Source organism: Bidens hawaiensis, unplaced genomic scaffold, assembly GCF_021521415.1.
Source record: "Bidens hawaiensis isolate Kalapana, Puna unplaced genomic scaffold, B.hawaiensis_p1.1 tig00004838_1, whole genome shotgun sequence".
NCBI classification, from domain to species: domain Eukaryota; kingdom Viridiplantae; phylum Streptophyta; class Magnoliopsida; order Asterales; family Asteraceae; genus Bidens; species Bidens hawaiensis.
The window spans coordinates 1186853-1326658 of NW_027491302.1; the positions used below are offsets into that span (position 1 = coordinate 1186853).

At 36.6% G+C, this 139806-nt stretch overlaps 2 protein-coding genes and 3 pseudogenes across 2 annotated transcripts; 2 read left to right on the plus strand and 3 right to left on the minus strand.

The window, feature by feature from the left end:
• The first annotated feature begins 57860 nt into the window (after positions 1–57860).
• Positions 57861–73427, plus strand: LOC143628164 (putative calcium-binding protein CML36 pseudogene; annotated as a pseudogene).
• Positions 73428–73586: 159 nt separating this feature from the next.
• LOC143628165 (protein LATE ELONGATED HYPOCOTYL-like) lies at positions 73587–84014 on the plus strand. Its single transcript, XM_077097818.1, has 6 exons — positions 73587–73708; positions 73794–73905; positions 74093–74154; positions 81305–81505; positions 81586–82681; positions 83884–84014. Exons 1-6 carry the CDS (start codon positions 73661–73663, stop codon positions 84012–84014), a joined length of 1650 nt encoding a protein of 549 aa, XP_076953933.1. The 5' UTR covers positions 73587–73660.
• A 7971-nt stretch (positions 84015–91985) lies between these two features.
• On the minus strand, positions 91986–94445 carry LOC143628167 (protein LATE ELONGATED HYPOCOTYL-like). Its single transcript, XM_077097819.1, has 6 exons — positions 94407–94445; positions 94225–94336; positions 93975–94036; positions 93625–93753; positions 92480–93550; positions 91986–92398 (listed from the first exon to the last, which is right to left on the minus strand). Exons 1-6 carry the CDS (start codon positions 94443–94445, stop codon positions 92075–92077), a joined length of 1737 nt encoding a protein of 578 aa, XP_076953934.1. The 3' UTR covers positions 91986–92074.
• A 5347-nt stretch (positions 94446–99792) lies between these two features.
• On the minus strand, positions 99793–101336 carry LOC143628184 (protein JINGUBANG pseudogene; annotated as a pseudogene).
• A 2804-nt stretch (positions 101337–104140) lies between these two features.
• On the minus strand, positions 104141–106868 carry LOC143628168 (uncharacterized; annotated as a pseudogene).
• Positions 106869–139806: the final 32938 nt, after the last annotated feature.

A 139806-nucleotide genomic window follows, 5' to 3' on the forward strand; every position in this document is an offset into this window, starting at 1 on the left:
TGTTATCACTAGTATAAAGAGTATTTGATATTCAAACATGGTTGTAAAGCCATGTAATGGCATAACAGCATACATATTCAAGATAAAGCCACGGTTGTAAATAGGGGTGTGCAGAAAACGGGTTAGACCCGCCAAACCCGTGAACCCGGTTCACGTAACCCGTGAAACCGAACCGGTAGTAGCATATATATCCGGATTCCGGTTCTGTAAATCAAAGACAACTGAGAAACGGTCTTGGCATTTTATCGAGCAGTTGGTGTGCACAAATTAAGAAGAAAAGATAAGTTAAACACACCTGTTGTTGCTCGATTGGTATTGAAGCCATGTTGTCGTCATCGTTCGATTCGCCGAGTTCTTGCTCAACACTGTTTGCTGAATCGGGTTCTTGGTTCGACATCAATCTTGATTACGATATGTTTTTTATTCGAAGTAGAAGGTAGGGTTGAATGGATTTGAAGATGGAAGTTGTAATCGTGATTGTGAATCCCCTGTTTTGTTTTTTAAAAATAATTTTATTTTATTATTTAAAAAAAAACCTAGATTACCAGCTATCATGTAAAATATCTAGGATTGAAATATCATGTAAAATATTTAAGATTGGAACAAAAATGAAAGTTTAATGACCTAATTAAAACAAAAGTTTTTATCACTGACCTGATTGAAACAACTTTAAAACTTGGTTACTGTTCTATGAAGTAAACCCATAAAGTAAAAATGTATTTGCGGATCAACCCAATGAAACCGAACCCTTTTGACATATAAAAAAAAGTTGACCGAATAGATTATTTTTCAAGCCATGTAACAAAAGATATTAAGATTAAATGAAAAAAATATCATAATCTTAGTTTTGCAAAAATTATTCTTCAGGTGATGTTTCATTTTACAAGTGTTTGGCTATAACACAAGTACGTGACCTAGGAACGTTTACAATTATTGGTTTGGTTTTTCGGTTATTTTGATTAACTTTTGGTTGGTTTGAAAATTTTTTAAACCGTAATGATTGATCCGTTTTACAGCTTTAATAAATGGGTCAAAATTATCGATTTTAGTGATTTTGATGAACGTGTCAGGATTAAGATTTTTACTCATTTTTTTATAACAATCCCATCAAATATAATGTAAAGCGTTATTTCATTAATTAAAAAATGATTATTTTATGTACCTTCTAGTTTTTAAGTAGTACTTTGAGTTATTATTATTATTCGCATTGTTTTTAATTGCGAGTATATGTGTTTTGTTTATCTGGTTTTTTGGTTTGAATGGCAGACATAAGTGTTGATTTATGTTAATGTAGTATATTTATTTAAGTTTTGTTTATTGTTTATTGTTTATTTAGTTACATCTCATGAGTTTTATGTCGTTTTTCGATTTCTAGCTTGTAGAATTTAGAATTTTGGTTTAGATAATTGTGTCTTTTTATTTTTAACTGTGTTTTTGTTTATTTTCGTCATTGAGCCTTCACTAATACCAGGGCCGTCTCTGAGAATTCACGTGCCTCGGCCAAGCTGAAAAAATATGCCCCTTAAACCTTAACGTACTAAGTAATGTAAACATATTTTTTATACGCCGATTAAAGTTATAGCGATAAACATCACAATTAGCGAAAAATCATGGTATTAGAATGAGTTTATGACATACTTAATAGCTAATGGATTTGTGAAGCTCTCCTAACATTTTTTATAACAAATTGGTGAATCAATTCTTCACAGTTTATGCTCTCTAACGTTCCGTTCTCGATAACTATCATCGCCAACCAGTTGTTGGGGGCATTGTGGATCGTAAATAAGATTTCAATAACTATAATTTCGAAAAACTCATTTATGCATATGCTACCGTAACCGTTAGTGTTCGAAGTCGACTTTTAGTTATCCCGACTATACATTTTATTTATTTAACTTATATTGATTAATAAAAAGTACTTGATCTTTTTCAATTTTGAGTGAGCCTGTAAGTCTTTGTGTAATTTAAAAAAAATGGTCTAAAAGGTGTTTGAGTGTTATAAAAATAGTGCGATTATAAACATTCGGGTATTTTACGTATATACCATCGGGAATTTTTTTTTAAATTGTGCCCCGAAAAAAACGTACCCCGGCCAGTCGCCCACTTGGCACACCCCAAGATCCGGGCATGACTAATACCCAACATTGTGTTATATTTTGTTTGTCATTATGTTATGTTTTACTATGTTTGTGTACCATTAAGATTAACATGTTAAAGTTTCAAATAAAAGTACAAATCTTTGTCATTTGTTCGACCAAATATAAAGTTTTCCACATTCTTTGTAATTTATAAATTTTTCGACTTTATGATATACCTTTATATTCATGATATAAAATAAAAATATTATTTATATAACTCATGTATCACACGGGTAATCTAACTATAGTTATAGATACTTAAATAGCCAAGCTGGAAAAGTAGAAAATAAATAACAAACAAATCGTATTCCATAACTAATAAAAACCTCATATGACTAGTAAAGGATATGCATCCTTGCTACCCTATTTTATCCAATAAGACTAAACATTGTGGGGCGCCACATAGATCACGAACACCACAATAGAGTCAAGCGATGGGTGGTGCGAACAGAGGGCATGTGCCGGCTCGCAACTGCAAGTGGTGGATGGAGAGAATGGATAGGGGCTGCTAACGACCGGGCAAACCACAACGGGCTCAAGTTAACAGGGTGCGAATGGGTAGAGGTGAATGATCCGCCACATAGCCCAATATGATATGATGAATTTTGGTGGTGGCTTCAATCACAACACATAGCCTCAGTATTTTATAGCATTTGTAATATAACATTGGTTTGACTGGTTACACTCACTACTAGAAAATTAGCCAATTGCTACCAAAATTTGCTACCGAAGCATATTTGCTATCGAAATTTAAGTTTTGCAACCGGTGGGGCGGTTGGAGTTTTTTTTGCAACCGAACGGTCGGAGTTTTTGCAACCGGTGGCTAGGCGGTCGGAGTTTTTTGCAACCGATGGCTAGGCGGTCGGTGTTTTTGCAACCGGCGGTCGGAGTTTTTGCAACCGGTGGCTAAGCGGACGGAGATTTTACAACCGATGCTATACGGTCGGAGTTTTTAACTTTTTATTTAGAATTTTTTTTAAAGTCAACATGAAAGTTAAAGTCAAACATCTTGGTATGATTAACACATGAAAACCGAGGAATATTGATTGTTTGGTGAATAGGGGTATTTTTGGTATTTTAAAATGTCTTTTATGCGTAAAGTCAACAATACTTATGATAGTCAACTTAGAAATCTGAAGTCAAACTGTTAGGATTGTTTGGTGAACAGGGGTATTTTTGTATTTTGATCATTAGTTTTCGACCAAAAGTGTTTGGTTTAACCAACATGTGTTGTGCTCCTAGCATTGAGTCGGCATTGACTGCTATTTGCTGCAGCTAGCAGCCACCTACATTAAGGTAAGTTGTTTACTTTCACTTCTTTATTACTTTCACTTCTTTTTTTCCAATTCAGTGCTGCATAGTCTCTCGCGATCCAGCAGCACTGGTCGCTAAATACTCAGACCCATTGGTTTACACAGGATCAATTCGGACGAGATCCTAAAGATCACATGTTATTTGCAGCTGAAGAGGTAGGTCCCAGCAGAGCCTAGTTGGACCCGCAAGACTCACCTTGAAGAGGGACGTCTGCGCAGAAACCAACTGGATCCGCAGGACCAACCATGCTCAGAGACGTGACGTCCTTACGCGCAGTACGCAAGCTGGTCCCGCAGGAAATGCCTCCCGATGGTGAAGGACTCCGCCTGTCCCCGCAGCCTCGGATACAAGCCATCAGGGAAGGCCACCCGCGCAGCAGGGCTACACGCACAAGGCACTTAGCTCTCAATCACTCAGTGTCACCTGAAGGAATGAGCGAAGCCGGGAACTATCCCGCACAAAGGCGGGAGGGGGAATACTCCCGCCCAAATAAGCCAGTCCGTACGATACAAGAAGATCTTCTGTACTGTACCTGACGAGGTATGGGAAAAAGATCTGACTAAAGATACGACAGCTTATTGACAACAGTATGGCGAGCAGCATGCTCCTGCACTGTATGTCACTATTAGCCGCTGCCTACTCACCAACTACTGCCATACCACGTGCGTAGCCGTCAGTTGGTGGAACAGGAATAGTATACAGCAGGCCTGGTCGCTATCAGCCGCTACCTACCCACCAACTACCAGCAGGGCACGTGCGTAGGCTACTGTTGGTAGAACAGGAACACTGTTGCAGCCGGCCATACCTCTTTGGAAACCTACCTTCGGCTATAAATACCACAAATGGTATGACCATCTCATCTTATCATCATCTTACTACATTATCATCATATTATACCTGATATCTGCTCTAGCAATCTCTTAATATACTTTTATATTTAAAGAGCAATCTAGTCTGATTCTCACGCCGGAGGGTGGTCACAAGGAGGAACCCCCCCTTCTCAGTGACGAGCTCACGGTATCTGTTTTGCAGGTTATCAGAAGAACCATCTTCCAAGGGTCTAACCCCTAGTGGGAAACATCTCTCCAACCCCCAGGTTACCAGTAATCTGCCCGGGGTCCGGTTAGTGTTTCTTCATTGGCGCCATCCGTGCATAAAGCTAGAACTTTATTTTTCTCCAGTTTTTTCAAACTTTCTACAAAAGATGGTTAGAGAAATTCCGGTAACCACAACCCCAGCTACTGGGGTGAATACCGGTAACACAGTTTTTACAAACACTACCCCGGTTACCCAAGCCGGGGCAAGTGAAGTAAATTTTACGAACACTACCCCAGTTACTCAGGCTGGGGCAAGTGCAGTAAATGATCGCCTACTGGGATCCACTGATACCCAGGTTGAGAAACGAAGACTCCCCCGCCAAACTCTCGATGAAGTCAAGGCATGGGCGGAGGCACGACAAAAGGAATTCCAGGCTGAGTTGGACGAACGCATGCGTTCCGTCCAACAGGCTGACGAATTCGAAGATTACTTGGATGACTCGGAGGAATCCGACTCCGACGCGAACCCTCGCCATAGGGCAAAAGGGAAGCGTAAGGAAATGGAATCCCAACCGAAAAGGCATTTTGGACAAGCCTTCAAACCAAAAAGCACAGGTGGAAGTCCACGAGACTTCTCCAAAACGTTCAGACCAAACATTGCAAATGCAGGAACGTCCAAGTTTGCAAGGGACATTGCGGAAGCTATCGCCCCAAAGAGTGCCAAACAAATGCCTAACATAGGCACATATGCCGGTATATCTGATCCAGACGATCATTTGAACAGGTTCATAGCGGGGGCAACCGTCAGCAATTGGACGGAACCCACCTGGTGCTACATGTTCCAAATGACGCTTGTTGGGGCTGCTAGAGCTTGGTTTGATCGTCTACCGGTCAACCACATCTACGACTGGGCAGACTTCCAGCAGAAGTTTAGCCAACACTTCAGCCAGCAACGGAAGTATACCGAGGAGCAATGGACAATCCTCAAATGCATACGAGAAGAAGATGAATCTCTGCCAAACTTCATCACTCGCTTCAACTCAAAGAAGCTAAGTTTGGGCAATATCAGCGAAGATCTTGTTCGCGCTGCCTTCATCCAGGGCGCGCACGACCCAGAGCTCATCCGCACCCTAACGGGTAAAGATGGCATGCCATCCACATGGGATGCCATCATGACAGCAGCAAAACGCTATGCGGAAACGGAGAAGCAACTGGGTAGAGATCTCCCACAGAGCACAAACCTCTACACTCAGAAGACGAGAGAAGACAACGTCCTCACCGCCCGACTAAATAAAAAGCGGAAGCAAGGCATTTGGCAGTCAAGGGTAAACTTTGACACCTCATCCGGCTTGCAACATCGATTGGGCGGAAGGGATAATGCACACCCGCACCGGAACTCCAGATGGACGCCGCTCAGCAAAAGCGTCACTGAGATATTCGCCACTGAAGAGCTCCCGTGGCCAAAGCCTCCAATAATCCGACATCGTCACGATGCTGATCGGAGCAAATACTGTGACTTTCACAAGACAAAAGGCCACAACACTGAAGAATGCACAGACGTAAAAGACATGGTCGAAGCATTTGTCAGAGATGGGACGCTCGCGCACCTCGTGGCGCAATAAAAGCTGAGCAGGCGGGTGCGTGTAGAACCCCAGCTGGGGAAAACACGAATCAAAATTCCAGCTTCAATATCGAGACTACATGCTGCGTAAAGAACGAGATCCCGAACCAGGTGCGTATCGGCTCGATGGCACTCCCATCCCAACATGATGGAAGGGAGCTCATTTACACAGTTTGCATGTAAATCAATTCCAATTTGTAAAGAAAAGGCCAAGAGCCACTTCTAATGGAAATGATTCTCTTTAAGAACATCGAAGCTGATGATTTTACATTTATACTTTTCTGAACACTAATATGCCGGTTTTCACCGCATAATTACGTGAAGTCATTGCGTGGGAAGGCGGTCCTACCCGCACGAACCCAATAACGTGACAAACCTTCACGCAGGTCAGTTGAAGGGGAAAAAATTCAGCACCCAAAAATGAAAGTGCCGGTCTATCCGCACCAATCATAACGAGGAAACTGAATAAAAACCTATCAACTGCGCGTCGAACGGTTAAACTATGCAACACTGGTGACGGCACACATTACGTGAAGTCGTTGCGTGGGAAGGCGGTCCTACCCGCACGAACCCAATAACGTGGCAAACCTTCACGCAGGTCAGTTGAAGGGGAAGAGTTCAATTATCCCATCAAATGAAAGTGCCGGTCTATCCGCATGAATCATTAAAGGAAACTGAACACTAACATATTGACAACCGCGCGTCGAACGGTTCAAAACAATTCTTAAAAAGGATGAGGAAAACCTACACGCAGGTCAGATAAGGGTAAAGTTTTGCCATCCTACTAAGTGCAAGTGATGGTTCTACCCGCACAATCACGAAAGAGGAAGCAAAACTTCACACCTATTATCAACCACGTTCAAAGGTTAACTTATCCTCAAAGGATGAGGAAAACCTACACGCAGGTCAGATAAGGGTAAAGTTTTGCCATCCTACTAAGTGCAAGTGACGGTTCTACCCGCACAATCACGAAAGAGGAAGCAAAACTTCACACCTATTATCAACCACGTTCAAAGGTTAACTTATCCTCAAAGGATGAGGAAAACCTACACGCAGGTCAGATAAGGGTAAAGTTTTGCCATCCTACTAAGTGCAAGTGACGGTTCTACCCGCACAATCACGAAAGAGGAAGCAAAACTTCACACCTATTATCAACCACGTTCAAAGGTTAACTTATCCTCAAAAGATGAGGAAAACCTACACGCAGGTCAGATGAAGGTTAAAGTTTAGCCATCCTACTAAGTGCAAGTGACGGTTCTAACCGCACAATCACGAAAGAGGAAGCAAAACTTTAACCCATTATCAACCACGTTCAACAGGTTAACTTATTCTAAAACACTTGGAAAATTGCTAATTTAAACTAAATATGCAAGTCATAAGTTTATAAAGCAAGGAACCCAAAGAAGGAAATAACAATCTTATACGCAAAAAGATTAATATTTCACAAATGAATTATTACAAGAATGGCCGGGTAACTACCCGCCTACGAAAAGAAAAATAAATACATCCGTACAAGACTATCCTAGCAATGGGAAGGGATCTTCGGGATCAAGCCTCAGGGCCGCCTCCACTTGGACCCGCTCCATCAGAAGAACGGGCCGGTTCGAGGAAAGCTTTAAGGATAGCTAACCCATCATCAGCAGCAGCTACTTGGTTCACCTTCTCCACCACTGGATGCGGGAAGGCAGCATATTGGTTTACTGCTTGGTCATATATGGCTTCAGTATCAACATTGTACAAAAGGAAGTTGGAAGGCGGGAAGCCTTTCTCAACGAACCCTAGACCAAGCAGGAAGCCAGCCCGTTCCCCATCCTCGTGAGAAGCGTTGAGGGCTGCGCTCATAGCATCGTCGTAGGATGTCTCTGAGAAGACCCGATGCACAACCTACAAAGAAAACAAGTGTCAAAACATCTTTTCTATGTACAAAGGAAAGCGTGAAGACGTAAAGCTAAAATACCTGAGGCAACGCTTCTCGAAGAAGCCATTCCTTGGCAACCAGGGCTTGGGTGCAGGCGCGTTCGGCTTCGCTTTTATTGAGGTTGGCAAGTTGCACTTCCTTTGCAGCAGCCTCTTCAACGCCTTTAAGCTTCTGCTCGGTGTGGTCAAGCACGCCCCTCTGGTCCAGGATCTCTTGGAGCTTCTTGGCATCTTCCATGGCCAAGGCATCATGAGCACGTTGGAGAGCCTCTAATTGGGCCTTGAGCTCCTCGTTCTCCATGCGTAAAGGCTCAGCAACGGCTTCAGCCTTGGTAGCCCTCTCAGTCGCGTTCCTCGCAGTCTCCTTAGCCAGCCGAAGCTGTTCGTTAACAGCTTGGGCAGCCTTGGAGCGGGCCTCGAGTCGCGCTTGAACTTCAACCTCGAGGGCCTTGAAGGCCTTCTCCTTCTCCGCAGCAGCTGCGGTCAATCGTTGGTTCTCCTCCCGAAGAGCACGCGCCTGAGATACGTCCTTGGCGCGAGCTGCTTTCAACTTGTCGTTTTCACGACAAAGCAGCTCGACGCGCGGCTGCATCCGGGCCTGGAGAACCCGAAGCTCATTGGTTAGCCTACCCTCCTGGTAGCTAGCCATGGCTTCCCCCAACGCACCATGAGGAGCAGCGTGGCGAGCCCAGTCCACGCACTCCACAGGGGTACGAAGGGTTGTTCCTCGGCATATGTTCCATCGCGGAACATACACTTCATTGGAATCCGACACTGCAAAAAACAAAAAAGCAGTTAGGAAAAAGATAAAAAAAAAAAAAAAAACTTAAGTGAAAAAGGGCCAAAGGAACCCTACGCACCTGTAGGGTCTATAACAGGCCGATAACCGCCGAACCCATCACCTGAACCCAAAGGAAACCCATCCAAAAGGTCAGGCAGATGGGAAGGTGGCAAGGATTGGCGAGTACTCCCATGCGTACCTGATGAGCCGGCCGTCGGTGCCGGTGGCGGGGGCATGGTGGCAGCCGCCGCAGTCGCTCGCAGAATCCGCAGCAATCGTAACCGCCGGCTCGGTGAAGGACGCCGTAAAAATCGCACTCACGGCCGGCGGTGGCGTAAACTCGGCTGGAACAGTCGGCTCAGAGTGAGCAACTGAACCAGCGGGACCAGGCGCAGGCGCCTGGGTCGACGCCTCAGGTAGGCTGACCAAGCCTACCGTCATCGGTGGAGAGGTACTACTCGGTACTTCACCCTGGAATGCGTCAACATCCACGCCTGCACAAGAAGATAAGTGTTTAAATAAATTTAGTAAAATCTACAAAGGATGTTTGTACTTACGGGTTTTCTTGAGCCTGAACGTACGGACGGGCGGGGACAAGCCCGATGGGGCCGGTCTCTTGACGCCGGTCACAGGAGCGACTCCAAGTCATTCCCCTCTGAAAGAAAAGAAACAGTTAGAAAATAAACTAATATCAGCAAGAAAGACAAGACATACCATAAGGAATAGAGTTCAAACCGTATTCGAGAATGATGGGAAACCGGGACGCATCCTTCCATACCCGGCTCATCCCCAGCAGCACCATCCCGGATTCCGCAAACCGGTAAACCGGAGATCGGACCCGGGATATCTTCGCGAACCACTCCGCCTCCTGGTAGCTGGAAGCGTGAAGGCTCGGAAGCGCTTGCCCCTTCTTAAACTTCATGGCAATGGGAATGGCGCGGGCAGAAATGTAGAAGAACTCCCGCTTCCACGATCGGAGACTGCGCTCGGTCACGCAGATCTTCAAACCCTTAATACGGGTTGTCAGGGTGTACCACCCCTGGACGCACCTCCAAGTATAGAAGGTCATCAGGCGGTCCACGTAGGGCTCAATACCCAGAATCCGGCACACCCACTCGAAGTGCCGGACCTTGGCAATCGCCATCGGATGCACCTCGGTCAGGTGCACACCGTGCCTCTCCAAGACACGGTACACAAACTTTGTCAATGGGAACCTAAGGTTCCCATAAACAAAGAATGCAGCATATACCCCGATCTTGCCACTGGGGGCATCGTACACAGTCTGGTGGGATTCAGGAAACTCAGGCTCAAGAGACTCAAGCATGAATTTCCTGACGATATACTGGTACTGATCGACAGGTAGAGCACACTGGCACTCGCCAGCAGTACTCCTATCGTCGGCTACAGCTTCAGCATCATGGGAAGACATTTTGCAGAAAGAAGAAAGTGATTTCGGGAAAATGCTTGCCTGAAAAGGGGAGTATTTGCCGGAAATCACTAAGAAGAAGAAGAAAGGTGAAAGTGTGGATTACAAAGAGGCCTCTCCCCCTTTATATACTAATCGCAATTAATGCGGTGAATTTAATGCGGAGGAGAGAGAAATCGAAGGTGCAATGAAACTATGACACGTGGCCAAAAGCAGGCTGGCAACAGCTGTTGACAGGACGTGTGCCAGTAATTTCGCGGCCACGCGCCCGAAAAATCGCGCCCACGCGCCGTAAAAAGCGTCTGGAATGACCATATAATGTCACGTCACCATAACTTCCTGCACGTCCTGACACAGTCAGAAGAAACTGTCGCACGACGTTTCAGAGGTTTGGACTGTTCCTACCTTTCCACCAACCTTTCGAATTTCAAAATTCAAAATTTAAAAATATTAAAAAGTAAGCGGGAAAATACCCCCTTACCTTGGCGAACAAGTAACCGTAAGACGGATGCGGGTACAGTGTTAAGGCAAAACCCTTCACATACCTAGCACCCGCAGGGAATTGAAGCCAAGTACCTCGGCAACCAAGTAACTATAAGACGGGTGCGGGTACAGTGTAAAGGCAAAACCCTTCACATACCTAGCACCCGCAGGGAATTGAAGCCAAGAAAACCTTGGCGAACAAGTAACCGTAAGACCGATGCGGGTACAGTGTTTAAGGCAAAATCCTTCACATACCTAGCACCCGCAGGGAATTGAAGCCAAGTACCTCGGCAGCCAAGTAACTATAAGACGGGTGCGGGTACAGTGTAAAGGCAAAACCCTTCACATACCTAGCACCCGCAGGGAATTGACGCCAGGAATACCTTGGAAGTAAAATAACCGTAAGACGAGCGCAGGTACAGTGTTAAGGCAAAACCCTTCACATACCTAGCGCTCCGCTGGGAATTGAAACCAAGAAGGATCTTCTGGGCAATGCTTGCGGAAACGGAAATAACATCCCCGCATAGCGGGAACGTCGGGAACTACGTTGTTTGAAGCTCCAGGATGGAATTGGTGGTTTTAACATAATTGATCACTATGTTCAAAACTACCAAAACCTCATGGAAAATCCACAAGTGGGACTCAACGCTCCTGACTTGCGAGGAGGTTACAGCCTACCCGCATCATACCCAAAGACCAAGCAGGAAACTCGGGAATTTCTGCAAGTGACAAGGACTTCCGAAGGAAGAATCCCCATGGAAAACCTTAAAAAACCCTTTTCAAAACCCTCTGCTTAAAGTCCAAAAGTTCACCTCACTTTATTACACTCATGAGAAGAACATTGGACTGGGGGGACTTGAAGAGGTAGGTCCCAGCAGAGCCTAGTTGGACCCGCAAGACTCACCTTGAAGAGGGACGTCTGCGCAGAAACCAACTGGATCCGCAGGACCAACCATGCTCAGAGACGTGACGTCCTTACGCGCAGTACGCAAGCTGGTCCCGCAGGAAATGCCTCCCGATGGTGAAGGACTCCGCCTGTCCCCGCAGCCTCGGATACAAGCCATCAGGGAAGGCCACCCGCGCAGCAGGGCTACACGCACAAGGCACTTAGCTCTCAATCACTCAGTGTCACCTGAAGGAATGAGCGAAGCCGGGAACTATCCCGCACAAAGGCGGGAGGGGGAATACTCCCGCCCAAATAAGCCAGTCCGTACGATACAGGAAGATCTTCTGTACTGTACCTGACGAGGTATGGGAAAAAGATCTGACTAAAGATACGACAGCTTATTGACAACAGTATGGCGAGCAGCATGCTCCTGCACTGTATGTCACTATTAGCCGCTGCCTACTCACCAACTACTGCCATACCACGTGCGTAGCCGTCAGTTGGTGGAACAGGAATAGTATACAGCAGGCCTGGTCGCTATCAGCCGCTACCTACCCACCAACTACCAGCAGGGCACGTGCGTAGGCTACTGTTGGTAGAACAGGAACACTGTTGCAGCCGGCCATACCTCTTTGGAAACCTACCTTCGGCTATAAATACCACAAATGGTATGACCATCTCATCTTATCATCATCTTACTACATTATCATCATATTATACCTGATATCTGCTCTAGCAATCTCTTAATATACTTTTATATTTAAAGAGCAATCTAGTCTGATTCTTACGCCGGAGGGTGGTCACAAGGAGGAACCCCCCCCCCCCCTTCTCAGTGACGAGCTCACGGTATCTGTTTTGCAGGTTATCAGAAGAACCATCTTCCAAGGGTCTAACCCCTCGTGGGAAACATCTCTCCAACCCCCAGGTTACCAGTAATCTGCCCGGGGTCTGGTTAGTGTTTCTTCAGCAGCAAAATACCCGCAAACTAAAAGTACCATTTTTTGTTCTTCACGGAACAGATGACACCATGACTGATCCAGATGCATCTTTGAAGCTTTACAAAGAAGCATCATCAGAAGACAAAACCATTAAGCTTCTTCCGGGCTGTCTGCATCATTTGCTTTTTGAACCTGAGCGGGAAGAGATTAAGCGGGATATCATTGAGTGGTTAATCGACGAGTTTTAGGCTTTTTTTATTAGACCACTCATTATGTGTTCATAGTTAAATTTGAACCGAAGGGAATTTTACTGCTATGGCACACTGTGTATTCATCCATCACTTTTCAATAAAAAAAGATTCATTAACAGAAACATTTTAATGTTTACTTTGATTTTGATTTCAATTTCAATTATGACAGTGACTCAAAACATTCACCACTTCACTCCTTTCTACCGACAGAAATCACAAACCAAAGAGAATTTTACTCTTCTACTTAAAAAAACATTTTAATATTGACTTTGACTTTGAGTTCGACTATGACCGTCACAGTGACTCATAACATTTTATTAGATATGCATCAAATGCAGGTTTATGCAGTGAGCAATACTCATAATTCTCATGAAAAACAACAAATATTACATACAATAAATTTTAAATGGCCAAACATCAACCAATACTTTATTCTCTTCCTTTCGTATACAACCATTCAATGACAGTTGAGGCAAGAAAATGAAACCGCGATCAACAACAACTAATATATAACGAAATTCTAATAAACTCCGTGGCATTTACAGATATAAATCTCACAACCTCATAAGATGAAGAACAATAAATGGTGCACCGAGAACAAAATTCCATCTCAAACCGCTTGAACCATTTCCAGACGGGCTGCTATTGTTGTTTCCACTTCCCCCTGTTAATGATTTTGTTCAGATTATTATCCCACAATTTATAGTTTTGTAAAAGAATAAAATTCACCAAAATTTAATGAAAACATGATGAATAAAATGTTGATATTTACCTGGACAAGTGGACTCTTGGGTGAGCTGAGTATAGATGAATAAAGTGTTGATATTTATAAAATCGCCATACAAACATCTTGACTAAAAATGGATTATCTTTTCACCTCAGCTTAAGAAGAGACTGATCAAACTGGTCAACCAACCTGAACCATACCAATAAATACCCATTTGACTGAACATGTTTTGCCTTATTAGGCATCCAAGCATGTAAACGAACTGAACAAACACGAACGGAGCATGTTCGTGTTCGTTCATGTAACTTTAACCGAATAAGCGATCATACACGCACAAATAAACGAATGGCGGTTTTATGCAGATTAATCCCTGATGACTCACAGTTCTATCTGAAAACAAAAACCGACTATAAGAATTCATAAACAGTCGACCAAATGACTTACATCCAACTGGTAGCAGCATTGCATTGGCATTGGATACAACCGTTAGCAGTGGACCTGTTGCAGACGTATATTAAGCGCTTTGCAGACGTATAGACTCGATTCAAACCGAGCTTCGGGACCAAACAGTGGACCTGTTGACCGAGTTCTAACGCTGCAAGATTAGCAGAAGCTCCAAGAATGCTAGATATAAACGGGTCGGTGATATTGATCCCGGTTTGTTTCATTTCAATAAAGAGATGAAGTGCACTAACAAAATGTCCACTGTTTACATATAGATTTCTCCACTAACAAAAGCAGTCCATGAAACAAGATTTTGAACTTTCATGTTCTTAAAAAGGTCAACAGCTTCCGATTTTCGTCCAACCCGGAAATCATAGCAGTCCAAGTAATCCTATTCTTTAAACTAATCGTATCGAAAATAATTCGAGCAGTGTCTGTTAATCTTGCATACATGTCCTAATGATAATTTGTTAACATCATCCGATGATAACCGAACCGCACGAATTGGGTGTGCACCTGACGACCGACATTTAACTCGTTAACAGCATTAAATTGATCCGACTGAAACGACCAAACTGGACCAAAAAAATTGTATATACCGATTTGACCCGACCCAAACAACCGACCCGGACCAAAAAAAAAAACTAATTGCCGATAGTTAAACTGAGTATTGACTTTAAAAAACGTCACTGTTGCTGTATGATTTATTGATTTTTAATATGCAAGTAAATGATTTCTTTTGTTTGTGTGTTTCTTTTAAAACTATTTTGTGGAAGGACTTGACATAAAATATGCAATATTATGAAATGAATAAGTTAGTTTCAACTTCGATTTTAGCCAAATAAAAAATTTATCTATTTCAATATCAAACTGAATTCAGTTAGACCCGTTTAGGCGAAATACTTGCTGATATTCTACTTGTTTGTGAACTAGACACCACATGCTAAGTTACTAGATTGCAAAATCAACAGTTATAACAAGAAGCTATATATAGCTTATAACCAACAGATTCGAGCAGAAAGGCTTTCCTATTACTCGCATAGCTTGTTTGTTGATGTCTCCGGTCATTCAACACAAATTAAGTGGTGCTGCATGTTGGGGACTTGAGAATTGGGAAACCTCTTAGATCCCTCAAGAACGAACAAGAAAAAGGATTTAATGCAATCCCATTCCCATTGCAACTTGAAACATGAAAAATGTTATCTGATGCTGGACTTAAAAGAGGCAAACTTTTAATTTTCTTGTTCCAGAAAATCTTATATGCATATCCTTTGCTCGTAATGTTTCTTTGGTATTTGCAACTTAGAATCCTTAAACTGACTTTTATGTTGCTGCAACTCTCTTTGAGCTTTCAGCACGTGCATACATGAAATGATAGTACGAGCTTTTAAGCACATTTACAAGTACAAGCGGTGATTGCTGCAACCAGAGGAAGTGGCTGGCTGATGCACTGGAAAGTGAGCAATCTGTTGATTAATTCTCTAACAAGAACATGGCTTGATGTTTTGTTGAACAAGAGATAATTACCCTATTCCAGGTTGGAGTTGAGCTATATTTTGATATGAGTACTTCTAACCCTTTCAATAAAAAGGACATCAGCAGCAAGGTGCCATTGCATGACATCAACAGATGTTATTTTTATTGGCCAATGTCCATATTATTGCAGCATGCTTGTCTGCAGATGGACATCAACTTCTGGAATCATCAAAAGCAGCTCTGGAGATGCCTAGATCACCAGCACTTAGCTGATGATGTGTCAAAAGACGATGCTATGACCATTCGGTTGGTCACCAATCAATGTAACATTTTAGAATAGAAAGATATATTTATTTGAAGGGGCGTGCCGCGTGCCTGCAAAACTTCATTTGTGACTAGAAATGATCAAAACTTTGTTTCTCTTATTATATCACCAGATAGATAACTAATTATCCCAGCCCCAACATGATTTCTAGTTACTTTTCACTCAATCACCATCCACTGTACAATGTTGATGTTTCGTTATATCCTAGGAAGTGATTTGTTATAGACCGTAAAGCAGCCACTTCTTGAGGGAGGTTACCATTGATATTGTGAAAGGGCTGCCAAGTGAAATGAACTCCTATAATCACTTGCAGAGTTACAGTTGAGTCACTTGCAGTGTTACAGTTGGTAAAAAGTAAGATGTAATTTAAAGAAGTCGGCACATTTGTATTTTCAAATCATATAAGTGTATTTCTTCAAAGTATTAAGCTGAAATTTGATAAGGAGTTTAATTATGAAAGCCAGCCAATAAACAAACAAACAAACAGATGATGGAGCAGCAATCAAGCAGAAAGATGATAAAAACTTCATTGGCATGGCATGTGGAACTAATTCCTTCATTGATTAAATAGTAATAAAAGAAAGAAAAAACAGTTAATTAATAGACATTCTTAACATTAGTTTTATAATAATAATAATAATAATATCTTGTTTTGTTAATAGTAGTAGATAACTCCTAGTCATTTAGACATTTCATCCCACTAAGAAGCAGAAACCATTGTTTCACAATTGTCACCCCCTTTGTTTTGATCACCAATGCTGGTGTTGTCGTTGTTCCGGTTCACCCGGTGTGGGAAATTAAGCCTAACTGCAAGGCCGTACCTGTCCACAGCTGCTCTATCGTGAGCCAAAGCAGCAGACTTGGCAGACTTATAATGAGTCCCGAGGACCACCACACGTCCACGAAGATCGGTAAATTCAGCCTTAAACCTCTGCATCTTCTTCCCCATCACCACCTCATGGGGTGCACGGGAGACGCCGATATAGTCCCTCCCGCCTTGTAACTCGTCTTCTATCTTTTTCATCTCTTCCTTTTTCTCTTTGGACAAGTTCACACCCCACAAATTCCTCTTCAAGTCTGGCATCGGTGCTTTCTTCTTTTTGGCAATCGAGGACTTGTTCACACCCAACAACTTCTTCCGTCCATTCTTATTCTCTTCATCATCCAACTTCGCCATCGCCGGAAAAAGCTCACAGATTTCATCGGACACCATCAGATCGATCGCTCGCTCCATCTAGTCTAGGGTTTCTTTCTTTTCTTTTGCTTTGCTTGATTTGGGTGAGAAAATAAAAGAAATAATGGAATGGAATGGAATGGAATAGAGGTAGGTCGATATTAATATAAGAGAAAATTGTCAAGGCTAAGGCACAATAAAGTCTTTGAAAATTTTTTTGAACCGGTTGAATCTATGTGGTTTCAGAAACGAACTAATTGAGTCTCTGTCATTATTTAATTTTCAGGGTAAAACTTTCATTTTACTAAAACCAAAGGGACTCAAATTGTTCGTTTCTAAAACCACAGGGACTCAACCAGTTCAAAAAAATTTTCAAGGACTAATTGTGTCTTCGCCCAAAAACCACAGGGACGCAAACAGTAATTTTCTCTTAATACAAGTTGTGACCCATTCTTAATTCTTATATTATTTTAAAATTTGAGTTGAGTTCAAATAAAAGTTAAGAAATACATTTTGATTCGTTAGTTTAATCTCAAAAACTTACTATTCATCAATACATTGAATACGAACTAACAGTTTATAAATTTGATAACTACACGCTTATTCACGTCGATTCACCGTAACAACTTCCGGTACCGACAACTTTCGGGTTTTACTAATGACTGGGTTTTACCGACCTTTTTGTTTAGTTTCGGTGCCGTCACAAATGTAATCGAAACCGACCAAATTCACATAGACTCACCGCGTTTTGTTTTAGTTCCAATACGGTAACGAAAAACGATCAGATACCGATTTTATTTTAGTTATGGTATCGTAACGAACGTGACGGAAACCAACCACATTTGCATAGGCTTGCCACCTCAACATCCGAAATCGACAATTGTCGGTTTTACCGACCGACGCCATCTCCATTGGTCCATCTCAATTTTTATAATTTTTTTGTTTTATAACGCATGCAAACGAAACCAACCGAATTCGCATCACGTATCGCTTCAACGCTTGAGTTTTACTACCGTCCGGGTTTTATTGATCTGTTCGACGCAACGCGCCATGTGAAACACTAGTTCCTATTATAACCTAAGTTCTAATGGTGATACCAGGCTAAAAAGCTCAATATTCGTACAACCCAAATGGTATGCTTCAACGAGTTACGAGTCGAGCATTTCTAGAAACTTCACTTAAACACAATAATTGATGGGTGTCGTCCTTTTAGGGTTACAAAAGGTTAAATTTATTAACGATTAATTGAATAAACCTCTAATTTAGAAGTCTTAGCAATGATTTAGCTCACATTTAAATATATATATATATATATATATATATATTGACTACCATGATGATATATGATGATATTAAAGGATGCAAGCTGGCTGTTTTAAAACCTATAAGCTTTCAAAAATCGAAGGGGACAAATATGCAGCCCATTTGTCTAAATTTATTTATTATCGTGTATTTATTTTTGTTTAATTCACATTGTATGAAATACGTTAAAAAAATAAAATTTTGAACGTTACCCTTGACATTTGATTCTAGATCGGCCACTATACTAATGTATATTCGATGTGCGTATTAGTCTTATATTGCATATATATAATACCGTGTATCAAATATGTGCAATGGTGTTGTATTTTATGCAATACAACACTTTTGCATATATGCAATTCACACTATTACACATGTGCAATACACCGACAAGGTTACCAACAAGGGTTTTTTTTTTCTTTTTGAACAATAACAGCATATAAGAATGATGAAAAAAAAAGAAAATACAAAATTTTTTTTTAAAAGTTAAAATAATTTTTTAATAGTTTTTAAGTTTCTCTATAAGAGGAATTTTCATTTGATCTTACCCAATATATATATGGGGAGGGATATTTTGAGAACCATGTTGAGTTTTAAGAACTTAAGAACTCAATTCTAGGCCACACATTTAATTAAATGGATTGGAATATGTGGTTGAGATTAAATCAGGCAAAAAAAGTCAAAGTAGAAGAGAGAATAAATATATAAGTGGTTACACTAACTTTTACGTCCGTTACACATGTGTAAAAAGTCTACTCGGTGCGTAAAAAATTCGGTAATTTTTTTACGTGTATGTAACTTACATATATTACGCATGTGTAAAAAAAATTCGAAAAAAAAAATCGTTACACTGAGTTCTTTCGAGTTCTTAAAACTCAAAGGGGTTCTTAATTGAAATCTCCCCATATATATATATATATATATTGGATGGATATATATATATATGGGATGGATCTTGTGAGAAGTGATATTATAGCGAGAAGTGCGAGAAGAGAATCTGAACCATCGATTTGTTTAATCAATGGTCAACAAAGGAAATGGCAAACTCGTAAATACAAATACATGTTTATGACATATTTTTAATTAAAAATGGTGCATATGTCTTTTGTGATGTAACCCTTATTAAGCTAGACATTAATGCATTTAGCGGTTTTATTTTTTATGCTTAATCAATGGTCATAGTGTCATATATAATTTTTACTAATTTATTTCTTTCATTAAGTTAGACATTAACGTATGTAAAAATTTTATAATTGTAGATTATTAGCATAGCCCGCTATTTATTACATGTAGTTTAATATATATATATATATATATATATATATATATATATATATATATATATAAAGAGTTTATTTTGTACTGTGTAAGTGGTATTTAACGGTTTCATTTTTTATGCTTAATCAATGGTCATAGTGTCATATATAATTTTTACTATTTTATTTCTTTCATTAAGCTAGACATTGTCGTATGTGAAAATTTTATAATTATAGGTTATTAGCATGATCCGCTATTTATTATATGTAGTTTAATATAAAAAAAGAGTTTAATTTGTGTTGTGTAAGTGGTATTTTGAATTGTGTATGTGTAAACTTTATTGTGTGTAGCTTCATATAGTACTGTAGAGGTGGTATTTTGAATTGTGTACGTGTAAATTTTGTCGTGTTTAAGTTCATATGTGTACTGTGTATGTGGTATTTCGAACTTTGTACGTGTAAATTTTATAACATGTAGGATCATTTATGTGTTATATAGGTTCATATATGAGTTGTGTAGATAACATTTCGAATTGTGTATTCGTAATTTTTATCTTCTGTAGGTTCATATATATACTGTGTAAGTGGTATTTTAAATTGTGTATGTGTAAATTTTTAGCGTGCGTAGGTTCATATATGTACTGGGTATGTGGTATCTTGAATTATATACGTGTAAATTTTATCGTGTGTAAGATCATTTTATGTAATATATTGGTGGTTTTACGTATTCCGGTATAAAGTTGAAAATATTTCAACATTTGGTTAAATTTGAAATATTATGACGAACAAATTAATCATAGATTAAAAAAAATAATTTAAAACAGAACGTAATTTGTTACTTGGTTATATTAGTTGATAAACCGGTATTCGAAATGCATCAATTATTTCATGGTGAATGGAACTAGTGAAAAAAGAAACAAAAATAAATCCATACTAACAAAAGAACATCTAAGTGGTATAAATAAATTATAACTTACAAATCATAAAGTCTGGATATTAATGCTTTAGACATTTATTTAGGAATAGATTAAAAAAATTAAATGATGAATTATTTTAATCTACCTATACTACCCTTTTATTTATTTATTTTATTTTTTCTCAAATTTCAATAATTACAATAAATGCAATACATTTCAACCATTGATTAATAATCTAATGGTTGAGATCACATCTCGCACTTCTCGCTATAAGAATCACTTCTGAAATGAACCTAATCCTATATATATATATAAACTTATGTGAAACTGTGAACTCACCAGCTATTCGGTTAGTGGACCTTTATTTTACATATATACTATAGGTATAGTAATTAGAGGATAATGCTCGGAGAAGACAAAAGAACTTAGGGTGTATTAATAAATGGACAAGCTGTTTAATTTTCTTGTGTTTCTTTGTTTACGACTTGTGTACTTGATTATTAAATTAATTAATTATAATATTGTCACTTAATAGTGTCACGTGTGTTTTGAACAATTTGTACGTCACACTCAGGCGTTTCCGCTTAAACCGGTGTGTTACTCGTGATGTATCCGGTTGCAATAAATTCAAAAACGGTAAAACACATGTATAAGAACGACACTTAAAAATAAGAAATTTCAATTCTTTCAAACCCTAAATCTCAACAATCTCCCGTCTCCGATAAACATAGTTCCCTCCACATAACAATGCAAAATAATGGAACGTTCCACGTTAACAGGTCAAACAAAACAAGTGTGATATTGCCTAACACGCTAGATCCAAAGTCGGCATCCAAAACGAAACAACTTCTCCTACAATTATTTCAATACACCACAAATATAACACTTAATTCATAAGGTTTTTAAGATATATACTCTACCACAATATGGCATCTAACTCAGGCCCCGCCCGAGCCATGTGTAAGGTGGATCATCGCACAAGTCCCACTCTTACCGAGGACCCAAATACTTTCAAATATTAATCAATTATCTATAATATATATAAACGAAAACCCAAAAATCATAAGTGTCGCGATGTGGTCGCTCCCTCCTTTTATGGAAGCCACCAGATTACTTGATTTTTAAATAGAAGTCTCTCATTGATTTAACACAAATTCATGGATATAGATCTTACCAAAACCAGATAGCTGTTAAACGGGTTATAAAATCTCATTAAATTAAAAATTAATCTTACCAATTATTTGATATGAAAATCATATAAAATAGGGATATACTAAAATTTAATATCCAATTTAAAAAGAAAAAGATATTATTTATAATTAATAAACAATTTTATAGTAAAAAACATAAGCTAGTCATGAGTCACCAAATCCAGATAACTTTTAAACGAGTTATAGCATATCATTTATTTATGAAACCTTTTCATTATCAAATCCTAAGTATATTATTAACATTTTTACAATAAAGAAAATTAAAATACAAAAACTAAATATTAAAAACGAAAAATGTAAAACAGCCATTCTCTCAAGCCATCATATTGTTTTATTTGTAAATAAAGGCTTCGCACGCATTTAACCCGAATTCACAGGTAAAAGTCTCCCCAAACCCAGATAGCTCTTTAACGGGTTATAAAATCTCATTATTTAAAAATCAAGCAATCTGGTGGTTTTCATAAAAAGGGAGGAGCGACCACATCGCGACACGTAGGATTTTAGGGTTTTCGTTTATATATATTATAGATTAATCTAATCAAATATTTGATATGAAAATCCTATAAAATAGAGATATACTAAAAATTAATATCCTATTTTATTTAAAAATATATATTATTTAAAATTAAGAAACAGTTTTATAATAAAGAAAATAAACGGGTAATGGGTATCACCAAACCCAGATAAATTTTAAATCGGATTATAACATATCATTTATTTGTGAAACCATTTCATTATCAAACCTCAAGTATATTAATTATTAACTTTCTTACAATAAATAAAATTAAAATCCAAATATACATGTATAAATATTAAAAACGAATAATTTAAAACAGCCTAGTTTTTATATAAATAATAAAACTCAAACATTGCATAAGATTTGAAGGTGGTATTGCGCTTGTGGACAACATGTATCCAGGTTCGATTCTTTGGTGCAAAGTTTCTTTTTAGTCTTGTTTTTTTTCTCAAGTCTTATTAGGGGATTTCAAGAATGAACAATGTGGAGTGTGTGTACAGAATTTGTAGAATGTTTTTCACTTTAAAGTATTTTATTTTTCTTTGTTTATTTGGTGTAGCTTAGAACTTTGGAATGCTAATATATTACATGTATTTTATTTATTTAAATGTGGTTTAACTTAAGTTAACTGTACATCAATATATGAGTATATGACACATTTGCTACGTTTACACAGTGTTTGAACACGGTTAATGGCCCCTCTTGCTTGCTTATGCTTATTTCATATTTCTAAAAGTTGACTCTAGCTAGTTATAATTTTATCCGTGCTTTGATATAATTTATTTAAAAAACTTTACGTGATAATGTACAAGTCATCAAAACACGTATGTACAAACCATCAAAAACACGTCTTTAACTTGCTAGTTTTTTTTTAAATAAAAGCACATAACTAAATTTAAACCCCAACTAAAGTTAGTAAAAAATGGCCTATTTATTGTTCTATTAGTGATTTTTCTTTTTCTTTCATATAAGTTTAATGAGGGGCCCAAACTTTTTTACCCACACAAGGTCTTCGAAGACCATTGCATTCTCAGAGACGGCCCTGATCTGACTTATACACTGTGCAAACTCCATGACAGTCTCCATAACACCAGGCAAGAAAGTAAGAGGTAAAGACACCGGCAGCGACACCACTAAACAGCCGTGATAACAACAATGGCGGTTTCAACCCCTTTGCAGAAAATAATGATATGTGTTCTGTAAATGGATAAACAAATAATCTATAACAGTGGCAAGAATTCTCTTTTGTACCTAACCCACATAACCGAATAATTGGCTGCATTTTGGACATGCTAAACCCTCTGCTTTGTATGTAGTTAACCTAAAATATCCAAGTTTATGTAGTTGAACTGTAGGGGTGTTGTAAACGTGCATGTCGTACGGTTATGTTAATTTTTTCTGTCTAGGGATTTACTTTTGGTCTGTATGCTTGTTTTTGGGTGTGAAAGTTGTGGCTGCAGGTTACGGTGTTTGTATGTTACTTTGTCCGCAGTTTACTTGGGTCCGCATATTACTAAACAATAACATGATAACAATACAATCAAACAAGAAAAAAACATTAAACCCGCGCTAATAACCTAATTATTTGTTTATACACCACCTCATTATATTAATAAAATATGCTTTGTTATTTGCAGTTCAGTAATGTCATTAGTTATAACAAAGTTATATGCTTTATGATAATATGAAATCAATAAAATATAAGATGTATCAGAATGACTTGATTATTTAAGTATATATATTGATCGTCTTTTAAAAATTATGCCATCAGTGTAGGGTGTAAATACTTGGCATGCTCTTAACTATTAACGTTATATATAATTAATGAAAAGTGTAGGGTGTAAATACTTGGCATGCTCTTAACTATTAACTTTATATATAACTAGTTTTTTGTCATGCGCGTTGCATCGGGACAGGTCAGTAAAACCAAAGTGTTGAGTCAGTAAGTCAATGTGAATTCAATCGGTTTCTGTTACGTGCGTTATTGTACCGGAACTAAGAAATTATAAAACTCGAGGCGGACCAGTCACTAATGGGGTGACGTCGGTCGGTAAAACTCAAGTGTTGGTAAAACCCAACTGTTGTCAACACCAAGTGTTGAGGCGGTCAGTCAACGCGAATTTAGTCGGCTTTCTTTACGTTCGTTACGGTACCGGAACTAAAACAAATATATATATATATATATATAATAAGAAAACAAAATTGGTTTTCAGTTAGTTTTCATACGTTTGTTACGGTACTGGAACTAAAACAAAATGCGGTGAGTCTACGCGAATTTGATCGATAAAAGGAGTTCGACCCGATTTATGACCATTTTAAAACTTTCTCTTTTGCTTATTATCAGCTGTGTAAGGCCTAAGTCATATGTGTGGCTTCAATGATGGCAATTAATCACAAAAATAATGGTCCTAGAAGTTGGTAGTCAAACTTAATCATCACCTCTAAAGACAAAATTAATAGAACATATATATTAAAATTATTAAAACAAAAAACCCAATATCTGCTATAGAAGAGATTCAAACCTAGGCAGGAACCAGGCAAAAGTTTCCAAAGTAAACACAACGACCACCAAGCCAAATACATACCTTGTGTCATTAGATGAAACTATTACAAAATATACTAAAATAGATGAATACTATTGTGACGCCAAAGTTCTAACATACTAGTTAGACAAAAAAACGATAAATAAAACAAGATACTCGTTAACGGATTAAAAACACACATGCAACACATAATTTAAAACTAAGTTAAAACATAACACCCTTAACATCATTTAAAACAAAGAAAACAACCGGAGTAGCTAGTAAACATTACGGAAATAAACCAGAGGAATAACAACTGCCCATCTTATTTTGAACTAACGAGAGGAGGAGGAAGGCCCATCAAACTTAGCATCGCCTGAGTCAGCACCAGCACCAGCACCAACATTAGAGGCAGAACCACTAGCATCATCATCATGATTCTCTTCAGCATGATTACCTTCACCTTCAACTTCACGATCAGCTTCCTCGTCATCACCGTCCACATTGTAGCCTTTTTTCTTCTCGCTGCTGACCTCATCATCGCTCTCGTAAGGTTCGTCACCGTAATCATGAACAGTTTTTGATTCTTCACTGTGTTGTTGCTCCCCTTCGGTCGAAGGGTCAGACTCGTCTTGACTTTGGTAGCTCTTTTCAGGAGAGGGAACGAGAACTGGCTCAAGTGGAGGAGGAGGAGAGGGTTCCCTAAAGTTAAACCTTTTGCGATTCATGGTAGCAGTGGAGTTAAGGGGGGAGTGGAAATGAGTAAGATTGGTAAGGTGGTTGATGAACAGTGGATGCTTTATATAGGCACTTGAGGCACAACTTTTATTTCATGAAGCTCCTCCGTACACTAAATAATATAACCACTCTAACATGTATATTTCATTTAATAGAAGTGGGCAATTCAGTTTAAAACCCAACGAAACCGAACTATTAAACCAAATACCGAACCATAAAGTATGTTCTAGATTGATTAGGGATGACAATGAGTCGGTTTAGGACGGGTTTAAGTATTCCTAAATTCATACCCTATTATTAAAACCCGTCACGGACTCGTCCCAAACCCGTCGGGTAATTGCCCGTCAGGTATCGGGTTGGATGCACCCATGAGTTTTGGATATACCCGAGTTTCTATGCAATGTAACAATGTTTATATAAAGTTGAATACCACTTTTGATTGTCACGTTATTTCAAATATGGTGTATATCACTCCTGTATTAAATTTCAACTTTAGCTACATGCCTGCATGCAGTTGTGTTTCATGCAATCTCAAGTCAGACAGTGGGAGGGGATGAATAATATTTTTAAAATCCCATAGTAAAACATATTGAATATAATAATTTTTATTGAACACAAATTAATATAATAAGAAAATTATGTCAGGTTACTGGGGTATACAAGGGTAAATGAAGCTAGTTATCGGGTAATCGGGCGTATTACAAATCTTATATCCTTCCCAAACCTGTGAAAAATTTCAAACGTTATCACAAACCCGTCACATACCCTATTGGGATAGGTATAACCCGTCCCTAATGTTTTTGGTTTTGGATTTTCCTATTGGGTTTCATTTCCATTCTTATCCGTACTGAAAATCAGTAAAAAACGAGTACTAATACCCGCACCGATTTTATTGGTACGATACTTGCTTTTGTACCGCTATGTTTTGTTTTATTTTTTCAAATCTCCAACGATTTTGACACCGGTACGAGTTACAAAAAAGCTAAATCGGTCCAAATACACTAAATTGGTACATGTCCGGCATTACTAATACCACAATCAAAACAAAAGGTACAACTAATAAACCATTAGTTAATATAATGATAGGCTCGATAACTCATAAATCATAATATGTTCAATAATACACGGTTGCAGTTTATTTTAGATATTAAATATGGATAATCTTAATAAAATCTCTACATGTTACAAACGAATACAAAATACCGAGCATACCTGTAACATAACCATATAAAAAACCAATAAAAATGAGTACCATTATCCGTGCCGAATAGGTTAAACCCGGTAAGGATACGAATACAGTTACGATACGGGTTTTTGAAAAAAATGTTATCCCTAATCTAGGGCTCCCACAAGTAGCCCAAGTTAACTAACACGTTTGATTATTTTTAACAAATAGCATCTCTATAAGACGGAAATCAATAAAAATCAACCTAATTAAATCCAAAATAAAAGTTGACTAAAAAGTTATATAAAATATCACGCTTACTAAATATGCTAAAAAGAAAACCAATAATTGTTCATGAGAGTCAATCTTGGTCACACAATACAGTTTTAGTAGCCCGTGTTCAATTACATTGACTAATGGTCAAACATAGTCGTTGTTGGTCATATAATGGTCAATGTTAGGGAATAATGATAACTACGGTGATACATAGTTAATTATGGATGTATATTACCTATTTATGAATCACTGTGATGTGATGGTCAAATACCAGTAGTATAAAATTTTATTTTTGGTAAAATACTTCATACTTCGTAGTTTTACTCATTGCCTATTAACCGTCTTTTCAAAATTCAAAATTCCAAATTCTTATTCAGCTTCTCATAAAACTTTGTTTACAACAACTTTGTTTATATAAAGTATCGTAAAGTATTATGATCGCATTTAATAATGGTACTCATTTATAATGTGTACCGTCAAAGCATGAAAGGTACATATAACCATTTATTTAATATGAATATCATATTATTGAAATAAATCCATAGTTAATTTTATTTCACTATCTTTTATCTTTTCTTCTTGTTTTTGATGCAAGTAAATATATATTTTCCCTGTTTGGTATACAAAATTGATGGCTACATAATATTTTGAGAGATGTATTTTACACAATTGGGTGAAATATCATAAACGTACTCGTCTATAACAAGCAAGTGCCCAAACCATAGCAATTAAATTACAAGGTAACACATTGTTTATACACCACGTCACTATATACATGCTTTTTTATTTAAAATTCTATAATGTCATTAACTAACTAACTTGAAATAAAGTATGCTTGCTTTATGATAATTTGAATCAATATATAAAAATGACATAAGATTATTGAGGTATATCAGATTATATATATAGGGTCAAGTTATTCTACAAATGAAGATAAAAATAAGAAGGATGAAAAAGATTTATAGCCAGACAAAAAAAAACACTTTAAAAAAAATTAAAAATAAATAAATAAAAATCATAACTCAAAATTTAATAAAAAAACATAAAAAGTAAAAGCGCAAAAATGTTTCCACCTTCATCCTCGTTCTTAAAAAAAACTCGAAAAAGACACAATGTTGAGTGAAAAAGACCATTGTGTCTTTTTGTTTATTATTGTACTTTTTGTTTATTTTCGTCATTGATTGTGTCTTTTTTCCTTGACATTGTGTCTTTTTTTCTTGATATTGTGTTATATTACTCAACATTGTGTTATATTTTGCGATTTATTGTGTCTTTTTTAGTTATAATTGTGTCTTTTGTTCATTTTCGTCATTTGTGTCTTTTGTTTCTCCATTGTGTCTTTTCGGAGGGTTTTTTTTTTTAAATGAGAATGATGAGGGAAACATTTTTGGTTTTTAAACTTTTTTGTTTTTTAATTATATTTTGAGTTATAATTTTTTTAATTAATTTTTTGGAATTTATTTTGAGGGGTTTTTTGTGTGCCACAAATCCTTTTCACACTTCTCAATTTTTGTCTCCCTTTGTATTTTAACTTTTTCCATACACACACACACACACTATAGGCAAAGTATAAAATGAAAACCCACTTGAGTTATGAAAACCCATGAAAACCCTATGTAACATCGTTTTTCTTTTGTTACATGTAATATATGTTGTTACATTTAATACAAAACATCAAAACATAAAAAAAATGTTTAGCTATTTTTTTTTTTTACATTTTTTTACTAATTTTTATTTATGTTTTCATGAGAGAAAAAGTGTAAATAAACTTTAATATTTTTTATTAACTTTAATTGTGGACCACAAGATTTAATCTTTAATTAAAAACATGTGGTTGAGAATAGGTTGCTAGAGTTTTCACAACTCAAGTAGGTTTTTTATTCTAACCTAACCCCTATATATATATATATATACAAAATGGCAAAATACGTCATTTACGTTTGACCCGAGTGAAATATAAGAAAATATAAGAATAATGGCTAAAACAGAATTATGAAAATATTTTTTTATTTTTAATTAAAAATAAATCTTTAGAAGTTTTTAGGAGTTTTCTCTCTAAATGTGAGTTTTCTCTTGATCCTCTCCCTATATATATATATATATATATTGTTGGGATTTAACAAGATTATCAAAGTGATAAAATCCATATTTTACCAAAAACGCAGCGGAAATAAGTTTTAAATCTTGTTAATAAGGTATGTATAAAACCAATTTTACGCATGCAAAACCCAAGCCCGGATCCATATACGAAATACATACTATCTAACACATGCATGTCACTATAAGTACATGCATGTTAAAGCTACCTTTCAAATCCAAGGAAGAGGAAGGAGATGATGATGAAAAAGGCTAGAGCTTCAATGGAGATGCTCCTCAAGCTTGCATACCCCAAGCATCCAACAAGCACCCTTTGTAGCTAGGATTTACACTTGATTTCACCTCCTTCTTGCCCTTGCTCTTGGCCGAATCCAAAGAGAGGAAGAGAGGAAGCTCGAGCAGAGGATTTATCCTCTATTGTTCCCTTTTGTGTTCTTGCTCTTGGCCCTCCAAGAGAGAAAAGGAAGAAAGAAAAAAAATACTTTGTTACATGTGTTGTTGTTGTGCGTTAGAGAGAAAAAAAAAAGAAAGAAACAAAACAAGTAGTCTTTCAAATAAGACACCACCCACTAGCACCAATAAAAACCTTTGCATGCCTCCACTACCTTGGAGATAATAATATAATAATAGAAGTGAAAGAGAACGGGGGGGGGGGGGGGGGCTCCTTTCTCATTCTTATTATTATTAGTTTTTATACAACTTTTCATATATGTTATAAAACATATAGGTGACATGCTTGGTAATTTGGTTTACATATTGTTATTTAACCAACTTAAATAACACTATGTAAAGTTCTCTCAAATATAAATCATCCATATGATTTATTTACTACACAAGTACATTGTATTTAGAAACCCTTTCTAAATAACTCAAGTGTTAATATTCATTTGTTATGATCATATCATCCATAAACGAATATTATAGGTGTTTGTCTAGCTTGTTATTGGGTATGACCCGACTTGAATCATGACGTACTAGCCACATCAATAAAAATATGTGTCTTGGGCATAACGAGTCCAACAATCTCCCACTTGCACAAGATACATAGAAGATTGATGCAAGTAGCAAATACCGCCTAACTACGGTTTACTACCCCTAATACGCATGACGAAGTGCCATTCAATAACATCATCCCCTTCAAGTCCCTTACTTGAAATGATTTAGGTACATCTATCATTTATCCTTTTGCCACATATGTCATGTCAAATCCAGAGACACAGAGTGATCATTCTCTGTTGATTTAACTTTTCAGGCCTTAGACATCTCACTCTCAACGAATAAGAGGGACAAATTCCCTCTTGACTACATACGTCTCTCACAATCACCTTGTACCAGACCTGATCTTAACCTTATGTACTGTCATGTTTCAGAGCAGCGAAAAACTAAGTCAAAGTATAATACTTGGTGAATATCAAGACCCAATATGTATCTCAGGTCGGAGGATACTATGATATTCGCCTTTACTCAAATTTACTTATGATCAATCACAAGGATTCCATGTGGTAATATTTGAGAGCGGGTCAGTCCAACATTTATAACCCATAAATATCTATGAACCTTGGCAGCAACCCTTGCTCTATATTCAAATCCTATGAATATCCACCAATCCAAGTTCATAATAGTCTTACCTTCATATTTGTTCCCACAAATATGAGCGACTACGGACATTTAGAATAAGTAACTTATTCACGGATTTAAACATGCTAAAATGGAACATGACAAGACCCGAGCCACGGTGCGGAAGCGTGAATAATGGTTGTTATTAACGGAGGAGCTCAGATCTGAGCAAGGATCGAATCGTATTCGCTCTTGAAAGGGGGGTTTTGGACGGATGAGTGGTGTTTTGGGAGAGAGCCTGAATCGATTACAATGAACAATAAGCTGGATGAATAAATATATGTAATCGAAACACAAATATAAAGAAGTGGCAGTATGATTTCATTAATCTAAAGATTGTCATACAGAGCACTCATACATACACACATACATACAATAAAGATCAGCCACCTCCAGGAGAGCTCATCCTGGAGGCGGTGGCTCTCTCTAAGAGATAAAACCCTAGATCTCACAAAATACACAATACACTCATGCTAGACAAATTAGCAAATACATCTATTTATACTAATCTAGCATGTCTTGGTCTTCAAGCCATCCACCCTTGGTTGAGACCAAAAATATTAATTATTTTTCACCTATAATTATAATAATTCGATGCGTCGGTCTAAAATATAAGTCCCAACAAAACATAACTCAAAATGTCATAATCATAAACTATAATCATATGAATGAGTCAAAATAACAATTGTTCCGATATCCAAATACAAAATTTCGATCATATCCAATCACTAGAATACCGAAGTCCTAAAGCACAAGTATGGCCCTCATGCTTTGGCCTTTCAAGAAGCTTCGTGAGTGGATCCGCAATGTTTTGATCGGTGTGAACTTTGCGAATACATATCTTTCCCTTTTCAACTTCATCCCTTATGTAGTTGAACCTCCGCTCAATGTGCCTTGTCTTTTGATGTGCACAAGGTTCCTTGATTTGTGCAATTGCACCCTCATTGTCACAAAAGATCTCTAGAGGGTCCTGAATGGTACGGACTACCCCTAGGTCGGCAATTAATTTCCTTATCCACGCAGCTTCTTGAGCTGCCAATGAGGCGGCGATGTATTCCGATTCCGTGGTGGATAAGGCTACCACGTCTTGTTTTGAGCTCTTCCAAGAGATTACCCCATCATTCATAACGAAAACATATCCCGATTGTGATCTAGAATCATCTTGATCGGTTTGGAAACTCGCATCCGTATAACCCTTTACCACGAGTTCCTCCTCACCCGAACCGTATATTAGAAACATATCCTTAGTCCTTCTAAGGTATTTCAATATACTCTTGACCACCATCCAATGGCTACTTCCTGGATTATGTTGGAATCTACATGTCATGCTTAAAGCGCATGATACATCCGGTCTAGTGCATACCATTGCATACATGATGGATCCAATAGCCGATGCGTATGGGATTCCATTCATTTTCTCTTGCTCATCCTTTGAGCTTGAACATTGAGACCTACTCAATATCATTCCTCTTTGAATAGGTATCAAACCTTTCTTAGAGTTCTCCATCTTGAACCTCTTCAAGATTTTATCAATGTATGCACTTTGGTTTAAACCTATCAACCGCCTTGATCTATCCCTATAGATCTTTATTCCCAAAATATAGGCGGCTTCACCAAGATCATTGATAGAAAAACAACTTCCAAGCCATACTTTTACCCCTTCCATGGTTGGAATGTCATTCCCAAATAGTAGTATGTCATCAACATACAATACTAAGAAGATAATGATGCTCCCACTAGCTTTCTTATACACACAAGCATCATCACCATTCTTGATGAACCCAAATTTCTTAACTTCTTCATCAAATCGGTGATTCCAACTTCTAGATGCTTGTTTCAATCCATAGATTGACTTCTTTAACTTGCATACTTTGTTAGGATATTGTGGATCGACAAAACTTTCGGGTTGTACCATATAGACATCTTCCTCAAGATGCCCATTTAGGAAAGCGGTTTTGACATCCATTTACCATATCTCATAGTCATAATGTGCGGCTATGATAAACAATATCCTAATAGACTTTAGCATTTCTACGGGAGAAAAAGTTTCATCATAGTCAACCCCTTGAGTTTGAGTGAAATCTTTTACGACAAGTCTAGCTTTATAAGTATCCAAGTTTCCATGCATATCGGTTTTCTTCTTGAAAACCCACTTACTTCCAACCGGTTTGGAATTAAGAGGTGGTACAACCAAATCCCATACTTGGTTGTCATGCATGGATTGCATCTCAACGTTCATGGCTTCAAGCCATTTGTCACAATCGGATTGTGACATTGCATCACGGTATGTGGTGGGTTCATCCGAATCTACCACATAGTACCCATCCATGAAAAATCCATATCTTTCGGGTGGATGACTAATTCTACCGGATTTGCCAACATTTTGTGTGTCTTGATCAACCACTTGATCATTATCAACAACCTCTTGTTGATTGCTAGTGTCAACCAAACGTGTATCGACTTGTGGTTCTCGATCATCTTCGAGTTCCACCGTTCTACTAGTACCTTCCATAAAGAACTTAGTTTCCATGAACTCGGCCTTTCGAGCAATAAATACCTTTTGCTCGGTTGGGTTGTAGAAATAATATCCCATAGATTCCTTGGGATATCCTACAATGATACACTTAGTGGATCGACTTTCAAGTTTGTTTTGGGTGTTGTTCTTGACATAAACCTCACAACCCCATACCTTTAAATATGACAATGATGGAACCCTTCCATTCCATATTTCATAAGGTGTTTTGTCCACTTTCTTGGTTGGGGCCATATTTAGAATACGGGCCGCGGAGAGCAAAGCGAAACCCTAAAATGATAGAGGCAGTGTGCTTCTAGCCATCGTAGATCGAACCATATCCAATAGAGTTCGATTCCTCCTTTCGGACAAACCATTATGTTGTGGTGTTCCGGGTGGAGTAAGTTGTGAGATGATTCCACAACTTATAAGATGATCTCGGAAAGCATCACTTAGGTATTCACCTCCTCTATCCGAACGAAGTACTTTGATGGTTTTATCGAGTTGATTTTGTACTTCATTTTGGAAGACTTTGAACATTTCAAAGGCTTCATCTTTGTGTCTTAACAAGTACACATACCCATAACGACTATAATCGTCGATAAAGGTAATGAAGTATCTTTCACCATTTCTTGTCATTGTCTTAAAAGGACCACATACATCCGAATGTATGATACCTAATAAGTCTTTTGCCCCTTCACTAAAGGGGTCCTCGGTCATCTTCCCAAGTAAACAAGACTCACACTTATCAAATGAATCATCTTCACTTGATTCCAAAAGACCATTCTTTTGTAGTGTATGTATGCGATCTTTGTTTATGTGACCAAGGCGACAATGCCAAAGATAAGTATTACTCAAATCCATTTTGAGTTTCTTGGTGCTTGATTGGTACAACATGTTATCAAAGGATGTGTTATCATGAACTAATTCATAAATGCCATTAGACAACATTGCTTTAAAATAAAAGACATTATTCATGAAAACACAAATACCATTGTCCATAAACTTAAAATCATACCCATATTGTCTTAACAAATAAACGGAGATAATGTTCCTAGTCAAATTAGGAGCATACAAAATATCTCTCAATATAACTTCCAAACCATTTGGAAGGTTCAATGTATAGTCTCCTCGGGCTTCAACAACAACCTTTGCTCCGTTGCCCATGAAGAGACTAATATCTCCTTTCTTGAATCCTTTATTTCCCTTGAACCCCTGCAATGAATTGCAAATATGAGTTCCACATCCGGTATCCAATACCCATGTGTTAGAGGAAATAAGATTAAGATCAATATGAATCATGAAAGTTGTACCCGAGGTTTGCCCCGCATCCCTCTTTGCTTTCAACTCTTTTAGATAGGTTGGACAATTCCTCATCCAATGTCCTATCTCACCACATCCAAAGCACGGATCCTCTAAGCTAACCTTTAGCTTCTTCGGTTTAGGTGGTTCCACTTTAGCCTTTCCCTTGAACTTGCCCTTGACTTGTCCCTTACCTTTGGCAACCTTTGCCTTGGGTTCCGGGTGATGCCTTTTCTTATTGCCTCCCTCATTGATCGTGAGAACGGGTAAAACCTTTTTACCCATTATCGTCTCGGCCATCTTAAGCATTGCATGAAGCTCACCAACGCTCTTGTCCCATCCATTCATGTTATATTTCATAAAAATGTCTCAAACCTTTTAGTTAAGCCATTTATGATCAAATCCGTGGCTAACTCGTTTGAGACGCGACAATTAAGGCGCTCGAGACGATCAATATGGCTTTTCATCTTAAGTACATAAGATGAGACCGATTGGGTTTCTTCCATTCGGCATGCATGAAGCGCTCGAACCGTTTCGAAGCGTTCCACCCTAGCTTGTGTAAGGAACATTTCCTTAAGTTGGGTGATCATGTCGTATGCCCCATGAACTTCAAAATCCTTTTGAATCTCGGGAATCATAGTTCCCAACATGAAGCAAGAAACTTGCACCGAATCCTCATTGTGCTTAACCCAATTGTTATGGTCTTCGGCATCGTCAATGCTAGGTTCATCAGGAATAGGATCCTCTAATACGTAGTATTTCTTTTCTTGCTTGAGAACGATTCTAAAGTTTCGATACCAATCCATAAATTTGGTATAGTTTAGACGATCCTTATCGAGAATGGATCTTAGTGATAGGTTATTAACGGGTGAAATAATAACGTTAGGTGGATTGTTGATTGCAGCCATCTACAAACATAACAAAGCTCAATTTTAGTATTTTCGATATCAATTATTTTAATCGTTAATACCCTTTTATGTCTTCAAGAAAATTAATGATTAAAATCTAGAACCCAACGTTACATTCAAATGAATGTTAGGTGACCTTTACCCACTATTTAAATTAACAAGGTAGTCAACATTTGACGATTGCAACCCTTTGCAACTTTTAGTTTTATGGTATCGGTTAAGCATCTCATGCTTAGTTGGCATGTTTAATCCCATCAACACCATTGTACGCCATGCTTCGGTGACCCTATTCACATGGCTTCCAATTTAAGTCGTCCTACTTACACACACGTGTGAATTCACACATACAAGTGATTAGGTGACCTTTATCCCACAAATATGGCAAACCCACCTCAACTCACAAGTTTCCTCTAATGCGGTTAGGTGACCTTTATCCCACACCGAGTTCCCAAGTGATTCGAGTGTCGTATAAAAGGATGGTGTTCAACTTATTTATAAAAGGGATTTTAGTTTTCAAAATTCTAGATTGAAAAACTTTTTATGTACCTTTCATTTGCATGCATTCAAATGTATGGTACTTAGTTGAAAACCCCATTTTTCAAAGTTCCAATTAATAAGACCCATTTTATTATGAAATCATTAGCCTTTAATAAAACCAATTTTTATTACCTAATGATTTCTAAGGAACCAATTTTAAGCTAGTTGATTTTAAGTTGTTTAGCAACCACATTGCAAATAACACAAACATAAGTAAATCAACCACACGAGCATAAAATATACACAACCACAAGTTCATAACCATAGCCTCCTAATGTTGACCACACTTGTTGACCAAAGACAAGTGTGTCAAAAGGTCTCTCCTAAGGGACTCAAAAGTACATGAGCTTGTGTCGGTGAACTCCCACTTGATCCCGCATCCTTATGCTCCAAGTGTTTACCCCCGTGTTGTGGTCTCCATCACTTTATTTGGGCTCTCTTCCTTTGCATCTTCTTTTACAAAAATATATCCTAATACATTTTTCTCTAGTAAAAGAAATGCATCTAATCTACTTATTATTACAAACCAATTGAAAGAATAAATAGATTACACAACCCAAATAAATTACAACCATATCGAATGAACAAACAACCATTTGAATGAACAAACAATCAACACAAACATTCAACCAAACACAAGGCCATGGTTAGGTTATGAACATCTATTACACATCCAAATATGTAATAACACAATGACCCAAAAATGGTTCCCCTTTCCCTAAAACTTTCGGCCAAACTTGACCAAACCGAAAGTTCTGGGTTTTGTCCAAACAACTCAATCAATCATCCAAATGACTTGATTTTTCAAGATTACCACATGCATGTAAAGTATAACCTTGAAAAACCATGGGGTAACCAAAACCCCCAAAATTTTCGGCCATATGGTAAACCCCACCATAAACCCGAAAATTTTGGGTCTAATGAAGCATGTATCCGTATAAGCAGCTCTTGATGCCATTGTTGGGATTTAACAAGATTATCAAAGTGATAAAATCCATATTTTACCAAAAACGCAGCGGAAATAAGTTTTAAATCTTGTTAATAAGGTATGTATAAAACCAATTTTACGCATGCAAAACCCAAGCCCGGATCCATATACGAAATACATACTATCTAACACATGCATGTCACTATAAGTACATGCATGTTAAAGCTACCTTTCAAATCCAAGGAAGAGGAAGGAGATGATGATGAAAAAGGCTAGAGCTTCAATGGAGATGCTCCTCAAGCTTGCATACCCCAAGCATCCAACAAGCACCCTTTGTAGCTAGGATTTACACTTGATTTCACCTCCTTCTTGCCCTTGCTCTTGGCCGAATCCAAAGAGAGGAAGAGAGGAAGCTCGAGCAGAGGATTTATCCTCTATTGTTCCCTTTTGTGTTCTTGCTCTTGGCCCTCCAAGAGAGAAAAGGAAGAGAGAAAAAAAATCCTTTGTTACATGTGTTGTTGTTGTGTGTTAGAGAGAAAAAAAATGAAAGAAACAAAACAAGTAGTCTTTCAAATAAGGCACCACCCACTAGCACCAATAAAAACCTTTGCATGCCTCCACTACCTTGGAGATAATAATATAATAATGGAAGTGAAAGAGAAGGGGGGGGGGGTTCCTTTCTCATTCTTATTATTATTAGTTTTTATACAACTTTCCATATATGTTGTAAAACATATAGGTGACATGCTTGGTAATTTGGTTTACATATTGTTATTTAACCAACTTAAATAAAACTATGTAAAGTTTTCTCAAGTATAAATCATCCATATGATTTATTTACTACACAAGTACATTGTATTTAGAAACCCCTTTGTAAATAACTCAAGTATTAATATTCATTTGTTATGATCATATCATCCAAAAACGAATATTATAGGTGTTTGTCTAGCTTGTTATTGGGTATGTCCCGACTTGGATCATGACGTACTAGCCACATCAATAAAAATATGTGTCTTGGGCATAACGAGTCCAACATATATATATATATATATATAGGGGAGATTTCAATTAAGAACCCCTTTGAGTTTTAGGAACTCGAAAGAACTCAGTGTAACGATTTTATTTTTTCAAAATTTTTTTACACATGCGTAATATATGTAAGTTACATACACGTAAAAAAATTACAGAATTTTTTACGCACCGAGTCGACTTTTTACACATGTGTAACGGACGTAAAAGTTAGTGTAACCACTTACATATTTATTCTCTCTTCTACTTTGACTTTTTTGCCAGATTTAATCTCAATCATATATTCCAATCCATTTAATTAAATGTGTGGCCTAGAATTGAGTTCTTAAGTTCTTAAAACTCAACATAGTTCTCAAAATATCCCTCCCCTGTATATATATTAAAAACCAAATGTTAGTTAGCACACAACAATTACTATTATTACTTCTTTACACCAAAGCAAAACTTTTAATTAAAGTTAATGGTAGTTACAATCTCTCTATACCAATATATAATTCATTTTCAACATTAATAATTTCTTTCATTTGTAAGATTTTTAATACTTTAATTTATTTATATATTAGGTTAGTTACTCGTGTTACATACGGATAAAAAATAAAGAAAATGCAATATATATATATATATATATATATATATATATATATATTTGTGTGTGTGTATGTGTGATATATTTTAATGAATTATGACTATCATATTTATAAGAACGAAAAATTTTGCATAATTAAATTTATTTAAAACACAATAATTATTTGATTTTGGTCAATAAGGTTAAGAAAAAAAAAGATGTAAATGTAAGGCCCCATTTCCAGTAACCCTACTTTGATGTTGGATTTACTCATAAACACAATTCTAAAATCAGAGTTAATTAAAACTTTCGCGAAATAATTTAAAACTTCATACATCACATTACAAAACATTCATTCTTGTCTTAACATACAAATTGTGATTAATTAAAACAATCTTGACACTTCATCGTAGATGCCAATCTCTTCTGTCCATGCCATGTGTCCCTCCTCAAGCCAGCTGCCTCAAACTATTTGCCTGCGTGCATACTAAAAGTCAGCTACGCTGAGTGAGTTCTAGTTAATCATTTAACATACAATACATTCATATCCTTACTCATACGCATCCGAAGATACGTATTCATACCTTATTTACTCTTACTTCTTTCATACAAACTTTATATACATGCACACACGCTTACCTACTTTCTTTCATAAGGCCTTGTAATTCACCATAGGCTATTCTATCTCTACCATCACAGATATTATTAGGGTCTGGTCCCTTCTGTCTCAGATATTATTAGGGTCTGGTCCCTTCTGTCTCAGATATTATTAGGGTCTGGTCCCTTCTGTCTCAGATATTATCATACCAGTCACGTCACTCGATCACACATTCATTTTCATTCATGCATACCTTACATATCTTCTGGTCATGGATATACGTATATGTACATATTCATTCGTATAAACATTCCATAATAACATTCAATACTTAGTCATACATATGACATATTCATTCGTATAAACATTCCATAATAACATTCAATACTTAGTCATACATATGACATACATATATCATACACTTACCACTTAAGTTAAGTGTATTAACAACTATCACAAAGGAGTATGCACATAGCCCCAAAAACATAACAGATAAAGGGGTTAGAAACTCACCTGAAGTCGGTTTCTCTCGCCATTAATAGTAATGCCCTTCTTTAGCTGTGCACGGCTAACTGTATAACGCATTGCAAGTGTCAAATATCCATTACTACTACTTCTTATATCTAAGTCAATGACACCCTCCACTAACGGGGGTCCGGGGGCAGCGCCCCTGGTAGCGGGGTCTAGGGGCGGCAGCCCCTAGCAGGGTCCAAGGGGCAGCGCCCCTGGCTGGGGTTGAGCTGGGGTTAACAAAAATGCATCAGAAAATGAATTTTATAAAATTTCGCATGGAAGAATTTCGCTTCACATGGGACTGTTTCGCTTCGCATGGAAGCGTTTCGCTTCGCATGAAACTGTTTCGCTTTGCATGGAAGCGTTTCGCTTCGCATGTCTAAGCGAAGCGAAATGCTTGTTTCGCTTCTCATGGCTAAGCGAAGCGAAATGCCTGCCTTTCTTCGCTTTTACCATTTTTAAGCCATTTTACTTCGTGGCTCTTCCTCGTGACCTGATTTTTACTCTTTCACAACTTTTGACTCATTCTGACCCCATGCACCTGATCCTGAACCCATCTCTCAAAGTCCAAACACCACCTTTTTATCACAAAGTGCACCCGAGAGGTTATAACTTACCAAGTTTATATTTTTCTTACATTTCACAACCCGATCTATCATTATAACTGTTTGCATGCCGATTCTAATCACAAAACTTAACCATTTTAAACTAAAACCCACCTTTTGCTTGCGGGTTCGAGTTCCGATCTTGACAACTCGAGGATCTGGACGTGATTCTTGTTGCTTGACGATGTTAAACACGAGATTCCACCCTTCTTTGGCTTGGATTTTAAATCCGAGTGCTAGAGAGTGTGTATGTGTGTGTTTCTTGAGTGTGTGTTTGTGTGTTTGGATGAGAAAAAGAAAGGAAAAGAAGAAGTGGTTGGGCTTATATAGAGGGGGTTTCACGGGTCCCACCACCCATTCCCAAATCCTACTCCCAAACACTTAACACAAGACTAACTTAACGAGACACAGTTAAATAACAAAACTTTCCGTCATTCATTATTTAACAAAAAGTTGGACGTTACAGTAAATTGTTCTAATATTATTGTGAATTATTGATAGGTCAACAATTAAATATAATTTTGGTTTTATATTTGAAGAAAAGACATATTTATATATGTTAAGTTTAAAAATCTAAAACAATTGCAATTTAAGTGGAGTTGGTAAGCATCTTTAATTTGAAACTTGAGGTCTTGGATTCAAGACCCGTGTCACACAATAATTTATTTTTCAAAATTTTAAAAAATCTTACTATCATGGTAAACGGGTAATGGGCTATCATAAGAAAACGGATCATGGATCTTGATACAATAGGAATAGTTGACATAAAATTTACTTTGCATCCTATGTAGAGAACTTATGCCATGTGAACAATGTCTTCTTTAAATTGTATAGTTAAATTAGATACTATTACTGGAATTAGTTATTATAGTTTACCGAAATATATTAAAGTAACGCTTGGTCATATAATTACACGTTTTTTTTCTTTTTTCTTTTTCTTTTTTATCAAGCATAACCTTCTTTTAAGTGTCGGATTTCGACACATTGTGCATAGCAAAGAATTATTCGTCATTCATCTAATTTTTTAACCATAGTGAAACAGTGAATCGTGTTGAAAGTATAAATTTACATGTTGCAAATTATGTTAGTTGCTTGGTGTTTTGTATATAAATTATGTTACTATTGGAGTGATTTGTGGGTAGGAAAGTTACATCAATTTTGAATACTAGGTGAGGTTTTTTTTGTTAAAAGGTAGAAGTTTCAAGTACCTAAGGCGGTGGAGCAATAGAGTTGCTGGAATGTATTGTTCTATGGTAAAATATTTTTTTTCATTCATTAAAAAATGAAATATATTGTTGTTTAATTATAAAAATGTTTTAATTAGTTGTCTTGCTCACACAACTTAGGGTTTGTTGTCGATTTTTTATATATGTTTAGAATTTTAGATGTTCAAGACAATTAAGTGTAGTTTTTGTGTTCTTGAGTCTTGTATCAAACTTTGTACATTACATTGTTAATTATGAAATGTCGTCGTCATACCTATACTTTTCAAAGATTGATGGTTACAAAGTTATGTTTGATCGGTCAAGATATTCTTAAAATGGAGCCTTTTGTAGCATTATTGTTAGATGTATTTATTGTAATTTTTTGCCATTGGCACCTATTTGTTACAGACGAGTAAGTGATATTTTACATAATTGTCTAAAATACTGAACTCTTCAAACGTTGTGGTCAATTTTAGTTACCAGCAGGGAAAGAGCTAGGCATTTACTAAGCAATAAAAGTTACTCCATAAGAAAACGAAAAAAGGTTGGAAATTATTTAAAAGATGATCATGATGTTTAACTTAAATAAAACAGTAGCTTTTCCTGCTTTTACGTACGGTGACCTGCAACACACATTAGAAATACGCTCCATAATTAAATGTGATCTTCATCTCGATCGGAGTATATGTTATATATATTGGTATCCATCAAAAAGTAGGGTAATTACTTAAAACAATTTGCCCAGGGAAAATGGTCTTGGATATATTGAGATTCGTTTTTCAATAAAAACCTTGATGACTTATAAAAGGTTGATAGGTGGGGTTGTGAATATTAGTTAGTTAACTCATTGTTTATCAAATGATCGAATGACATGATTATCTTCATGTGTAACGAATCAAACGAGGATATACATATGTTAAGGTTTAATAGTACAAGAACAAGACATACATGTTTAGTTTAAAACCTGTCTTAGTATACGGCAATAGTTCCAAGACTATTGTCATCTAACATGATGAAATTATTTGTTATAAAAGTTCAGACTACTTAATTAATAAGACAAATGTGAATACAATATATATATATATATATATAAAACAAGTAATCAAGTACTAGGAAGGTTACATGGATTATAGTATAGAAATATGATAAATTCAATATTGAAGGAATACGTAGATTTACCTGCTTCTGATATGTGTATAACAATACGATTAAATAGGCGTAGGCTCATCTTGAACCATTGTATAAAGTAACTCTCATCAGACACCTGGCTTGGAGCAAAGCAATCGTTCCACAAGCGTCCATCTGAATCCTTACAACCCTACCTAATTCTTTGCGTTTCTTATTTTGATGGGAAAAACTTGGCTTGATCATGGTCAAGCTCAAATGTAAGGCCCAGTTCCCGGTAACCCTACTTTGGTGTTGGATTTACTCATAAACACAATTCTAAAATCAGAGTAAATTAAAAACTTCGCGGAATTATTAAAAACTTCAAACATCACATTACAAAACATTCATTCTTGTCTTAACATACAAATTGTCTTTTCATAAATAATTAATTAAAACAGTCATAACAATTCATCATGGACGCCAGTCTCTTCAGTCCATGCCTCGTGTCTCTCCTTAAGCCAGCTGCCTCAACCTATTTGCCTGCGTGCATACTAAAAGTCAGCTACACTGAGTGAGTTCTAGTTAATCAATTAACATACAATACATTCATACCCTTACTCGTACGCGTCCGAAGATACGTATTCATACCTTAGTTTTCTATTACTCCTTTCATATATACCTTATATACATGCATACGTACTTACATACTTTCTTTCATAAACCCTATGGTATACCATAAGCTATTTTACATTAAACATCACAGATATTGTAAGGGTCTGGTCCCTATCATCACAGATATTATAAGGGTCTGGTCACTAACATCACAGATATTATAAGGGTCGGGTCCCTTATAATAATAAAACCCAAAATGCGGCCTTATTAACTTTTGGATAGTTAACAAAATTTATAGAAGTTAAGTATACATATCTGAGGCCTTAACCTTGGTAAAGACCATCCCCAAAATTTAACAATGAAACCGGGTAATAAAAATCAACCGAGCTGGCATTTTGATGGCACGTTAGATAAAAAATAAGCCGTTCAACCAAAGTAATAATATGATGTCTTTTTTCAGCTATAAATATAATGTTTTAGTGTTATATAGCTTGACCCGAACTTGTTTGATGTAAAAATATGCATTTAAAACTGAATTATATCCTTAACATGCCAAAAACCTAAACGGCAGCATTAACTGACGCCCTAGTGAATTTATGAACCAAGATATGACATTGCAACATAATTTATTGTATTATAGCAGGGCATAACTGATTTGATGATCAAAAACTAAGTTTATGATAATTCTATAGCTAAAAGGGTATTTTTGGAATAAAACTTGGCTGGGTTATATATGTAAATTGTGTTTACATACAAATACTATTTCAAACAGAAGCATATATGATTTTTTTTTACTAAAAACAAGTTATAACACATTTAGGACTAATTTGGTTTTGCAAAAGAAACCCGCTTACAAACCTGATGTTCGGTTTATTTGTACATATTATGTGTGTTAACTTACTCGTTTTACTCGTTTAGTTTAGGAACTATGGTACTTCATACATGTTTATTGTGTTTCAGGTCACAGGTACTTAATGTGCTTAATTTGGGCCTATACGAGCATGGAATGAAGACCCGGGATGTCCAGCACGCTTACCGAGGCAATCGTGTGAAGTTGCTGAGAAAAGAGACCCATCGCGTAGCGCGATGGGTGTTGAAGGTGGGGCATCACGCTATGCGATGCCCTGTAAATGACGGCGTTGACTTTGGTCCATCGCGTAGCGCGATGGAACAGGAGAGAGGACCATCGCGCTACGCGATGGTCCCCAAAATCGGGAAAGTTAGGGTTTTGTTTTATACAATATTTTGACGACCCTAGAGGCCATTCTTCACCTTGGAGGCGATTTTCAAAGCAGAAGAAAGAGTCCCCATCATTTCCAATCATCTCTAAGCATCATACATAGCCTACCAGATCATAACTGAGGCCCGAGAGATGCCGATGCGCGACTAGTTCCTTTGAGTCATACCCGGGATGTATAGCTTGTAATCTTTCAGTTTATTTCTCATGTACTAGAACAACTAATTGTAATTGTTTTGATGTTAATCTATGAGTATTGATGTTTAGTATGTTCGTACAATCAGTCGGTTTAGGTTTATTTCGATCAGAACGATTAGTTTGACGATTGCTATAATAGTTGCTCATAGGATTGTTTGACCTGTTAATTGCAATAAATCATACGTTTGCCCTTAGTTGAGTCACACTGGCAGGGACCGTTTGATAACCAGTGCCGTGTGTTAGCGAGCGTGAATGCCTAAGGTTTAACCGGTTAGTCAGTATGTAGTTGACACAAGATAGTTAATCTGTTAAGTTGCATGAGATTGTTGTTTGATTGCTTACTTGGATTCCCGGGTGTGATTTGCTTTATTTGATTAACTGAATCTTGAGTACTTGTTTGTTTCTTATACAACTAAATTGTTTGCTAGTGTGATCAACACTTTTATAGAATTCACTTCATAATGTGAGAAATCGTTTACACTTTACACTGATCACATACTCCTCGTGGTTCAACACCCTACTTACCCTGACTAGTTTAAAGTGATTAGGACACTGATTTATATTGTTTTTGACTAGATAGCAACAGTCTAGCATCAAAATGGCGCCGTTGCCGGGGAGTTAGTGCGCTTAGTGTTTTTGTGTTAATTGATTTCTTTGTTTAATTTAATTTAATTGTTATTTTTATTTTTAGCGTAGTTTACTTTATTTTCCCATTTTACGTGGGGTGTGTTCATTGTGCAGGTAACAGGTTTATGCACACCTGCTATTCAGGAAGAAAGTCTCCGCTGATTTATGAGCCAGAAATTGAACGCATAGCTTGGCAGAACCGAGCTCAGATCAGACATCCAGACATGGATGGTCAGAACATGAACCAAAACCAAAACCCACCACTCGAAATTAATGTTTTCCAACCCGAGCCTAACCCACCACATAACCAGAACCCACCAAATAATGACCTACCACCACCAATAAACACCGATCCACAACCACAAAATTCAGCCCGACAATCCCGAAACCGAAACTGAAACCTTGACAGACCCGGACTATCTATCCCGAACAATACCCCTCGTCACCGACAGTAGTTATCAGAGATTTTGACCATGTCAGTATCCATACTGAAGACGAAGAAGAGGGAGATGAGGAGGAACAAGAACCGGGGAATGACGGGTTTGAGCTGAGAAACGCAGATGATGAGGTTGAGGAACCGGTTAGGGTGAGAGGTAACAGGTGGAGGAACATAAATCCGGATCGGGGTAGTATTGGAAGATTTCGGGAGGAACGCAGACAGCCGATTCAGGTTAACAAGGGAGGTTTTGAGGAACCGAGGGCCAGACAAAGGAATTACAGGCCTCCGGTTCAGGGTGTTAACAGTCGGTTCAGACCGGCTATTTCAGATGGTGTCTCACCGATTGTCCCACAGGTTCACATACAGGGACAACCCACATTGAAATCCCATCCGTCCTACATCAACATAGTTCCCCATTTTCATGGACTGGGATCTGAAGACCCGTATTCACACTTGTCAGATTTTTCAGCTATTTGCGGGTCTATTGGTGATGGTACTTATGATCAAGATGAGGTCGGTTGCGGTTGTTCCAGTTTTCATTAAAAGACAAAGCAAAATACTGGTTCAACTCGCTACCGATGCACAGTATTGAGAGCTGGGCCGAGATGCAGCAGGTTTTCCTTAACGAGTACTATTCACGGTCGAAGACTATCGAGGCCTGAATGGAGATTAGACATTTTTCACAGTTATCGGGTGAGTTGTTTCATGAGGCCTTTACTCGTTACAAGGAAATGATTAGGAAGTGCCCGCATCATCAGATTGAGTTGTGGGAGTTGGTTAAGTGTTTCGCTGACGGGCTGACGCATGAAGACACAAAGCATTTGAAAGCTTCGTGTGCTGGTCAGTTGTTGAATCAACCCGAGGAAGATGATTGAGAATTTTTGGAGTTTATAAGTGAAGATTACAAGGGAGAGGCAACTGCAGACCGAAGAAGAAAAGTTGGGGTCACTAGATCAGTCAAATCAGCCTCGAGCGAGTCAGAAAGAATTGTGGAATTGGAAAGGGAACTCGCGGTTTATAGACGAGAGAAAAAGAAAGAGGTTGGTAAAGTCGGGGTGAAGTTCCTGGTTGGTGCAGAGTTTGATGTGTTGGGGCATGATACCGAAAATTGCCATGAGTTTGATGAGGACGAGTATCCCGACGAGGAGGAAGTCAGTTACGCGTACGGGGAGTCCATGGGCCAAGGGTTCAATTCGAACATTTATCACCCGGGCCTAAGGAATCACCCGAATTTCAAATACGGGAACGCGTCGAACCAGTCGAACCCGAACTTTCAAGGGTCCAGTCAGAACCGACAGAAGAGCAGCTACCGTCAGGGTGGTTCGAAAAGTCAATATAATAGTCGGGGATATAACAGAGATGGTTACGGGGTAACAGTTCGTCGAGTTACCAGAATCAAGACCAGCAGAAGGGTAGTTCGGGAAATTCAGACGAGTCAGTTCATTCAAAACTCGATGCATCGTTGAAGCTTTTGCAGATTCAGAAGGAAACTCAGAGACAGTTCGAGTTGAGAGACAAGTCAGCAGAAGCAATGTCAAAGCAGATTGGTCAGCTCGCAGTAGACGTGGCAAGATTTCAGAAGAACGCGGGTCAACTACCAAGCGATACCATAGTAAACCCGCAACATGCTAGCTCAAGCTCAAAGAAAGGTAATAGTGTGCATATTAACGCGGTAAGTCTTGTACCTCATTTTGAAATTACCCGTGTTGAAGTTGAGTCACCACCGCAATTTGTTGAGGCGGTGGTGAATGATGTTAGTGATGAGAATGAATGTGTTGGTCAAAATGAAACAATTTTCCAAAATGAATTGAAATTGAACTCTAATGAATCAACTTTTTGTGAAAATTGCACATGTGAAAAATGTTTAAATGCCAAATTGACCAACACGGATGATGAGGAGGTGGAGGATAATACCACCTCAAGTAAACTCCAAGACCCGGGAGTGCCACTTTTATCAATTCAAATTGGAGATTTCAAAACTGATCGGGCACTTCTAGATCTTGGAGCATGTGTTAGTGTCATGCCTGGCAGTTTATATGATCAGTATGAGTTTGGCCCGTTAGAGAGTGTAAACACCACCGTGGTGTTGGCGAATCAAACTCATACACACCCCCGGGGCATGGCACTAATGTAATGGTTCAATGGACGATTTTAGCTACCCAGTTGACTTCCAGGTACTTGATTATGCTAAGGGTAATATTAAACAATCTGAAGTCATACTGGGCAGGCCATTCCTTGCCACAGCACATGCGGTAATTGATTGTGCTGAGGAATTTTTGGGCATTAAGTGCGGGAACCATGTTAAGCGGTTATTATTGTTTGAAAATGCTACTAACCCTCTTGTTGACAAGTGCGTACCATCGTGCACAAATCATACAAGAGAGGGATGTTTTGTAACTGACAGGAACGACCTGAAGGGTAGCAGTGAGAGGAAAGGAACGAGAGGAAAGAAATCGGTGAGTTCTATGGTGACCTCACCGGTTTATGAAGCTACTTGAAGCATTCGAGGCATTGTCGAGCTGTAGACACGCAATTCAGCGCTGACCCGGAGGTAACCCGGGGTTTGTAAATGTGTTCCATTTTATTTTCTTTTCATTGTGTCGTTGTTGATTTTGGTCTTGAGTTCTGTGCAGCATATCTCAAGTGTGGGGAGGCTTTTGATGCAGTGTGAGTCTTGGAGGTTCGGTAAGTAATTGGTTAATTTCACGGCTCTCTAGGTAAGTATTGCAAATTCCGACTTCGGAAGCATGTTCAGGGTGTTGTCGGGATGTCGAAAAGTGACCGGGTCGGAAAATGCTCGACCCCAATTCAGAAAAAACTTTCTGTTCACTGGGGACCATCGCGCTAAGCGATGGCCCTATGGCCCTGGACAGCTCACCATCGCGCTACGTGATGGTGGCTGGGACTTCCCAGACATCTGACGTCATCGCGTAGTGCGATGACGCCATGACCAACCCCATCGCGCTACGCAATAGGGTCCAAACCCTAATTTGAATTAATTGGGTCGCGTAGCGCGTCGTGTGCTTACCTGACCCATCGCGCTACGCGATGGGTCCTCGGATCTCTAAAAAAACAAAAAAAAAATGAAAAATAAAATATTTAAAATAAATAAGTAATAATAATATAATAATAATTATATATAACAGCCCTCCCACTTTGTCTGCTGTATTTGATATGTATAATTGTATTTTTGTTTGTGTTACTTTGGAACTTTGTGGGTGTGTTCACTCTAAATCCTCACGAGACCTCACTCGTCCACCCAGGCTACCGGGGGGTTTAAAGGGCTTATTGCATACGCTAAATGCAACCGTGATTCCTACGAAAGTGAGTTAGGTCTTTTATTATTTTTAATTAATTAACAAAATTTTTTATGAAATTGACTAACTCGGCTCGGTATTGATTTTTATAATATAATAATAATATTAACTCTCGAAAGACCTAAGTCTTATACTTGTGAGTGGTTACTTATACATGTCTCGAGATTTGTGCAGATTTGGTTACACAGAATTGGTCAATGGTGGAGACCTGTGTCACGAGTGTGTTGAGAGTTGTAGGCCGAGTTAGCATTGCATTGTCATTATTATCAGGTGATTTCGGTTTCATAAACAATTTTGTAGTTGTATTTTTTATTTTTTTAGTTTAGTTGGTAGAAATGTAATTGTATATTTTGCTTTATTTCATCACATTTGTTCCCCGAGTTTTTAAGTGGTCAAACTGTCAGTTCAACCCCGTCCTCCAAATGATTATTAATTGTTTTATTATTTTAACATTGAGGACAATGTCAACCTCAAGTGTGGGGATGGGGGAAAATTGAAAATTTTTAGCCCGATAGTACCTCGAATAGTATTCAGAAACTTAAGTTGTTAACTGTCACTTATTGCTATTAATGCCAAGTTAGAGGTTTTTGGTCACGGTTGGTTTTTCAGCTTCTCGATAGTTTTCTCGACAAATGTTTTTAAAATGAGAAGTTGAAAATGGAATCGTTTAGGCCGAGATAACGAGTCAAGGGGACGGGTATACATGTTTCATATCGACAGCCCATATTTCCAGACATATTGTGAGATTAGCCCCCATACTTAATACACATATTATATAATAGATATAAAACATGTCTTGTCATTTATTGAGAGAAACCGGTATGTTTTACAGAATTAGAACTTGCTTGTCACATGTTTTTCGAGATCTTAATACCACCACCTGTATGGAGATTAGGGCTTTAGAAAACCCATATCGTACATATTTTCCTCACTAAATAAATTCCTTACCCGACATTATCCCCTAGGAGCCCATTTGGGCCATATTCCTTTTTCGTTTGTTAAACTGAACATTACACACCATTTCAGCCTTGGCCTTTATTTTATTTTTTCCCGTGTGATGAAATCCAGTTCGCCATCGAGTTGTATATATATCGAGTTGTACTTAGTTATACGAGTTGTAAAGTTGTCAAGTTCTGAGTTGTAATTATCTGTCACACCCCGACTAGCACAATGCGGAAGCGTAAAATGGGAATGTAACATACACCTCTGGTATCAACACATTGTTTATAAAGAAAAATTACAAACTAATTTACAGTCTAGGTGATACAAACCAAACTAGTATGTTAACTATACGATCTTACTACTAACTCCCTTGCTCTTATTCACATAGCATCAACCACACACCTTGGACAAGTAACAGATCACCAAATCATTCCGATTTAGGTACACTTGAAAAGCAGTTTAAAACGGGTTAACTACTAGAGTTGGTGAGTTTCACGAGTTTCAGGAAAACAGTTATGAACATTCACAAGTTAACACTTGTAATCATGATATAAGTATGTATGTATGTAAATGATGTAATTATGCTAAGCTACAGTGAAGTCTTGACTGTATGTGCTGCGTGCATCCATTTCCCACGCTCAATCAACCACTGTGGCTCCCCTTCCGCCCACAACATGCCCCGGTAGCTATGTCTAACACTACATAGCATGTTTGTATAAATATGGTCATGTGAAAACGGCGCTATGTGACACGGCAACCAGGCCGATTCCGTTTGGGTTTGTCAAACCAATAGTACTATTCACAAGCCACCAGCTCGAAGTTAATCACTGTAATCGTGGGGACTTTCGTGTGTTAGCACTTAGATAATTCACATCAATACATGTTTCAGGTATGTATATATAATCAAACATGCTTTTCACCCCAAAAGTTCGTAAAACAGTCTAGAAGTGGGGTCATGAAACTCACTGTTTAGTAGATAATCAGTAGCACATCGGTTCGAGGTTTGTATAACTTGCAATCACGGTTTCCTATAATCAATATTATAATAATATTAATATTTTAATATTATTATAATCTTAATACTAAACTGGGCTGTATAACTAATCTGGGTATAGCTGGAACGCCCAGAAGGTGGCAATAGGCTTAGGTTGTGATGTTGTTCAATGTCTAATACTTAGAACTGAACTTGGCTCAGATTCCCGTTTTCCCAACTGGGCCAAGTTGTTCGTTTACGCGTTCAGAAAACAGTTATGGGAAAATAAGCTTGGGTAAATGTATTAGTTAATAAAATGATTAAGTTATAAAGAAGGATCACATACTGGGGTCCCGGATTAGCCACGGGACCCGTTTCCGTTTATTCAGATTGATTTAAGAAGAAACACGCACAATCTATCCAGATTGTCCAGGTTTCTCATAGAAAAGTTCGTTTTTACTTAATTAATCCAAAAATATGATTTTTGATCACTCTTGGTGTTTTGATATTCCTGCAGATTCGTTAGTCGCGAACTTGCCGGTTTTTATAAAAACTGAATTTGTTTAATCTTCAAATTAGCATAATTAATTAACCGTTAATCATCAAATTATGAAAATTTAGACACTTATCAATTAAAATATGTAGATTTTTATAAAAATATTTCTGGAATTATTTACTGATTTATTAATTTATAAAAATTCATTTTATCAGCTATATTTCGCCTGAAAATCGTCCGTTTATCCCAAAAAATTTCCAAAAATTCCACCAAAAATCCTTAATACTCAAATTATGTCCCAAAATAACCTGTATCAATTCCAGAATTTAAAAAGCTCGTGCAATATTCTTTTCGGCCCAAATTCGGCTATAAAAATTCACACGAACGCATATACACAAAACACATTTAGACTTTTCCAAATGATCCCAAAATTCATATTTGCTAAAAATACATCAAATCTGAGTTCCCAGAAAAATGTCATAATTTTTAAAGTATTTTAGCTATTTTTCCCAAATAAACGTCCCAATTCGGTAATAAATTCGCCAAATATTCTCGGATGGTCGAAAAATTACTGAATTTGAACAGGGACTCATTGACATGGTCCTTGATGTCCCTGAAAAATTTCAATGCCTAATAATATGCAAATCATAACCTTAACCTAAACAGCCCGTAAGCGAGTGTTTCGGCATTACCTTAGCGGTTTTGGTTAGTTTCCACCTTTCTAATCAACTTTTCAAGATATTGTGATCCTATGTAGGCTAGATAAAAGTCCTATATCACAAACCAAGAAAGTTTCATCAATAGAACAGCCCTTTAACTTAGGGTTTCGGCTAGTGCACAAAAACGAACTTTTGAACCGTAAAAACGTCGTTTCAACCCTTTAATCTGTGTTTATGGCCAAAAAAACTATCAACCAGGTTCCTTACCATGTGTATAATCAAAACATGTTTGTGGACCATTTTTAGGATTTTTACACGGTTAGGAATGATTTTTGGCAATCAAACTATGTTTATTTGGTATTAATCAATGTTAAACAAGTGTAAAAGTAGCATATTTAAGTTGTTACCTTAGGGTTTTGGAGAGTTTCTGGAAAAACTGACTTGCAGCTGCTTGGACTTCAGTTTGTTGTTAAATTGGATGTATAACCAAGCTTACATAACAAGTTATATAAATTTTGGGGTCCCCCCCCTTTTGCGATCGGAACTCCATATGGGCCCACCTTGGGCCCATTTTGGCCCAAGTTTCTGATTTTTCAAGCCCAAATACGAAAAGCCCAGTCCAAATTTAGTTCGAGTTCAGTTTTTGGCGCGAAAAACTTATCGGGTGCGACGAACAGCGCGAAAACGAGTGTTTTTCGGCTAGTTTGTGTAAAATTATAAAAACATACTATATGTTTGTAAAAATTGAAAATATTTTCATGGATCACTTAAAACATTTCAAATAAGTGTTTGGTAAGTCTTTTTCGGCTTAACGGATGATACAATGCTTGGTTTGTAACTATCTTTCGCGTTTAAATCTATAGCGGGTAGTTAAACGAGCATATTTTCGTTTAACTTTTTTGCTATCAAACTAAGGCCATATTATTAATATTTTAGCTTATATTAAACGTATAACACTTATAGATGGCCCCCCAGGATTTCTGGGTCTTAACCCGACCCGTTCGGTTAATCGTTCGTTTGATACGCAAAAAGCGTTTATTTGCTTAATCGGTAAATACGTACTGAGGTGTACCTTGTTTTGGCTCAAATGTCACATTATCAGTCATTCCAGTTATTATTATGTTTAAAAAAATTTGAAAAATCAGCAAAAAGACAAAAAGAAGTTATCAATTCAGTATTTCAGTTGTTAATAGCAGTTGAGTTTGTATCTAGTTCGTTTGTATTTGTGAGTCTGTACATTGGTTTGTTTAACTAGGTTCATCCACCTGAGTCACTAAATAAGCCTAATCCGCACCCAAACCTAAGCCCCAGCAAAACCTTAGTTCAAGTCTTTATGCAACCGGTGGTTAATGGGTGGAGATAAGACTGACTTGCAAACATATTAAGTTGTAACTCATATTAGGTATTTGAGGGCAGAGACATATACTGGCACATCTTTTGTCAGTCCAGATATTAAACTGAGAGGAGTGTTGATAGTGTGAGGGATGTGAACATGTATGCTCTAACCGGAAACAAAATACACTTGTCTGGGCGATTCTATAGTTTTATTGTAGCATTAACTTTTTTTGTGGGTTGTCAATCTAGAAAGTGTCAGTCTGGAAAACTGGGTATGACCTTAAACCTTGCTAGTATTAATGGTGATAATTGATATACCTATGATGGAGGTTGATGTTTACTTTAGATTTTTGCTTGAGGGCAAGCAAAAGATAAGTGTGGGGATGTGATGTTTGGTTTATTTGTACATATTATGTGTGTTAACTTACTCGTTTTACTCGTTTAGTTTAGGAACTATGGTACTTCATACATGTTTATTGTGTTTCAGGTCACAGGTACTTAATGCGCTTAATTTGGGCCTATACGAGCATGGAATGAAGACCCGGGATGTCCAGCACGCTTACCGAGGCAATCGTGTGAAGTTGCTGAGAAAAGAGACCCATCGCGTAGCGCGATGGGTGTTGAGGTGGGGCATCACGCTATGCTATGCCCTGTAAATGACGGCGTTGACTTTGGTCCATCGCGTAGCGCGATGGACCAGGAGAGAGGACCATCGCGCTACGCGATGGTCCCCAAAATCGGGAAAGTTAGGGTTTTGTTTTATACAATATTTTGACGACCCTAGAGGCCATTCTTCACCTTGGAGGCGATTTTCAGAGCAGAAGAGAGAGTCCCCATCATTTCCAATCATCTCTAAGCATCATACATAGCCTACCAGATCATAACTGAGGCCCGAGAGATGCCGATGCGCGACTAGTTCCTTTGAGTCATACCCGGGATGTATAGCTTGTAATCTTTCAGTTTATTTCTCATGTACTAGAACAACTAATTGTAATTGTTTTGATGTTAATATATGAGTATTGATGTTTAGTATGTTCGTACAATCAGTCGGTTTAGGTTTATTTCGATCAGAACGATTAGTTTGACGATTGCTATAATAGTTGCTCATAGGATTGTTTGACCTGTTAATTGCAATAAATCATACGTTTGCCCTTAGTTGAGTCACACTGGCAGGGACCGTTTGATAACCAGTGCCGTGTGTTAGCGAGCGTGGATGCCTAAGGTTTAATCGGTTAGTCAGTCTGTAGTTGACACAAGATAGTTAATCTGTTTAGTTGCATGAGATTGCTGTTTGATTGCTTACTTGGATTCCCGGGTGTGATTTGCTTTATTTGATTAACTGAATCTTGAGTACTTGTTTTTTTCTTATACAACTAAATTGTTTGCTAGTGTGATCAACACTTTTATAGAATTCACTTCATAATGTTAGGAATCGTTTACACTTTACACTGACCACATACTCCTCGTGGTTCAACACCCTACTTACCCTGACTAGTTTAAGGTGATTATGACACTGATTTATATTGTTTTTTACTAGATTGCGACAGTCTAGCATCAAAACCTAGACGCGTGTTTTGCTTAAAACCAACAATGAACCAGCATATATAAATCTAATTGTTTAAAAAATATAAAACACATGTTTTTCCATAAAATATACTTAAAATATCTTATAGTAATATAAAGTATTTTTATAACTTGTAGCACCTTCATTTACTAATGATAGTTGATTAAACGCGATTTATGGATAAACCAACATGAATCAAACAAAATTTTTTTAAAAATATACAAAAAGAAACTTTTAAGTTAAAATGGTCAAATATAAGTTATAAAAATATGTGAGGAAATAGGGGTTTACAAAATGGGCATGCTTACAAGCTTAAGAGTGTCGTTTCGTTTAAAACCGAACGGGTCGGCTTTTAAAGATTAAAACACTTTAAAAATATATAATGTATATTTTTCTATAAATTTTTATTTAAAATACCTCATTGTAATAGAATAAGACATTTTTTATGGATACATCATCTCTTTTGTCAAGATTTGACATTTAACCGCGAGTTACGGTTGAACCGACATAAACCAAACAGACAGTTTCAAAATATAAAATATTTGCATTCTGATTTCTAACAGTGTTTATAGGTATATAAAACCATGATTTGAGCGTTTACTCATTTTTCAAAAATTAACCAAGTGTTTAACTTGATTTTGCCGAACCGAGCGTTAATAAAAAATACAAGGGCTAAAACTGTACAACACCCAAGTTACCGAATTCTTAGAACTGGACATAACATATTTTTGAATAATATATGTTCCTGGAAAATTTGAAGTTTTAATTAAAAAATCATTCGTTTGTTTAAACTAATCGTTCAAGACATATCAATATAGCCCGACAACACCGGTGATAACCGACATGGTTAACTTTTGTAACCATATGACCTGTTGATTCAAACTAAAATCATTAAACCACATATATAAATAATTACATAACCCCTAAGGACATAGGGTGACCCAAAGTCCAACCGAAGGCCCGAACTTTCTAAAAGTAGAAACTTTATCGAAATCCGACCAAGTGAACGAATGTGTCTTATGCTCTTGATACCAGAAATGTATAACTAAAGACATAACACCAACATCATAGAACTACATAAACATTAACTTTCCATAAAATGAAACTTAAATCATCGCGAACCAAACACATAGGCCCACACTAAGAATTAACTAATGCAGAATACCAATAAAGAATTTTACATTATTGTCCAATAACTTATTGTTGATTATTATATATACTAGGCGTACTTGGTGATTCATACGTAGTTGTAAGCTCATATATTGTCTTTCATTTACATATATTGCATATGGACTGAGGTGAGTTTTGTGTTGTCCTTTTTACTTAAACATTTTGGGCTGAATACATGCTGTGATTTACTTATTGTGTGATGATTATCAAGTACTGTTTCTGCTATGTTTTTGTCCCACTTTAAATTACACAATCATTAACTCAGGGAGTGAACCTAAGGCTCGTATGGGTAGTACTATTTGGGAGACCCCACACACAGTGTCCCTATGTCGGGTAAACCACATTGAGTTCTACAGACCGTTGCGGCATATGACCTAAACGTTTGATTATTTCTTGGCAGAGTAATAATCAAGGACGGGTGCCATTTGTTTTTAAGTCAAGGGGAGACTTATGATCGAATGCATGATTGATTGTGGACTTGATTGATGTGCATCATGTTTTATACTTACATACACGCAAATTTGCGCGCTTTATAAATTAACTCTTTTATGTGTATGTGAGCTAAACTCACAAACTCACCAACTTTTTAGCGTGTATTCAGGTACTATGTGGATAGCAATTTGGATTAGCTTTGTAATGAGAATGCCTAAAGATAGAGGCGTATGCCGAACATGAACAATGAAGATTATATGCCAAGAAGATTAATAGAACCTACCACGGGATTGCAGTAGTGTTAGAGAATAAACAGTTATGTGGTTATACATTGTCATAAATACTTAGTGCAAACATTGTAATTTATTTTTATTAATAATATTCCGTTGCTTACACTTGGTACCAATTTGTCTGTAAAACATTCATGCCCCTATGGCGGGGTGTGACACATATAGTACATAAGTTTAATATAATACTAACAACCATAATCCTAGTAACATTTACAACAACCTAGTAAGAGATAGATTGAGTCAAAGTTTTTCATTACGTTCGTATTTTCTCATGTTTAGAAGATTGGGACTTCCATTGTGCGTCGTTGTTCTAGATTGAAATCTCATTGTGTTAGTGTAGAAACCGAGTGTATCAGATCATAGTGTTGATAATCTAATTGTGGCATCTGATTTCTGTTTGTATCGTTTCTTTATTTGTATGAGTTTATTAGTTGAATCAAAATTTGATTTTCGTTCATTTGTATCATCGTTCTTGATTATCATATTTGACATGGTATCATAATTGTGGTAGATTTGTATATTGGCTTCTTAAAAACTTGATGGTTTGAATTTTCTAGGGTTTCCTCTAAATTTACGAAACCCTAAAGTCCTGGTTGAGTGGGAAATTGTTGACTAGCGTTTCTACATATTTGGGACTGTGGATCTTAAAGATCTAAAGAATAATAGACTTTTCTTTTCTAGAGAGTTTAAATAGCCTGATTTGTTTTTTTTTTCTTTATTTTTGTTTATGAATTGTATAGACCTAAGTTAGTATTTATAGTTATTCGATATCCCCAAAGAATAATGGCTACAATAAAGTTACCATCTTTAATGAATTAACTATTGATAATGGCATGTGCTAGAATGGATGTTGATCACTTGGTTGAGGTAAACTCTTAGCTCAGTTTAAGAAGATAGAATAACTACTTTGAGGTAAACTCTTATTTAGGTTTTTGTTTTAATTATTTGGACTATTGATTTTTATTGGTCCTAAGTATTTCATTTTTGCCGGCGCTGGTCCCAACTATCACTTTAACTGCCAACGGTCCCAACTTTCACACATGTGTCTGCCACCAGTCCACGACTAACCGAGTACTAACTCCGTTATGTTTTAGCTGACGTGTCCATCCTACGTGTTAAAAAACGTTGACGTGGCTGCCTGCGTGTATATTAATAACAAAAACCCTTCTCCTCCTGTATATTAATAACAAAAATATTATAAATCATGAAACTCGTCGCAAAAATAAACCCTAAGAAGCTATTCAGATCAAAGAAACGAACCTCCATTTCCAGATCCGATACGTCGTCGTTCCACTCCTCCAACTCATCACTCGCCACGTCATCCACCTCACCAGAATCATCTCACCGTAATCCAAAATCCACCGGCATCACCACTCCGACGAGCGTCCTACCACCACACGACGAACTAATCCAAGCCTTCAACCTACTCGACACCGACGGCGACGGAAGAATAACCAGATCGGAGCTAGAATCCTTACTAAACCGGATCGGAGGATCCGAACCGATTCCGGCTGAGGAGTTAAAGCTAATGATCGACGAGATCGATACCGACGGCGACGGAAGCATAAGCTTGACGGAGTTTGGAGTGATCGGTGCGGCGTTTGGTCCGGCGGCGCGTGAGGAGGAGATAAGAGGCGCGTTTGAGGTGTTTGATACGGACCGTGACGGGATGATAACGGCGGAGGAGTTGTTTGCGGTGTTTGAGATGATTGTTGGTGAGGGACGGTGCACGTTAGAGGAGTGTAGGCGTATGATAAGTGAGGTGGATAAGAAACGAGGTTGGGTTCGTGTGTTTCGAGGACTTTGCGAGAATATACAGGGAAGGGTTTTTGTTATTAATATACACGCAGGCAGCCACGTCAACGTTTTTAACACGTAGGATGGACACGTCAGCTAAAACATAACGGAGTTAGTACTCGGTTAGTCGTTGACTGGTGGCAGACACATGTGTGAAAGTTGGGACCGTTGGTAGTTAAAGTGATAGTTGGGACCAGCGCCGGCAAAAATGAAATACTTAGGACCAATAAAAACCAATAGTCCTAATTATTTTATATTTTGTAATGATTTGTTTTTTTAGTGTACTTTTGTTTTGATGTAATACGTATATATTAGTTTGTTACGTTCATTATACTTTTTAACATTTGGGCTCTTTCAATTGAGATGTTAAGATTTTTTTAGATTTTTAACGAACATAAACGAGCACGAACATGCTGATTTTTTAAAATTAAACGTACAAACATGAACACAAATACTTGTCTTATGAAAAGTGGCGGTTGATATATGTGACCATGGTGGTTGATGCATGAGATGGGAAGTTGACGATAATTGGTGGTAGTCGGAAGTTAGCCGGTGATGGAAAGGATAGACCTACGACAAAGAATATGTAGATGAGAGAATTTAAATTAAGGTTTGATAATGAAAGAGTTTCACAAATAAATACAAAGTTATAACCCGTTTGAGGGCTATCTAGGTTTGGTGAGACCCATGACCCGTAAAAATTATTGTTTGATGATCAACTGGTTATTTCACAAATAAATGAGATGTTATAACCCGTTTAAGGGATATTCGAGTTTGGTGAGACCCATGACCCGCAAAAACTAAATCATGATTATGAAAAGATTTCACAAATAAATGAGTTGTTATAACTCATTAAATCGACTATTTAGGTTTGGTGAGACCCATACCTGCGAATTAGGGTCAAACGCATGAGACGCCTCAAAATAACAAATCAAACAATCTGGTGGTTTGAGAGGAGATGAAGAACGACCAGAGAATGACACATAAGATTTTTTGATAAACATGTATATAGATAGATAGATGCAGTTTATATTGAGATATTTGTTTGTAATATGTTAAAAACCTAAAATAGATAGGACAGTGCATTTGTTATCAATGTGTAAGAAGAATAGTGGAGTTAGAGTGAGATATAGTAGATAAGTACGCTATGATGGAGACAATTTAAGAAAATGAACGAATGGGAGATTCTAATCGTTGCCACAAAGCTTAACATAACTTTTCAACAGGTTAACTTATGAGCCGTTGCCACAAAGCTTAACACAACTTTTCAATAGGTTAACATATAAGTTTATGTTTGTAGACATTGTTTTTAAAGAATTTAGATCTTATTTTTACAGCAAAAGTAATTTTATAAAAGATAATGGTTAGAAAAGGCTAATTAAACATTAAAAAAAAGAAAATTACATAAAAACTAATGGGTTTTAAAGTCAGTTCAAACTACTTTTACCTTTCTATTTCTCGTTAGAATCCAAATAATGTGATGGTTGTTTTGATAAGTTGGATATTTTATTGAATTTAGTTTAGAATGTGAAAACTAACTTACTGTTGTCAAATTTGCTTGATGGTTGTTTTATATGGTGGTATTTTCATAATAACTGAAAATACGTTTTAATTTATTCATTTGTAACATACGGCCTCTCGTACTATTAATATTGTCCGTTTTGCTTTTGATAAATTGCTTATCTAATAAGTCACGGAGTTGTTTTTTGTTGCCACAATGGAGACCTCCTAAGAAGTCTCCCATCATGTAACTGCTCCCATCTAATAACGGTGGAGTTTTCAATGACTCCACAGCCAAATAAGCCTTAAACGGGCTGATAATTTAAAAGACAGAATATTTCTTATGAATCAAAGATCTTTTTTATCCATAACTTATATAAGATTTGTCTATGATAATACAAGAAGTCATTAATCTTCTCTATGTTATTACATATCATTAGTGATTATAGACTTATAGTATAGTTTTCTAATTTCTTAGTCGATAGAAATATTTTTTACGTTAATTATAATAGAAATTATTAACTCCTAATTTGTTTTTCATGATTTATAAGTGGAGTCCACTTTTTAAAAATATTTTCAAATATTTAAGTACGCACTCAAACCACAAATCAACCCCACCCAAACAAATTAAAAAATGAACCAACCAAAAATTTGCAATCCGAACGACATATAAAAGCAATCATAAACAAACAGAAACGTTAAAAGTAAATACAAGCTAAAGCCCCCATTTCAAATAAGGCCTTCAATTTTTTAGGTTGATTATATAAGGGCAATTGTTCTAGTACACAGGTGAAACAAAACATATACTAAACGATGAAAATAACCCTTAAGTTATCTAAACAAACATATTCATGGTTAGTTGTTTTGCTTTATAATAATAAAATTCGAAAAAAAAGCCATCAATTACCGTCACGTTTTACACCTCCAAAACAATTAAGACGACCATGTTGTTTGAAACCTTAATTATATAAAGTTCCTTCACGCATCCTTCCAAGAGTTAAAGTACTATTTGACAACATTAGTAATGAACTAATGGACCTTTCTTTGTCGGGACATTAATAATTGAATTCGTTTCCAATACATATCAATACTTTCATCCTTAGGTAACTAGATTCTAACAACCATGAAATCTAACAAGCGACTTTATTTGATCATTATATGTTATATTATAAACTTAGAATAAACTATTAATCGGGTTATCTAGGTTCAAACATCGAATAACGAAAAAGACTCTTATTTATGTATCTTTTCTTTCAGTTTTTTTCTTCTTGTTGTAAAGTTTACTTTAATGTCTTTGTTAATTTGAATTTGAATGATTATTTATATAGTAAAGTTTATAATTTTCATTTCCGTTTAAGAAAGCGGTAAAACTAAATAAAAAACTAACAATGATGACGTCTCAGGGGGCGCTCGTTTCACAAAATTCATAGGAATTCAAAGAATTGGAATTAAAATCTCATCACATGGCTTGCTTGTTTTGTTGGAATTGAAATCTTAATTCCATTTTGGTGTGTTCTGTTGTCAATGAATTGGAATTGGAATTCAATTTCTTCAAATCCTTTAAATAGGGGGATTCCAAATCCTTCCAAAATGTGGATGATTTCAAGTGAATTCGTTGGAATTTTTTTTTGAGATTTTTTTAACGAGGAAACGAATAAAGCATTTTAGTTTTTTTACTTTTTTGTTTTCGATATATAATTTGATTTTTGAATTTTTTATTATTAATTTTGGATATTTTTTTGAAAGGTTTTTGATCTTAATAGAAAACCCCTTAAAAATTCAAAAAAATAATAATAATAAATCATAATACAAAATATAAATAAAAAACAAAAAATCTAAAAAAAACTAAAATGTTTCCACCGTTATCCTTGTTAAAAAAACAAAAAAAAAAACGATTCTAATTCATTTGTCAAACGAACACATCAAGAATGGAATTGGATTTCAATTCCTTCCAATTCCAATTGGAATGTTTAGATTCCAAATTCAATTCCTTCAAATTCCAAATCCTGTACAAATTTCAATTTCAATTCCATTCCAGTCTGTAAACGAACGCGCCCTTATTCTTTTTTTTTCTTTCACTTATACAACACACCGGTTAATTACGAAATTATCAATGTCTTATTATCTAGCAATTCATTTTTTTTATCAGTGTTGAGACTTGAGACTTCAGATCCACTTGCTGCCATTCTCTTTATAAAATTTTTTTTAATATTTGTTTATCCTTTTATATAAACACTAGGTTTTGAACACATGTATTATACGGGTTTTGTCAAATGATAAGATACATAGGTCCATTATATCTGTTGTGATTCTCAAAATACTTATGAATTAATTTAATGTAGACTTAATGGAAAAAAACAAACAGGGTTAACGAAAAGCACTAAAATATAATGATTCTTGAACGCCAGGTGTTATTTGCAAGAAATTTAAAAAAAATGTACTAAAGTTGCGTAGTTGGTCAAACTTCATGTATGAAAATGACACTTAATTCAATAATGAATAAAATCCACACTATGTTATAACCCATTTGATAAAATGGTTTTGAATCATGGCACATGAATAGCTAGAATGAATGAAATAATAGATTAGGAATTAGAAGAAATGTGGGTTTGACACCTAAACTCTAACATTTTTTTTTTATTAGTGTAGTAAGATAAGATAGTAAAATAAGATGAGATATGCTTAGAAAATATTAGCTAGATATATCTTAAAGTGTGAGAATTCGTATATGTTTGATGATTTTTTACATGATAGTAATTTTATAACTAATTAAGTTGAAATTTCTTTTCCTTTTTTAGGAAAAAATAAAATAAAATATAACAATACGTATATGTTGAAGAGTATTCTATACACCATAGTGATTCCACTAAATTTTGAAGTTAAAAATTTCAAAAAGATTAACAGGTAAAATATTTTTCATGATTTTAAAGTGATTTTTGAAATAAATCAGCGAGAAATTCATTCATCCCAAGTTCCCAGCTATAAAGTTACACGTACATGATTTTTGTAGCAATACAAAAGTATATAACCTTGAACCCTATAGGCATATATAATCATCACTAGCTTGAGACCCGTGTATTACACGGGTAATTGATGAAAAAAATATTTAATTATTAAGCGAAATACCAAGAAAAAAAAAACAATAACTTACCATACGTGTTAAGAGACAATCGTTGTAAAATAGTGTTTAAATCAATCTAGATATTTATATGTAACATCCCGAAATTTCAAGATAATATTAATTATATTGCTTAATAATAGAGGGAAAGTTTACTCGGGTTATCAGGAAATAAATAAAAGAATAGGAGTTGGTATGGGTCGGGCTAGTGTCGGGTAATGGATGCGGGTTGTGGACTTGGATTATTTGAGATGGGTTAAATGAGAATCGGATTTAAGGGATATAAATATCCCCTAAACCCAAAATATCTTCATTCTCACCCTACACCCTAAAACTCCTAACACACACATACACACACATCCTAACCGATCAAGATTCGGAGCCGAGACCCGAGGTTTTGTTGATAGATCTGCGTTGGTAAGGTAAGAACATATCCAACAAAGCTAATATTACTGAAAATGGTTAGGATTGGATGGGTTAAACCGGACCCGAACCCAAACTGCCCAAATCGGACCCCTAAAACGTCGATTTTAGGCCGATTTGATGGTTAGGGTTTGTAGGCGCCGATCATACGATTCCGTGGGTACCAAAATCGAGTTATTTGGCTAAGAAACGAAGGAGTTATGGGCAAACAGATCTGCAGCGCGACAACTTCGCCTGCAAGATTAAGTTCGCCTGATGAACTTCGCCTTCAAGCGTAACTTCGCCTTCAAGCGTAACTTCGCCTAAGGATAACTTCGCCTACGGCCAAGTTCGCCTAAGGATAACTTCGCCTGAAGCCAAGTTCGCCTAAGGATAACTTCGCCTGAAGCCAAGTTCGCCTAAGGTTTAACTTCGCCTGAAGCCAAGTTCGCCTAAGGTTTAACTTCGCCTGAAGCCAAGTTCGCCTAAGGTTTAACTTCGCCTGAAGCTAAGTTCGCCCGAAGGGTTAACTTCGCCTAAAGCCAAGTTTGATTGGAAAATAAATTATAAAGCGATAAGTTAAAGTAAGCTAATACTAGGCCACCAGATTAGATCAGACGAGTATTGATACGTGTAACTTGTACAGTCAGCCGAGCTCAGATAGAGAAGGGATTTACAGCTATCAGAAAAAGAAGCAGAATTCAGGTGAGTTTCTAGCCCCATTCCTTGTTATGTTTTCGGGGCTGTGTGCATACTCGATGTGTTGTTAATACATTTATCCTAAGTGATAAGTGTATGTCATATGTGATATGTGTGATAGATATGAATGATTGTTTGTCGGTACGCGAACGATCTTCGGATATTGCGCGTACTGTCAGGTTAAAAATAAAGGTACGAATATTATATATCGTAGATGTATGAATATTCAAATGAATACTTGTCTGGGCGTGAACGATCTTCGGATATTGCACGTAACGACAAGGGGTATGGTTGTTAATGAATGAGGTAAAGAATGCCTAGAGTGTTCTTATGTTATAATGTAAGTATGTGTGTATAGGTACACGAATGGTATGTGATATGTGTGATATGTATGAATGATTGCTTGATGGTACGTGAACGATCTTCGGATATTGCACGTACTGTCAGGTTGTAACGTTATAAATATGGTAAGTATGATATGTATGTTTATGTGTATGAACGTAATAAAGTTAATAAAAGAAGGAAATGACGGTTGTATGGTTGTATAGTTACGAAAAGGGTACCGAGCCCTAATAATACTCGAGGTAGGATGTATGGTTGTATGGTAACGAAGAGGGAATCGAACCCTACTAATAAGGGACCAGACCCTTATAATATCTGTGATGTTAGGGACCAGACCCTTATAATATCTGTGATGTTAGGGACCAGACCCTTATAATATCTGTGATGTTAGGGACCAGACCCTTATAATATCTGTGATGTTAGGGACCAGACCCTTATAATATCTGTGATGTTAGGGACCAGACCCTTATAATATCTGTGATGATAGGGACCAGACCCTTATAATATCTGTGATGATAGGGACCAGACCCTTATAATATCTGTGATGTTAGGGAATCGAACCCTTCTAATATTCGAAAACTAGGGACCAGACCCTTATAATATCTGTGAGGTTATAGGGCGAAAGGCTCTTTAAAACGTATGATTATGAATGTAAAGAAAGTATGTAAGTAAGAAAGAAAGTATGTAAGTAAGAATGAAGGTATGAGTACTTATGTGTGTATGAAAGAAAGTTATGAGGTTAAGTACGTATGTATGTAAGAAGGTATTGTATGATATTGTATGATTAACTAGAACTCACTCAGCGTAGCTGACTTTTAGTATGCACGCAGGTGAGCTGATTATAGAGTTAGCATGAGGATGACACACGGCATGGATTGAACGGCTGGCATCTGAAGAAAGAAGTAAAGATGTTTTAAATATAAAGTTTTGTGTTATGGTATCAAAGAAAAGATTTAATGTTTTGTAACAAATGATTGATGTTTTATATTCCGCGAAAAGTTTTAATAAACTCTGATTTGAAGAACTGTGTTTATGAGTAAATCCGACGCTAAAGTAGGGTCACCGGGTTCGGGGCCTTACAAGTTGGTATCAGAGCATAAGTTCGAGAGATTTAAGCATCCACATGCTTAGACTCGAACAGAAAATGGGATTTAAGTAAGAAAGGAAAGAAGATGCCAGTTCTAGAATGCCATGTGTCGCTCAAGCAAGATCAGTAAAGGTAAAGTGTATGATTAAATGATATATGTTAATGAGAAAGAAAAGATATGTGAGCGATAGGGATAGGAATAATTGATTGTTTGATTTGACTAACTGCTTAAGTAGAACCAGCACAAATAGACTCATAAAGGGAAGTGTATAGGACACGGAAAGCAATGTGATCAGCTAGTCACAGCTGGCCACTGTTATTACCTGTTAGCCTTGCTATCCTTGTACTATATAGTTCCTTGAGTGAGGATGTTTGTGTTTTCCCTTTTAGAATACTAATGGCTGGAGCAAAAAGGTTTGTTGGTAAGGGAGGTCACACTGGACGTCCTCTTGGAATACGCGTTGTCCGAGAACCTTCTGAAGAACTAGTTACTACCACGAAAAAGGATAAAAGTGGAACTTTGCAAGGACCAAGCAGCAATGAAGGGTATCAGCTGGATCCTGTTACTCAATTTGCCATTTCTTACGCTGTAGCTGCTGCAGAGAAGAAATTTCGTACTGACAAGTCTGCCGAAAACCATGCGAGGGCCACTGAGAAGGCAGGAGGAGACGGGAAGAAGGGTGATGATGATAAGGGAGGAGCGAAAGGAACCAAAGGATCTGTAGATGTCGTGGAGTATGCGGGGAAGAAGATACCAAAGGTCGCGGGAAGGGAAACATGCAAAGTGTGCGGGAAGATGCACCTAGGAGAATGCAAGGCTGGTCCGAATCAGTGCTACCGATGTGGGAAGAAGGGACACGTAACTCGTGATTGCACCGAGGACCAGAAATGTTATAAGTGTGGTAAGTCGGGTCACTTAGCTAGGGATTGTGGGGGAGCAAGAACGGTGGGGGAAAAGAAGGAAAAGAACCCAACCCCAGAACCAGAGGAAGCCAATGAGGTGGATCCACGCAAAAAGAAGGCAAGGCAAGAGGGGTTCACTGCTTGTGAAAAATGTGGGAAGAGACACCCCGGAGAGTGCAGAAAGGGATTAGGTGTTTGCTACAGGTGTGGAAGAGCAGGACATTCCTCTGGGGAATGTGATGATTACCATAGGTGTCACAACTGTGGAGGACGTGGGCACCTAGCAAGGGATTGCAAGAAGCCAAAGGAAGGACATGAAGGAGAAAAGAAGGAGAAGAAATGGGCTACCTCTGCTAAGCGGTCTGGCGAGATGGTGACAACAACTGATGAGAGGAAGGCCAAGGTTGGGAACAAGGATGCGTGTAAGACATGTGGGCGAGTGCACCAGGGAGAATGTAAGACTGGGACAGACAGGTGCTATCGGTGTGGAAAGAGTGGGCATTATTCTCGAGAATGCCCTGATCGTCCAAAGTGCTTCAATTGCGGAAAAGCTGACCACATGGCTAGGGATTGCAAGGAATCAGGGGCGGAAGGTGCGAAAGGGTGAAGACTTGGGGAAACTGCAGAGAGGAACGCTTGATGAAGGAATAATTGCTTATGCAATGGTGTTATTAAGTTGCTTTTGCTTAAGGACTTGTTGTGTGTTAAGGTTTAAAACTTATGGTTATCAGTGACGTGTAATATATTGAGTTTGGTTATGAATGATTATTATGTTGTGATGAAAGGTTGTTTTGGACAATAGTGTTAAAAGTACTAATCGAAGCCCTTGGAGGTATGAGATAAGTTGTGGTACATCGAGGTTCTCATGGACAAGCTACCTTAAATAGCTAAAACACATGACCACCATTCGATGACTGTAAAGTCAGAAGTAAGAAGGATAACTCAGAAAGCGAAGGCGATTCAATAAAGCGTGTAAATATAAGAAGTTTTCCTTTTATAGGGAATAAGTTAGGTTTCGGGGACGAAACCTCTTTAAGGAGGGAAGACTTGTAACATCCCGAAATTTCAAGATAATATTAATTATATTACTTAATAATAGAGGGAAAGTTTACTCGGGTTATCAGGAAATAAATAAAAGAATAGGAGTTGGTATGGGTCGGGCTAGTGTCGGGTAATGGATGCGAGTTGTGGACTTGGATTATTTGAGATGGGTTAAATGAGAATGGGATTTAAGGGATATAAATATCCCCTAAACCCAAAATATCTTCATTCTCACCCTACACCCTAAAACTCCTAACACACACATACACACACATCCTAACCGATCAAGATTCGGAGCCGAGACCCGAGGTTTTGTTGATAGATCTGCGTTGGTAAGGTAAGAACGTATCCAACAAAGCTAATATTACTGAAAATGGTTAGGATTGGATGGGTTAAACCGGACCCGAACCCAAACTGCCCAAATCGGACCCCTAAAACGTCGATTTTAGGCCGATTTGATGGTTAGGGTTTGTAGGCGCCGATCATACGATTCCGTGGGTACCAAAATCGAGTTATTTGGCTAAGAAACGAAGGAGTTATGGGCAAACAGATCTGCAGCGCGACAACTTCGCCTGCAAGATTAAGTTCGCCTGATGAACTTCGCCTTCAAGCGTAACTTCGCCTTCAAGCGTAACTTCGCCTAAGGATAACTTCGCCTACGGCCAAGTTCGCCTAAGGATAACTTCGCCTGAAGCCAAGTTCGCCTAAGGATAACTTCGCCTGAAGCCAAGTTCGCCTAAGGTTTAACTTCGCCTGAAGCCAAGTTCGCCTAAGGTTTAACTTCGCCTGAAGCCAAGTTCGCCTAAGGTTTAACTTCGCCTGAAGCTAAGTTCGCCCGAAGGGTTAACTTCGCCTAAAGCCAAGTTTGATTGGAAAATAAATTATAAAGCGATAAGTTAAAGTAAGCTAATACTAGGCCACCAGATTAGATCAGACGAGTATTGATACGTGTAACTTGTACAGTCAGCCGAGCTCAGATAGAGAAGGGATTTACAGCTATCAGAAAAAGAAGCAGAATTCAGGTGAGTTTCTAGCCCCATTCCTTGTTATGTTTTCGGGGCTGTGTGCATACTCGATGTGTTGTTAATACATTTATCCTAAGTGATAAGTGTATGTCATATGTGATATGTGTGATAGATATGAATGATTGTTTGTCGGTACGCGAACGATCTTCGGATATTGCGCGTACTGTCAGGTTAAAAATAAAGGTACGAATATTATATATCGTAGATGTATGAATATTCAAATGAATACTTGTCTGGGCGTGAACGATCTTCGGATATTGCACGTAACGACAAGGGGTATGGTTGTTAATGAATGAGGTAAAGAATGCCTAGAGTGTTCTTATGTTATAATGTAAGTATGTGTGTATAGGTACACGAATGGTATGTGATATGTGTGATATGTATGAATGATTGCTTGATGGTACGTGAACGATCTTCGGATATTGCACGTACTGTCAGGTTGTAACGTTATAAATATGGTAAGTATGATATGTATGTTTATGTGTATGAACGTAATAAAGTTAATAAAAGAAGGAAATGACGGTTGTATGGTTGTATAGTTACGAAAAGGGTACCGAGCCCTAATAATACTCGAGGTAGGATGTATGGTTGTATGGTAACGAAGAGGGAATCGAACCCTACTAATATTCGAAAACCAAGGGACCAGACCCTTATAATATCTGTGATGTTAGGGACCAGACCCTTATAATATCTGTGATGTTAGGGACCATACCCTTATAATATCTGTGATGTTAGGGACCAGACCCTTATAATATCTGTGATGTTAGGGACCAGACCCTTATAATATCTGTGATGATAGGGACCAGACCCTTATAATATCTGTGATGATAGGGACCAGACCCTTATAATATCTGTGATGTTAGGGAATCGAACCCTTCTAATATTCGAAAACTAAGGACCAGACCCTTATAATATCTGTGAGGTTATAGGGCGAAAGGCTCTTTAAAACGTATGATTATGAATGTAAAGAAAGTATGTAAGTAAGAAAGAAAGTATGTAAGTAAGAATGAAGGTATGAGTACTTATGTGTGTATGAAAGAAAGTTATGAGGTTAAGTACGTATGTATGTAAGAAGGTATTGTATGATATTGTATGATTAACTAGAACTCACTCAGCGTAGCTGACTTTTAGTATGCACGCAGGTGAGCTGATTATAGAGTTAGCATGAGGATGACACACGGCATGGATTGAACGGCTGGCATCTGAAGAAAGAAGTAAAGATGTTTTAAATATAAAGTTTTGTGTTATGGTATCAAAGAAAAGATTTAATGTTTTGTAACAAATGATTGATGTTTTATATTCCGCGAAAAGTTTTAATAAACTCTGATTTGAAGAACTGTGTTTATGAGTAAATCCGACGCTAAAGTAGGGTCACCGGGTTCGGGGCCTTACATTATATTCAGTTATTTGCATCCTTCAAATGAGTGTTTAATAGTTATTAATTTTTTTTTTTAATTTTAATGTCTTTTGGATTACATCGAAACAGAAGGCAAGCGGGCAAAAAGCTGCGCCGCTACCCCTTTTTGAATCGCAAAACCCAATATTTATATTCAGTTATTAATTAAATAAATGGTATTGAAGGATTTTAGAGATTTAGTTGGTTTTAAATTGTGATGATTAATATGAAAGTGACAAGTGACAAAACATAGTCGGTTTTTATTAGAGAGTATAGATTGGGTTGGACAATAAATGTCTACGTTTAAAACAGTTTTATTTTTATAATTTTTAATTATATGCATGAGAGAGAGAGAGAGAGAGAGAGGAGAGAATAAAAGAACATAGAATTAATTCATGTAAAACCAATAATTAATTAATTACATTATTTGCCTCACACCACATATTGAATTAATGGTTGTAACCTTTTCTTCAAACAAAAAAACATATCCAAAACGTAAGATGCCAATTCATCATCACATACAAATGAACTCCAGCCAAAATTATAAAAATGAAATAACCAGAAACTTGCATCCCAAACAAACAAACAACAACGTATACAAGTATTATAAACAGAAATATCCAAGTGCAACCTTAAAGCATGCTTGTTCAATAATTTTTCAAGTACTCTTTAACAACGTTAGTAATGAACTAGTGGGCCTTCTTTCGTTGTTGGAAAGTGGAAAGAAATTATATACAAAAAATATATATATGTGTGTGTGTGAACTAAAAATCTGAATAAAATATTGTTTAAAGTAGTTAACTATTTTATAAAACAATCAAGAAAAAAATGACAAGAATGCTCTAACTGGTGATAAAGTCATGAGATACCAACACTTGTTTTGATATATGTTGAAAATATCTCAAATCAACAAGTGTTCTTTTTTTCTTTAAAAAATTAAAAAGAAGAGTAAAGTGACGAGTGACATGTTAGTGACCAAAAATTATCTAATTTATTTGATTTGAGATTTCCAAAAAACTTGAACGAATTAACTAGAATAACCACCAAATCTATCGTTTTGAATACTTGAAGTAAATAAAAATCATGCTCAACGGAACGAGAATGATTGATACATGTTCAATGTCCAAAAATTATCTAATGATAAGTTAAATTTGAGATTTTTTTTTAGAAACTTGATTTAATTAACTAGAATAACCACCAAATCTATTGTTTTGAATACTTGAAGCAAATTCAAAACCATGCTCAACATAAAGAGAAGGATCAGTGTACAATTTGTTTGTGAATCGATTCTCTGTTCGATCACACTATTCTTAAAGATAAGCGTTCAAAAGATTGCACAAGCATATTTTTTAATAAAATATTATTAGCTTAATTTAAACAAGCTTAACACTAAAAAACAAGTAGATTACGCAACATTTTATTTGTAAAAACAAGTAGATTACGCAACATTTTATGTGTAATTTATACTAGAGAGGTGCCTTTGCGACACTGTGAAGAACACAATACAACACATTGGGAAAGTATCACTTTGAAACAAGCAACACATATTTATTGTAACATACATTTGGGAGATTCATCTTGCTATTCATACGGTTACACACAGAGAAACTCAATTATAGTAATCATAAAGTGTGACAAACATAGAAGACTATTTTACTCACATTTGAAAATATTTTTTTGTGATCATATGGCTAGTGTGAATGTTGAAAGCTTTTGTTTGGCGAAATACGACCAATTTTTCACAAACTCAAGGATCGCTAAGTAAAACTTCCAAGTCTATAAAGTACAAGATCTATCATCAAATCTACAAAAAAAAGTTTGTATAAGTAGTTATTATAGTAATAAAAAATATAAAATTGTAACATCAACAAAAGTAGGGGTGTTCTTCGGGTTTCGATTTTTGGGTCGGGTTGTTTGGGTTTCTAGCTAAGAAAAATTGATCTGATAACCGGCCAAAAATAAATTCGGGGTTGGTCGGGTTCAGGTTAGTTCGGGTCATGCTGTTCGGTTCAGATAAAAATGTAAAATGAAAAAAAAAGTATTTTTATTCACAAAATATCATCTTGCTACAAAATAAATACCATAAAAAATCAAACACTGTAATAATAACACGTACGTAAAGATAAGATAACAGATGCTCGGGTTTTTTGTTGAAAAAAAAATTACCCAATAACCGACCCATCTAAGGTTCGGGTTGGTCGAGTTTTCTAATTCAGGTTCGGGTGGCTTCAGATCGGATTTGGTATTTGAGTACGGTTAAAATACACATCCTTAAATCAAAAGGGTGTTTAATTAATATTATTTGATAAAAAGGAAAAAAAGAAATTACAAAATGAACCTAACAGGGGGCATCGGCTGCCGGTTAGAGTGGTGGTGTGAAAACTAGTGGTGGAGAATAGTCGAAATGACGGTTATGGTCACGCCTTAAACACCACACAGTCGGTGACCCAAAAGCGCAACCATGTGGGCCACCCTTCACAACAAGCGGCCACGTGTCACTCCATTCCAGCCCCAAATTAAAGCCCTTGCAAATAAATAAAAAAGCAGCCTGAAATTTGTTTGTGGCTCAGATTTGTCGCCTCACTCGCCTTCATATTCACCTGCTATCTCTTCTTCCTGCTTCTTCCTTCCTTCCTTCAAATTCGATCCATTCATATTATTATTATTATTCTTGTTACGTGATGGAGGTTATACTATAAATCCTGTTCGTACTGACCAGATTCCAGATCGGATGACGAGTATGTTATCCTTTAGTTTTTTATTCAAATCTAGGGCTCGAAATTACTGTTTATACTGACTGTATCTATTTATTATAGGTTTTGGAATCATCATGGACATTTTGCTGAGGATTATTGCTTGATTTGACTTACTTCTACAGTTCTACTATTAATCCAGGTTGATTTATAGATTAGAAGTGAAATTTAAACCTTATTGTTATTATTATTCTTTGGACTAGTGTTAGATTATCAAATCTAGGGCTTGAAATTGCTGTTCTATACTGACTGGATCTCGTTATTCTATTTATTATATATTTTACGGTTTACGTCGGTTTTGGAATCGTTCAGTGCGTTTTGGTGAGGATTATTGCTTGATTTAGTTCTGCAGTTCTAGTATTGTTACAGGTTGATTTATACAATAGAAGAGTATGCGTGTATGTTTGAAGTGAAATAGAAGCTATAATATTATCGTAGTTGTAGTTAGAAATGCTAATTGGTTGCTGCTAGTTTATTTCAATTACATATCTGGATCGTTGTTTGGACTAGAGTTAGATTATCAAATCTAGGGCTCGAAATTGCTGTTCCATGCTGATTGCCTGATTGGATCTCGTTTTGCTATTTGTTGTTTATTTTACGGTTTCCATATTTTGGTGAGGATTACTTGATTTACTTCTGCAGTTCTACTGTTGTTTCAGGTTGATTTATAGGTTAGAAGAGCATGCATGTGCGTATGAAGTGAAATAGTTGCTATATTAATTATCGTAGTCGTAGTTAGAAATGTTAATTAGTTGTTGCTAGTTTATTTAAATGGATTTGAGCTGTTATTGTTGTTAGTTACATATCTGGATCGTTGTTTGGACTAGTGTTAGATCATCAGGTTTAGTTGAATACTACTACACAACGGCTAAGCTATTTGGATTTGGATTCTACGAGGGGGCTTTAGTATCCCCTACGTGCTCCACAGGATTTGAAGCAGCATGGAGAACTCATACTCCTCTGCATCTGCAGATCAAATCAACATCAAGGTTATCTACTTACTTTATATGAAAACAGAATCAACCTATTTTATGCCTGTTATATGTAAACTAAAATCAAATCCTGCTGTTACAGACCAGAAAACCATATACGATAACGAAGCAGCGTGAAAGATGGACAGAGGAGGAGCATAATAGGTTTTTAGAAGCCCTAAAATTGTACGGGCGAGCCTGGCAACAAATAGAAGGTACCTAGGGTTTTTAACATTTGTTTATTTATTTTAGAATCTTATAATACTTGCTTTATTATTGGTTCATGTATTTCATTTAGTGTTTTGTCTGTTGATGATTTTGTTGACATCCTTTATGTTTAGTGTATGCATAGCAGTAACCTTTAATTAATTGGAGACACCATTTATTTGTTTGCGAATGCAGAACACATAGGAACCAAGACAGCAGTGCAAATCAGAAGTCATGCACAAAAGTTCTTTACAAAGGTCATTTAGTTTCTTCTAAGATATTTGTTTTGTCATGCTTTATAGCATATAAGAGAATGCACTGATCTTTGTTGGTTTTATTAGTGTTTTAACATACTTTAATGTAGTTGGATTTGAAAGTAAGATCAAACGAGTTAAACCTAAGTTACAATACAAGTTAGGAGATGTGAAGTATATGCTTGAATAAACTTATCTGTATTCGGATCCATAAATATGGCTAAGGCTAATTTGAAGTCTACATTGATTCATTAATTGGACATGCTTGTTGCTACTTGCCCCCTTTTTCTCTTTTTATAAAGCTGGCCTTTCATTTTTTTTTTTAGTTTTTGGCTCAATGTGAACAAAGGATCAATTTAGGATGATAACATGTTAGTGTATACATGATTTGTTAGGTAGGCTTGACATTTCCAAGATAGTTTAACACTACCTTATACCCTTAGGCTTTTGCACAAATGTTCAGAACCGATTTAACTTCAAATCAAATAATTATAACAAACATATAACCGTCACAAATGACACTTATGGTAGTTATGGGTTTGGATCAAATACAAATGAAATTAATGTGCTAATTGTGAGAATCAAGTAGTGTAATCATATATACAAGTAGAGTAATTATGTAATTACATCATAGAGTAATTGCATAATTGCTCTATGATGTAATTACATAATTGCTCTACTTGCATATATAATTACTCTACTTGATTCTCACAATTAGCACGTTAATTTCATTTGTACGTTAACCTTCCCCTGGTAGCTGTAACTTATAGCAAGTTTCTCAGTAAAATGAAAGGTGTTATGTTGTGGTCTCCGATCCATCATGGGTCGGGTCCGGTTTAGACGAATAGACAGAATTAGGAGATTAAGCTGTTTGAGTTTTGGCCAAGCCCAAAAGCTCTAATCAGGCCCAGTTTAGTTAAAAGGGTTAAACCCTAATTGTCTAGTCTATATATTCTCTCCTGTACTTGTAAGTTGGTATCACTCAATAATAAGAAAACCCTAGTTATCGACAGTGGACGTAGGTCATTCACCGTGACCGAACCACTTAAATCCTTGTGTCTCTTTCGTTTATTCTTTCGGTTTTACTATTGTATTCGTGTTTGTGTGTGACTCCGAACCTAACAATTGGCATCAGAGCCTGGTTCTCGATTATACACACAGTTCCGCCGCCGCTGCTCCGCTGCTACAGTTCCACCGCCGCTGCTACAGTTCCACCGCCGCTGCTACAGTACCGCTGCCGCTGCTACAGCGCCGCCGCCGCTACAGTACCACCGCCGCTGCTACAGTACCGCCGCCGCTACAGTCTGCCGCCGCTGATTAGGGTTCCGCAGCTGCTGGTTCGTTTTTTCTGATCAGTTTCCAGTCCTTTTATTCCTTGGGTAGTTTGGTTATTTGCTGTAATCAAAACTCAGTTTGGATAATGGCTGAGGACGGAAAGATCAAGATTGAGAAGTTTGATGGTCAGGATTTTGGATGGTGGAAAATGCAAATTGAGGATTTGCTATGTCAGAAAGACTTAATGGAAGCACTAGAAGAGAGGAAACCGGAAAGTATGAAAGATGATGAGTGGAAGGTACTTGACAGAAAAGCCATAGCTGTTATTAGACTCTCACTAGCTAAGAATGTGGCATTCAATATTGTAAATGAAACTACCACGTATGGTCTTATGAAAGCCTTGTCAAATATGTATGAAAAGCCTTCAGCATCAAACAAGGTATTTCTGATTAGACAGCTAGTTAACACCAGAATGAAGGAAGGGGCATCTGTTACCTCTCATGTTAATGACTTCAACACTATTATTTCTCGTTTGTCTTCTGTTGATATCAAGTTTGATGATGAAGTTCAAGCGTTACTCTTGTTATCCTCGTTACCCGAAAGTTGGTCAGGGACTGTTACTGCAGTTAGTAGTTCTTCTGGGAATACTAAGCTTACTTTTGAAGGAGTCCGGGATTTGATTTTAGGGGAGGACATAAGAAGAAGGAATTCTGGTGAGACATCTAGTTCTATATTGAGCACCGAAGGGAGAGGTAGGAGAAGAGAGAAAGGTAATGGCAGGGGTAGGTCAAAGTCTAGAAGAAGAAGTCAGTCAAAGCCCAGAAAAGACATTGAGTGTTGGAATTGCAAAGAAATGGGGCATTTCAGAAACCAATGCCCTAACCCCTCAATTTCAAAAGAAAAGAAAGAATCTAAGAAGGAAGTTAATCTGGCCACCGGTTCAGATGATTCAGAAGGTTCAGAAGAGACTCTTATCTGCTGTGTTTAAGAATCAACAGATTCATGGATTATGGATTCTGGTGCATCTTTTCATGCCACTTATAGCACGAAGAAGATGAAGAATCTCCGAACAGGTAATTTTGGTAAAGTTCGTTTGGCTAATAATCATGCTGTTGATATCACGGGGATGGGGGATATTGAACTAAAAACTTCATTGGGCACCTCATGGACTCTAAAGGATGTTCGGGTCGTTCCTAGCCTTAGAAGAAAGCTAATTTCTGTTGGGCAGTTAGATGACCAAGGATATGATGTTATGTTTGGTGGGGGTCAATGGAAAGTTGTGAAAGGGAATCTTGTGATCGCCAGAGGTAAAAAGAAGGGCACTTTATACATGGTTGAAATTCCAGCTGATGGGGTAAATGCAGTGACCAGTGGACCGAGTCAGTCTAGTTTGTGGCACCAACGACTCGGCCACATGAGTGAAAAAGGGATGAAAATGCTCGTTGCTAGAGGAAAAATTCCAGAACTGAAGAAGGTTGAATCTGAATTTTGTGAACCATGTGTTTTCGGTAAAAAGAAGAAAGTATCTTTTGTGAAGACCGGAAAACAACCGAAAGCTCAGAAATTGGAGCTTATTCACTCTGATGTCTATGGACCAACTTCAGTCTCTTCTTTGGGAGGATCGCACTATTATGTCACCTTCATTGATGATTCGACACGCAAGGTATGGGTTTACTTTCTTAAAAATAAATCTGATGTTTTTGATACTTTTAAGAAATGGAAAACTGCTGTTGAATTGGAAACTGATTTGAAGGTGAAATGCTTGAAGTCGGATAACGGTGGTGAATACGTTAGCAAAGAATTCCGTGATTATTGTGAAGAGTACGGTATTCGGATGATCTTTACAGTCCCTGGCACTCCTCAACAAAATGGAGTGGCAGAACGAATGAACAGGACGTTAAATGAAAGGGCAAGAAGTATGAGACTTAATGCCGGGCTTCCAAAGACGTTCTGGGCAGATGCAGTTAACACTGCAGCTTATTTAATTAACCGGGGATTGTCAGTACCGTTGGGTTTCAAGACACCAGAAGAATAGTGGAAAGGTAAAGCTGCAGATTATAAGCATTTGAAAGTCTTTGGGTGTAGCGCTTATGATCTAGTGAAAAATGACAAGCTTGATGTTAAAGCTAAAAAATATGTTTTCATTGGATATGGGTCAAACGAAATGGGCTACAGGCTTTGGGATTTAGAAAGCAGAAAAGTAGTCAGAAGCAAGCATGCAACTTTTAATGAGGCTGAGTTATACAAAGATAGAAACACTTCAAAATCAAGGGTTCAGAAAGAGCAGGTTGAATATGAAATTGATGCTCAGAAAAAGACAGTTGAGTCAGCTACCGAACCCGAGACAGAAACTGAAGAAACCACAGTTCCTGAATTTGAAGATGATGATATTGGTGGAAATGAAGAGTCAGAGGGAGTCTCTGACAGTGGGAGTTCAGAGTCTGAGGATGAACAGTCTCCACAAGAACCTGACCCGCCTCAGCACTGGGTTAGGAGGTCCACCAGAGTTTCTAAACAGCCGGTACGTTACAAACCTTCAGTTAATTATCTCCTTTAACTGAAAATGGTGAGCCAGAGAGTTACTATGAAGCACTTAAGTTGAAAGATTCGCTCCAGTGGGAGCATGCTATGAAGGAGGAGATGAACTCTTTGAGTAAAAACCAGACATGGGTTTTAACCAAGTTTCCACCAGATAAAAGAGTTCTACAGAATAAATGGGTCTATAGAGTCAAGGAAGAACATGATGGGTCTAAACGATACAAAGCTCGTTTAGTGGTCAAGGGTTTCCAGCAAAAGAAGGGAATTGATTATAATGAAATATTCTCTCCAGTTGTGAAGATGACCATCATCAGATTGATCTTAAGTATTGTTGCTGCAGAAAATTTACATCTAGAGCAATTAGATGTTAAGACAGCATTTTTACATGGTGATCTTGACGAGGAGATCTATATGGCACAACCTGAGGGATTTCAGGTTGCCGGGAAAGAAAAATGGGTCTGCAAATTGAAGAAAAGCTTGTATGGTCTGAAGCAGGCACCTAGGCAATGGTACCTAAAGTTTGATGATTTTATGGTGAGAACTGGGTACAAGAAATGCGAGGCCGACCATTGCTGCTACTTAAAGAAGTTTAAAGGCTCATATATCATTCTACTTCTTTATGTAGATGATATGTTAATTGCAGGATCTGATATGAAGGAGATTCGCAAGTTGAAGAAACAGTTGTCTGATGAATTTGAGATGAAAGATCTTGGTCCAGCCAAACAGATTTTGGGGATGAGTATATCCAGAAAGAAAGATGGCTCCATAACACTATCCCAAGAGAAATACATAGGGAAAGTGTTAGAAAGATTCAGGATGAATGATGAGAAGACTAAACCGAGAAACACACCTCTGGGAAGTCATTTCAAACTTACCAAAGACCAGTCTCCCAGAACAGAGGAAGAAAGAACAGAGATGGCTAAAGTTCCGTATGCATCTGCTGTTGGCAGTCTCATGTACGCCATGGTTTGTACACGGCCAGACATTGCTCATGATGTCGGGGTAGTTAGTCGTTTTATGTCGGATCCGGGAAAGGAACATTGGGAAGCGGTGAAATGGTTACTCAGATACTTAAAGGGTACTTCCAGTTTGGGGTTATGTTTTAAGGGGAATGATACAATTCTCAGGGGTTATTCAGATGCTGATCTGGGTGGATGTAAGAAGACGTTTAAAAGCACTAGTGGTTATGTTTTCACAGTTGGGGGAACAGCAGTATGTTGGATGTCCAGACTTCAGAAAAGTGTTGCTTTATCAACCACTGAGGCAGAATATATGGCAGCAGCCGAAGCAAGTAAAGAATTAGTATGGTTGAGAACTTTTCTTGAAGAGTTGGGAAAGAAACAGGCAGAGTTCTTCTTATATTGTGACAATGAGAGTGCAGTGAAACTTGCGAAGAATCCAGTCTATCATTCGAAGACTAAGCACATCGGGAGGAGATATCACTTTGTCAGAGATTTGATCAGTGATGGTGTTTTCAGTTTGAAAAATATCTCAGGTGCTAAGAATCCAGCAGATATGTTCACCAAGCCGGTGATGCTGGATAAGCTGAAGCTGTGCAGAGCTTCAGCAGGCCTTCAGGAATAATGTTGAGAAGGCGGAGGGTAACTAGGAGGTGCAAAACCAGATGGGTTTTATTTTACATGTACAAGGCAATGCAGGTGAAGACATTTTACGTCTCCAAATGGGAGCAGGTTGAAATGTTTGACGCATCCAAGTGGTGGTTTAGAGAAGATGTCTCGAAGCCCAAGTGGGAGATTGTTATGTTGTGGTCTCCGATCCATCATGGGTCGGGTCCGGTTTAGACGAATAGACAGAATTAGGAGATTAAGCTGTTTGAGTTTTGGCCAAGCCCAAAAGCTCTAATCAGGCCCAGTTTAGTTAAAAGGGTTAAACCCTAATTGTCTAGTCTATATATTCTCTCCTGTACTTGTAAGTTGGTATCACTCAATAATAAGAAAACCCTAGTTATCGACAGTGGACGTAGGTCATTCACCGTGACCGAACCACTTAAATCCTTGTGTCTCTTTCGTTTATTCTTTCGGTTTTACTATTGTATTCGTGTTTGTGTGTGACTCCGAACCTAACAAAAGGTGCCATACTTCCCCTGTTCAGAACCGATTTAACTTCAAATCAAATAATTATAACAAACATATAACCGTCACAAATGACACTTATGGTAGTTATGGGTTTGGATCAAATACAAATGAAATTAACGTGCTAATTGTGCGAATCAAGTAGTGTAATTATATATACAAGTAGAGTAATTATGTAATTACATCATAGAGTAATTGCATAATTGCTCTACTTGCATATATAATTACTCTACTTGATTTTCTCAATTAGCACGTTAATTTAATTTGTACGTTAACCTTCCCCTGGTAGCTGTAACTTATAGCAAGTTTTCTCAGTAAAATGAAGGTGCCATACTTCCCCTGTTCAGAACCGATTTAACTTCAAATCAAATAATTATAACAAACATATAACCGTCACAAATGACACTTATGGTAGTTATGGGTTTTGATCAAATACAAATGAAATTGACGTGCTAATTGTGAGAATCAAGTAGTTTAATTATATATACAAGTAGATGTAATTATGTAATTACATCATAGAGTAATTGCATAATTGCTCTATGATGTAATTACATAATTACTCTACTTGCATATATAATTACTCTACTTGATTCTCACAATTAGCACGTTAATTTCATTTGTTCGTCAACCTTCCCCTGGTAGCTATAACTTATAGCAAGTTTTCTCAGAAAAATGAAAAGGTGCCATACTTTATATAGAAAAGATATTAACCACATGTAGCTAACATGTCATGAACCATTGTACTACTTCATGAAAAAGGTGGTAAACCTTAAAGTATTTATACAATACTATTTCTTAGCCTTGCGAATATGCTGAGAACAGAACCTATTTTATAATATGTATATTTCATTTTACTTTAACTGCAACATTATATTTAAGTGTTATTTTCCTGTATTATCCAAAAGCTGATCTCACGTAACTTAAAAAACAGTTAAAACATATGTATAACAGTTACAAATGACAGTTATAAAAAAGATGCCACATTGGTGCAACTAACTTTTTACTAACAGTTGTAATGTTTTATGAAAAAGTGCATTGGCTAAGTATTTGTCTAATACTATTTCTTGGTATTTGAAATATTCTCAGACGCACACAGAACCTACAAACCTGTTTTTGAATTTCTCTCTTTTGAGTTTTACCTATGTTATTGCCTTTTAAGTGTTAGCTTCCTATATTATCTATCAAAATAATATGTGACATTCAAAATGAGATTCTGCTTACTTTATTCTTTTTTTTTTTTGTAATAGTTGGAAAAGGAGGCTGTTGCTAAAGGAGTTCCAATAAAAGATGCTCTTGACATAGAAATTCCTCCTCCACGCCCTAAAAGGAAACCGAGTTATCCTTATCCTAGAAAGACCCGTACACAGGTGGCAGAACAGGACGGGAAACCAACAACCTTAGCTTCTTCTTTGCAATCACTTGACATCGAGAGAAAACATCTCCCCGAGGTCTGCGAGTTTAACCAATATTCACTTATTATTTGCCTGTATGTGTGCACTTGTACTTCATTCAGTTTCTTTCATACCAGAAAACCAACCACCAAGAGAAGTTAGAACATGCAAACACAAATGAAGAAGCCCAAAATGGTACTCCATGTGCATCCTTGTCATCAGAAAATGAAAATTCTATACTGAGGTCAAAGCCAGATGCTTTTAGACATGATGAAAGGAATGCATCTTACATCACCATTGAAACTAGAAAGCATCAAAAGTTGGATCAAGATGGCATCAAGCACACAAACATTACATCCAATATCTCACTATATGAAAGCTCACACGTTACACATGAAAATATTATTCAAGGTCGATATCCCGATATGCCTGTGAATTACCCAAGGCATGTTCCTGTACAAGTTGTAGACGGGAATCAGGAAGCTACTGCAAAAACTGATTTTCATGAATCAACAGTTAATAACTCTGAAGTACTTGATCACAGCATAGCAGCAGCATCAGCAACTAGTGGCCATCATAACACCGCTACCTTTCATCCACTTCTCATGCCGCTTAGTGATAATCAAGAGAATTATAGATCATTTATCCAATTTTCATCTACAATTTCTAGCCTAATTGTATCATCTCTGCTGCAAAACCCTGCTGCACATGCTGCTGCAAGCTTTGCAGCTAATTTCTATCATCCTGCAATTACAGAAGATTCCTCCGCAGATTCCTTTTCAAGAGATCATTTGAATCCTAGTATGGCTGCCATTGTTGCTGCTACTGTAGCAGCTGCAACCGCATGGTGGTCAACTCATGGTTTGCTTCCTGTTTGCACTCCTTTTTTCCCGGGAGGGTATTCTTGTAATTTGACACCAGTAGACGAAAATCAAACAAGAGTAGCTAATAATGAAATAGAGAAAGCTCCTTCAGAAGAGAAGGTGGATGCAGAAAAGACTAAATCTGCTACGGTGGTGGATTCAAGCAAGATTAATAATGGAAAGCAGGTTGATCGGTCTTCTTGCGGTTCTAAGGCTATTTCTAGGAGTGAAATTGAGATGGATGCTTTAGAGAAACGTATGAAGGAAATGCAAGAAACTAAAGGGTCGGATGTTAATGAGTCAATTTACCGTAGGGGTAGAAATGTCATTAACCCAAACGAATCATGGAAGGAGGTTTCTGAAGAGGCAAGTAACTTCAATTATATCAATCGTGTCTGGTTGGTGGGTCATGTTTCAGATTGACCCGTTTTATGTTCAGTTACGAATATGAGTAATACCTAGTGAATGAATTAGTAACAATTTAAATAATATATTACTCCAAGAAATAAAACATTTATTTGTAACTGGTGCCCTTTTATTGTTTTTGTTTCTTCATCTCTCATTTCCAATTAATAAAGCTGGTTTAATATATTTAGGTCGATATTAAAGAATGGGTAGTTAAAACTAATAAAATAAATTGCTGGAAATGAAGAGTTGATAAAAGGGTTAAAAAGGGAAAGTTAACTCCACTTTTAGAAGTTATAGTTTAGAAGAAAAATTAAAAATTAAATATTTAAAAAATTTTGAATTTCATCACTTTTCATAAGTAAAATCCAAATATTAATTTTTTTAAAAGAACCCTTGATTATCAGGTCAACCCACCTGTTAAACAAGTTGTGTTAGAGTTGACCTGTTTAATGAATGGCTCGTGTCAACCGACCCTAAACCTACTTTTTTATGTGTTGCATCCAGAACTGTTTAGCAGGAAGTTCGATTATGTTCAATTATTTAATAAAGGAAATAACATGAACAAAAAAATTTGTTCATTTAGTTAAATGAATGAACATGAACAAATGATTTATGTTCGTTAGTTTGCTTTTGTTTAAGTTTGTTCGTTAATTAGTCATTTAAATTCTTTTAGGCCCATTACATCTTAGTCTAGTTTTAATAACTTGTTAGGCCCAAAGCCTTGTTCTTCACATCACATTGTTTCAATACTTGTTTTAGCTCATTATGTCCATTCATCTATGTGTAATTATGTTCATTTGTTTACATTCATGAGCCTTTCATTTATACTATTTAACAAACGAACATAAGCAAACATGAAAATGCTCATTTTCTTAAAAAGCGAACACAATTAAGAAAACCCCGTTCGTTTTTTGTTTAATAGTTTGTGTTAGATGGTTTTAGCTCATTATGTCCATTCATCTATAATGCAATTCTTTAAATTTGTCACACAGTGACGGATTGCTTTTCACGCCCTCTTTTCTAGAGAAGTATTGCCACAAAGCTTTTCTAACAAGGATCAACCGAATATAGACAAGAACAGTGAATTGGACCTAAACAGAACAAGTCAAGAACCAGGTGAGAGTAACGGTTTTGCAGTCTTGAATCTGAATGTTCATCATACAGGATTCAAACCATATAAAAGGTGTTCAATTGAGGCTAATAAAGAAAGCAGCAAGATTGCATCTACAGGCGGTGGTCAAAATGATGAAAAAGGTTCAAAGAGCAAGTGTTTAGAAACTGAGGCATCAACTTAATTAATACAGGGCGGGTCTGTTGTATATCATGTTATCTTTTCCCTAAACTCGCTAATCTTATCGAGTAGTTTGTGGGGTTTTATATCTTTTTACATTCTCTTATGAATATTCACCATAGATTATGCTAAATGTATTGGATTTAATTCTCTTATTCCTCCTAACCACTGGAGAATGAATATTGAACTTCTGGAAAATGCATATTTTGAGAATGCAAGACCTATTTGGCATTGCAAACATTTTTCTGTTCACAAATCTTAACATATGATGCTGCTTGGTGATATTGAATGATGAAATGGTAAGTTGATGAAGTTTCCATGAGTTAGTTGCTATGAACAGGTAATGGATGCTTGTTTAGTTGAATTACTGCTTTGTTTTCCTCCAGGTATGGCTTCTATGATCTATCTAACATTATAATATTTTCCAAATAATTTCCCATGAAGCTTTAGAAATGCAGAAATTTTATCAATTGGAGTTTGGCAAGCATGCTCATTTGTTTGTTTTGCTTTCAACTGAAAATATATTCAGGATGTGGAGCTAGAGGAGTGAATTCTGACACGACGCAAATCTAACACGGAATTCGCAGGTTTGGGTTTAGTGTAGATGGGTTTTGGTCAGTTTTGATTTTTGAGGTCAACAGTGGGTTTGCGGGTTGACCTCGTTTGACCCATTTATTTTATAATTCTTTTATTGCTGCGTTTTCTGTTAATTGGTTGGGCATTTTATAATATTTAAAAGAGAAATTAACACCAAGTTTTATAGTATTAAAGTAAATTATATACAGTATACAGTATTTTGTAAAATTTGTAATTTTGAGTATTAATATGCAAAAAGATAAAGGTTTGCTGGATAAACGGGTCATGCTCGTGTCAACATTCGAATATGCATGTCGTGTTTGGGTTCATGTGTTAGACACAATTTTCGGGTTTTCCGTTGTAGTCGGGGTTAAACAAGGCCCGTTTAACACCCCCACCCTATAGCTCTTCCTGCGCATGTGTCATCTCTTATGAACTCGATAGCAAAAAAATTGCGTTTGCTCCTGATAGCTTTATGAGAACCAAATTCATGTCAATGATTAAATGACTGAGCTGTATCTTTAGGTAATTCCTCACACCATTGTATGCTGCATTTGAAGAACTCACACTATTAAATATTTTTTTAAATACTCTTCAAATTTTCATATGCGCATGTGATTCTTCACTTTCGGCTTCTTGTCTGTTTTACGAGAGCTTGTATGCTTTGTTTGTATAGGTGCAACTAACCTATGCTAAAAATAAAGGCAGCAGTTGAGCAAGGGTCTTTACATGTATAGTTCACAAGGTAGCAGTCCTTTTTTACTTTTCTATTTTGTAATCTTCATTTGAAACTGATGTATCAGAACCTAAACTTAATGGAAATTCTGCAGAGTTAGTACCATGTTGACTACGTGGACAGACATGTCACTGGTTCTATGTTGATGACATGGAAGTAGCCGACATTGAACGTGAGAGCCACCAGTTTAGAGGATGTTGGGGAAATTCTTCTCAAAAGGGTTATGATAAAGAATATTGGATGCATTTCTTGTATCATGCATAAGTCGAAGAGAGTATTCTGATTACTGAAAATAGTTTTATGTTACTAAAATCACCACTTAAGTGGAAATAAACTTGGAGCCAAATTGTATCTTCTGCCTATTCAAATGTATATTTGTTTTTCACTCTATATGAAGTGACCATTTACCATGTGTCTGTAGTTGATAACACTAAATTCACCGACAAACCAGTGCTATTTTAATGTAATCTTGATTCACAAGAGCCTTTAAAGAGATTAGAACCAACAAGTCAAACTAATGCATAAATGAAAATATCATAGTGATTGAACTTCCGTAACAGTGAAAATGTTTCCTTACAAATATTTGAAAATCATGATGTCCAGGTTCATTTCTTTTGAATACCTAATGCCTAATGGTAGCCAATGATAACATAAATAAGTTTCTACAGTTTTTCCCATTATATACCAACACTATTTATAGCCACGTATCCATATCCATTCATGAGGCGTGTATCAAAGCCATACTAGCTTTACACACACTTTGGATAATCCTTTTTTTATGCGTTTGAAACTATGCTCAATATCTGAGTGAGCTTTTCTGAGACGGATGTGGACCGTCCATACTACTCTGCAGGGATGAGCTCAGGAAGGTACCGGTACCGATTCCGAAAATCCCAAATTTTTGGTACTTGTATTTCGTGCAAAATTCAAGATATACCGGTATCGTACCGGTACCGAAAACTCAACTTGGTACTAATTCGATACCGATAGTACCAAATCGGTACCGGTCCAATACCGGTACTGGTACTGAACACTCTTTCCTACTGCTCTAAAGCAAACTTGTTTTCAAAGTCTCTAGGCAGCCTCGGTCACATGGTTTGCTAGGTGTTAATTGGGTCAACCCGATTGGGTTTCGGGTTAATAAGGTCGGGTTTTAAAAAATATAAAATCTAACCCGCAACCCGACCCTATTAAGGTTCGAGTTAGCCGGATTTGGGTTATTCGGATTTTGGGTTAGCAGGGTTGGGTTAATCGGGTTAACCGTGTTACTCTATATTTTTAGCTGCATTTTTGTGTTTCTAACTTGTGGGTTGCAATATTTTCTCATTTCACTCAATTTTCAATTTCTTTTACAAGTAATTATCTTATAATTATAAGTAGGTCTGTAAACGAACCGAACAAGCATGAACAAGGGCATGTTTGTGTTTGTTCATTTAATTTTAAATGAACACGGACACAAACACTTAATCGAAAAAATATATGTCTTCATGTTTGTTTGCTTAAAACATGAACATGTTGGATTTCGTTTATATTCGTTCATTTATAATCTAAAAGAACAGTTCACGAACATAATTAAACAAAGATAAATGAACACATATGTGCATACATAAACGAACACAAATAAACATAAATGAACAAATTTAAATGAACACAAACAAACAAATATAAGACATATTAGGGTGATATAATTTCTAAACGCAAACAATATTTAATAATTTTCTACTAATATGTAAATGAACATGAACGAACATAAACAAACTTAAATGAACGTTTAACAAACAAGCAAAATAATTAAACCCTATATAAAACTTCCACCGTTGACCTTTTAGTGTTTATTTTACCTTTATTAATATTATGTTTGGAGTTAACTATCACCACTAATCGGGTTATTCGGGTTAACACGAAACCCGATTTTTTTCAAAAATGAACCCAAAACCCAACCCTATTAACAATTCGTGTTATTCGGGTTAACCCGAATAAATAACCCGATTAATACTTTTTGACCATATTTAACCCGACCCTAATTAGCTTATTCAGGTTCGGTCGGGTCAGGTTAATCGGGTTCGATCGGGTCAGGTTAATCGGGTTTGGGCATTTTAAACACCCTTACTTATGACGTACAAAATCAACAAATCTCACCACTCTGAGATCAACTTACAAAAATCACTAGGTGAAACTTAAATGCCTAGATTTATCGTTGTACACTGGCTATATGCCTTGGTGTAGCAACACAATCATACTAGAAAAGAATTAGGTGGCATTTAGGCCACAACGGAATCTCATATATTAACTTTCTTAGCCATTCCGCTTCTTTACCAACAACTAAAACAACACACTATGATTTCATTACTGAGTTTGTTATGCACGTTTGCTTCTCGAAAGCTATGTTTACCCGGACGAAACTTTTAACTTTTCATATGGGGTAGTAAATTGAAAAAATTTATATTGTATTACCAGTTACATTTTTACCAATCAATGATCAATAAGTGGTATATGTAATGTCAAATAGGGCTGTCACTTTTAGCCGAAACCCAACCCGAAAAAATTCGTACCTGAACCCGAACTAACCCGACTCGAAGAACCTGAACCCAAGAAAAGACTAACCCGAACCCGAACCGAAGTAATTCGGGTTGGTTCTCGGGTTTGATTTATAAGTTTCGGGTCAACCCGAACAAACTTTTAGTTTTGAAATTAAATATATTTTTAGGTATAATAGGCTAATAGATCTTAGCCACTAAAATTATCAGAATTTGGCTCTAATCGACTATTGTCATTCTAACTATTATGGATAAATTGCTTATTATTAATTTATGTATTCCATTTAGTACCAATAGCAACCGTAATCAAACAACCAAATCACACCCGATTGAATACCAATATGGTTAGAGTTAGTTTTAATCTTCTTTTGAATCGTTTACCAGGTTATGTTGGTTTTTTATTTGACTATTTGCGTTATAAGCAAAGACAAATATGTTGTTTTAATTTTAGCATTGTAGTTTTTAATTTTTTTTTGTTTGTGTGTGTGTGTGTGTGTTTCTAGGATATTCGAAACCCGATTAACCCAACCCGATAAAACCCGAACCCGAATTGCCCAAACCCGGAAAACCCGCGAAAGATCTGGGTTGGGTTTCGGGTCAAGATTTAAAATTTTGAAACCCAAAGAACCCGACCCAAAAAAACACCCGAAACCCGAAAAACAAACCCGAAGAACACCTCTAATGTCAAATCACCAACAAGTGCATTTTCTAATCACTGAAAGTATTCTTACTCTTTCATTATTACTTTCATCGGTTACCTATGTCTAATTCTGTACCACCATCTCATTTCTACCCTTAATTACTCACAAACTACAAAATCACTGGCAAAACCTACCATAAGTATCCTATAACTTTTTTCTTGTCTTTTGGTTCTCTATGTATAATAAATGCCAAAAATGAATCAATTTTATATGGCAAACTTTTACTATGAAATAAAGTCATATATCCTACCCACATAAGGTGGCGGTGATGTTGCCACAAAGTTTGGAAGTCATTCACCCTACACATATTAGTGTCCCTTCATTGTGTGAATGGATACAAGGAAAACATATCTACGGGATAAACACATATATCATTTTTGTATATATTAGAAAAATGATAAACATACATAAACTAATAATCCTAAATCTAAAAATATAACTAAAGAAAATAAATGTATAATAATACAATTAATTATAAATTTATTAGAAAATATGTGTTTATTTAATTGTAAAAATTAATACACTAATAGAAAAATAAAATGTATCATAAAATATGTAAAAGAATAAGCAATTTATTAAAAAAAACTTTATTGAATATAAGAAATAATATTATAATAAAACTATCCTAGTGAAATTTAGATGAAAGAGACAAAGGTAGAGGGTGTCATTCCGCTTGTCCGGAAAAAGAAAGGGGTGTGCAACTTGTGACAGGGTTCTTAGAAAAAAGAAAGCTATACATTAATTGAAACCGACAAGTTACATGAAACATAAATTAAACATACATCAAATTATAAAATAAAATGAACATAACATAAAAAATACACACTCATATATTAGACATACATAAATTAAAAACCTACTCATTATTATATTATTTAAATACACACTCATATATTACTATATTAGACATACATAAAAAATACACACTCATATATTAGACATACATAAATTAAAAACATAATACTAAAATATAAACATATTATTATGTTACTTAACATACATAAATGAATTGTTTTTGCAGTCAAGAACACCAAGACAAAAGGGAAAAACAGTTTACATAAACCCATCAACCCACCGCCTCCTTCTTCACCATCAACGGTTTCCCACAGTCAAAAACCAACCTACCCACCGCCTCCGTCTTCTGCAAATCCCCCACCACCCCTATCAGTTTGTCACCTATAGTTTGATTGCCGCCGGCTCTGTGACCCCAACAACGCCGGGGCGGTGATTGCCGTCAGCACCGCCCGCCATGTCATCAATTTATTGCATTTTATTTGATGGTGGGCCCATTTCAAACTCCATCACAAACATTTATATTCTCAAACAAACACCCATCCCTTCGTTTTCCTCCACCGGTAAAAACAGCCGCTCGTCTGTTTGCTCCAATCCACGTCAAACACAAACCTCTCATTTTTACACCGGTGGAGATGCTCTTATGAATAAAGAAGACCCCACCTCAGCCCTTCTCATGTTTGTGCCACTTTTATACCCTCCACCCCAAAAGACATGTCTTCCTTTTTTATTGCATCTATCTTTGTTTTTCTACCTGTTTTGCTTCTCTCTTCACTGCTCTTTTCTTTAATTTCAACAACTCTTAAAAGAGATGTTTTAGAGCAAAAAGAAAAAGTTTTTTTGAATGCTTCAGTTTAGCTGAAAGAAAATCTCTTTTTAAGTATAATGATCTTTTATATTGCCTATCCAACTTACATCACACCAAACCAGATGCATACTTCCCTTAATATCCAAGCACTCTCATTATTTCCTTAAGGTGATGAGCATTAGGATTATTAGTTTTGTATTCAATAATACCTTTTTAGATACATAAACGGTATCAGATTGTGGTGCTTGTCATGTAAAAAATCAAGCATGGCTAGTATATATTAGACAAGCTTAATATTATAATCTATTAGGCCAATGGCTTAACAATTAACATCTCCTGAGAAATTTCTCGACGTATTGAGATTTGCATGTAAGATCCTTTTGTTCAATCTTTAATCCTTATACCAACAATCAAACCTCTTTCCCAACATATTACAGTTTAAAGCCCGACATGCCATCAATATACAAGCACATAACCATATTTATCAGTTATGCTGCGTACAAATTCGTCTGATTAGTTTCAATCAGAATCATTAGACAAGATAACTTAATTTTTTTTTGGGTCAATTTGGGTGCATGTGCACTCCACATAATGACATAATGAGCCTCATTTTGATTCATATAACTCCTTTTAGATCACCATCTAAGAATGCAGTTTTCACTTCTACGTGGTAACTCATATGTATTGGTTTCTTTCCCGTCTTTTGCACTTCACATCTATGGGAGAGCTTGGCAACAGATAGAAGGTACAATGGACAAGTTTAATGTAAAACTGGGAGGACCACTTACATACAAGGAAAATATAAAGACAATGCACACAGAATAATACAAAAAATATAGTCTCTCAGGAAAATTTCGGTAAACAGGTATTTTTGGTTGATGGCCAAGAAATTATCGAACCAAGTTACCATTTAGCTTAACTTTGTAAACGCCTATACATTAGGCGACTTTCTGTTAGTATTTGGGGCTCTAAATAATCTACAAGTAAATTGTTTAAAAATTATGATTGACACGACAAGTTATTGCTGAGTCAAGTTATTTATATCCTTAAAGCAATTCTGTCTCGTAATTCAATAGAACAATGTGCTTTGAGTTTGTAGCGAATCGCTCCCTAAGATACAGCATAGCAATAAGCAGTACACCTTTAGTGATAGGCAGTTTGAATTTACAGAGTTTTTAAGGATTTTAAGTAACTACCGAATCATGTTTGGATCCTAACACAGTTAATAAAGAAAAGTTGCCAACTAAATTTGAGTAATTGAGATACAACAACCAAACATATAACTAGGCAAACTTATCTTGGGCATACGGGCCATATACTAATAAACCAATAATAATAATTAATAACACTTAACTATTATAATTAACAGAACGCAATTGTCATGGATGAAAGGATATTTCCACAGCTAACCGTGCTCGAGTGAGAGGAATCAATGGATGGGTGACCTTTGGAAAGTTCCCACAGGCAACAAATAACAAATTTGAGAGCTCCTAGTAGACAAGGCGAACAACATTAGTTGGTTTGAGCGACAGAATGTTACACCTATTCTCTATTAATACTCGATGTCTAGATATTGTGTTAAGATCCAAACAGATTCGTTAATTACTTGAAATCCTTATAACATGGAAAATTCAATCGGCTTATCACCAAAATATTAGTTACCTTTATCAGAAGTAGATTTTATAAGGCATATACTATCGTTTGAAGGCCATCAGTTGCTCTTTCAGTTGAAAGTTGATGCTCAAAATATGCAAAAGTTTAAAAGTTTAATTTTCATTCTCGAATACATTAAGCATAATCTATGGTGAATGCTCAGCAGAAAATGTAAAAAGAAAAATTATATAGTACGACAAAGTTTGGTGAGGTTTAGGACTAGCCTTACATAATATACAACACACAACCTTCCTGTATTAATCAAGCCGATGCGTCTGTTCCCAAACACATTCTCTTTGAACCTTTTTCATCATTATGATTACCTGCACTCACAATCTTGCCACTTACTTTAGCCTCGATTGAACACTTCTTGTATGGTCTGAATCCAGTGTGACGAACATTCTCACCTCTCAAGACTACAAAACCATTACTATTACTCTCCCCTGGTTTTTGACTCGTCCTGTTTAGGTCAAACCCAATGTTCTTGTTTGTACTCTGTTGATCCTTCTCTGCTGCTGTAGGATTATCTGAATAGCTTTGTGGCAGTACTTGTCTGGAAAAAAGGGCTTGAAAAGCAAGTCGTGCCTGCATGTCAAACATAAAGAAATACAAGTTATATTACATCTATGTTTCTAGTTTTCAGATAATAAGACATAAATTAGTTACTCGCTCTTCAGAGGCCTCTTTCCATGATTCATTTGGGCTGATAGTGATATTACCGGTATGGGAAATAGACTCCTTAACATCTGACCCTCTAGTTTCTTTGGTTTCTTTCCTGTCTTTTTCTAAACCATCTATCTCAATTTCGCTGCTAGAAGTGGTGTTAGAACCACAAGAAGACCGGTCAATTTGTTTGCCAACATTAGTTTTGCTTGAATCATTAAGATCCACCACTGATACTGTTTCCTTGTTGTTTAACTTCTTTTCGGGCTCGTCTGATGAATAAGATAGATCTGCATCCATCTTCTCTTCTGAAGTAGCCTTCTCTGTTCCAGTAGTAACTACTTTTACTTGATTTCCATCTACTTGTGTCCCAAAGTCACAAGAATACGCTCCTGGGGAAAAAGGGGTGCAAACAGGAAGCATACCATGAGCTGACCACCATGCAGTTGCAGCTGCTACAGTAGCAGCAGCAATGGCAGCCATGCTAGGATTGGCACTGAGATTCAACTGATCTCTTGAAAGAATATGTGGAGAGGAAGCTTCTGTATTTGCAGGGTGATAGAAATTAGCTGTCAAGCTTGCTGCAGCAGGATTCTGTAGCAGAGATGAAACAATGGCACTGCTTGCAGATGCTGCTGCTATGTTAACAAATAGGTCAGCTTGTTTGGGGTGCTTTTGCACCTCTTCCAACTTATTATCTCTCAGTTCATGAAATGACATCTGAATTGTATCACTAGTTTTTGCACTAACTTCTTGATGTACATCTACAACTTGTACTGGAACCTGCCTCGGGTAGGTCTGATTACACTGTGTATCGTTTATTAAATTCACATCTTTATCAGAATATCGACCTTGAATGGTATTATTTGCAGAGCGTGAGCTCTCAAATAATGAGCTATTATTGATATTTGTGTGCTTAATGTCATCTTGCTTTCTGGTTTCATTAATGACACAAGGCTCATTTGGTATGGAATTTTCGTTTTCTAAGGGCAGCAAAGCACATGGACCTTCAATATCATTTTGAAATTCCACATTTGTTTTTCCATTTTCCAGATTCTTCGTGTGGCTGGTTTTCTGGTATGGAAAGAAACCAAATGTATAACACATACAATCAATATCAAGTGAATACGCAAATAAAACCTTTATACCTCAAGGTCTTGTGTATGAGTGTTTCTAGGATAAGGATAAGTAGGTTTCCTTTTAGCGCGTGGAGGTGGAATTTCAATATCAAGAGCTTGTCCTACTGGAACTCCTTTAGCAACCGCCTCTTTCTCCAACTATTAGAATTAAAAAGGATATTACAGTAAGCAAAACTCCATTTTATATGGTAACTCTTCCTGTGCAAACAAAATGTGATTCATAAGTGTTAAATAGATTTTCACAGCAAAATGATATCAAATGCAAATCAACAGCAAATCACATATTTAAAGAAGATTGAATTGCCTTACAGTGTAAGTTGAAGATAAAACACATATGCAAAAGAAAGTAAACAACCGACCTTTGTAAAGAACTTTTGTGCATGACTTCTGATCTGCACCGCTGTTTTAGTTCCAATATGTTCTGCATTATATGCACATTAATGACACAAAGGTGTCAACAAAACACATCCATGATAATTAAAAAATAAAATCACTGTAATTTGCAGATACAATGATAAATAAACCAAGAATTAGTGTTTTTCTTATGGATACTAAAGGCAAGGATTGTAAGACTCCAGGCAAAATAATAATCTCAAAAACCCTTGGTACCTTCTATACGTTGCCAAGCTCGCCCATATAGTTTCAGGGCTTCTAAAAATCTATTATGCTCGTCTTCTGTCCATCGTTCACGTTGTTTTGTTACTGTATAGGGTTTTCTAGTCTGGAATAAATTTGATTTTAATTTACAGATAACACACATAAGATTCATGATTCAGTTAACATAAAATTACCTTAATGTTGAGTTTCTCCAAAGAGGAGGAGGAGTCCATCTAAAACAGCGCTTCAAATCCTCCTGAACAAATTCGGGACCCAAAAGTTATCTCTCATCCTCACAGGTATCCAGTTCCCATTTACAACCAGGAAATAAGCGTGCGTAGACTTTGTAGTATTCAGTACCAATACTGCAAATAAGGGTGAGCATAAACTAAACCGAACCATTAACCAAAAATCAACAAAACCAAACCGAAATTTACGAAAACCGTTCACCTTTTTTTTTGTGTACCCTCGGTTAACCGAATTAACCGAAACCAAACTGAACATATATATTTAATCTATTTCTAGCTTTTATATAATTTTTGCTTTTAGACCTCCATTTCATGTATTTATACCTCCATTTTATACATTCATAAGTAACAATATGTTAAGTTTAATTTTTTTAAGCACTAACCGAAAATAACTGAACCGATTTCGGTTATGGATAAAAATTACAACTTTGCTCAGTTCTAGATAACAATAAAGTAACAAAATCACTAACTAATTAATATAAATATTCAAACACATCACCGATCATAGCGATATGGTTCCTTAATTGCTGGAATTAAGAGTAATTCAATCATGAACCAATAGTACCATAACTTACTACATAACAAGTAATTGTAAAATACTGAAATCCTTACCAAAATGAGCCGTATGATGCCAAAACCTACAAAAATCACGAGCCAAAGAATAAAATAAGCTTTAATCAGTAGCGAGAAAAACAGTTAAAAACCCTAAAACTGAAGCAGAACAATAAACAAACACATACTCGTCATCGGATGGTAAACCTGATCAGCATGAACAGGATTCAGATTCATTCATGGTGTGTAACAAGCAATGATTAATAATAATAAACTTAAATCAGTTGGATCGAAGTCTATGTAATGAAGAAGAAGCATGAATATGAGCCACAAACAAATATGGGTTATGACTTTTTGCTTCTTTGGGAAACAAAAAGGGTTTTAGTTGAGTGACACGTGGAGAGATGTTAGCGGTAGATAGGCACCATCCCGTGCGCTTTTTATATTTTGGTGAATAAATATCCACCACAAGTTCCCACGGAAGCCAACTTGAGGCAGTGGATGGACGGACGGATACCTGGTAGTAATTGTTATTATTATTTTATTTATTTTTTTATGTTATCTACTTAGATTAGATTTGATGCTATTCCAAATATAAATAAATAAATATCTACTTACAGATTTTAATGGGAATCTATACTATATGTCAATTAGAACAAAAGAAAATCAAGGTTCCTAGTTACGGAAGACTTTACAACTCAGACAAAAGTCTACTATCATTAGTGTAAATAGATAAATAAAAAAGATTAGGTACACTATTGGGTTATGATTCCTATATCTTTTTTATTTATAGGACTGGTGTAGCTATAGGAAATTAGCAACTATCTACGTACAGTAAATAGTAAGTTGCGTTTAAAGTCAGAGTATTTGTTGTTAATTAGGACTATAGTTACTTTACTTTCACTTTTGTTCTCAAACAAACCATTTGGGTAGGGCTAGCAATTTAGACACGAACGTCTTTACGAATAGATTTCAGGTATGGTCTTAACAGATTTCGTGTATTAAACAGGTAGAGACGCGATTTTACCTGTTATTCGTGTCTGAACATGTAAACTACCCGTTACCCGTTAGTATATTAGTAGATTTTCTTATAAATAAAAATATATAAATATAATATATATACCCTAAATTCTTTATACCAAACAATTGAACACGGCGGACATCATTCTAATCCAATGTCAAGCAGACAATGCACAAGCCCTTCTCCGATTCTCCCTCTCTGGATCTCCAATAGTCCGGTGGTTTCCCTCCTCATCTCCGGTAGTCGCAACCCTTTGATTCTACGGTCTATCTTTCCATATCCCCGATTCTCCGGCAATCCGGTCTCCTCGTAGTTTCAGGGGCGCCACCGAACGGCCGAGCCCTTCTCAGATTCTCCGGCAGGTTCGTGTCTTATCGTGTATGCCTGGTACTAACAGGTTCGTGTTCGTGTTTGGGATACATGTATACAATAAGCTTTCGTGTAGTGTGCATGTATACATATTTCGTGTTCTTGTTTTATTGTCTCATGTCTTATTGTGTTCATGTCTTATCATGTACGGATATACACGATATGTCAGTCCTACATTTTAAGTTTTAGGTTATAATCAAATAAGTATTATACTAAAGATATTCCTAGTGAAAAAGGTACTCACTTAACCCTATCTATAAGGTAATTAAAATTGCACGACTTGATTGGGGACTGTCATCAACCATTAGTTATGTAGAAATATCATTTTTCCAATACTATCTAAATGTCCAAGAGAAAGCATATGCTATCATATAAAGGATGTCTTCAACATGTTCGTGGCTTACTTGTTTAAAACTAGCATTAATCGTCATCATAGAACTAAATAGCATGGAAAAGAATGAAGATCAACATAAAAGAGCATGCTAGCCTATTATTAAGATACCTAACTATACATGTGTTTATCCATTGCCCAAAAGCACTTAGACATGATATTTGAATTCAAACAAGCCATTTTGGTAGGGCTGGCAATTTAAACACGAACGCCTTTACGAAGCTAATAGGCTTCAGGAATGGCCTTAACAGGTTTCGTGTACTAAACAGGTAGACACGATTCGACCTGTTAATTTTCGTGTCTAAACATGTAAAATACTCGTTTACCTGTTAAGTACCCACGGTATCATTTATATATTATAATAGATCAAAATTATTAATATACCTTATTATATATTAGCTTGGTAATTATTGATGGGCCATATTGCCCTTACTAGCTAATAAAGGGTTCCCCCTAGGTGTATGTATAGAGGGAATAAATTAACATCATAACCAAATAAAAAATTTTCACATACAATTTTATGTGCCTCCTCTCTTCTAAACCGGGTTCCTCTCAAGAACCATAACACCATCTTTAACTATACATCCTAAAGGGGAACTCGATCAAGACGACAAGCCTGTCGACTACGTTATACTCTGTTGCGGTTACTACTCTCCCTACTGTAACAAGTTCATAGATTTAATATTTATCATGTTTTCTGTTACTTTTATGAAGAACTGATCATCATGTGGTATCAGACGATGTTGATTAATCAGTTATTTATGTTTTCTCTATATCTGGAATTGAGTCAGAAGACATGGACTAAAACTTAATAAACCATAATTTTTCGATTTCTTTTTTCATGTTTAATTACGAAAACAATATATGAAAATGTTTAAAATCGCTAAAATTCATATTTAATAAACCCTAATATTTTTGAAATCTGTTAAAATCATGTTTAAAGATTTCAATTCCAGTTTTTTGTATATGTTTAACTATTAAAATTTTCGATGATATTCTTCCTGTTCATCATAATTCTTGAAAATTATAGCATATTTTGGTTCAAATCTGGATTAAAATCTGCTAAAGTTTATTTATGGATATAATTCTTTAATAAATTAAAAGTGTTGGTATTTTTTTAAAATATTTGAATCTCATTAAAATAGGAAATAGATATAATTGTTAATCCTTAAAAGATTTGAACCAAATCTTATCATTATCCTTTTACTTTTTGAAATCAGTTTAGAGATAAACTAGTTTACGGAATTAATTGTATGAGTTTTATTACTTTTTTGTGTTTTCAGTTTATGATAATATTACTTTTAGGATTTTAGAGTTCTCGAATTTTAAACTTTATGGCCTTATACGGGTTTTCGGAATTTTCAATCTTTTTCCCGCAAACACACTAATTTTCTGAAACTCCTTACTTTACCCGAAAACCCCTCGAAAACCTATTAATCAAGAACCCATATCATCTGAGAACTATAATTTACCTGAAAACATCATTTCTCGAAAGCCTTAATAACTAACATCATTTAATATTGTAAGTTATTTTTTTAATAACTTTAGGTCTATTTATTACAATTATTGTATAATATGTTTAATAAGTTATACATAAATTATATAATATTAGGTTCATTTAGGTTCGTGAGCTCGTTAAGTGAAGTTCATACTTGTTTATTAGGGGTGTTCATGAAAACTGAAATCAGAAAAAACAGAAATCAGAACTGAAACCCAAATAAACTTATCCAAATTCTTATTCGGATATTCGAATCAGAGCAGTCTGAATATCCGAATAACTAATTCGGATTCGAATATGGAATTTATAAATATTCGGTTTAATCGGATATCCGTTTAATCCGAATAACAAACATGTTTCTGGTGGAATTTTCCAGTTTTGTATGTTTATTTAGTTGATTGTTTGAAGTTTGAACTTTCAACTTATATTCAAGACTAATTTCTATTTTCTAGTTTTGTATGTTTATTGTGATTCTAAACTTGTAAAATATGTTAGGGACCAAAACTAAGAAAATTTTGTTATCAGGTTATTTTTGGATTATTTAGATTTTATGCGAATCAATCCGAAATGAATTCGGAAGATTCGGATCGAATATGAATATGGATCGGATTTTAGATATGGTCCTATAATTTTAAATTTTGAAAAATCCAAACCGAATAATTCGTTGTCCGATCCGATGAACGCCTCTAATTTATTAAACAAACTTAATTTTAACTCGAGGCTATTTAAACTTTCCTTGATCTGAGTTTTTAGCGGGCTGATCTTAAGTAATTTACAAGTAGCTTGCCTTAGAAGTACATAAATCGGGTTTTTCAAATACCCAGTTCCGGGTATGGAACCGGGTTCGGGTATGACCGAGTATTGGCAATACCCAGGTCGGGTTCAGGTTTGGGTATCGCCTCTAAAAACCATACCCTATGTATCGGGTTCGGTTCGGGTATAGAACCGGGTATTTGAATACCTTATTTCCTGGTATTGAAAATACCCTATTTTTGGGTTTTTTTTTCGGGTTTTTTACAAGTATTTTTCAAGTATATATTGGATTTTTTAAGGAGTTGCATTTTTTAGGGGTATTTTTCGGTTATTTTTCAGGTTTTTTGGGTTATTTCGGTATAGATCGGTATTTGAAAAACCCGGTTCCGGGTATGGAGCCGGTTCCGGTTTCGGGTATTACCGGGTACAATTCGGGTACGGGTTTTGGTATTGAAATGCATACCCTATCCGTACCCTACGAATAGGGTCGGGTACGGGCTCGGGTATTAAAAACCCGGGTATATTCCGAGTTTTTTTTTCGGGTTCGATTTCGGATTCGGGTTTTTTTTTTTTTTTTTTTTCACTTCTAGCTTGCCTTGAATCTTATGGTTTTGGGAATTTGCAACAATTTGGAAAACGAATTTTCATTGGTGGGCTGGTTTTGAGTGAAAGCTCTTCTCCATTAGGCCTAAAGTAAGTCGGATACATGTACGTCGTGAGGGATATTTTGACTTCATCAACACCGGGTTAGTAACTCGGAAGCTAGTCAACTACAATTTTAGAACACAAATAATACAACAATTCTAACACATGGTTCATAATATACAATGTTTTCAAAACAAAAAAAATCTTAAATACCGACGATCACAATTTCTTCTGTTGACTACTCACCCGATGGTGCGGCGGTAGCTTGTTTTGTACCTCTACCTTACTCTGCCGCAACCCATCAATCCGTTGCGGCGACGGTGGCGGATGGTTGTCATGCAACACTTGCGAACACATTCGCCATATCTTCACGGACTTATCTAAACTACCACTATACAAAATACACGCATTTCCGCCACCACTTCGCTCCTTCTCCACCGCCAAACACTTCACCGGGCCCGTATGCCCGTACAAAATATACAAACACCTATGCCCGCCCCGCTCGTCCCGTTGCCAAACACATATGTTCCTATCCGCGGCACCACTAAACGCCATATTTCCCCACACGGCGAGACACAAAACCGCAAGTTTATGCCCTCGGAGCACGCCTCCGTGGATTAACTTCTCGTGTTCCCAATAATGCACAACGCCATCCGAACACCCCGCGTAAACCACCGTCCCCGCGGGCGTCACCACCAACGACGTCACCGCAAACTCCTGCTTCAACAAACTATGCGAAAAGTAATGCTTCGGCCGTCTCCCATTCGACTCATTCCGCCACACCTTCAACGTCCCGTCCGCCGCGCCCGAAAACACATAACCATGAGCTCCCGCCACCACCGTGTTGATGACGTCATCATGCGCACAAATTGACTCCAAACATTTAAAATCCGAAACTCTCCAAACCTTCATGGTTTTGTCCCACGATCCCGAATACAAAAGAGTGCCATCTTCACTTAAACTTAGACTCGAAATCGCATCGAAATGTTTAATCCAAATCGCGCTACGATTTCTATGTACGTGCGTGTAATTCTTCGGTCTCAACGACTTCTTTAAAACCGAACGGAAGTCGGGTAATGTCCCGATCTTTTTATAAACTTTGGGTTCGGCTTTTAACGCTCTCCAAACCCGAATTTTCCCGTCCTGGTGGCCGGTAAATATCTTATCGTCCGAGATCATGATCGCTTTAACTAACCCGCTATGCGATTTAAATCCTGAATATTCCTTTTGGTGCTTCCAAATCCGAATATTCTTGCTAGAAGATCCCGTGTATAATAAATCCCCGGTTGCAGCCAGTGAATATATATGGCCTTCTTCGCGGACAAGAGAAGTTAATAATCCAATATAATTATTATCGTGCCCGGTTTGTTCCACGTAGGACGACCACGGGGATTCTAACAAAGGCGACGTTTGGGCGGACATTTGTAGGCGGTTGTAAGGAGATTGTCTATACGAATCCCATCGGGAGCCTTCGTCGAATAGGGAATCGGTGTCGGATAAGGGTTCGGCATTGTGGTGAACCGGTGGCGGTTCTTGGGCGTCGTAAAAGTGATCATCTTCGTCGTCGTCGTCCTTTTTTTTCGATAGTTTTCGCGGGATTAGCCAATTAACGCTGAGGTTCAAAATTCTTCGCAATGCGTTCTTCATTATATATATTTTGATATAGGTTTTATTGGTTCTTCCTCTCGTACAAGATTAATGGATCAAATTCTGGATGCAGAATTTGCATTAATTGGGCCTTGTAGTTGGAGAGGAAGATTGAGTTAATTTTCAGGAAATTAACCTAAATATTTCACGAGAGAGGATAATATGAAAAACCCAATGTTGAAGAAGAAGAATTAATTTTCCAAGAATAGGTTAAATTACGGATGCATCCATGCATATATGTTTCATTAAAAATAAAATAAAATGTTTTCTCCCATGGTAACTAACTTAATCAAATTGATACCGACATAAATTTACTCGTTTTCGTCTAAATCCTTACTCTTTTTCGTCTAAACTTTGCCATTGAGTAGGTGATTTAAACCTCAACTATTTTTAAAGTTCTTGTACATTTACAATGTGAAATCTCTCCATATTGAAATGACATCATCGAATAATCGACGATGATCTACGACGATGTGACACAGTAGAACGTTATAAAATCAGTCATCAAATTTTCATTTAATCATCATATATTCATATTTCTGTTTCTTCTAATGTTGAGCCATCAAATTACTTTTCTCTTTAGTTTTTGTGGGCCTTTCAAGTTTAATTCAGCCCAATCAATTTTAATTGGCCCACTTTAATTCTTTGATGAAGGTTAATGATCCCACTTACAAGATGCATACGGTTTAGACCAAATCACGAAGAACCTAAAGACTAATATATGAACAATTTGATTTGCATAGTTCTAATTGGAGACGACTACAGTAAAATCAACTCAAGCAGTAACGGAAGAAGATTGACTTTTAAAGATTTAGATATTATGTTGTACTCTTTTTTCTTAACTAAGTTTTATCCTACTAGGTTTTCTTAGTAAGGTTTTAACGAGGTAACATAACTAATCCAGCAGTATTAGTTAATATCGGTTCAGAAGAACCAAGCCAACATTATCCAGTAGTATAATGTTGATAGTGTCTACTATAAATGTATGAGGGGGAGTGTTATAAACACATACATTTATGACCCGACCCAATATTTTATGGGCTTTGGTATTGTATATATATGTTATGTATATGAAATATTTATGATAATCTCTAATGGAAGAACGGTTTCCTCTCTATATTGTCTCTGGTTTATTATAATGAAACAATTTTGGAAATACGTATTTAGTTCATTTTATTAAAAATTAAAGAAAAAAATATAGATTAAAGAAAGCGCTTTTTAAAAAAGATCTTTATGTTGAAAGGACGTAAAAAAAATTAGTTCAGGTAAGATGTCGGTTTCTATAGAAACTTTATTTAAACAACAATTATTATTAATTATTATTGTGTAATGTTTTAAATATCTTACAAGTTAAAAAAAAATGTTAGAAGAATAGAGATGAGTATATCACAGGTTAAAGTATATGAAGAAATTAAGATCAAGAATAATGATGATATAGCGTTGAGGTGCCAAGGAATATGAAATATAAAAGATATGTCTAACATATGCTTCTAGAGTTCTTTGGGATATCTTCGGTGTTCTCTACTTTCTTTGGGATATCTTCGGTGTTCTCTACTTTCTAGTGTCACAGGATTAGAGAGACAATTTCTAAATAGAAGGTTAAATTCCAACATTTTTGTTAATTCTTATGCTTTTATAATTTATTATGAAGTTCTTGTTTTTAGAAACTATGATCCAAACCATTTATTGTGGAGCTTGTTTGCAAGTGAAGAGATCAATGGATTATACGTCAGTATAGTAGTACACTACAGATTTATATGTACATTCTGGTCTTTTAAAATCATTTTTGGTTTGACTAAAAGTTGGGACTTTTGTGAACCTTATGATGTAAACATGACTTCTTAAGAGGGTGTGCTAGACCTATAAAAAATAAAGATTGTCTCCATTATGCCAATCTTTTCACCCAAAGTTGCAGAATCCATCATCACCAAGATTCTCCAAAGAATTGATGATTAAAGGGGAAATAACAGACCATTTTACTTTAAATCTATTAATATTCTATTCCCTTTGACCTATGAAACATATGGTAAAAATTTGGCATTGGCGCTTTTTGGGCTTACTAAGGGGTGTCTCGTATAAGAAATTAAAAACAAAATTAGAGATTAAGAAATTATGAAATGTTTACTTGTAAATAGGTTTGTGCATAAAAAGATTAGAAAATGCAGCATATGCGATATATAGAGCTTATTGGTTGTATGTAGGCGTGAGCCTCAAGTACGTCAGTACTTGATGTGCGCGCGTTGTACATTAGCTTTTGGGACCAAAACGTCTCATGTTTCTTATCTACCCTATTGGCAAAACGCCATCCAAGCTTTGAAAATACCCATTATTTGTGTTAGTCACGTATTCTCTTCCCATTAGCTAAAATCTGTGGCCATGCCATTCGCATTTGCGCTGCCACGTTGCGTCATACAAGTCAACCTTCAACAGAGGATGCCATGTGTTTATTAGGTTAAAATTTGTGGGTAATAATCTACATTTAATTTTAGTCAAATAGTTATATGTTTAAAATTAAATGGCATTTATGTGAAGAAACTTAAAACAGAGCTATTTCAATTTCTGCTGTGGAATTGAATCTATCAATACCAAAGGCATGATATGGCAAACAAAACTTGATGGTTATGGCCTACCATCCTACTTATTAAAGCTAAAACAATAGTACAAATTCCACTTCCACATCAAAATGCTTATCAAATCCATAATAAAAATCCAAACATCTATTTCAATTTAACAAATTCAGAATAATTCACAACTTCCGGGTCTAACAAACAAGATAAATCAACCCATAATCTGCTCTTGAAATCTCAAATATTATCTTCATCTTCAACGACAGTCGAAAGCCCGGTTTCGGAGCCGAAATCAGGATTCAAAAACTTTGCAACAAAAGCCCACAGTGTGTAAACGTCACTAAAGTTAGTCAAAAAGCCCAAAGAAGCAGTCACAACTTCAACCCTAACAAACCCGCTTTTCCCTTTTTGCCCTCCGCTCTCCATCGGCTTACAAACCGTCATGTCTTCACGATTCGGGTGCGATTTTGAGCTATCCAAAACCCGTATATGACTAAGTATCCCGACCCCGAGTGAAATCCCGTTTTGCTCAGCCAATTTCTGAACCGTTTCAGGCCTGATTAAACCGTTTCTCCCGTCTCTTATATTAAACGCCACAGACGTGCCCCGTTCGTATTTTATCTTTGGCCCGTATATGTGAACAAGTGAGACCCCATCTTGCCCATTTACCCCGGGTATTCGCAACTGAAGAAGCGATGTCACGAGCCAGTTGACCAAAAACCGTAACCGAAGAGTCGTCTTATTGAGACCCAACATATCCACATGATCAAGATGTTTACATGTGATCTCGGGTTCACGTCTACTTCTACTTGATTCTTGACCGTCATTGTAATCACCATCACTATAATAATCATCTTCTTCTTCAATATTTGTGGTTAAAAAGTCTCCGTTTTTACTCGGTTCGTTTAAAGTAAATGATACCCGTCTTCCCATGCTTACAGGGTCGTTTTGCTCGGTTTCACCAGCACCGAAAAGTCGACGACTACCCGGAAACCGATTATTACTCCCTTCTCGTCTTCCTAACCGAAAGTCTCCCTCGGTTTCTCGTCTTATGGCGCTTTCGTTGGCCTGAGAAGTGGATTTTGAGCCCGACCCGTTTTCCCATTTGCTTGTTTCGGGTTCTTCTTCGATCTCGTGAAAGTTTTCATGATTTGGAGTATTATTTGTGGGCCCCGCAAAGTAATCTTCTTTTGAGTCTTCTTTAATTCGGTCCAATTCTTGTGAAGCAGACATAACCGCTGCATCAAAAGACAGCATTTGGGCTTCATGATCGCATACGGGGCTCTTAGCTGTCTTAAAACTCGATTTTGGAGACGATAATGGTTTGTTGAAAGCCCGTGTTTATCTTTATCCAGGCCACCACCATAGTCAGAACCGACCGGGCTCGATCCAAGATCGATCCATAATGAGTTATCCGAAGACTCGTCTTCACTAAAAACCGGGCTTTTCATCACTTCACCAGCTGAAACCCCCTCACTTTCTTCAAAAATCGTGCTCGACCCGTCTCGATCCGAGACGTTATCGTGCTCAATTTCAGTATCAAACACTTCTCTCACTTGAGCCGAAGTATACGCGCCAGAGAATGCAGGTAATCGCGGGCCGGGCCCGCTTTCCAACATCACATCACCGCTCCCGCTGACATCTTTTTCTTCAATTCCCGACAATCCAGGCATCCCATCAACCGAATCACTTAGGTATAACGGAAAAACCGGGCTGATTTTAACGATACCCGACCTGGCATGGCCTGTTTGACTTTGCAGACTTCTTATAACCGATTTCTTGATCAGCAAGCACCCAAATCCAGTCGGGTCAAACCCAAAAACCCGATAAAAAGATGTTATAATAAAATCGGGCCGAAAAAGAGACAGCCCGAGAGAATCCATGTCTTTCTGGCCCAACGAACCCGCATCAAGTAACACATGCTAGTTATTTTGTTGGGCCAAAGCCATCCATTGATAAGAATATTTAGAACCCGTAACCCGCGATTGAACCGGGAACACGAACAACCCGACCGCCGAATCTTTCTTCCTTTTCTTTTTACTTGAAATTTGTTTTCTTAAATCGGTTGAACAAAGCTTAAGTGTCGGCCATTTAAACCACGCGGTTTGAACCTTCGCACCCTTTTGTTTAGCACTTTGACCCATCCAGTTGACCGACTGGCTCTCGTGATCAAACATGGTCAGCAGCTTTTTATTCGTGTGAAACGGGTATGATTCGGCTAGAAGCTTGAAAGCCGACCCTCGACTAACCGTGAACACGAGCCCATATTCGTTCTCGGGGATGTTCAAATAATCCATAATCCGAGTTTTGATATCGTGTTCCACGGTTCCCTTTTCAGCACCACCGCAAAGTGCGTGATTACTCAAATTGGCGGTTATTTCGGTTAAATTAAATGTCGATGACTCCCAATAATGAACCGTTTGCAAAAACGAAAACAACCCGAATCCACAATAATCAAGACATACCTTTGGAGGAACCGATTCGGATAAATGTGAATAATCGTCTGATCTTAAATGATCAATCTTTTCCGAAGATTGATACTTCGGATACATTGTGAGGAACTTATTAAACGACTGGTGGAGATCGGGAATCGATTGTTCGGTTTCAAACGTTCTGTTCGCTGCGAGTGCGGTCGCTCTAAGGAATTCTTTTTGGGTTTTGAGTCGGGCCAGTGATCGGGATCTTCCCAACCCGGTATCATGATTATCATCTTGATCATTGAGTAAAGATTCTGAGTCAATATCTTGTGATTTGATGAGTGATCCATCCTCAGATGCTGCTTCAAGAGCTTCTTTAAGTTTCTTGATATTATTAATATTATTATTATTATCATCTGGTGAGTAAGGGTTTTCAGGCCCATTTTTCTTTTTGCCTTTTTTGTCCAAAATTAAAGAGGCACAATGAGAAATTGGCTTCCATAGTGAAAGATGCATCAAATCAGCTTCTGTTCATAAGCAGCAATCTTACAACCCAAAAAAAAATAAATAAATAAAAGATTTGGCTTATCTGGACATAAATCCAAACCCTAATTCCCTAAACAGCCAAAAAAAGCAAAAAAGGAACCACCTTTATGACATTCTGAAATCAAATAAGCTGTTTTCGAATAATCAAGACCCTAATGGGTGAATATAAATCAAACCCAGATGAAGAACAGAGGTTAAAGAACTACAATTGGTTTGATGTCAGAGAAGAAGGTGAGGAAGAAAAAAGTGGGAATCTTGAAATTTGAGTTAAAAATCAAGAAAAAGAAAAATTTAAAGGTCAATGCAGCTGTCTGCAGTCATACATAATAATATTTTATTAAACCCCAGAACATATCCCAGAAAAAAAAAGGAACCACCTTGAATCAAGATTCAAGAAAATCCCAAGCCCTAGGTACAAGCACTAGATCCATAAAGAATGATGGTCAAATGGTAAAATTGAAAAGGTTGAGTGGAGAAGAGAAGATGTGAGTGTAATTAAACAGCAAATGAACTGCTTTGTTAATCCAGAAACGTACCTCTGTGATTGATGATGACTCACTGTGTGTTGTGTGTGTGTGATTTGACTATTTCCGGCTGTACAAATTAAAAACTCAGTTATAAAATAAATAAATATTCTGGGTTGAGCAAGTGGTATCATATGCCTTATTTTAACCAACACCTTACTCAATATATCGTTTGCTATTAAATTATTCTCTAATTACTTCTTTTGTTAATTTATAAAAACCAAAATTATATACACAGCTATATTAAACTTTTTGAGTAAATTTCTGTTTGGGCTCTCTCTTATCTCTCTGAGTCGGCGAAGATGAAAACACCGGCCAATGTGCTTGTTGGTCCAGATGGATCAAACAAACAAACACGAGATATTGGGTTGACAACCCTCGACCCGTTTCATATAACCAAACGAACTAAACAAGCATAACAAACTTACATGAAGAAGAGACTTCTTGAATCACTCACATATAAAATTAATAATCTAAACCCTATTTATAGATACATTAAACTTGCTCTACAAGACAAACCTAACTTGGAAAATAAGAGAAATTTTTTCTAAAATAATTCATGATATTTTTACCATACTAAACAAATATTAATATAAAACTTAACAAAACAAACCCCGGACTTTAATTACTTAACAAATCAAGATTAAATCTTCAGTGTTAAGTTCTTGTGGATAACTAACACAAATTTGCACTTCATGGACGTCTCGTTTTCATTGTTGTGCTTCTCTAAGGGCTCACTTTGAAGATGGAACCATTGGCCAATGCTTTTTTAAGGGCTCACTTTGAAGATAAACAACATACAATCATATATTTGTTTCTTGTTCTTTGTCACTTCTTTCCTCAACCAGGTATTATGTTCACTTAGATTTGCTTCTTTAGTTAGCCCAGCGAGCACGTCAAATCCGTTTCAAACATCTCTTTACATTTTCTTCCTCACTTACCACTAGCGAACCAACTTGGATGAAACTAAAGAACATAAAATTGTATTTAAAAAAGACATGTGAATGTCTTAGATGACAAATGTGATATTCGGTTTAGTTTCTACACACTTTTATTATATGGTATTGTTTATAATATTCATTTTCTCATTTAAAACATACTGCAAGTAATACATGCACATTGAATGCAGTACAAAAGTAATATTCTTGGTTTTATAGCATCCGAGACTATAGAGCTAATTAGTTATGTATGACGGGTCATAAATAGTACTATTATGACCCGACAATCTATTAATATTTTTTTAAACAACTTAGTTTTGCTATTTAAAAGGCCTAGCAGCACAGCCTGTTGTTTGGTTGCCTTCCGAATAGATGTGAGTACTATTTTTTATTAAAAAAAGGTTTAATATTTACTTTATGTAGTAGAACTTACTAAAGTATTAATCTACAACCATGAATTAGTCCTTATTAAACGAAGAAAAAATGAGATTCTAATAGGAAAAACATATGTATGCATAAAAAAATAAACAAGTTAAAATACAAAAATGAAACAGAAAGAAGACAAGGAAAACATGGAGATTTGAGACTGCAAATAATCAATTACATGGTCAACCCCTATAGTTGTCCAAGGACATGTGCATTTAAAAAGTTTTTCTTTCAGTCATATGTATCATAATTACATGTACCAAAAGGAGTAAAACTATTCAAATTCACGGTTAGGCTATTAGTTGTGGTAGGTGTGAGAGCGAGCGAGGGTGGCGCGGCCACATAATTGCAAACACAACACTCTTGGCGCGCGGAGGTGCAATGGCCTTCGTGAGCCCACTAGAGCCCACGAATGGAGAAAAGGTGAAAGTTTGGCTATTTATGACTCCCGAGAAGGGGCTTTATCCACAACAGAACCAAGTGAATAAGCATGGGCTTTATTCGAAGCCTAGTCAGCCCAGCCAGCACTTTTATCATATTTCACTTCATATACACGAAATTCATAAACTAATTTCATAATGTGAGGTAGGGGTGTTCACGGTTCGGTTTTGATGGTTTTTGGGTCAAACCGTAAGCCAAACCGTTAGTACGGTTTTTGCTAATCGAAAACCGAAGCCAAACCGTTTAAAATAAAAACCAAACTGAACCGAACCGTTACTAACGGTTTGGCTCCGGCCGGTTTCACGGTTTAGGCTTTAATATGCCATTGTCAAAAACTTAAACTCTAATTCATAAGTTCAGATTTCAAGTTGTCCAAAAATAAAATAACCAAAATGCAAGTTCCCCATAATTAATCATATTGTCCAGAATTTAAGCCTAGAACATGACGGGATACTAGACTTTTAGTAAACTTGGGCTAAATTACACACTAGCTCTTATAGTGGCTAAGACAAGAAGCCCAATTTTTAAAACATATGATACATTATTAATAATTATATAATTCTAATATAAAAAATAAAATTTATATATAAATAAATCCTACGGTCCGGTCCGGTTTTTTACGGCCGGTTTTCAATAAAAACCGCAAGCCAAACCGTTCATTATGGTTTGAAAATTTTGAAGCCGACCGACCGAACGTAAAAAAAAACCGATCGCGAACTAAACCGATGACCGGCTTGGACGGTTTTACGGTTTTAAACCGATCGCTGAACACCCCTAATGTGAGGCCCGATGTAAGGAGATAATCACAATTTCTCTACTTATTTGACAAAATACTCAGGCCCATTCTGAGCATGTAGCTTTGAGTAGCCCAAACAGCAAATAAATCTACCTAACAGCCTAACAGATGATGATGATCCACCAAAAGATGCACAATAAGGCTCGTTCTTAGTAAACTGTTGATGGACCATTAGAATCTGTCGAGGTCCAATAAGAGAACGTGACCCAAAAGTGCTCTGGTTTCCGAAAAGCCCAATAGGACCCGCCTGGCTTCCAAACGCGTCACAAGGCCCACAATTGTCCCACAATTGTATTTATATTCGTATGACCTTTTATATCATTTCATTCATAATTTTTTGATATTTATTACTATTTCAGGATCAAATACATTTTATTCTTAACATGAAAAAGAACTAATTTATTGTTATTATTAAGCTTGTTTTTATAATTATTTGCTGTTATTTTTTGTTTGTATATGCAGATGTCCGATTATGAGGCGTTATAAGTATTTTTTGATTTACAATTTTTGTTATTATTAGGTTTTTTTCTTATATTGTTATAAGTATTTGTTGTTATTATTTTTATGCTTATTTTGATTCTTTTGTTATTATGATTAAGTTTTTTCTTTGTTATTATAAAACATTGCTTAAGTAGATTGATATTGTGGTTGATGTTGTTTTCTACTTTCTCATTTTTGGTAGATTGGTAGTGTTTTCTACGTTCTCATGATTACTTTATACATAAACTTTCCCCATTTATTACTATTATGTAATTTTGGTAATCATGTAACATTGTAATAATTTTAAAGAAGGGATAAAATAAAGTTTGTGGTAAGCCTGATTTGGGTCACAATTTCGACCAATTTACACATTAATCAGTATGATTAAGTTTAATAGCTAGAATGGATTTTAATTTTATATCAAACTTTTAAAATTTTGATTTTCAAATTCACGTAAAACTTGATTAGATTATTAACTAAATGTGCTTTGATTGAACGATAACAATCAAAACTTTGAATAAATTTACAAATAGTTTTTTTAATGGTAACCATCAAAACTTCATTCAAAACCTAGCGGAAAGCTAGAATAACGTACAAATGAAAACAATGCCGTGAAAAGGAGAAATACTCCATTGATCCCAAATTACTATACTTTTGGAAAGGGTTTATGAATCATCTGGGTGAATATTGTACCCTTTTGTCTTCAATCGTTTTCTTAGTATAGATTCTTGCTTTCTTGAAAACTCATTTGTTCCGAGCTTTTTGTATTAACCAAATTGTGGTAAAAACGATCATTGTGTATGGTTTCTTTTATTTATCGTTCGAAACTCCTTTTTCTGCCATTGTTAATTCTTGTATTGAGTCAACTGATGTTAAGCCAAAGTCAAACCATCACTAGATGCAGTATACCAGGAAGGCAGTAATATTATGATCTTTATTAAATGATATATGAACATTTATTTTATTAGAATTAGACTTTTGACACATTTCTTTGGTAACGGATTTATTAGAATTAGAGTTTACACGCATTTCTTTGTAACGGACTAAAAGGTTAGATATTGAGCTTTTATAATGTACAAGCAGAAAAATAGTTTAAATGGCTCCATTTACTCTTGTTTCTCTTGTCCCTGTTCTAATTTTTATCTAGAGGAGGTAAACCACCAAGACTGAGTAGATTTTATCATCTATTTTCAAAGGTGCTAAATACTGCTAATTATAGGAAATAATGTTATTATAGACTAAAAATATATATATTTTTTTAAATCTAACGGTCCTTCAACAGTTATATTTTGAAACGCATACCACCCAAACGTCGTTTCTCTTCACACGCCTCAGGTCATTTTTGCCCAAAACACCCCATACCATAATAATGTGGGGGGGGGGGGGGGGGGGGGCGTTTTCTTGTTGATGTGGAAGGCGTACGAGGGTAAAGCTCCGTTACATCTAATCTAATAATATGTACAGATAATTGTATAAACTTGGATTAAACACATATTGTATTCACTATTCTCCACAGGAATGTTTTTAGCATTATATTATCAACTAAAAGTTAACAATGATAAAAAAAAGTACCTAACAATTTATTATTAAGGACGCTTAAGGATAAAGTAATATTTCACCAACACCAGTGGACAGGATATATACCAGAAAATCTAAGAAAGGGCACGGCTAAATTTTATATTTACATTTGTTTTAACAGATCAATCTTCAGTCACCTGCTCCACTAGCAATTGTTTCATTTCTTTTTATAGGAATGGAGTCAACAAGGTTGCAATTCAAGGTAAATAATAAAAAATAAATAAAAAAAAGCGAAAGCATTCATTGTTTTAAAATCGAAATGCTATACAATTTTCAATAACAAATTGTTTCACTTTTGAAGGGCCTAACATCATACCGATAGATCGATCCTAAAAGCCCGTTGATTTTACAATTAATTTAATAACTAAAAACTTATATAACTGTATACAAATTAAAAATTAATATACAGTTATATATCAAGATGCATTGAAAAGGATATAGTAGTTATATGTATATATTATAGATTGGGACTTTCTCTACCCGTCATGGCCAACATGACCTTCCAGGCTAATTTGAACTTCCCGCCTTCATCCTCATTATTTGACTTGTATTCTCTGTTGCTTTTATTTAGATTCGAGGCTTAAAGTAAAATTAGAAAAAAATGTAAACACTAGATTGGTTTGAACTTGCAATTAATAAACAATATGGTGTCGGATATTCATTGTCAAATGGGCTTTCTTCAGATTTCATACTTAGGTTTTCCAATTAAGGCAAATATGAATCGTATAAAACATTGGAAACCAATGGTTGATTTAGTTGAAAAACAATTATCTTTATGGAAGACAAAGACGTGATCTTTTAGTGGTAAGTCACTTTGATCGAATTGGTGTTAAGTTGTTTCCCTATTTACTTTCTCTCCTTATTCAATGTTCATGTTCATGTTCATGTCATTGCTACAATGGATAGATCTAGAAGGTTCTCATGGTCCGGCTCTAGCTAACACCATTAAAAAATTGTATCGGGGGTTAAATTTATGGCATCAAAAAAAAGAAAGGATGTGTAGGTATTGGATCACTTTTGGACATAAATTTGTCTCATCTAGCTAATGGTAGTGGAAAGTGCCTATAGAAATGTCCTCCTTATGGGTTATGGTTTATGGTTATCCAATCAATTCATTTTACTTATAATCTTTTATCTTCCATTCCTGTTAAACTTAGCATCACCAACACTTGAAAGAAATTTATCTCAACTTGGCATGAGATCTATTTAGTTAGATGGATTGTTAAAGGTTCATAATAATGATAGGTCTTTGCAGCTTTAGTTAGTTTGGTGGTTGAATGATGGTAGAGCGTGTGGCTTATTTCAGTCTTTTTTTCAGATGGGCTTGAACAAAACATCGACAATCCCTGTTAGCGTCTTTGTATCAGGTATGGATTATGCATGGGTTGTCAATCACTTGGAACTCGCATGTTGTGCTGAACTCGTTTCATATCGATTGGGCCGATATGATGTTGAAGGTTGGGGTAGCTTTTCCATGTCGACTAGCTCGGATAAATGGGTGTGGAAACTAACTAACATGACGGAATTCTCTACGTCTTCTTTGAGTTGTCATATGAAAACGTATAAGGAGTCGATTACCTATTACATGTGACATGCATGTGGAACAATATGCTGCCAATAAAGGTTAAATTTTTTGGACGTGGCTAGCTCTGGAATGATTGCCAACACGAGATGCTTTGGCAAGGCGTGGAGCTATGGTTACTTCTTCTTGTTGCCCTATTTGTCTTAGTTATTTAGCGATGTTGGAGTACATTGTAATAGGATTCAACAATGGTGCATGCTTGCCTTACTCCCTTCAAGCTCAATAGAAGATTTAATGAAGTACCCGTTTGCTACTTTCTCTAGCAACAACAACGATAACAACATTATTATTATTATTATTATTATTATTATTATTATTATTATTATTATTATATAGGTAAAGTATAAAATAAAAACCCACTTGAGTTGTGAAAACCCTATGTAACATCGTTTTTTTTTGTTACATGTAATACATGTTGTAACATTTAATACAAAACATCGAAACATAAAAAAAAAAAAATTTTGCTATTTTTTTACAAATTTTTATATATGTTTTCAGGAGAGAGAAAAAGTTATATTTACATATACATATACAAACCGTAGCGAACGTTTTTTTTATATGTAAACACAAATTGTGCATATTATTTTTATTTTATAAAAAAGCTCCGTAATTAGTTTTTAGCGTTTTAAACTAGGAACAGGGTTGACTTAGAAAATGTAGAATGTGAAAACGGGCTTGCCACTTTTGATTTACTTTAATCTAAGTAGATTTAAATCATTAAATTATATATATGTAAGAATTATTTCAAAATTTTATTGTAATAAATTCTCACTGTCCGGTTTGGTTTTATACGGTTGGTTTTTGGTTTAAACCGTAAACCAAACCGTTCGCTACGGTTTGAAATTATTGAAACCAACCGACCAAAATTTAAGTAAAAAAACCGACCGTGAAACCAAACCACCGATGACCGGTTTGGACGGTTTCACAGTTTAAAACCGAACCATGAACACCCCACCCCATATATATATCTTCCAAATAGCTGGTTACCTTTATGAAATTTGTACTTAAAAGAAAAATAAATAAATAAATAAATAAAACATGTATTTGAATAAGAACAGGGTGGGGTTGCGTGACGGAGACGTAAGGCTGAGGGGTGTGGGGCTTCAACGGGGGCGCTAGAGCCCCTCCGCTCGCGCCCCCAGGCGCAAACACCACACCACCGGGGCGCTAACCGGGGCGCTAACGGGGCGCTAGCGCGGAAAAACATGCAGGCGCAAGCTGGTTAGCAGGAGAAGAGAGAGAAAAGCACGGGATTTGATGGTTTTTTGACCGTTGGGAGCCGACCAAACCCAAAAAAAAATATTTTTCCTATATAATTATACCCCATTAAAGCCCCCCATACCAGGGCCAGGGGCTCCAACGAGGGCTCCAACACCCCCCTTATCCAGTTTCTCTCTCTGCCACACGTCATAATATTATTGGTTGGAGCCCCCCTGGAGCCCCCATTAGAGCCCCCCACACCCCTCAGCCTAAGGCTGAGGGGTGTGGGGCTTCAACGGGGGCGCTAGAGCCCCTCCGCTCTCGCGCCCCCAGGCGCTAACACCACACCACCGGGGCGCTAACGGGGCGCTAACGCGAAAAACAATGCAGGCGTGAGCTGGTTAGCGGGAGAAGAGAGAGAGGAGCACACCTTTTGAGGTATTTTGGACCGTTGGGAGCCGAAAAAAACAAAAAAAATATATATTTTCTATATAGGTTTACGGAAAAGAGCCGTTGAGCTCATATTAAATTAAAAAAAAATATTTTCTTAAACTATAAATATATACCTTTATAAAATATACTTCATTTCACAATTATACACCTTTCCTCCTAAAATCCTCTCAAAACTAACACAAAAAAAATGTCGTTGTTTGAATATATTTATAAAAAAATAAAAAAAAAAAATTCGCTGGAGCCCCTGCTGGAGCCCCTCCACACCAGGGGCCAGGGCTCCAACGGGGGCTCTAACAACCCCTTATCCACTTTCTCTCTCTGCCACACGTCATAATATTATTGGTTGGAGCCCCCACTAAAGCCCCCATTAAAGCCCCCCACACCCCTCAGCCTAAGAGAGAAGAATAAGAATAAGAACAGGCGGCGCGTGCTGTGGAAATCGAATCTCCTCCGACCGACCAGTTTGACTGACAAATGAAGAGGTGCCGGTCTATTTATTCGACTCGACACACCCTCTGCACCCCTCTGCCTACAACTCAATCAAACCAATCCCCTTCCACGTGTTATTTTTATTTAATAAAATATACATACACATAGTATACATATATATAGTGTGTGCAAAGCAGGTTCGATGGCTCTGAATTTATCTATTAATATTGTGTTATATAGTGCTGACTAGATACTCGCTGAAGCCACCGCTAAAACCTTCGAGCCTGTTGTAGTTCAGGGGAACGGTGGCTTTAACGAATTTTATGATTTTTTTTAATTTAAAACAAGAATATATATTAAAAGATAATTTTTATAAAGATAAAAATTATATAAATAAAAATCCTAAACTTATATAAATTATATAAAAAAACAAAATTATATACTAGTTTTATAAAATCACAACCCAAAAAATACAAATTATAATAAACATAATAATGTATGAAAAATTTTTTTTGGCTCAAATTCAATAATCTTTCAAGCATTAAAAAAACCCAACAAGAATTAGGTAAAAATAGAAAAAAGAAAAACCAAACTGAATCCTTTCTTCTTCACCCTTCCCTCTTCCTTTATTCTTCGCCATCCTTCTTCTCTTCCATTATTCTCTTCCATGGAACCCTAATTTGCAGGTATAAAAAAAGAAAAAAGAAAAAAATCACCAACCACCTTCCTTCTTCTCCCTTCACCAGCCACGACCAGGCTCGCCCCGACTCGCGGAAGACCACCATGGTGTGCGCCATCTACATGGCTAGCGTCGACCACTCACGGCTCCCCAACGCATAGTCTTAGTTTGTTATGTCGGATTAACCACAATCATAACAGAGACATGGTTATGGAAGTCTTTTTAATCATAATCATAACCAAACGGTCGGTTAACCGTGGTTATGGGTCGGTTTCGGTTAGTTTGGGTTAATGATCCAATGCATTTTTTTATGTTTTGTTTGCGTTGTTCAAGTTTGAAATTGGTTCAATTATGGTGTTTCAAGCTTAATTATAAATTTCAAATCATAAATATAATGGTTTCATGCTTGGTCAAAACTATATTATAAATAGTTATAGCATAAATTTAAATGTTCAAAACTGGAACTAGAGGTACGAAAGATGAAAATGGGGGTATAAATTTTGGAAAAACATAAACATACAAAGTGTGACATTTGAGCCAAAACAAGGTACACCTCAGTACGTATTTACTAATTAAGCAAATAAACACCTTTTGCGTAACAAACGAACAATTAACCGAACGAGTCGGGTTATGACCCAGAAATCCCGGGGGGGCATCTATAAGTGATATACGTTTAATACAAGCTAAAATATTAGTAATATGGCCTTAGTTCGATAGCAAACAAGTTAAACAAAAACATGCTCGTTTAACTACCCGCTATAGATTTAAACGCAAAAGATAGTTACAAACCAAACATTGTAACATCCGTTAAGCCGACAAAGACTTACCAAACACTTATTTGAAATGTTTTAAGCGATCCGTGAAAATATTTTTGATTTTTACAAACATATAGTATGTTTTTATAATTTTACTCAAAACTAGCCGAAAAACACTCGTTTTCGCACTGTTTAACGCATCTGATAAGTTTTTCGCGCCAAAAAACGAACCCGAACCAAATTTGGACTGGGCTTTTTATATTTGGGCTTGAGAAATCAGAATATTGGGCCAAAACAGCCCAAAGGGAGCCCATAAGCAATCCTGATCGGCCAACACCCCCACCCCCATTTTTTTTATATAACTTGTTATCTAAGCTTGTTTATTCATTTCACTTGATAAAAACTGAAGTCCAAGCAACTGCTGTCATTTTTCCAGAAACCTTCCAAAACCCTAAGGTAACAACTTAAATAAGTTACTTTTAAACTTGTTTAACCTTGATTAATACCATAAAAACATGTCTTAATTGCTAAAAATCATTCCTACCCATGTAAAAATCATAAAAATGGTCCATAAACATTTTTTGATCATACACATGGTAAGGAACCTATTTTGATAGTTTTTATGGCCATAAACACGGATTAAAGGGTTGAAACGGCGTTTTTACGGTTCAAAAGTTCGTTTTTGTGCACTAGCCGAAACCCTAAGTTAAAGGGCTGTTTTATTGATGAAACCTGCTTGGTTTGTGATACAGGAATTGTATCAAGCCTACATAGGAGCACAAGAGCTTGAAAAGTTGATTAGAAAGGAGGAAACGAACCAAAACCGCTAAGGTAATGCCGAAACACTCGCTTACGGGCTGTTTAGGTTAATGTTGTGATGTGCATATTAGTAGGCCTTGAAATTTTGCAGGGACATCAGGGACCATGTCATTGAGTCCCTGTTCAAATTTGGTAATTTTTCGATCATCCGAGAATATTTGGAGGATTTATTACCGAATTGGGACGTTTATTTGGGAAAAATAGCTAAAATACTTCAAAAATTATGAAATGTTTCTGGGAACTCAGATTTGATGTATTTTGATCACATATGAATTTTGGGATCATTTGAAGAAGTTTAAAGATGTTTTGTGTATATGCGTTCGTGTGAATTTTTATAGCCGAATTCGGCCAAAAAAGAATATTGCACGAGCTTTTTACATTCTAGAATTGATACAGGTTGTTTTGGGACATGATTTGAGTATTCAAGAATTTTTGGAAATTTTTTGGGATAAACGGACGATTTTCAGGCGAAATATAGCTGATAAAATGAATTTTTATAAATTAATAAATCAGTAAATAATTCCAGAAATATTTTTATTAAAATCTACATATTTTAATTGATAAGTGGCTAAATTTTCATAATTTAATGATTAACGGTTAATTAATTATGTTAATTTGAAGATTAAACAAATTCAGTTTTTATAAAAACCGGCAAGTTCGTGATTAACGAACCTACGGGAATATCAAAACACCAAGAGTGATCAAAAATCAGATTTTTGGACTAATTAAGTAAAAACGAATTTTTCTATGAGAAACCTGGACAATCCGGGTGGATTGTGCGCGTTTCTTCTTAAATCAAACTGAGTAAACGGAAACGGGCCTCGTTGCTAATCCGGGACCCCAGTATGTGAACTTTCTTTATAACTTAATCATTTTGTTAACCAATACATTTACCCAAGCTTATTTCCCCATAACTGTTTGCTGAACGCGTAAACGAACAACTTGGCCCAGTTGGGAAAACGGGAATATGAGCCAATTTCGGTTTTAAGTATTAGACATTGAATAACATCACAACCTAAGCCTATTGCCACTTTATGGGCGTTCCAGCTATACCCAGATTAGTTATACAGCCCAGTTTAGTATTGAGATTATAATAATATTAAAATATTAATATTATTATAATATTGATTATAGGAAACCGTGATTACAAGTTACACAAACCTCGAACCGACGTGCTACTGACTATCTACTAAACAGTGAGTTTCATGACTCCACTTCTAAACTGTTTTACGAACTTTTGGGGTGAAAAGCATGTTTGATTATATATATACATACCTGAAACATGTATTGATGTGAATTATTTAAGTGCTAACACACGAAAGTCCCCACGATCACAGTGATTAACTTCGAGCCGGTGGCTTGTGAATAGTACTATTGGTTTGACAAACCCAAACGGAATCGGCCTGGTTGCCGTGTCACATAGCGCCGTTTGCACATGACCATATTTATACAAACAGGCTATGTAGTGTTAGACATTGCTACCGAGGCATGTTGTGGGCGGAAGGGGAGCCATAGTGGTTGATTGAGCGTGGGAAATGGATGCACGCAACACATACAGTCAAGGCTTCACTGTAGCTTAGCAAAATTACATCATTTACATACATACATACTTATTTCATGATTACAAGTGTTAGCTTGTGAATACTCACTACTGTTTTCTTGAAACTCGTGAAACTCACAAACTCTAGTAGTTGACCCGTTTTAAACTGCTTTTCAGGTGCACATAAATCGGAATGATTTGGTGATCTGTTACTCGTTCAAGGTGTGTGGTTGATGCTATGTGAATAAAAGCAAGGGAGTTAGTAGTAAGCTCGTATAGTTAACGAACTAGCTTGGTTTGTATCACCTAGACGGTAAAACGATGACAAAACAAGGAATTGTAATATATTGTAAATTAGTTTGTGATGTTTCTTTATAAACAATGTGTTGATACCAGAGGTGTCTGTTGCATTCCCGTTTTACGCTTCCACATTGTGCTAGTCAGGGTGTGACAGAAGTTGGTATAAGAGCCATTGGTTATAAAGGATTAGGTTATCCCTTAGGGTACCTAAAATATAACCGTAGGCTCGATTAACTCTAGGAAATATTTAAATAATAAATTAATATTATATACTGATGGATGTCAGGATGAACTTGTTGGGCAAGTGAGTTATTGTGGTCCGGAACATAATAACAAACTTGCTTGTACGAGGGAATTCGGGGAGAAGTCGCGGAACGTGTGGTTAGGTAAAAGTGGCAACATATGTGTATAAAGGTAATGTGAAAGTATATATATATGTAACACTCATACGTGCTTATTTGGAACAAAGTGTATGAATACGTGTACGTACGATACTGTTGATGACGGTAAATTTTATTATGAATATTATATTCATTTATATTCAGTATTGATTTTAATAATAATTAAAATTAAAGTTTTAATAAAACTAATATTATATTCCAATATAATTAATATTAAATTTGGTTTAATTAATTAATCCTCTCGACAATAGTTAGCGCTAGCAATAGATATTATTTTTATAACTAACCTTTGTGCAGAGTCATGTCAAGGAATAACGACTACGTACCAGAAGAAGAACCGGTAATCTCTGTTGAGCAGGATCCCGAGGAAGAATCAGAGGAGGATTCAGAGGAAGAGGATCCGGAGGAGGAATCCGAGGAGGATCCAGAAGAGGAACTGGAGGAGGAGGAGGAGGAAGAGGTGGAAGAAGAAGTTATTTGTAGAGAGCTACCCAGGAGTGTGCCTGATCTGTCCGGCTACATATGCGATAGCTATCCATCCAGGTTACCACGTAGAGATCAAAACGAAGTTAACAGTCAGTACCATTCACCTGTTAGAGTAGCCAGATCACCCACTCCACTTATACACCTGTCGCCGACGACTTCAGCTACTGCGCGAGTCCGACAGACTGCTCGTATTCGGGTAACCCCGATTGACCCTACCTCGATTCCATTCAGATCTACCCACTACCGGGGAGGACCTTCACGTCTTAGGGCAGATACTTCATCATCCCGTTCGTTGAGTATACCTATTCCTCGCCCTGACCTCCCAAACGCAGGAAACAACTCTTGGATGGCTGTCCTGACTGACCGTGTGATAAACCACTCGATAGCCATAGCTAACATTAACCAGGAAAGGAGGGATGTTACCCAGTGCTTATCGACATTACAGCAGATAGTACTGAACCTGCAGCAGTCAGATGCCTACCACCGTTGGTGTTTGGATAGGGTGACAGTTCGGTTGTGGAACTGTTACTGGAAGATTATGGTGTTGTTGTTTTTATGTTTGTGGTTAGCCTATCGTTTGTACGGATAGATGCAGAATGTTACAGATATGTGTACGTGATCTTTTGATATTCCATGTATGTATATAGTAGTATGTTATGTTAACATGGGGCACAATTTTGTACATTATTACAAGCACTGACCCTTATAAGGTTAAGTCTAACAGTCACTTAGTGACAGATTTTGATACATACATGCAAGCACTGGCCTTTATCAGGCTAAGTCTATGCACCTTTTATTATCAATGTACAAACAAATTGTGAAATGACAGTATGTTATCTGGTTTACCTGTACAGCATTTATTGTGATTATTATTACACAGTGCTGTAGACTGGAATTAGTATTAATTGGCTTATATTTGTTTATCATTATAGAATGGCCCCAAAGAAAGCAACCCCCATGATTGAGGCAGAAATAGCCGAGATGATTGCTCGGCAAATGCAGGCAGCAATATCACTTATTGTAACACAAGTAACTGCTGGTGTTAATGCCAATATTCAAACAAACCAGCAACAAATCAATAATGCTCCCCTTACCAACAATGAAACAGTTACAAATACCAATCCCCCACCTAATACAAATGCCCCTACCAATGCAAATAATTCCTCACCTGATGCAAAATAATGTCAACAACAATAATCCTCCACCAAACCCAAACAATAACAATAACAAACCTAATCCCCTTCGAAGGGAATATTCGATCAAAAACTTTATGGCTTGTAAACCGATCGAATTCAAAGGCATTGAAGGGCCAAACAGACTGATTAAATGGATCGAAAAGACTGAATCTGTCCTCAATATCAGCAATTGTCCACCGGAAAACATTGTCAAGTATGTTGCTTCTACTTTTACGGATCACGCTTTGATGTGGTGGAACACTACAGTTCAGATAAAAGGGCAGGATACGGTTAACCGCATGACTTGGACGGAACTCAAAACATTAATGCTAGATCATTTTTGCCCAAAGAATGAAATACAAAGGTTAGAACACGAACTTTGGAGTCTGGAAATGAAAGGAGCGGATCATTTGGGATACACCAACCGCTTCAATGAACTGGCTCGCCTAGTACCATGGTTAGTAACTCCCGAGGACAAACGAGTTGAACGTTATATTTGGGGTTTAGCCCCGGAAGTGAGGAGTTTGGTGAACTCCGTGGGTCACACATCGTTCGAGAATGCCGTGACTCAGGCTGGTATTGTGACTTTTGATTTAGTAAGAAGTGGTGTACTGAAAAAGGCTGGAGAATCAGTGGGTATGAAACGAACCGACTACGGGACGGGATCACAAGGAGGACAATCAAGCAAGCGTGCACGTCCAACAATAAGAAATTATGCTATAATCGGTTCAGATACGAAGCAAGACAGGTACAAGGGACCCTTGCCAAAGTGCGATAAATGTAATTACCATCATGTGGGAGAATGCAGATTCTCGATATGCCAGAAATGTGGTCAAACTGGGCATTATGCCCCTAATTGCAGAGCAGGTACAGAAATTGTGAACCGATCAACTCAAACAACTCAACCTCGTCGTCCACAGCCACCTAGAACTCAGCCTATCCGCCAACAACCTATCCAACAAACTTCAACATCAGCAACCTATTGTGCCTGTTATGAATGCAGCAGTACAGATCGTATTAGAAGAAATTGCCCTAAGCTGAATCAAAGAATGGTTGCTAGACCGAACCAAGCATCGACTTCAAGTGCGCCTCGGGGACGCGCGTTCGTTATTGGGTCAGGAGAAGCACGACAGGACCCGAACGTAGTGACAGGTACATTTGTTGTTTCTGATCAATATGCTTCTGTATTATTTGACACGGGTGCCGATAGAAGCTTTGTTTCCACTAGTTTTGTATCATTGGGAAATATGCCAGTTAGTGAACTAACAAATCCCTATACTATAGAACTCGCTAACGGTAACTCTATAACTATCAACCAAATAATCCAAAATTGTTCCATTATTCTTAATGACCACCCATTCCTTATTGACCTACTCCCGGTAGAGTTAGGAAGTTTTGACGTTATTGTCGGCATGGACTGGTTAACCAAGAATAAGGCAGAGATTGTGTGTAACGACAAGACAGTTAAAATTTCCTTTTCGAATGGTCAGGTGATTGTGGTACAGGGAGAGAAGTCCGGTTCGATATTACCTCTCGTGTCTCATCTCAAAGTGTTGAAATGTTTACGCAAGGTTGTATAGCATTCTTGGCGAACGTGACTATAAAGAACCCTGATGAGAAACGCATAGAAGATATCCCCGTTGTATGTGAATACCCCGATGTCTTTCCCGATGATCTACCTGGATTACCACCGAACCGACAGGTTGAATTCCGCATAGACTTAATTCCAGGATCAGCCCCTATTGCTAAGGCACCTTACCGGCTGGCACCCTCTGAAATGCAAGAATTATCTAACCAGTTACAGGAGTTGTTAGATAAGGTTTCATTCGTCCTAGTTATTCTCATTGGGGAGCACCGGTATTGTTCGTAAAGAAGAAAGATGGAAGTTTTAGAATGTGTATCGATTACCGGGAATTAAACAAAGTTACCATCAAAAAACCGATACCCTCTTCCACGAATAGACGACTTATTTGATCAACTTCAAGGGGCAAACTATTTCTCGAAAATTGATCATCGATCCGGTTACCATCAAGTTAAAATTCAAGAGGAAGATGTGTCTAAAACGGCGTTCCGAACTCGTTATGGCCACTACGGATTCTTAGTTATGCCGTTCGGACTGACTAATGCTTTTTAATATTTTTTAAAAGTTATTTTGAGTGAAGGAGAAAGAATACAATAATGATAAAGATATAAAAACATTATTATTTAATTAAAAAACAGAATGTAAAAATAACATATTTTATTGTAATTATATGAATATAGATATGGAATGAGTTCTGAATGCTCTTATGAACAAATTTTTGACTTAAAATTCTTTTACAAAACAACAATCAAGTGTGAGTTCACTCTTAAGACGAATCCATTTCTACTTTCTTATAAAAGGATCAGTATACAAACCATGTTAAGCGCCATTTCTATTAGCACTAAACATATTAATAAATTCATTTCATGAGGCAAGATCTAAGAACATGGTTTTGTGAGGATAATTTTTAAATAAAAGAGTAAAGTATGATTTTGGTGCTTGTTGTTTGACCAGTTTAACCCCTTCGGTCTAAAAATGAACCTTTTAACATAGAGTGGCTTGGTTAGATTTTGGCTTGAATGTAAACAATCGAGTGGCTTAGTTCGGTTTGAATACTAGCCGAGCAGAAGCTAAGGAAAACACACTTGATTCTTTTAACACCTGTTAAAGTTATACTGTTTATAATTAAAGTTACACCCATAAATTTTTTGAACGACTGACGAATAAAGCTCAGTTACTCGGGATAACCAAAAGACAACGTCACTCGCAATCGCAAACAACGCTAGGTAGGCAAAGCCCACCTTTTGCTGTTCCGGGGAAAACCCATCCCCCGAAGTCTCATTGCGATAACCTCGGTTGGGATCGGATTCCAATTTAAGACCTTGCAGTCTTAAGCCCATATTTTAGCTTCGAGAGTTGAGTTAAAGCTCTGTTATAGTAAAATTTGTAATGAGATATGTTTAATTTACCTTTTAAAGATGCCTTATGTGAGGTGCATGATCAAATTTAACATAAAAAAAATAGACACGGTTAGCATCAAGGACTAAAGGAGTCATAGAATTTAAACTTCAAGACATGATATGCTAAAAAATTTCTCTTTGGACATGAAGGGGGTTAAACATGCCAAACATTGGGGTCCAAAAGCATAATCTACTCCAAATAAAATTATAAGACTTCTTTTTAAACAATTTTTTCCACCTAATATACAATGTTCTGCTACTCAAATATATATAAGGTAGTGTTTGTTATGAAGGAATGGAAGGTGAAATGTAATAAGCCATTTTAAAGGAATGAAAAAAAAAACATGTTTGGTTACCATGCATGAATGAAATGAATCATTCCAAATGAAATGAAACTTCTTCCAATTTTAGAATTTTCATTCCTTTGGGTATGGGTGTTTTTTTTCATTCCTCCAAGGAATGAAAAAGTCAAAAAGTCAACAATCATTATTACTATTATAAAATTATAATTATATTATTATTATTTTCTAATTGTAGTTATTATATTATCATTATATAATTATCATTATCGTTTTGTATATTATAATATAACTATTATTATATTAGAACTATTAATACGTTATCAATATATTTTATTTTTAAATTGGATGAGTTAATATTTCATAACGCATATACAGTTTAACGATCTCGTTGCAGCACGAGGTCCAAAAAATACTTATTATGAATATTCATTTATTATTAATAGAATTTTTTTATTTTTATTTATTTTTTATTATTATTACTAATAAAAATATTAATAATAATAAAGTGATTAATCATTCCATTATTGCATGATAACCAAACATGACAATGAAATGGTAATGATCCATTTCATTTCTTTCTCTATTGATTCCCTCATCTATTCCATTATCCCGTACCAAACATAACCTAAGAGAGCTTTAACTCTATGTGTAAACATTTTCTATTCTAAACTAAAACTTAACTGCCAAACCATAAAAGCCAGTCAATTTAGTTTGTCTTTTATCTTATCAAAACCATAAGCATCAATCTAGTTCAAGATTTTCCTAAAACCGGTATAAACATTAGTTTTCTTCTTAAAAAAGCACATGATATAAACATTAGTAAAACTTTTATGAATTGCTTGGTTATATAGTTTCCAAAATTAAGGAAACATTGAAAAAGGGTAAAAAATAAAAAGGGTAGATTTTAGGTGATTGGTGGGTAAGCGAGAAATCCGGCGAGGCCGACATAAGAAATATGACGGAAGAGGAAAACGACGACGGATGGGTGAGAGACATTCCAATAATTGCACCCTCACGCTAATCCGACAGTCATGATTTTGTCTTATGTATTTATATACATGGATTAGATCATTGGTTGGATGCATCCATCAGTCGCCATCACGACTCCACCCTAAGTTTAGTTTCCTTAAGTTTTGGCTTTTCTCATTTGTCGTTTCTCTCAACCAAAATTCTGTCTCATGTCCTTTTCATAGCCTCTATCCAACTTCTTTATTTATAGACCGTTTTAATAACAATAAATAATCAAATTATGATTTATATTTCTTTTTATTGGACTAAAATGATAGGGTACACACAATATATGATCAATGTACTTTAAATTTAAGGTTAAGGTAAGATCAAACTTTTTAACTTGTTTAGGTTTATGAAAATAGAGCTAAACTTTAGTGAGTTGTCATATATTTAAAGTTAGTTATGTTATATATTTATATACAACGTTTTAATAACAATAAATGATCAAATATGATTTCTTTTGCTGGGATCTTCATACACCATAATGACTCTTCATACACCATAATGACTCTTCATACATCACTTTTCATTTATACGGCTCCGTATATATGGGCCGTATAGGCTGATAAACTTTTTTTTTTGCCTGCCATACATTTGTCAGTCATGCGCTATACGCCCTGTATAGCTCTATACGAGCCGCATAAACTTGTACAGTCATCATGGAGGTGGTGTGTGAAGAACATGTCCCATTCTTTTCCTTGCACTAAAAAGATAACACACAATGTATGATCATTGTACTTTAAAAGATAACTTGTTTAAGTTTCTGAAAATAAAGTGTTGAAGCCAAACTTTAGTGAGTTGTCATATATTTAAAGTTAGATATGTTATATACTTAAACTTGTTGTGTTCCTGAGTCACACTTAACGAAAGAAGGGAAAAGAAAGTGATGGAAAGAAGGACGTGCATGTGTTCCCAAGTTTTATTTTGGAAAGAGAGAAAAGGAAACATGAAAACCTTGTGTTCTCAAGTTTCATTTAATAGAAGAAAGGAAAGAAAATGAAGAGAAAATAGGATGTTTTAATGAATGGATGCTTCCTTTCCAATTTGAAAAGAATTAGATGGAAATGAAAGAAAAAGAAATTGGATTAAATTAAAGGAATGGAAAGGAAAGGAAAGTTTTCCATTCCTTTGCTTTCTCTTGTTAACGAGACTCGGGAACACAGCGCAGTGAGCTGAACCGAATTCGAATTATGGATTTTGGTTCGGTATTGAAAGTTGGATTAGAGAGCAATTTGAACTCAGATTTCAGTTTGAATTAGTTAGGAATTTGTGAATTTTGAATCGAATGAACAAAACAAAATACCCGAATTAGAATTATATGTTTACGAATTTTATAAATATAAAAACATAGTGTTTTGTCGAATATACTCAAACTAGGTTAAACATATAACATTTTGATCCCAATTGGGTTTGTTAGAATCAACAAGATTTAGAATTCCGAATTCGAATAGATTTTGGTGTATAGATCGAATTTATATTCACTTAAGTCATACAATATTACATATATTTTTATATTGATGAATGATGAAATAATATGTACTGATAATGATAGTTCTGATCCTAAATATATTCAGTTATTATTTAAAGAAACGATAACAATTATGTTGCATGCAAATATTTAAGTAATGCTATTTATGTTAAATAATGCAACGAAATAATTGTGCTAATGCAATGGCACATATTTTTGTTCGATAAAGAGTGGTGACAACTTACAATGATTCTATTGGATTGTTGTCGCTGACTATATAGAATTCGTACATCGAATAAAATTATATTGTATTTTAAAGCAAAAAATCTAATGTATATTAATGCCTTGGGATTATACTAGAAGCCCTGGATGAGCTTTGGGATTCATAATTTCCTAGAATAATGTTTTGTCTGTTAAGATTTTTTGTCTGGTAAAGATCAAATAATAAATTTTTTTTAAACGCAACTATAGATTACACGCGTTTTGAAAATCATATGACTCCAACTCATATTCTTTGAAAATGTTAAAAAGTTAAGTTTTAGTTAACTCTTTGATACCGGTATGTAGACCAAATATCTTTGGTTGTAAGATCAATTTACAATACATAAAGGGAAACTTGTGATAACAATTAGGATTGAGCACGGTTCGGTTTGGTTTTTATGTGAAACCGAAACCGAAAAGTCGGTTTTTCAAATACACAAACCGTTTGGTTTTCAGTTTTTCAATTTTTTTCGGTTTCGGTTCCGTTATAATCGTTTTTTTTTGTGTGCGTAAGCATTGCAAAAAAATTCCAAAAAATGAAATGCTTATTATATTCAAAACACAAAATATGCATTTGTTACGTCAAACCAAACGAATACAAACTTGCAAGAGTAATAGAGTTAAAATTCAACAAAGTTATTAATAAAAAAAATACTAAACTTTTAGTTACAATCTTCATTCTTCATCTTATTCATCTTCAAAGTTTACTTCCAATCTACATTATCTTCATAATCTTTATCACCATTAACGGTAGATCCTTTTGGTGTTTTGTTTCTGGTCATAACATCTAAAAAAACACATATAATTGTATTAATATTTAAGTAAAAACTCATATCGGTTCCGTTCGGTTTTTTTCGGTTTTTTAAAAATGGAAAACCGAACCGAAACAGAAATTTTGGTTTTTCAAAAAAACAAAAAATTAACCGTCGGTTAATGCTTCGGTTCGGTTTTTTCGGTTAATTCAGTTTTGGTTCGGTTAATTCGGTTTCCTGCTCATCCCTAATAACAATCATGATAAGAATCAATCAACTAAAGCTTGCTTGTGATTATATTAGCCGAGTTAGAATAAGTTCTATAATGTATCGTTGTAGTTATAAGAGGTCGGATATATCAAAAAAAGTATAACTATTATAAACATGTGATGGATGACCCAAAAAAGAGTTCCATTTCCCTTTTATGGTCACAACCCACAAATGCATGATGTTACGATACTAAGGTATTTTAAAGTTAATCATGACAATAAATGATTTATGTATGCAAACGTAAATGTATTTTGAACTTCTAGGGCAATTAAGTCGCAATATTGAACAAAGTAAGTCTACATGTCACATTGACGCATCATAATGTGGTTTGTCCATAGAATGTTATGATTGCTTTTGAATGTTATTTTATAGGATTTTATTTGGTAGTATATATTTAGTTGAATTATTATCTATATAAAATAAATCATGAACACACCGGCCTAAGTTTTAAGGCAATTAGGTGAAATGTTTCAATCATAGCATGTATTCTAGGAGAGTAGAAGATCTTAATGCCTAGCAATAATTAGTGCAAAGAACACTAATGTCAGGATTATTCTAAAATAAATAATATGATTAATAACCGAAGAGTTTGTGACATGTTATGTAAAAAAAAGAAAATGCAAGCTTTCGCTTAGTATAATTTAAGACTTACATTGTTTCTAGTTTGGATAATCATTACTGATAGTGTGGCAATCTGATCAAAAGAAAATAGTAACAATTTATGATATCAAGACCTAGCTATATATGCATGTAAACTCACTCCTAATAGACGAATCAAATTTAACATAAGACATTAGGACACACCACATTAAACCTTATACAAGTATTATAAGTTAATGAGCAAATATAAACGGTACGATTTAAGAGTTTATTAAAGATATGAATAGAAAGAGAATGAATATTATATTATGAAATTTGGTTTGGATTGCTAAATATAAAATTTTCAAAATTTAAAAAGAATACATATTATATTATGAAATTTGGTTCTGCGTTAATTACGTTTCCAAGCCCCAAAACAAAGACACTATTTTTTTAGTTATTAACGTACCAGTTTACCTCTTAACAATTGAAAAACCTACTGTGAAAGTTGTTGACTTTTAACCTATAACTTTTTTATATAAAAAAATTTGTTAGGTCAGTCGTTCTCAAATATTTTACATTGATGGCACCTCATACATCAAATATTTAATATTATACTGTTTGTATCACTTGATTGCGATTTTGAATTTTGGCATCTACATTTCTACATCATCTAGAAGGGTTGAAAATTTTCCGTCGCATGAAAAAAAAATTACTAATATCAGTTGGAGTAGTTTAAGACTTGGATCCCTTCTTGGCGAGTCAATTATCCTTTGACTAGTGTCATCTTATCCACAATTGTTTGAATCATATGATATGAGTATGGAACAATCTACTCAAATAACGGCATGTATTAGGTGTCGATTTTGATTACAATAGTAAAAGATTGTATAAAAGTTACACTATTATTGTCATATAATTTCATGTACACAACATTAAGACACATCTCTTTGCTTGTCTAAGAAGTGTATAAACCCAATGATTGTCTTGAAGATTATACTAGACACTTTAGAGTTACATGAACTTTGTCATATATAAGCAACTATGTAGAATTCGAGACAACTAAATTAGGGAACTAGATACCACACACATGTTGCCTGTTCGAGGCTATACAGAAACTTATTCAGCCAACAAACACGATGAACATTTTTAGAATTCGTTTAATACTATTTCGTGAAAATAAAACTCAAATCAGCATCCTTAATCCTTGAGTGTTCAAAGCTGATTAAGATAGACAAATTCCGTTTTCTAGAGACAATTCAAGAGACTAATATTTTTTTTAAACAAAAGAAGGGCAGCAGGACTATGGCTAATGCAAGACATAATTGTGTTATCACCTTTCAACATTAATCAAACTTTTGTCGCATAACTCTATTAGTTGTTTAAACAATTCATTCCTACATAATTTCACTTAGGGAAAAAACTCTATAGAATAGTAACCAAGTTTCAAGTTTGTTCCAATTAAGTCACTCATAGTTTGTTTTGTTCCAATCAAGTCACTCAACTTTCAATTAGTCTCAATTAGGTCACTCAAATTTCAATTTGTGTTGTAAAACGAGATGGACAACTACTATATCATCGTAAGTGATATGGTCAAATATATATATAAATATATGAATATTCCCTATACTTTTTAGTGCTTTTGAGCCAAGTTTTTATTGAATATTATTATTATTTGGTTCATGTGTGAGTTTAATGGTTTCAAGAGACAACGAACTAAAATGGAGCACTTTTACTAAACTTAAGACCAACGAGTAAATGTTTGAATTACTATTTTTATTACTATTAATATTCACTATCTTAAATTAAAAATACATATGTTAATAGTATATTGAGATGAATTCAAATAAATGAATTACGGTTAGTGTAAATAATTGATTTATGTCTCAATTAATACATATGTTAATGGAGCACTTCACGTTTGATTTGAACAGTACCATTAAGGAATGAGAATTTGTGGCCTTATGGGTCACGCATCATTTGAAAAATAGCTCAAGGGGCCCATAAAAAAATAAAAGAAAGAACCACAAGATATATTGAGAGGCTGGGAAAAACCCTACGGCGGACAGGGGTTATTTTTGGACAGCGTGACCCCTAGGTATGATTGGAGGGTGGCGCACAGCAGCCGCAAGAGAGGAAAAAAGGCAGATTAGCTGGGACACAAGAAGGAGAAGAGCCGTATTGGTTTAACTAGAAAGCGTTGGGGCTCACCACTTACTCGTTCATAACACTATTTTCTCGGTTTGAATTTATTATTTTCATTATGAATTCAGTGTTTGAACCTAATTATTATGTTTTACTCTTGAGTATGGTTGTTGGTTAAAACCCCTAGCTACCTAGGTTTTTGATGAATACTTTGTGATTTGAGGATTTTTATTGGTTTATGGATTTTAATGTTGGATTAATATTAAAGTAGAGAATCTTTTTATAATTGATTTAATGTGTTTGCATATATAATTTTGATTTATTATTGATCTTAGTTCCGTATGTATCTTGTTGAAAGTCTTTCAGTTGTAGACGCATATTTAGGTCGCTTACTGTGTGTTTGTGATTATGTTATGGTTTTACTAGACGTAGTAATCCATAGGAATATTGGTTGGTGATTTATAAAGATTTTATATTCTACCTATCTAGAGACTGAGAGGTAATAGATAGTCGGATTGTCCTTGGGATTAGGCGTTTAGGCTAGAACGCTCTGACAAGAGGTTTCCCTAGTTTCATTGTAATACCGTGTCTTATCAATTGTTCTTAAGTTACCCCTTGCACTTTAGGGTGTATTGAGATAGTGAGACTGACAGGTAATCTATCTTTTAGGGTACTTTAGTATTGTTGGAGAGACTGACAGGTAATCCGACCAACCGGTAAGTTTACACACCCCCTAGGTTTCCTTTTAGGTGACACCCGGAGAATGATCAGGGATCCACTAGGTTGTCTAAGGGTGCCGTATTTTAAGATCCCGGTTCCATCACAGTTTCCATAGCCGAGAGAGATCCAAGATTCATAAGTAGGATTCTAAACCTAGGTAGTGCTTCTCCCATCTTTGAGTTCGTCTAGATCATAGAGTTAATGTCTATTAGTGTTACTGTCAGTTTTAGTTTAAGTATTTTTTTAGTTTATAGTTAATAATAAAAAACACACAAATCAATTAAATATATTTATTTAAAGTTTTTAGTCAGAGTCTAGTTTAGGTGTCGCTAGTGTCCTTTGGGTTCGATATCCCGGACTTCATTAGGCTTTACTACAGTTGATAGGTACACTTGTCTGTCTAGTGGTCTAGCATTAGGAAAGTCTTGGTTTATAAATTTAAAACTAGAGTGTCTAGGTTAGGTTAGATTTTTATAGACCGCTTTCAGCACATCAGAAAGTGATACATTTATTGACAAAAGGTATAAAATGTTGGTTTTAATGACGTTTAAGTTATTTATAAACATAAAATATGAAGGTAAAAAACATAGTATTAGAACATTTATTGAAAGTTGAGTGACTTAATTGAGCTAAAATTGAAAGTTGAATGACCTAATTGAGACATATTGAAAGTTGAGTGACTTAATTGAGATAAAATTGAAAGTTTAGTGACCTAATTGAGACATAATAAAATATGAGTGAGTTAATTGAAACAAAATTAAAACTTGGTTACTCTTCTATGAAGTTGTCCCTTTCACTTACCTCTTGGAAAACAAAAGTTGCAGAATACTTGTACTAAATTATAATTTTTGTCATTTTGAACACCCCAAATTATGAAATGGGTCATTTATGAAAATGACTTTCATTTACTATCCTTTATATTATATTTTGTCTCAATTTAGTTCTTTACATTAACCACCATCCAAGAACTCAGTTAAGTCTTAGCGTGTGCCAAGCATGTGATGGCGTCTTTGTCATTTTTTTCCTATAGGCCATCATCTCCATCATCTTGGTGAAACCCTTCATTCCAAGCCACCCAAGCATCATTATTTATCACCTAACCACCGTTGTACATCGGACCACCTACCACCTGATCACCGTTGCACCCTCGCATCTCTGTCAGGTCCACTAGGGCATAAAGCATGCCATAGTCTTAAATCGAGATGAAAATCCATATAAAAGATAGCAAGTAAAGTCATTTTCGTAAAGGAAATATTTCACAATCTATGATAATAAAAAGAAAAAAATTTCTAGTAGTAGAATACTCTTTGAGTGACTTCATAATTCCATTACAAGCAAAGATTATTAAGCAAGAGAAGATCAAGATTAGATCCAAAGAAATCTAGCGCAAACATAATATTAATTACTTGTAACTATCATGTATTGGTGATTTTTCCCTATGTTTGACATAAGCTAGGCATATATAATATATCTCAACCTTTAAAAAGAGACGTTTGTGGCCTCGAGAGCCCAATTGTGGGTGCTTCAGGATCACATTTTGTGAGACAGTGGTATATGTGGAATGACTTCTGATTATTCTTGTGCTTTGGTTTGTCTTCGTGATATGATTCCAAGCGTCGATTTTAGCAGTTTTACTAACAAAAAGGCCGCCCCCTCTAAAGCCCAGCATGCATTGACGAGTGCTCTTTTTAGTAAATTTTTCACGACATGGAGTCACACTTTGACATGACAAGTAGACAAAATGCCATTTTTGAGTGTCTACAAGCACCACTCGCTCAAGATTTTCTTCTTGCTATTCCTATAGATGAGTTAGGCCAGCAAATGTCTCTAGTGGAGTATCGTAATATCCTTAAGTATTGCCTCATGATTCTTCTATTCCCGGTTGATGAGATATGTCATGTTTGTCGTAAGGCGTGTTTAGACTCATACGGGGAGCACGCGGTGCATTGTAAAGAGAAAGAGCTCCCGAGGTTCAAGTAGCGACACGATCTGGTTAGGGATGTGCTCTTTGATATATTCAGGCGGGCTGGAATTTCTGTTAAGAAAGAAGCACCTATGAATTTCCTGACTAACCCAGTCGGAGGGATCATCTCTTCGACCGACTGACATTTTGGTGTTTGGATGCATAGGAGGAAAACATGTGTGTGTGGATTTAACAGGGGTTTCCCCTTTGGTGGGCTTAGGGAGTAGTGGTTTCACAGTCGGTCAAGCTGCATTAAAAGTTGTTTCAGGCAAGGTGGCAAAACAGGAGAAGGCGTTTCTTGACAACCAACATGTATTTATTCCTTTTTTCTTTTGACACTTTTGGTTTCCTTGCGCCTGAAGCTGTGGAGTTACTTACCCATATTCAGCGTGTCATGCATAGTAATGTTATGACTCCAAGATCAACAAATGCAGTTTTTAAAAGATTGAGTTTTGTAATTCAAAATGGGGTAGCGGCGCAGCATGTTATCCGCTTGCCTTCTGTTTCGATGTAATCTAAACACTGAAATTTATATTTACAATATAAATGAAAACTCAACCAAATTTTTATAAGACAATGTAAATTGTAATTTACTAATTTTGATCTCTATTGGCTTATAGAAACGTTGTTAGTGAAGGATATTCTTGATCGAGGATCAAGAAATGAAAACATAAGTAGTCAATCTTTATTGGAATTGCTATACTTTGTGTTTTCATCAGGGTATCTTTCTCTCTCTTAACTTTTTAGTCATTGTTTATAAAAGAGTTTTTAGGATACTATATAATTAAAAAATATCAAATATGTCCCCTTTAGTTCAGAACTATATTATTCGGCGTTGTACATGTAGTAGTGGAACATGATGTTGGTTTTCTCAAAGAAGTTACCTACATAGAATTCTCAAACGTAGGCAGAATAACCAATATCAAGAATGATTAAATAAATATAGTTATTACTATAACCAAGCCGAATTAACCTCATCTTTTTCTCTTCTTTTTTTTTTCTTTTTTCCTTTTTTTCTGAACGGCAAACCTCATCTTTTATGCCCACGACCAGGCTTCATGAAAATTTGTTTCCCACTCTTCATGGAAATATCTAGCTTTTGTTAACGTTTTTAACACTATTAATAATTACTAGCTATATACAAAGTCCAACCTCATCCTTTTTTTACCTGAACTCTAAAATCACAAAACTCCATAATTAATAGTATACAAAAGATTTGATTCTACTTATTTTGTATCATTAATTTACTTATTTTGTATCATTAATTGAAACATGGTTCAGAAAGTAATCATATGAAAACAGAAGTTAATGAAGCAAACCTATAATTTGATTAAGTTTGTGTTATTTTCAACATTTACTCTTATATCATGTGTAGTGGGAGAGTTATGCCCCATAACTCTCCTCTCCACTGCCCTCTCAAAGTAAGGGGAGGCGTTTTTCTAATGTGTGAGAGAGAGAGAGGGCCGATGGGTAATGATTGCATGAGAGTTATTGGTATTTTACCACTATACTACTTTTTACAAAACTCTTCAATGCTGACTAGAACGCCACGTGTCGCAAAACGTCTAAGTGTGAAAAGCTTTGACTACGCATGGTCTTATGGTTGTCTCTGCATAATCATCTAAGAAAGAAGGCGCGATCGTGATTGGTGAAGGGGTGGAGCTGGTTGGCTATAACAATGAAAATGAAACGACGAGTGGGGAAAGAGGAAGCGCCAACGACCTTTGGAAACCGCATGCCCATGTATGACCGATAACGAGAGATATTACCTTTTTTTGTATATTAACTTGTAGGGTTGGATCAAATACAAATGAAATTAACGTGCTAATTAAGAATTAATTAGAGTAATTATATATATAAGTAGAGTAATTATGTAATTACATAATTACTCTATGATGTAATTACATGATTACTCTACTTGTAAATACAATTACTATACTTGATTGTTGAAGAAACGTGGATCTACTCACTGGTAGCAGATCTACTTTCCTCGGGTGTGATTATACTATTTCACCGATGGTTCTTCTGGATCAGTGTTCTTCCACCTACAAAATGAACAGCGCCGTTACTTACCCCTCAGAAAGGGACAGAGGGGTCCTCTTTGGGGTAACCCTCCGGCGTGAGAATAAGTATGGTGGGAGAAGATAATAATGTCAGAGTAAGGGAATTGGGAGAGTATTGCTTAATAGCTGAATACTGTATGTTACTCTGTATGATTGTGTGATTGAATATGCTTCAATGTGAATCAATGTGTCTGTAACTGTCAATGATTGAGTATGAATGTATCCCTCAAAGTGGAGTTGATGCTGTATTTATAGTGCTAGGGTTTCCACTGATTAGGCTCAACCTCGTTGGCCTCCTCCAATCGCACTGCACCACGTGTCCTCTGGGACACCTGGCGCTTTCTCGTTGGTTGTAATCACGTGGTAGTACATGTGTCATGCTGAGTTGTCGACCTTTCATTTGGCAGCTGTCAACATCAGCATATTCTTATTCCTTAAAAAGATGCCTTCTGGAAGGTTGTCTGACGTGCACAATCAAGGTTGCCCTAATCCTGATTTGGATAAGGACGAGGTCGATTATGTGCATGTGTGATATGCGAGGTCTTCTCTTTATTCTCACGCGCAGATATTTCATGCGCAGATGTGATATGCACGAGCATGTGATATGCGCCGCGCGCTGGTGCGCCGCGCGCATATGTGATGCGCGAGCATATGTGTGCCTGGGCAGATGTGATATGCACGAGCATGTGATATGCGCCGCGCGCATATGTGATGCGCGAGCATATGTGTGCCTGGGCATATGATGCCTGAGCATGTTTTGTATGCGCCATGCGCATAGGTTTTGGCTTTGTGCCTTCATAATGTGTTTATCTTGTGGGTTGACCCGCCTTGCTTGGTGTTGAGGCGGGTACATACCTCTTCAAGCCCCCCCAGTCTAATGTGTGTCTTATCTCGCGCGAGCGCGGTAAGATAGATATTAGACTTACTGATTTGGTCTTTTAAAGGGGTTTTGTCGTTTTCTTGGTTGTTTTCATCGTTGCGCGAAGTTCTATCCATTTGGTTGAAACGAAGGATCCAAACACGTGGTTGGTTGGTGGTGACGTGCGCCGTAAACGTGTCAGACGTTTCGTGTGCTCGAGGTGCTAAAGTTGCCTTTCATGTCCCCTCGCACAGCTGTCTGGAACACGTGTCGCGCTCGCATTGGTTTGCACCTGCGAGTGGGGGCGCGTCTCTGTTCCGTGGCAGGTCGGTTACATTTTTATGTCCCCTCAACAGTGTTAGGGACACGTGCCGCGCTCTCGTTGGCTTGCACCTGCGAGTGGGGGCGCGTGAAATCCGATCAGTTACCACTTTTCTCTCTCCTGGGCCTATAAAAGCAGGCCCTTAGGAAAAAATTTTTATCTTCATCTTCATTGTTGCTAATTTTCGAATTTCTGCCTTTCATATTCTGATTTGAGTGTTTTGATTGTTTTGAATCCTCGATTATCTGCTGCTGCAGTTGTATGTCTGATAGTTCAGACTCCTCTAACCCCTCCATCACCTCTATTGCCTCCCGAAGACGCCGTGTGAAATCTGTGGTGATGTCGACATTGAAGCAGAAGGGCAAGGGGAAGAGGGTTGTTGAGACCACATCGGAGGAAGTAGGGAAGACCAAGGCCCCGAAAAGGTGGAATGAAATCCCCTGCAAATTGAGGCAGGCCGATCTCGACAGCCTCATCTCGTCACAGGGTTTCCCCCCTGTGTTTGGCTGCATGTTGCCTGTGGCCGGGCAGACGGCGGCGGACCCGCCTCCCGGCTATATTTCACTGTACACCCATTTTTTCACCCACTGCAACCTTCGTCTTCCGATGACAAGGTTTGTAGGCGCGGTGTTACGTTTTTTCGGGATTCATATATCCCAAGTCCATCCTTTTGGACTCGTGCGCATGACTCATTTCGAGTTCATGTGCAAATCACAGCGCGAGGAGCCCAACCCTCGGCGCTTTCAATTTTTTTACAAGCCCAAGATCCAAGATTCTTGGATCTCCTTTATTCCTCGCAGTCAGAAGGTTAAGTGCTCCACTGTTTCATTCAAGAGCCTTCATGACTGGTCTGAGAGGTTCTTTTACATTAGGGCTGGCGTATTCCCATCCGCATGACGATGCGCGCGATCGATTCTGCGCCCGCGGATGCGGATGTTATTAAGAACCCAACCGGCGCTTGGGTTAAGAAACTGACCACCGAACCATCCCCCGCCAAAAAAATTCGCGAGGAGGCGCTGGTTGGGGTCGGCATGAGTAAGCTGTGGACCGACAGCGCACTTGTGCCCGTTATCCAAGTCGACGGGTTGTGTAAGTTTATTTCATTACTTTATTTCTTTTTCTGCGCGAACATAATTCTTTTTCTGATATCAGTTGACTTGTTTTTGCGCAGTCACCAAGGATTATATCCACGCCGCTTATGATGATCAAGTGGAGGGTGGCTCCGTCGCGCTTGGCGCTGGGGAGGTTGGTTTCCCAGATCGCTTCGATGACATGTTCATCCCAGTGGATCTGGAATTTGACTTTGATGGCGACGCGCCTGGTAAGCCTTCACACTTATGTTTATTCCTTGAGAATACCAAATTTTGCTAACACTTGTGTTACATGTATTGTAGATGCGCTGGAGAACTACGAGCTGGAGCTCGCGGAGGAGGAGGAGGAGGAGGAAGAGGAGGCGCCCCTACTAAAGCGCAAAGCTAAGGGGAAATCAGGCGCAGGGGGCAGTAAGAGACAAAAGAAAGATGACACCCCTGTCGCTCATCCCCATGCTCAAACGAAGGGACCTAAGGAAACCCAGGTGTTTACCACCATGGGTTCTTTAGCTTCCCTGCCTGTGAAAGTGGGCAGACCTCCTGTCCACTTGAGGTATGGTGGCGTCACCTCCTCCGTTCGCGCGGCTGAAGAGAGAAGCAGTGCCGCGCCTGCGACAGGTATACTTTGCTTATCTTCATCTGATTGAATTATTATTAAACCTTTGCTCCTTTGAATGTTTGCAGGACCGGCGACGGTTGCAGATCAGCCGCAGGCGCCACAAGGTGCTGAGGCTGCGCCGGGGTCTGCTTCGAAGTCCCCCGTTCTACCCTCTGAGAAGGGTAGAATGAACTTTATGGCGATGTTCGCCGCGCGAACAGAATTGCGCCAAGGTATGTTTTGCACATTTGTCTTCTGAATTTTTTCATTTGGATTTAGTGATAAACCAATTTTCCTTGTTGATTTGTTCATAGGAGTTGTAGCTGGCGTACAAGTTGCCGGTGACACTCCTGGCGCCGTTGGCGGCGCCGCTGGTTCTGGTCCTGCTCCTGCTAGTGCTGATTCTCCCCTTATTGGGGTTACAAAGGAGCAGGAAGCCGTATTGCGCGCCGAACTGGCGGCGTCGAGACCTCCCTCGCCTCCTCCTACGCGCAGCCCTCTCCGCGAGGCTGGTTTGGAGCCCCCCAGGTCGCAGGAGAAGAGGCCTATTCA

Excerpts from the sequence above, each read along its gene's own strand:
- LOC143628165 (XM_077097818.1), top strand. The coding sequence starts at position 73,661 with ATGGAGAACTCATACTCCTCTGCATCTGCAGATCAAATCAACATCAAG. Across the intron at positions 73,906-74,092 it reads AGCCTGGCAACAAATAGAAG|AACACATAGGAACCAAGACA; the intron begins GTACCTAGGGTT and ends TTGCGAATGCAG. Across the intron at positions 81,506-81,585 it reads AGAGAAAACATCTCCCCGAG|AAAACCAACCACCAAGAGAA; the intron begins GTCTGCGAGTTT and ends CTTTCATACCAG.
- LOC143628167 (XM_077097819.1), bottom strand. The coding sequence starts at position 94,445 with ATGGACTCCTCCTCCTCTTTGGAGAAACTCAACATTAAG. Across the intron at positions 94,037-94,224 it reads AGCTTGGCAACGTATAGAAG|AACATATTGGAACTAAAACA; the intron begins GTACCAAGGGTT and ends CATATAATGCAG. Across the intron at positions 93,551-93,624 it reads CTCATACACAAGACCTTGAG|AAAACCAGCCACACGAAGAA; the intron begins GTATAAAGGTTT and ends TTTCCATACCAG.